We start from the raw sequence: 121,106 nt of genomic DNA, 5'->3' as shown, positions 1-121,106 counted from the left end.
AAAACGTGGTTTACTCTTGGATCTTACCCGGTTTTACAATTTTGTACAAATTTTAGACAATCTATTTGCTTTGACCTTTTGCCTCACTGTCGGGTTTTAAGAATTTGTGTAAAGACTTTCGTTGATATTCTTGAGGATGGAACTATAATTTGAAAATGATTTAGGTCTCGTGAATATCTTCTTTCCATTTTATTGTTTAGTTTTTGGCTTAAATATTTTATTAAAAATATGTTTGAAGTTTAATAAATGACTAAACCATTTCCAAGTGTCTTATATAAAGTTTTCTTTAATGCTTGGGGAAAATATTTCATGAAATTAAAAATTTAGATTTTTCTCAACAAACGTGTGTTAACACTCACAATATGTAATCAGTTTTAAAATTTTGTACAAAATTCATTATAAAATTCATTTGTTTAACCCTTGCCTCACCGGGGGGCTTTGAGAGTTCATGTAAGACTTTTCGTTAATGTTCTTGAGTGTAAAATCCTATTTTGACAACGCTTATGGCCTCAATAATATTTATTCTATGCATTCTTTAGTTTCCGGCTTAAATATTCTATTAAAAATGCATATGGGACTCAGTAAATGACAAAACCAATTCCAAATGCCTTAATACTCGTGGAAATATTTCATGAAAATTAAAAATTTGAATTTTTCCCAAAAACAATATGTTAACTCATGAGTTTTAGTCGGTTCTACAATTATGTATAAATTCATTATAAAATATATTTACTTTGACATTTGTCTCACCATAAGGTTTTGAGAATTAATGTAAGACTTTTCATTTAATATTTTTAAGGGTGGAACCCTATTTTGGCAACGTTTTAGGTCTCACTGTATTTATTTCGCTTATTGTTTAGGTTTTGACTTAAATACTCTATTAAAAATAAATTTGCAGGTCAATAAAGGGTAAAACCAATTCCAAGTGCCTTACAAAGTTTTCTTTGATGCTCCAGGCAAATATTTCGTGAAAATAAAAATTTAGATTTTTCCTAGAAAAACACGTGTTTACTTACACTTACAGTTTTTAGTCGGCTTTACAATTTTGTACAAAATACAATATAACATGCATCTGCTTTCTCCTCCACCCCACCGTGAGGTTTTGACAATTCATGTAATACTATTCATTGATATTTTACTAAATATACATTTGTTGCTTAATAAATCGTAAAGTTGCTTCCAAATGCCTTATAAAGTTTTCCTTAATGCTCACAAAAAATATTTCAAGAAAAAAAAATATTTGCATTTTTCACAAAAAACGTTGGTTAACTATCATGATTTTCAATTTGTTTTGTAAACTAATGTACGACTTTCTGTCGGTATTCTTGAGCGTGGAACCCGTTTTTCACAATATTTTAGGCCCTGCTACTATATTTTTCACTTACTTTTTTAGCTTTCGGCTTAAATATTCTACTAAATATACATTTGTTGCTCAATAAATCATAAAACTGCTTCCAAATGCATTATATTGCTTTCCTCGATGCTCACAGAAAATATTTCACGAAAATAAAAAAATTTACATTTTTTCCATAAAAAAATGTGGGTTTACACTCATGGTTTTTCAGTCTGTTTTACAAATTCGTATATAAATCATCATTCAACTTATTTATTTTCACCTTCGCCTCACCGTGAAGTTATGAAAATTGATGTAAGACTTTTCGTTGGTATTCTTGAGGGTGGAACTTGTTTTTCACAATATTTTAGGACACATTATTATATTTTTCACTTACTTTTTAAGTTTTCGACTTAAATATTCTACTAAATACACATTCTATTGCTCAATAAATCGTAAAACCTCTTCCAAATGCCTTATAAAGTTTTCCTCAATGCTCGTAGAAAGTATTTCGCGAAAATAAAAAATTAGTTTTTTCCACAAAAACACGTGGGTTAACACTCACGGTTTTTAGTTGGCTTTAGAAAGTTCATAGTTAAATCATCGTTCAATCTATATTTTAAGCTTCGCCTCCTCATGAAGCTTTGAAAATTAATCTAAGACTTTACGTTGGTATTCTTGAGGGTGGAACCTGATTTGACGTTGCTTTGGGCCTCACTAACTACTATATTTTTCACTTATTTTTTTAGTTTTCGGCTAAATATTCTACTAAATATACATTTGTTGCTTAATAAATCGTAAAATCACTTCCAAATGCTTTATAAACTTTTCCTTAATGCTCACATAAAATATTTCAAGAAAATAAAAAATTTGCATTTTTCACAAAAACGTGGGTGACTCACGGTTTTCAGTTTCTTTTGCAAACTAATGTTAAGACTTTCTATTAGTATTCCTGAGGGTGGAACCCGTTTTTCACAATATTTTAGGCCCTGCTACTATATTTTTCACTTACCTTTTTAGCTTTCGGCTTAAATATTATATAAATATACATAAATCGTAAAACCGCTTCCAATTGCGTTATATTGTTTTCCTAGATGCTCACATAAAATATTTCACGAAAATAACAAAATTTACATTTTTTCACAAAAAGCATGGGTTTACACTCATGGTTTTTCAATCTGTTTTACAAATTCGTACAGAAATCACCGTTCAACTTATTTATGTTCACCTTTGCCTCACTGTAAAGTTTGGAAAATTGATGTAAGACTTTTCGTTGGTATTCTTGAGGGTCGAACTTGTTTTCACAATATTTTAGCCACATTATTATATTTTTCACTTACTTTTTAAGTTTTGGACTTAAATATTCTACTAAATACACATTCTATTGCTCAATAAATCGTAACACCGCTTCCAAATGCCTCATAAAGTTTTCCTTAATGCTCATAGAAAGTACTTTGAGAAAATAAAAAATTTGTTTTTTTCACAAAAAAAACGTGGGTTAACACTCACGATTTTTAGTTGGTTTTAAAAGTTCGTAGTTAAATCATCGTTCAATCTATTATTTTCAATGTCATCTCCTCGTGAAGCTTTGAAAATTAATCTAAGACTTTACATTGGTATTCTAGAGGGTGGAACCCGATTTGACATTGCCTTGGGCCTCACTATTATATTTTAAACTTATTTTTTTAGTTTTCGGCTAAATATTCTACTAAATATACATTTGTTGCTTAATAAATCGTAAAATCATTTCCAAATGCCTTATAAAGTTTTCCTTAATGTTCACATAAAATATTTCAAGAAAATAAAAACTTTGCATTTTTCACAAAAAACGTGGGTTAACACTCATTTTCAGTTTGTTTTGCAAACTAATGTAAGACTTTCCATTAGTATTCTTGAGGGTGGAACCCGTTTTTCACAATATTTTACGCCTTGCTACTATATTTTTCACTTACTTTTTTAGCTTTCGGCTTAAATATTCTACTAAATATACATTTGTTGCTCAATACATCGTGAAACCGTTTCCAAATGTGTTATATTGTTTTCCTTGATGCTCACAGAAAATATTTCATGAAAATAACAAAATTTACATTTTTTCACAAAAAACGTGGGTTTACACTTATGGTTTTCAGTCTGTTTTGCAAATTCGTACATAAGTTATCGTTCAACTTATTTATTTTCACCTTTGCCTCATTGTGAAGTTTTGAAAATTGATGTAAGACTTTTTGTTGGTATTCTTGAGGGTGAAACTTGTTTTTCACAATATTTTAGGCCACATTATTATATTTTTCACTTACTTTTTAAGTTTTGGACTTAAATATTTTACTAAATACACATTATATTGCTCAATAAATCGTAAAACCGCTTCCAAATGCCTTATAAAGTTTTCCTTAATGCTCGTAGAAAGTTTTTCGCGAAAATAAAAATTTTGTTTTTTCACAAAAAAACGTGGGTTAACACTCACGGTTTTTAGTTGTTTTTAAAAAGTTCGTGGTTAAATCATCGTTCAATCTATTATTTTCAACTTCACCTTTTCGTGATACTTTGAAAATTAATCTAAGGCTTTACGTTGGTATTCTTGAGGGTGGAACCTGATTTGACGTTGCTTTGGGCCTCACTACTATATTTTTCACTTTTTTTTTTAGTTTTCAGCTAAATATTCTACTAAATATACATTTGTTGCTTAATAAATTGTAAAATTGCTTCCAAATGCCTTATAAAATTTTCCTTAATGCTCACATAAAATATTTCAAGAAAATAAAACCTTTGCTTTTTTCACAAAAATCGTGGGTTAACACTCACGGTTTTCAGTTTGTTTTGCAAACTAATGTAAGACTTTCCGTTGGTATTCTTGAAGGTGGAACCTATTCCTCACAATATTTTAGGCCCCACTACTATATTTTTCACTTACTTTTTTAGCTTTCGGCTTAAATATTCTACTAAATATACATTGCTTAATAAATCGTAAAACCGCTTCCAAATGCGTTATATTGTTTTTCTCGATGCTCACAGAAAATATTTCACAAAAATAACAAAATATACATTTTTTCACAAAAAACGTGGGTTTACACTCATGGTTTTTCAGTTTGCAAATTCGTACATGAATTATCGTTCAACTTATTTATTTTCACCTTCGCCTCACCGTGAAGTTTTGAAAATTGATGTAAGACTTTTCGTTGGTATTCTTGAGGGTGGAAGTTGTTTTTCACAATATTTTAGGCCACATTATTATATATTTTGACTTACTTTTTAAGTTTTGGACTTAAATATTCTACTAAATACACATTCTATTGCTCAATAAATTGTAAAACCGCTTCCAAATGCCTTATAAAATTTTCCTTAATGCTCGTAAAAAGTATTTTGCGAAAATAAAAAATTTACTTTTTTCACAAAAAACGTGGGTTAACACTCACGGTTTTTAGTCGGTTTTAAAAAGATCGTAGTTGAATAATTGTTCAATCTATTATTTTTAGTTTCATGATCGCCTCCTCGTGAAGCTTTGAAAATTAGTCTAAGACTTTACGTTGGTATTCTTGAGGGTGGAACCCGATTTAACGTTGCTTTGGGCCTCACTACTATATTTTTCACTTATTTTTTTAGTTTTCGGCTAAATATTCTACTAAAGATACATTTGTTGCTTAATAAATCGTAAAATTGCTTCCAAATGCCTTATAAACTTTTCCTTAATGCTCACAGAAAATATTTCAAAAAAATAAAAAATTTGCATTTTTCACCAAAAACATGGGTGCACTCACAGTTTTTAGTTTGTTTTGGAAACTAATGTAAGACTTTCCGTTGGTATTTTTGAGGGTGGAACCCGTTTTTCACAATATTTTAGGCCCTGCTACTATATTTTTCACTTACTTTTTTAGCTTTCGGCTTAAATATTATATAAATATAGATTTGTTGCTCCATAAATCGTAAAACCGCTTCCAAATGTGTTATATTGTTTTCCTCGATGCTCACATAAAATATTTCATGAAAATAAAAAAAATTACATTTTTTCACAAAAAACGTGGGTTTACACTCATGGTTTTTTAGTCTATATTACAAATTCATACATAAATCATCGTTCAACTTATTTATTTTCACATTCGCCTCACCATGAAGTTTTGAAAATTGATGTAAGACTTTTCGTTGGTATTCTTGAGGGTGGAACTTTTTTTTCACAATATTTTAGGCCACATTATTATATTTTCACTTACTTTTTAAGTTTAGGACTTAAATATTCTACTAAATACACATTCTATTGCTCAATAAATCATAAAACCGCTTCTAAATGCCTTATAAAGTTTTCCTTAATGCTCGTAGAACGTATTTTGCGAAAATAAAAAATTTGCTTTTTTCACATAAAAACGTGGGTGTTAGTTAACTCATGATTTTTAGTTGGTTTTAAAAAGTTCGTAGTTAAATCATCGTTCAATCTATTATTTTCAGTGTCGTCTCCTTGTGAAGCTTTGAAAATTAATCTAGGACTTTACGTTGGTATTCTTAAGGGTGGAACCCGATTTGACATTGCTTTGGGCCTCACTACTATATTTTTCACTTATTTTTTTAGTTTTCGGCCAAATATTCTACTAAATATACATTTGTTGCTTAATAAATCATAAAACTGCTTCGAAATGCCTTATAAAGTTTTCTTTAATGCTCACAAAAAATGTTTCAAGAAAATAAAAAATTTGCATTTTTCACAAAAAACGTGGGTTAACACATTTACGGTTTTCAGTTTATTTTGCAAACTAATGTAAGACTTTCCGTTGGTATTTATGAGGGTGGAACCCATTTTCATAATATTTTATGCCTCACTACTATATTTTTCACATACTTTTTAAGTTTTTGGCTTAAATATTCTACTAATATATATTTGTTGCTCAATAAACCGTACAACCGCTTTCAAATGCCTTAAAATTTCCTTAATGATCGCAAAAAATATTACACGAAAATATTTTGTCTGTTTTAAAAATTCATACATAAATCATTGGGGGACTGGTCAGGGAGGCTCGATCACCTCGTCTGGTAGTCACAGCTCTTTTGCAAGGGTATCGCCACAAAGCTCCTAAAACCGACGAAGGGAGGTTAGCCAATATGCATCCATTGGTCGGTGACTTAAGTACTCCGACCGCGAAAAGGCAGACGGTTAGACCATCTTCTACCCTTCGATTGGAAGGGTCTAAGCTGACTATAGTAACGGTCGTGCAACCTAGTAGCGCATCTGCCATTTTCCTGTCTCTTTGCAAGAGTGTCCTTTAAGAGGACGACGTCGTTGGCTTCACCTTTGGCGAGGAAGGAAAGGTTAATGAGTAGGTAGCCTTCGTCTTCGACCTCAACACAGGGGTAAGTATTATTTCCTTAGTAAACTTTTGCCTTCTTGATTGAATCTTCTTTTTGCTAACATGCATGTTATCCTTTCATATTTTTCACATGCCTTGTTCGTGCACTACAGAGCGCTCATGTGGTTCTTTAAGGAGATAAAACAGAGCACCGGTCACGAGTAAGCCTTGGCGCAAATGAAGAAGGCCTTGAAGGCTAAGGAGCATGAGCTTGGGTTGTCAAGCCAAGCGGATGATGTAACATCCCACATCGTCCAGGGAAGTGGATCGGGTTATGTAGGAACTCCGAAGTTAAGCGAAAAGGGGGCTAGAGCATTCCCAGGATAGGTGACTCACTAGGAAGTTCTACTCGCATGAGTTCCCAAAAACAAAACCGTGAAGGCGTGGTCGGGGCCCAAAGCGGACAATATCGTGCTACGGCGGAGTCGAGCTCGGGATGTGGTGGAGCCCGGGTTAGGATGTAACAATTTGGTATCAGAGCCAATACCTAGTTAGAAGTGTGCCGACGAGGACGTCGGGCCCCTAAGGGTGCCGACGAGAAGGGGGCCAGAGCATTCCCAGGATGGGTGACCTCCTGGGAAGTTTTGCTCGTGTGAGTTCCTAGAAACAAAACCGTGAGGGCGTGGTTGGGGCCCAAAGCGAATAATATCGTGCTACGACGGAGTCAAGCCCGGAATGTGATAGAGCTTGGGTCGGGATGTGACAGATGAGGTTACCAATTAGGACAACGCTTAGCTAAAGCGAATTGAATGACTTAAGAAGAAGCTGAGTGAGGCCACTTCCAGCAAACGCCAAGCTATTTTTGAGTTAGGAGAGCCTAAAAATGCTGCTTAGGCTCTTCGCTGCCAGGGGGAAGGGGGCGACGAAAATGACACCATGTCCACCATCAATTTGGACATGGATGATTTTTTTGCACCCTTGAGGTCGTCCACTTCTCAACCTGCCTTCGTCTCCAACTACATGATGTTTTATAAGAAATTGAAGGTGGCTCACCCCGTCTATGATCTGGATATCAGGTGTGACGAAAAAGAGAATGATGGCTCTAAGCAGAATGGGCTGAATATGAGGTTTTTATGGTAAATGAGCCCGCCATCATAAACCTTACCGCTTTGCAACTCTTCGAGCTTACTGCTGAGCTTGGTCGTGAGCCCGCCAACACCCATCCAGCTGACCTTGAGGTCAACCCTTCCGTGCACGATGCCCTAGACGCCTATAACTTACCAAACTAGTCCCTCTTATTTAAGCCACCAGTGTTGTTTTCCTTATAATTTTTCTAGTTGCAGACCAATTTTTTCACTTGGGTTGTAATAATTTCTTATTTGGACAATGCCTTATGCGTCGTTATGTTTATCATATGAAGTATGTCTTTTATTTCTTAAAGTGGTGTGGTTGCTTAATGAAATATGGGTTAATTTTAACATGACACTGATAAGTAAGAAAACATGGGTTCTTTTATCAAGAAAAACTAGCTTGAGTTAAAAGAATAATGCTATTGATCCTAGAGCAATCTGCTTGAACTAGTCTTGCGTCGCTCCACTAAGGGTGGTCAGGAAAAGTTGAGAATTAGTGGCGTCGTTATTTTCCCGGCCTTCCACGACATAGATGAAGCAATTTAGGTGGTCATACGGGTCGGCAAGTCCTTCATAACTTTGTATCTTGAGAGCCTAGGTGTCACCGCTTATTGGTTCATCGAGTAAGGCTTTAGAGAACGGGAATGAAACTTCCCCTTCTAGGTAGTCTGGGTTCTTGGGTCTGTAGGCCTTTTCTATATCCCCTAACCAGTCCTAAACGCTCTTCATTTCCTTACTCATCACATCTCATAGTGTGATTTGTAAGTCGGGGCGGCTCTAGGGTTCTCGTTTGAGTTATGGATATCTGGCTCAGCAATTTGCGCCTCATTTTCCCAAGCGTCTTCCTTTGTTCAGACTCTTCCTTGGTTTATGACTTCGCGAGCATCCTCACTCCCACTTTCAACGTCTAAAGAGAGGTGACGACCCACATGAGTTGGGTCGCACAGGTGGTCCGTTGTCGAGAATTGCTTTCTATCATCTCATTTGTCTTGGTGATCTGCTCTAAGAGTTCGACATACTTCTCCTAGTAGACACTGTTCTGGGCATAGAGGAGGTTTCACCTCATTCATTTCCCCCATGCCAGCTAAGATGCTCTCCATCTTCTCCTACAAACTAGCTAGCATGGCCTTCTCGACTTTCCTCATTCGCTTACTAACCCCTTATAAGCCATTGGATGGGGCTTTTTCCTTCATCATTCTACTTGTCATGCTTTTCTACAAGTGTGTCTGATGGTTCGCCAATAGGCGTTCTTAGAACTGTTTGGTAAAAAACTCAACCAAATTACGTTGAAAGGACTGGAACTTCAAATATCAATCTTTTAACCTCTTAAAAAATTAAGTTGCCAGGATAAGAAATGCACCACCAAACAAATCAACAGACCAAAATTGGAATTGAAATTGGTTTCACAATGGAGCAAATAAAATTATGAAATGAAATTATACAACACAAATGCCACACCTAAATTGGTACAAGTTGATTTTTTCAAAGCTGCAAACCAGCGAATCAACAACGAAAGGCAGGTACGGAGTCTGACCCAAAATACAGCTAACCAATCCATAAACGAAGCAAAAAAAGGCTCACAAAAATACCATTATGCCCCCATACCATGAGCTTGTACCCTAACTCGAACTGAAAATCCTCTAGACGAGCAATGGCAACACCAACAACACATCGAGCGTCATTGCCTATATCGCATCGAACCACACATAATGGTTGAAGTTTGGGTTTTCAATGACGCCTAAGTAGAGGGCGAAGAAGGCCATGAAGTTTGTTGATGCACAAAATCAGTGAGGACTTTGGTACAACACAAAATGTTAAGTTTGTGACCTTCGCTAGATTGTTCCGGTCACTAGTGTGAATAAGTAAGTAAATAGATAGGGACAGGGAAGCAAACACAAGATGTACGTGGTTCACCCAGATTGGCTACATCTACGGAGTAAAAGAGTTCTCATTAATTGTGAATGGTTTACACAAGTACATATGTTTAAGCTCTCATTTTATGAGTACTAGTGAATGATTTAGTACAAATGACATTCGAAAATATTATGAGAGAATGATCTCTATTTATAGAAGAGAGTTTCTAGTTTCATTCTGACATTGATACGTGTCGTGTTGTGATTGGCTTTTGACGTTGACACGTGTCGCGCAATGATTAGCTTCTTATGTCGACACATGTCACGCTGTGATTGGTCTCCTGGTTGGAGGGAAACTCTTTTGGGTCCTTGACGGTATAACGTTGACCGGTACTCAGTAGTTTCGGGATTGGTCAAGTATGGTACAAACAGTGCTCCCCTAAGTTCCTGAGTGAGGGAAGTTACTCGGTTAGGGACTTGCAAGATCCAAGCCATTGAGTAATCACGAAACTTCTAAGTACCGAAGTGTGGTATCATTTTCACTTGCCTTATCTGTCTCATATGTAGATATGGCATCTTCTCTGGAAGTACTTTTCCTCCATCCAGGGGTGGTATCTTTAATCGATGAAGATGCACAAGGTAATGTATCAATTTCACTTTAAGCTTACTTGTAGTTTCGGGCTTGGTCAAGTGCGATACAAACCCTAAAGTAGGAGTCCCCCAAGTCGCCGAGCTAGGAGATTTGCCGAAGAATGTAACAGACAAGGTAAGCAATCAGACTTCCAAGCAAGCAACTTGGATTGGAGATTCGACTTCGGCTTCCGGTTGATTGTTCTCCTTCTCATTGTGTCGTAAACAGCAACAAGAATAAAGATAAGCAAATGGAGAAGAGATGATATGAGATACCTTTGCTTTTGAATAAGTAACTTTCCACAGGCTTATTCTTGAATTGGGCTTGAGGGTTTTCTGGTTTCCTCCAGAGTATAAGGCCGACTCAAGAATTTGAGGGTCAAAACAAGTCCATCAAATCTAGAGTACGTTCGACTCTGATGATATGGGATACTTTTGTTGTTGACAAAGTAGTGGATGTATCGGCATGTGTTCTGTTACGCTTATCTCCACATGCCTCCTTGTATCCTTCTCACTTGCCCTATCTGTTCCTCAGACAGATGTGATATCTTCTCTAGAAGCATAAGATGTTTAAGATGAGTACTCGAGAGCAATGCTAGGTAAGTAATCAGGCAAGGGGTTCCAAGCATTTAGTTCCTGACTGGAAGCTTGATTCCAAGTGTTGACTGATTGCTCTCTTTCTCATTGTCTTGCAGGTAAGAACAAGGTCAAAGGAAAAGACAGGGAAAAACATGATATGGGATACTCTTGCTTTTAACCCTGATGATATGAGATACTCTTGCTCTGGTGTGGCTTGTTTGCAGAGGTTTTATCTGGAGGAAAAGAAGCCGAGTATTTCGAGAGACTGTTGAGAGTACCTTCTCGAATGTGAAGAAAAGTTGAGCATTTTTTTATTTGCAGGTCTGCCTGGCTGTGAAGGATGAAGGTCGACATATATAAGAGTCTCCCTAACAATAAGTAGTAGTGCTATTCCTTTACCCTTCTTGGTCATAACAATGTAGTGGGAGCTGCAAGCTTCACGTGTTTTAACTTTGTCAGAGCACTTTGAAAATATGGTCTGTGGTATCTGGAAAGCTGATGTTGTGTGTGAAGATTAAAGACAAGCTTTATCCAAGGAAATCTGGCTTTCGAAGTTCGGAGAGCAGTGCCTTTTCGGTTTTCAAACAAGCAATCCTGTCGGGGATCTAGCTCTCGAGATTCAGAGAACGGTGCCTCTTCAATTTTTAAGAAAGCAATCCTGTTGGGAGTCTGACTCTTGAGATTCGGAGAGCAGCGTCTCTTCGATTTTTGAGAAAGTAATCCTGTTGGGAGTCTGGCTCTCAAGATTTGGAGGGCGATGCCTCTTCGATTTTTGAGCACGTAACCCTGTTAGGAGTCTAGCTCTCGAGATTCGGAGAGCGGTGCCTTTTCGATTTTTGAGAAAGCAATCCTGTTGGGAGTCTGACTCTTGAGATTCGGAGAGTAATGTCTCTTCGATTTTTGAGAAAGTAATCCTGTTGGGAGTCTGGCTCTCGAGATTCGGAGAACAGTGTCTCTTCGATTTTTTAGAAAGTAATCCTGTTGGGAGTTTGGCTCTCAAGATTCGGAGGGCGATGCCTCTTTGATTTTTGAGCACGTAATCCTGTTGGGAGTTTGGCTTTCGAGATTCGGAAAGTTGTGCCTCTTCAATTCTTGAGCAAGCAATCTTGTTGGGAGTGTTTTCTCGAATGTGAGTAAAGGTTGGGCATTTTTTCCAGTCTGCCTTGCCACGGAGCACGAAGGTTGACACACATTGGGACTTTCTAGTTATCAAGCAGTGGTGTTGTTCTTTTACCTTTGTGGGTAATAGTATGGTAGATGGACATTCAAAATTTATGTGTCTAAACTTTGTCAGAGATCTTTGACAAAGTTATCTGTGGTACCCGAGGAGCTGATGTTGTGTGTGGAGAGTGGTGTCTCTTCGAAATCTGAAAAGTGGTGCCTCTTCGATTTTTGAACCAACAGCCCTGTTACCCTTTCTTTTATAAGGGCACCAATTGTGTGCAAGAAGTACATTCAGAGAGTTATTGTTTGTAGGAATTTTCCCCTTATTTTTGTACTTAAGAGATTTATTGCACTTCATTTCTCCTTCATCATTTCTGAGAATGTCTGGCCCATCCGATCGTCGTTTTGATTTGAACTTTGGTAAATAGGCAGTCATGCTTTCTCAAGACAACATATGGCGCTCATCCTTCTTATCCCCTACTGGTCTTCTTACCGTTGGAGACTCTATGATGAATAATGATATAACCGCTGCGGTGGTGGCCAGGAACCTTCTCACTCCTAAACATAACAAACTACTTCCCACAGACGGCACCAAATGTTGATGCACAAAATCAGTGAGGACTTTGGTACAACAGAAAATGTTAAGTTTGTGACATTCGCTAGATTGCTCCGGTCACTAATGTGGATAAGTAAGTAAATGGATAGGGACATGGAAGCAAACACAAAATGTACGTGGTTCATCCATATTGGCTACGTCCACGGAGTAGAGGAGTTCTCATTAATTGTGAAGGGTTTACACAAGTACATAGGTTCAAGCTCTCATTTTGTGAGTACTAGTGAATGATTTAGTACAAATGACATTCGGAAATATTATGAGAGAATGATCTCTATTTATAGAAGAGAGTTTCTAGTTTCATTCTGACATTGACACGTGTCATGTTGTGATTGGATTTTGATGTTGACACGTGTCGCGTTATGATTGGCTTCTTATGTCGACACGTGTCGCGCTGTGATTGACCTCCTGGTTGGAGGAAAACTCTTCTGGGTCCTTGACGGTATAACGTTGACCGATGCTCAGTAGTTTCGGGATTGGTCAAGTATGGTACATACAAAGTTCGAGTAAGGGTCAGCAACATGATCAAGGGTTCAAAGAGGAGACCCAATTTGGGAAATTGCATAAACAGGTAGCGATCGTACTAGAGGGAGTTGAAGAAAGGAAAGGTGTAAGCGACGACAGAGATTAACCGATCTGTGGCGGGGGTTGGTGTGCTACAAGTAATGGTGAAGGATTTGGGGTTGGATTTTCAATTGACAAATTAAGGAAAGGAGAGTGACTAGACAAACAGGGTTGAGGGGAAGGCGCACAAGCAGAGAGAATGTAAGATTTTGGGATTAAGGTTTTAGGGGTGATGGAGAGGTGGATGAGATAGGCCATAACCACTAGCTGCAAGGTTTGAGTTGCGAGTTGCTTTGTGTTGTGTGTTAAAGAGTGAGAGAGTGAAAGAAAGATCAAGCAATGGGCTTGGATATTTTAGTACACTTTATTGGGCCAGTAATTAAGGCCCAAGTTGAGCCCAAGATTCACTAATACAACAAGTGCCAAATTAATTAAGGCCCAACTTATATAGAAGGAATTCACTGCCATCATGGAATCCCGGTCTAATCATATAAAAAAAAACTTACACATAGCAATATATTATTAGACCGAAAAGCCACATAGTGTTGACCCACTTTATGCAAGTCATTCTCTTCTAGTAGATATGAGCCCAACGAACACAAGGTGGTACAATAATGTTGACTCCTATAATACTAAATTTTAATGCCATAAACTGCTAAATGGGCAACCCCAAGCCAACAATGATCCCCGCTTTGCAATGTGGGTGGGGGGCGTCTACCGTAGCCAGCCTTACCCTTACTTTGCAAACACAAAATTCATGCCATAAACTGCTATGTTACAAAATTTTCGAACTTGAAACTACAAAATGTACTGACATAAAGAAATAATATGTCAAACAAAGGGAAAATGTAAACATATCATGCCTGCCGTAAAAACTAAAAGAACTAAAAACCTCAACATATATTATCACAAAAGAAACTCAATACACAACTCATGTCATTGTATCTATAATATGTAAACTTGAACTGATATAACAATTGACATAAGTTTCAAGAAAACTAGTCACCCAAAACCAACCAACCCGATCCCATCCCTCCCTGTCTCACCCTACTAAATTTATAGATCCTTTAATCTTCATTTTATCTTCCATACTCTCTCTCGCCTTTACCAAAATTGTTCTAATTTTCCCCACAAAGACACAAATTTCCTTGTTTCCAAAAAAAAAAAAAAAGACACAAATTTCAGTCCAACATGTACATATATACAGCATAGCAAACAACCAAGCACACATACTTAAACCTTAGGACCTGCCAAACTAGAACCTTTGACATCCACTTCAGAGAAAAGAAGACCCAACAAGAGCTTATAAAGTCCCCCAAGTTGATTAAGTTAACTTCAATCATATCTCTGCCTGCACAACCTATGAATCGGCCCTCAGCTCACTTTTCCGACCAACTCCATACCCAAGATTAAGTGATTCATTCTGCACAGTTTTTATTCAACAACTTTAGCACCAGCTCAATTAGACACAAAAAAATTTACTTGAAAGCAGTACTAAGAAAACATCGACTGACGTGATAATTGGTGACATTATACAACACAAATGCCATACCTAAATTGGTACAAGTTGATTTTTTCAAAGCTGCCGGCCAGCGGCATCAACAACGAAGGGCAGGTACGGAGTCTGACCCAAAATACAGCTAACCAAACCATAAACGAAGCAAAACAAGGCTCACGAAAACACCATTATGCCCCCCCATACCATGAGCTTGTACCATAACCCGAACTGAAAATCCTCTGGACGAGCAACAACACCAACAACACGTCGAGCGTCATTGCCTGTATTGCATTGAACCGCACATAATGGTTGAAGTTAAGGTGTTCAATGACGCCTAAGTAGAGGGCGAAGAAGGCCATGAAGTTCGAGTAAGGGTCAACAACAAGATCAAGGGTTCAAAGAGGAAACCCAATTTGGGAAATTGCATAAACAGGTAGCGATCATACTAGAGGGAGTTGAAGAAAGGAAAGGTGTAAGCGACGGCAGCGATCAACCGATCTGTGGCGGGGGTTGGTGTGCTGCAAGTAATGGTGGAGGATTTAGGTTTGGATTTTCGGTTGACAAATTGAGGAAAGGAGAGTGACCAGACAAACAGGGTTGAGGGGAAGGCGCGCAAGCAGAGGGAATGTAAGATTTTGGGATTAAGATTTTAGGGGTAATGAAGAGGTGAAGGAGATAGGCCATAACCACTAGCTGCGACGTTTGAGTTGCGAGTTGCTTTGTGTCGTGTGTTAAAGAGTAAGAGAGTGAAAGAAAGATTGAGCAATGGGCTTGGATATTTTAGTAGTCACTTTATTGGGCCAGTAATTGAGGCCCAAGTTGAGCCCAAGATTCACTAATACAACAAGTGCCAAATTAATTAAGGCCCAACTTATATAGAAGGAATTCACTGCTATCATGGAATCCCGTCTAATACAACAACAACAACAACAACAACAAAGCCTTTTCCCACTAAGTGGGGTCGGCTATATGAATCCTAGAACGCCATTGCGCTCGGTTTTGTGTCATGTCCTCCGTTAGATCCAAGTACTCTAAGTCTTTTCTTAGAGTCTCTTCCAAAGTTGTCCTAGGTCTTCCTCTACCCCTTCGGCCCTGAACCTCTGTCCCGTAGTCACATCTTCGAACCGGAGCGTCAGTCGGCCTTCTTTGCACATGTTCAAAATCACCGGAGCCGATTTTCTCTCATCTTTCCTACAATTTCGGCTACTCCTACTTTACCTCGGATATCCTCATTCCCAATCTTATCCTTTCTCGTGTGCCCACACATCCCACGAAGCATCCTCATCTCCGCTACACCCATTTTGTGTACGTGTTGATGCTTCACCACCCAACATTCTGTGCCATACAACATCGCTAGCCTTATTGCCGTCCTATAAAATTTTCCCTTGAGCTTCAGTGGCCTACGACGGTCACACAACACGCCGGATGCACTCTTTCCATCCAGCTCGTATTCTATGGTTGAGATCTCCATCTAATTCTCCGTTCTCTTGCAAGATAGATCCTAGGTAGCGAAAACGATCGCTTTTTGTGATCTTCGCTAGATTGCTCCGGTCATTAGTGTGGATAAGTATATAAATGGATAGAGATAGGAAAGCAAACACAAGATGTACGTGGTTCACCCAGATTGGCTACGTCCACGGAATAGAAGAGTTCTCATTAATTGTGAAGGGTTTACACAAGTACATAGGTTCAAGCTCTCATTTAGTGAGTACAAGTGAATGATTTAGTACAAATGACATTAGGAAATATTGTGGGAGAATGATCTCGTAATCACGAAACTTCTAAGTATCGGAGTGTGGTGTCGTCTTGACTTGCCTTATCTGTCTCATAGGTAGATGTGGCATCTTCTCTGGAAGTACTCTTCCTCCATCCAGGGGTGGTATCTTTAACTGGTGGAGATGCACAAGGTAATGTATCAATTTCACTTGAAGCTTACTTGTAGTTTCAGGCTTGGTCAAGCGCGATACAAACCATGTAGTAGGAGTCCCCCAAGTCGCCGAGCTAGGGGGTCTGCTGAAAGAGGTGACAGACAAGGTAAGCAATCAGAGCTCCGACTGATTGTTCACCTTCTCCCCATCTTGCAGCAGCATGAAGGATAAAGAGAAGAAAAATGAGAAGAGATGATATGAGATACTTTTGCTTTTGAAGAAGTAACTTTCCACAGGCTTATTCTTGAACTGAGCTGGAGGGTTTTCTGGTTTCCTCCAGAGTATAAGGCCGACTGAAGAATTTGAGGGTCAAAACAAGTCCATCAAATCTAGAGTACGTTCCACCCTGCTGATATGGGATACTTTTGCTTTTGACAGAGTAATGAATGTATCGGCACGTGTGCTGTTACGCTTGTCTCCACATGCTTCCTTGTATCCTTCGCACTTGCCCTATCTGTTCCTCAAGCAGATGCGGAATCTTCCCTGGAAACATAAGATGTTGAAGATGAGTACTCGAGAGCAATGCCAGGTAAGTAATCAGGTAAGGGGTTCCAGGCAGTCAGTTCCTGGCTGGAAGCTTGATTCCAAGTGCTGACTGATTGTTCTCTTTCTCCTTGTCTTGCAGGTAAAAACAAGGCCAAAAGAAAAGACAGGGAAAAAGCATGATATGGGATACTCTTGCTTTTAACCCTGATGATATGAGATATTCTTGCTCTAGTATAGCTTGTTTGCAGAGGTATTATCGGGGGGAAAGAAAGCTGAATATTTCGAAAGGCTTCGTTGGGAGTGCCCTCTCAGATATGATGAAGGGTTGAGCATTTTTGCAGGTCTGCCTGTCCGTTGGGGATGGAGGTCGACATATATAGGAGTCTCCCTAACAACAAGTAGTAATGCTATTCCTTTACCCTGCTTGGTCATAGCACGGTAGTGGGAGCTGCCAGTTTCACATGTTTTAACTCTGTCAGAGCACTTTGAAAAAGTGGTCTGTGGTATCTGGCTCTCGAGATTCGGAGAACGATGCCTCTTCGATTTTTGAGAAAGCAATCATGCTGGGGGTATGACTCTCGAGATTCGGAGGGTGGTGCCTCTTCGATTTTGGAGCAAGCAATCTTGTTGGGAGTGTTGTCTCGAATGTGAGTAAAGGTTGGGCATGTTTGCTAGTCTACCTTGCCACGAAGCACAAATGTTGACACACAGGGACTTTCCAATTATCCAGCAATGGTACTGTTCCTTTACCCTCTCTTCGATTTTGAGAAAGTAGTCATGTTGGGAGTCTGGCTCTCGAGATTCGGAGGACGGTGCCTCTTCGATTTTGGAGCAAGCAATCTTATTGGGAGTGTTTTCTCGAATGTGAGTAAAGGTTGGGCATGTTTGCTAGTCTACCTTGCCACGAAGCACAGAGGTTGACACACAGGGACTTTCCAATTATCCAGCAGTGGTACTGTTCCTTTACAGTTGTGGGTAATAATATGGTAGCTAGACCTTCAAAATTTATGTGTCTAAACTTTTGTTAGTGCTGTTTCTTTGCTATTCTTTTACCTTTCTTGGTCAGAGCGTTGTAGTGGGAGCTGCAAGCTTCACGTGCTCAACTTTGGCAGAGAACTTTGGCAAAGTTATTTGTGGTACCCATGAGCTATTGTTGCATGTGGGAAGTGGGTGATTGAACAGTAAGATTCATGTGCTTTCTACTTCACTAGAAGTCTTCGACAGAATGCCCATAATTTCTGCAAAGCTGAGTGTGCGTGTGACAGGTGTTGACAAGGCTAGAAAAGTAGGTGCCTCTTCGATTTCTGAGATCGGCCCTCGTGGTCTCTGAGCAGCCCAGCTTTTGAGAAAGCGAGCGCCTCTTCGATTGATTCGGAGAACGATGCCTCATCGATTTTTGAGAAAGCAATCATGCTGGGGGTCTGGCTCTCAAGATTCGGGGAGCAGTGTCTCTTCGATTTTTGAGAAAGTAATCATGTTGGGAGTCTGGCTCTCGAGATTCGGAGGGCGGTGCCTCTTCGATTTTGGAGCAAGCAATCTTGTTGGGAGTGTTTTCTCGAATGTGAGTAAAGGTTGGGCATGTTTGCTAGTCTACCTTGCCACGAAGCACAGAGGTTGACACACAGGGACTTTCCAATTATCCAGCAATGGTACTGTTCCTTTACCCTCTCTTCGATTTTTAAGAAAGTAGTCATGTTGGGAGTCTGGCTCTCGAGATTCGGAGGACGGTGCCTCTTCGATTTTGGAGCAAGCAATCTTATTGGGAGTGTTTTCTCGAATGTGAGTAAAGGTTGGGCATGTTTGCTAGTCTACCTTGCCACGAAGCACAGAGGTTGACACACAGGGACTTTCCAATTATCCAGCAGTGGTACTGTTCCTTTACCCTTGTGGGTAATAATATGGTAGCTAGACCTTCAAAATTTATGGGTCTAAACTTTGTTAGTGCTGTTTCTTTGCTATTCTTTTACCCTTCTTGGTCAGAGCGATGTAGTGGGAGCTGCAAGCTTCACGTGCTCAACTTTGGCAGAGAACTTTGGCAAAGTTATCTGTGGTACCCATGAGCTATTGTTGCGTGTGGGAAGTGGGTGATTGAACAGTAAGATTCATGTGTTTTCTACTTCCCCAGAAGTCTTTGACAGAATGCCCATAATTTCCGCAAAACTGAGTGTGCGTGTGACAGGTGCTGACAAGGCTGGAAAAGGCTGGAAAAGTAAGTGCCTCTTCGATTTCTGATATCGGCCCTCGTGGTCTCTGGGGAGCCCAGCTTTTGAGAAAGCGAGCGCCTCTTCGATTTTTGAGATCGGCCTTCGTGGTCTTTGAGCAGCCCAACTTTTGAGAAAGCAAACGCCTCTTCGATTTCTGAGATCAACCCTCGTGATCTCTAAGCAGCCCAGCTTTTGAGAAAGCAAACGCCTCTTCGATTTCTGAGCAGCCGCCTCTTCGATTTCTGAGCAGGCGCCTCTTCGATTTCTGAAGCTTCGTCGAGTGCAGATTTTTATAGGGGCTGGCATTAAGTTCCAAAGCACACTTGAATCTCCACCAGTAGAAGCTTCATTCTTGCACTTCTAAGATCTTGATTTGTCCGACCTCTTCTCTCTTCAACACCTTTGAAAATGTCTGGCCCCTCCGACCGTCGTTTTGACTTGAACCTTGTTGAAGAGGCAGCCCCGCCTTCTCCAGACAACATATGGCGCCCATCCTTCGTCTCCCCTACTGGTCCTCTTACCGTTGGGGATTCCGTGATGAAGAATGATATGACCGCTGCGGTGGTGGCCAGGAACCTTCTCACTCCCAAAGATAACAGACTACTTTCCAAACGGTCTGATGAGTTAGCTGTTAAGGATTCGCTGGCTCTCAGTGTTCAGTGTGCAGGTTCTGTGTCTAATATGGCCCAACGCCTATTTGCTCGAACCCGCCAAGTTGAATCATTGGCGGCTGAAGTGATGAGTCTCAAACAGGAGATTAGAGGGCTCAAGCATGAGAATAAACAGTTGCACCGGCTCGCACATGACTATGCTACAAACATGAAGAGGAAGCTTGACCAGATGAAGGAAACTGATGGTCAGGTTTTACTTGATCATCAGAGATTTGTGGGTTTGTTCCAAAGGCATTTATTGCCTTCGTCTTCTGGGGCTGTACCGCGTAATGAAGCTCCAAATGATCAACCTCTGATGCCTCCTCCTTCTAGGGTTCTGTCCAGTACTGAGGCTCCAAATGATCCCCCTCCGGTGCCTTCTCTTTCTGGGGCTCTACCGACTGCTGAGACTTCTCCTAAGCAACCTTTGTGAAGGCTCCCTCTTGTGTGCTTATTTTGACTCATGTATATTTACATATTTGTAGCTTATCGGGGATATCAATAAATAAGCTTTCCTTCATTTCAACGTATTGTGTTAAATACACCAAAGCCTTCTTCGCTAAGTTCTTTGAATTTTCTTTTGTTAAAGCTTGTATGTTGAAGCTTTCTGAGTGGAGCATGTAGGTTGGGGTAGTGTTCTCTTAATTTCCCGAATGAGGAAAACTTCTCGGTTGGAGACTTGGAAAATCCAAGTCACTGAGTGGGATCGGCTATATGAATCTTAGAACGCCATTGTGCTCGATCCTGTGTCATGTCCTTCGTTAGATCCAAGTACTCTAAGTCTTTTCTTAGAGTCTCTTCCAAAGTTTTCCTAGGTCTTCCTCTACCCCTTCGGCCCTGAACCTCTGTCCCATAGTCGCATCTTCTAATCGGAACGTCAGTAGGCCTTCTTTGCACATGTCCAAACCACCGTAACCGATTTTCTCTCATCTTTCCTTCAATTTCGGCTACTCCTACTTTACCCCGGATATCCTCATTCCTAATCTTATCCTTTCTCGTGTGCCCACACATCCAACGAAGCATCCTCATCTCCGCTACACCCATTTTGTGTACGTGTTGATGTTTCACCGCCCAACATTCTGTGCCATACAGCATCGCCGGCCTTATTGCCGTCCTATAAAATTTTCCCTTGAGCTTCAGTGGCATACGGCGGTCACACAACACGCCGGATGCACTCTTCCACTTCATCCATCCAGCTTGTATTCTATGGTTGAGATCTCCATCTAATTCTCCGTTCTTTTGCAAGATAGATCCTAGGTAACGAAAACGGTCGCTCTTTGGTATTTCTTGATCTCCGATCCTCACCCCTAACTCGTTTTGGCCTCCATTTGCACTGAACTTGCACTCCATATATTCTGTCTTTGATCGGCTTAGGCGAAGACCTTTAGATTCCAACACTTCTCTCCAAAGGTTAAGCTTTGCATTTACCCCTTCCTGAGTTTCATCTATCAACACTATATCGTCTGCGAAAAGCATACACCAAGGAATATCATCTTGAATATGTCGTGTTAACTCATCCATTACCAACGCAAAAAGGTAAGGACTTAAGGATGAGCCTTGATGTAATCCTACAGTTATGGGAAAGCTTTCGGTTTGTCCTTCATGAGTTCTTACGGCAGTCTTTGCTCCTTCATACATATCCTTTATAGCTTGGATATATGCTACTCGTACTCCTTTCTTCTCTAAAATCCTCCAAAGAATGTCTCTTGGGACCCTATCATACGCTTTTTCCAAATCTATAAAGACCATGTGTAAATTCTTTTTCCCATCTCTATATCTTTCCATCAATCTTCGTAAGAGATAGATTGCTTCCATGGTTGAGCGCCCTGGCATGAACCCGAATTGGTTGTCCGAAACCCGTGTCTCTTGCCTCAATCTATGCTCAATGACTCTCTCCCAGAGCTTCATTGTATGACTCATTAGCTTAATACCCCTATAGTTCATGCAATTTTGTACGTCGCCCTTATTCTTGTAGATAGGCACCAAAGTGCTCATTCGCCACTCATTTGGCATCTTCTTCGTTTTCAAAATCCTATTGAAAAGGTCAGTGAGCCATGTTATACCTGTCTCTCCCAAAAGTTTCCACACTTCGATTGGTATATCGTCTGGGCCTATTGCTTTTTTATGCTTCATCTTCTTCAAAGCTACAACCACTTCTTCCTTCCGGATTCGACGATAAAAAGAGTAGTTTCTACACTCTTCTGAGTTACTCAACTCCCCTAAAGAAGCACTCATTTCATGTCCTTCATTGAAAAGATTATGAAAATAACCTCTCCATCTGTCTTTAACCGCGTTCTCTGTAGCAAGAACCTTTCCATCCTCATCCTTGATGCACCTCACTTGGTTTAGGTCCCTTGTCTTCTTTTCCCTTGCTCTAGATAGTTTATAGATATCCAACTCTCCTTCTTTGGTATCTAGTCGTTTATACATATCGTCGTAAGCCGCTAACTTAGCTTCTCTGACAGCTTTCTTCGCCTCTTGCTTCGCTTTTCTATACCTTTCACCATTTTCATCAGTCCTCTCCTTGTATAAGGCTTTACAACATTCCTTCTTAGCCTTCACCTTTGTTTGTACCTCCTCATTCCACCACCAAGATTCCTTTTGGTGTGGGGCAAAGCCCTTGGACTCTCCTAATACCTCTTTTGCTACTTTTCGGATACAACTAGCCATGGAATCCCACATTTGGCTAGCTTCCCCCTCTCTATCCCACACACATTGGGTGATTACCTTCTCTTTGAAAATGGCTTGTTTTTCTTCTTTTAGATTCCACCATCTAGTCCTTGGGCACTTCCAAGTCTTGTTCTTTTGTCTTACTCTTTTGATATGTACATCCATCACCAACAAGCGATGTTGATTAGCCACGCTCTCTCCTGGTATAACTTTGCAATCCTTACAAGTTATACGATCCCCTTTCCTCATTAGAAGAAAATCTATTTGTGTTTTTGACGACCCACTCTTGTAGGTGATCACATGTTCTTCTCTCTTCTTAAAGAAGGTGTTGGCTAAGAAGAGATCATATGCCATTGCAAAATCCAAGATAGCTTCCCCATCCTCGTTTCTCTCCCCAAAACCATGGCCACCATGAAAACCTCCATAGTTGCCTGTCTCCCTGCCCACGTGTCCATTTAAATCTCCTCCTATAAATAACTTCTCCGTCTGAGCAATTCCTTGCACCAAGTCTCCAAGATCTTCCCAAAATTTCTCCTTCGAACTCGTATCCAACCCTACTTGAGGTGCGTACGCACTAATCACATTGATAAGTTCTTGTCCTATTACAATCTTGATTGCCATGATTCTATCTCCTACCCTCTTGACATCTACAACATCTTGTACCAAGGTCTTGTCCACGATGATGCCAACACCGTTTCTCGTTCTATTTGTGCCCGAATACCAAAGTTTAAACCCTGAGTTTTCTAGATCCTTTGCCTTACTACCAACCCACTTAGTTTCTTGTAGGCACATAATATTTATCCTTCTCCTCACCATAACTTCCACTACTTCCATAGATTTTCCCGTTAAGGTTCCTATATTCCACGTTCCTAAACGCATTTTGCTCTCTTGAACTCTACCCTTCTGTCCTAGCTTCTTCACCCTCCCCCGTCTAATAGGATCAAAGTACTTCTTTTGTGTGTCCCGGGTAAAGTTGATAGGAGCATATGCTCCCAAACAACTTTGAGTGGAGTCGTTCGAAAAGAAGTTTCTATGGCCCCCTTGCTCATTTAACACTGCATCCGGGTGCCGATGGAGATACAGCGACCCTTGCTCACTTATCACTGTGCTCAGGCCACACAGCGCGCCACTTACGGGTGACGCCCTAGCTTTAGCGCGATTTTGTTCTGGATTCATTTTCATAAGGATTCGACGTGATCATGGAGTGCCGGCTGTCGACTACCTGACGCCGTTTATGGCATTAAAATTTAGTATTATAGGAGTCAACATTATTGTACCACATTGTGTTCGCTGGGCTCATATCTACTAGAAGAGAATGACTTGCATAAAGCGGGTGACCACTATGTGGCGTTTCGGTCTAATAATATATTGCTGTGTAAGTTTTTTTTTTTTTTTTTTTTTTTTTTTTTTTATGATTAGAATCCCGTCTAATCATAAAAAAAAAACTTACACAGCAATATATTATTAGACCGAAACGCCACATAGTGGTCACCCGCTTTATGCAAGTCATTCTCTTCTAGTAGATATGAGCCCAGCGAACACAATGTGGTACAATAATGTTGACTCCTATAATACTAAATTTTAATGCCATAAACTGCTAAATGGGCGACCCCAAGCCAACAATGATCCCCGTTTTACAAGGTGGGTGGGGGGCGTCTACCGTAGCCAGCCTTACCCTTACTTTGCAAACACAAAACTCATGCCATAAACTGCTATGTTACAAAATTTTCAGACTTGAAGCTACAAAATGTACCGACATAAAGAAATAATATGTCAAACAAAGGAAGGGAAAATGCAAACACATATCATGCCTGCCGTAAAAACTAAAAGAACTAAAAACCTCAACATATATTATCACAAAAGAAACTCAATACACAACTCATGTCATTGTATCTATAATATGTAAACTTGAAATGATATAACAATTGACATAAATTTCAAGAAAACTAGTCACCCAAAACCAACCAACTCGATCCCATCCCTCCCTGTCTCACCCTACTAAATTTATAGATCCTTTAATCTTCATTTTCTCTTCCATACTCTCTCTCGTCTTTACCAAAATTGTTCTAATTTTCCGCACAAAGACACAAGTTTCAGGCCAACATGTACATACATACAGCATAGCAAGCAACCAAGCACACATACTTAAACCTTAGGACCTGCCAAACTAGAACCTTTGACATCCACTTCAGAGAAAAGAAGACCCAACAAGAGCTTATAAGGTCCCCCAAGTTGATTGAGTTAACTTCAATCATATCTCTGCCTGCACAACCTATGAATCGGCCCTCAGCTCACTTTTCCGACCAACTCCATACCCAAGATTCAGTGATTCATTCTGCACAATTTTTATTCAACAACTTTAGCACCAGCTCAATTAGACACAAAAAAATTTACTTGAAAGCAGTACTAAGAAAACATCAACCGGCATGATAATTAGTGACATTACATAATCCATAAAAGCAAGAATCACACCATAAATTTAGACGCATCCACTCAGAACTATCACATGCTCTATATGATAATCTCATCTACCAACAGTTGACACGGTAAGTGAAGAGTGGTATTTCTTAAACAACACAAAATATCAGCATAAAGAAGTTCAATTGAAGAATAAATAGAATAGTATGGGTAAGTACTAATCCGGACAAAGATCGAAGTGCCTCAACCAATTGATACTGCTTGGGTTCGCAATAATGAATCCTTGCAATTGAAGACTAGTTGAAAATCTTAAAAGGAAACCAAGATAACATCACAAGACAGAAAAGAAAAAAAAAAAAATATATATATATATATATATATATATATAGAAGAAAAAAAACACTTGAAATTTTAAAAGAAGAGTATATTCAAGTAACGTATCGGCTCCCAACAAATTTGTCTTGATGAAAATTCCTGTAATGTTAGTTTTCTGTCGCACAAAGATGAGTATACAATTGAAAATAATTTAAACCTCAAATATTGTCCTATACTCAATGAATATTGAATAATACATAGACCCTAGGCACAGACAGACAACAATCAGAGCAACAACAAAACTTTACAAACCGTTAGAAGCTACTGAGAATGTATCAAATGATTTCACAGGAATGAAATCTTCAGCATGGATTTAAAACACAATTGAAGCTACTGAGGATGTATTAACTCAACCGGACATAAAACACAGAGAAAGGAGGCAAAGCAAAACCCAAAAAATTAATAGGGAAGAATGTGCCGCATATTTAGCGCAGGAATCAAGCGTGTCCCAAAAGCTCCAGTTACTAAAAGAGTCAACAAAAATTTCATATGCCGTGCTACGCAGAGTTTGTGAGTTACGTGAAATTCTACAACCCACCATGTTCCACTAAATAGAATCCCTGTAGACTTGTGTACACTTTACCATTTGATGAGTCCACCACCACCACCGCTTATACTACTACCACCAACACCACAAACGATCACTCGCCACCATTTTGGATATTGGAAGTTTGAAACTAATAAAAACGCCCATAAATCAGATCACTAAGGCATCGTTTGGTAAACATGATTGGATTGGAATGGATAAGACACTACTTTTATAGGTATGCTGAAAAACGAAATGAAACAATTGTGAGCAATTTAGAGGTAGGAGAAGGATTACTCAAGAAGAAAAGTTTTCCATTCCAATCCTTCCCAAAATGGGAGGATTAGATGGGAAAAGTTTTCTTTATGTCTCCTCTTCTAATCCCCAGGCCTCACAATGAAAAATCATTCTCATCTACCTTCCATATGCCTTGAAATTAGAGGGTTATCCCTTTCAATCTAATCCTTTCTACCAAAATGAGCCCTAAAATGCTCATGAGAATCCATAGAAGTCTATTACAATCCACTACAATCTATGATAAAAAGTTTGTCACAATAAAATCCATATAGAATTCACTCAAAAGTCCATGTGGAGTCCATGAAAGCCAATTGAACTCCGTCAGAATCCTTTTAAAATCTCAACTGAATACACCTGATAAACCTAGGGGTTGGTTAGTGCCGAGTTGCCCACTCCTCACAAATTGTTTCAACCTATGAATTATGCGTGTTCTTTCTTAACTAATGAATTAGCTGAGAAAGCATAACATAGTTCCTAAGCAAAACATAATGAAACCATAGTAAATCCTAAAATTGGAAACCTTAATCAGATCAACAAAACCCCAGGACACAAAATGAAGCAGATTATAAGAAATTTACCTCGAACGACGACGAGCCGGATGGGGAAGGGGAATAGTGGTTGGTGTCCTGAGCGGCAGGATTGAAGTTGGGATCAGAAGGGTCAACGGCGGTGCAATCAGGCGGCGATTCGAAGAGGGAGAGAGAGAACTGCTTATCGACGACGCCGACATCAAAATAAATGAGGCCGGAGCTGGGCACATCGACTCTGATCCCCTTGACCGGAAACCAGAGGAAGAGCTCCTGAGCCGACACGCCCGATAAGTTGGCGATTCGGCCGAAAGACAGAAAGCCGGAAACGTTAAAATCGTAGAGCACCTGGTTCTCGAATTTGGCGTGACAGGGCTGCTCCAGCAACACTCGGAATTCTCCGGTGGTGGCGTTGAGAGAATAGTCGGTGATGCCCTTGGGGAGGAGGCCAATCGGCAGGCCCTGTTTCCGCAGGTGGTCGTAGATGCTCGACGACGGAGTTCCGCTGGCGGGGAGGGGGAGGAGGAACGCTACTACGACAAGGCAGAGGATCGAAACCCATATTTCAGAATTTAGGGATTTTGGAAAAGAACCCATCTTTCCTTCTTACCCTTTGTTCTGTGATTCCGGGTGAGATAGAGGAGAGAGAGAGAGAGCTTCTGTTTGTGTTTGTTGATTGGTTCTGATTTTTTATTTTTTTAATTTTTTTAATTTTTTTAATTTTTTTAATTTTTTTAATTTTTTTAATTTTTTTATATTTTTTTATTGGTGAGCGGGTTAAGTTAAAAGAATGCAGGCTGGAATGGATTGCTTATTTGGGTTTATCGGTTAAATGGACTTTCACCACCGCAATACAACAAGAAGCCAACCTCCTAATTAGTTTTTATCATTAACAAACAAAACAAAGAAAAATGATTTCACTAACAAATAACAAATTATTTTGGCGTGTGAATAATATTTGTCGTAAAAAATTGTAATTAACGTTAAAAATCTGCAATAAATGAAGGGAAAGAAAGTGATTTCCCATTTCCATGCTTTATTTCCAACATACCAAACACAAGCAGGTGTATCGGGAAGAAAAAGGCTGTGGAGATCTCTTGTGAAAACATATAAATAAGAAACTTTCAATTTGATTGTACTGAAAACTTCCAACAAACAGAACACATGAACAAGATGATCCATCAGAAGAAACCTTTGGCTGCCGCACATCGTCGACATTGATAAATAGCTGTATTCAACAACTGGAAAACAACAATGATGTAGTTTATTCAGATTTCTAAAGCCTAAGTTTACATAAAATGCAAAATCAAAAGGTGACTGTCTCAATCACCAAGTCTTCCCTTCAACTTGTTCTGAAGCGGTTAGCCTCTGCTATGCTATCGACTCAACAAAACCCTCGAGATACTTCATCTTCTCAAAATTCTAGTCCTCCACCTGTGGACATGAAAAACAAATGATCTAACGCGTTTGATTTCAACTGAAATCCAAAATGAATCCATAACATTGAAGGAAATCACACCCATGCAATGAAATATTTACCACCCACATAGATATATGAAAACAAAATAAAATACGGCTTTCTTTTGGCTTAAAATATCATGTGTATAAGACTAAGGCTAAGAATTCACCTAGCTAACAAACAGGAAGCCGTAGAAAATGATTAAAAGACCGGCATAGTTTCAATGAACATAACTTGGGCAAAGAAATATTATTTATTAGAAATGGATAGGCTTCTATACATAAGTTTATATATGTGTATGACTATGGTTCCCATCACTATACTCAATCATGGTGTTCTTCCAGTCTTGCTTTTCCTTTCCTCAAGCATAATAGTCTACGGTGTAACAGTGATCATATTCACCAGAGTTCAGAGTGCCACCGTCCAATGCCCTAACCCACTCAATGTTCCATACAATAGTACATGCCACCCAATGTATTATACTATCAGATTGTATATCAACAACCATTTTCCCCAAAAAAAGTCTGACTTTGACCTACAACGCGCAATTTTGCTACAACACTCCATGCACATAGTTATTGCTACTCTACGAGGCAATAACAATTTTTCCCAGTAACCACATCAGAGCTTTAAACCAATACAAAAACATACCATGCAAAAAAGGGAGAGGGCAAAGACAATATCAAACAACAAAGTAACAAACACTGTATGATATAAGCTTAAGGTTATGAGTTTGTGAAATAATCACCTGTCTAATGCTCCAATTTAACTAGTGGTTCAGATCAGTGCTTTCCTTTTTTCTTAGATTTTACAGGTACCACCCCATATGCCATGAGCCTAGAAGCTGGTAATTTTCTTGCAGCTTGGTGACGCCTTCTTCTAGCACTCCTCGATTCTGTTTTACCACCATTTGAGTCCCCTACTAGTTCTTTCCCATGTTCCCGGGCACTCATTGATGATTGCCCTGTGGCACCCTTTGATAAGCTCGAATCCTTAGCTGCATCACTTATTCTCAGCTTCTTGCGATTCTTTTTATTACCCACATTTCCTTGTCTGAAAATCTCTTTAGCTTTCTGCTTTATCTCCATTCTCTTGTTGTTGGGTACCTTCCACTCTTTCTCTGTGTAAGGAGCAAGCTTCTTTAAAGACACATATTGATTCAACTCCTTTTCATCCATCACTAATATCTCGGCAGTAGTCAAGCCATATCTATTAGGTTTTATTTTAGCATACTTGAATCTTGTCTTCAAGTCTCCAATTGTATCCTCATAATCCAACTTATAGTATTCATCCATCATCTCCTTCTTAGCTCTCTCCAATAAAGCTAATTTATGCTTTTTCTCTTGTTTATCTTCCTCACTCATTTCTTCTTCTTCTTCTTCTTCTTCCTCCTCTTCCTTTTCTTCTACTTCCTCCTCCTCTTCCTCTTCCTCTTCCTCTTCTTCATGGTCACAAACATTTTCCTTTTTCCGCTTCAAAACCTTCTCCCTGGCAGCTAAGAACCCATCACTAGACCCAACGGTTTCCCAACCTTTAGGAAGCCCAAGCAACTCATCCTCCTTATCAAAGTCCGGTTTCTCAATCTCATCATCCTCCTCCATATCACTATAACGCTCTAAGTCAGCATCCTCTGCCTGATAATACTCCTCACCGAAAGCCTTCTTCATCATCCTATCATATTCTTGGGGATCATATTCCTTCTCCAACTCCTTTGGATCAAATGTAGACTCCTCACCCTCCTTAAGCCCCGCAATCTCCATTATCTTCTTAACCTTCTCGTCGTTCTCCTTCTTCTTCAAATTCTTCAAATGCCTCAACTCCTCTTCCCTCTCCAACCTTGCAATCTCCATCCTCTCCTCCTTGCTCTTCCTCTGCTCCTTCCTCGCCTTGACCTTCTTCCTCACCGACCCCTCAACTTGCCTGGAATGCCCCATAATCCGATCACCTGCATTCTCCTGGAACCTGTACTCATACTCCTCCTGCCTTTCGATCTCCATCTCGTCCTCGGACACCATCTCCAAATCCTCATCCTTTAGCTCGGGATCCTTATCCTCCTTCCACAGCTGATCCTTAAAGAACTTCTTGAGAAACATAGCATTTTCATCCGATTCGGGGAAACACTCGTCCAATGCCTTCTCATACTGATCATTATCAACAGTATCATCATCATCATCATCATTCCCCGCAGCATTCTTATTCTTCTCTATCAAAAACTCACCATCATCATCATCCTCCTCGGCTGCAGCAGCCTGTAAGAATTCTCTCCTTATCCGCTCTTGCTCTTCGTTGTAAACCTTACTGTTTTTATCAATGTTCTTGTCATCCTCCTCCGCCAGTTCCGGGCCATCCTCCATCAAATGCTTAGCATTAACATCCTTCAAGTACATCTTCTTCTTATTCTTTGCCTTTCCCTCTCCTCCATTGTTTCCGATAATTTCAGTTCCATCAGAATTAAACAAAACAACATCTTTGTTTTTCAAGATAGGGTCTTGCTTTTTTACCTTGAGCAGACCATCCAAAAATTCCAATTCCCTCTTCTTGGAATTCGCCACATGGACGTAGTCGTCGTCCGATTCAAAATCCGGTTCAGAGTCTGAATCTTCGGAGGGGTCAGCCACGAGGCCTCGCTTCTTCAGTTCCTCGTAGCGTTGGAGCTCCTCCCGCTTCTTGTTGTGTTCGTACCTGCGAGCGAAATCTTCATTGATTTTGAGCTGCGGAACGTCGTCGTTTCCGTTTTCGTTCTCGGAGTCGCTTCCGCTGTCGAGTAGTTGAAGCCCGCCCATATTGTTTCCGCCGACTATCTGAGTTGCTGCTGCTTCTTCTTCCACAGTTAATTTCTATCTGAGTCGCTGCTGCTTCTTCTTCCTCAATTAATTTGGGGGCTGGGGCGGTGGCGGGGGTTTTTAGTATTTAGGGTTTCAGAGCATTCGACTCCACTAGCTTTGCTTCTGCTTGAAACTTGAAATGGACTCTCCTTTTATATATTTTTTTTATTTAGGACCGAAAATTATAAATTTCACTCGTTTCTTATTTTTGTTTTGGAATGTACTATCCACACATCCTCAAATTACTTCTCACACACTCCTTATTAATTTTTGTCCGTTGATCTTATTCAATTCATACGATCTGACGACCGAAAATTAAAAGGATATGAGAGAAGTAAAATGAGACGTGTGAATATCACACCCCTTTGTTTTAAACTTTTGTTGGAGGCAAAATGAAAATCACTTTTATTTCTTCTCAAGGCATCTTAAGTGGAAATTTTAGTGTACCGCTATTTATATTTAGTTGAAAATGAGAGATTTTAAGTCTGATTCTGCCAAAGAAGAATTTGACCCACATTATTGCTAGCCGATTGTAAGGCTCAATTTTCGCGTAAAGCTAAGTCCAACCTTCTCCTAGATAATATCGTTTTTTTTCTAACAAAATTGAAATTTTAAAATATTTTACTCGAAATCTCAAAAACGTATATAATCGTCCTTATGTTACCAGCTTTGGAAAAAATAATTCTAATCACTTATATTATGACAGTTGATGTACTGAATTATATTCCTGCAATTCAAAATAAACAGGATTGAGAAATCTGAAAAATAGGATGGAGAAATCTGATACATGTTAATAAAAGAAGGTAAACAAACTTGGTAGGAAGAGGGGAGGAGGGACACGGCGGTTAGTATTCTTCCGACTTCCTAGTACGAAAAGATTTACAAAGCCGAAGACGTACAACCTCAGCAGCATCACACATTACCAACAGCAAACATATTACAGCCTCAGCAAAATAATCTCTAAAAAATCAGGTGTTTTTAGCAGCATTACATTCCGCTAAGGTCCTAAAATCCTTCTTGGCATAATTTAGAAACGCACACAAGTATACTCAAGTATGTCCATCCATGAAACCTGGTTTACTGAGTAGTCACGCTCTTCGCAAGATTCCGAGGCTGATCCACGTTAAAACCTCTTAAAACGGTGAGATGGTATGCCAGCAGCTGCACCAGGGAAGGAAAACAAAGATATCAGATGTACGTGGGAGATCAGACAAGTTCAAAGGAACAACCATCTATCCATCCATCTGTTTATACATTGAGTCTTACTATATACTTAAAAAAGTACAAACGGCTAGCATTAAAGTCCGGCATAAGAAGAAAATGCAGGACCTCCAACCTAAATACTGATAATACATGCAAAATAAAGCCCAAAGAAAAATAGATAAATACCTGCAATGGAATAATATTAACCACGGGTTGAAGACAATCCTCAAGCTGAGGAACTTCAATCACTCGGCAAGACCCCCCGGGGCACACTGATGCAGCATCTCCTTTCGAACACATTACTATGAGTCGACCTTTACGGGCACGAAGCTGCTGAATAACTGATTGCTGCTTACTGTAAATCACTGAAGGTCGTTAATAAGAAAATCAGGTAGGTTTTCAAAAGCATGTAAGTGCTCCCAACTGTGAAAGGACAAACCTGAAGCAAGCATCACGGGTGGCAATCACAAATGTAGGGAGAGTTTCATCAACTAAAGCCAAAGGACCATGTTTCATTTCACCCGCTAGTATTCCTTCACTGTGCATAAGGGCCACTTCCTTTACCTTCAAAGCGCCCTCTAGAGATGTTGCGTAGTTGTATCCTCTCCCAAACACAAGAAGTGACTGATGAGCTATCAGTTCCTGTGCAAGATCCTTCATCATCTGGTCAAGCTTCAGGACCTCTCTGACTTTGTCTGCAAAGAACGTAATGGACAACCCCACAGAGACATTTTGTAATAATTTCTTACAGGTTACTTCTTGGAAAACAGACTAACAAAGAAATGCACTGCAGTTGACATGGTAAGAAGAGAAAAACTGGAACTTACTTGGCAACTCAAATAAACCGTCAATTATAGCCTCCCTTCGTGCTTGATTGGAAATTGTGTCACCTCCTATAGCTAGTGCTAGCATAGCCATCACCACTATTTGACTCGTGTATGCCTGTCATGATGATGATAAGACTGTCAATTTAAAACACAAAATCAAAAAAGCAAGAATAGAATAAAGTAACAAACTTACCTTGGTGCTTGCCACACCAATCTCAGCGCCAGCATTTATATGAACACCGCAGTGTGTATTCCTGGCTATAGCACTACCAACAGTATTTGTTATGCCAACGCATAATGCACCATTTTCTAACGCATATTCCAAAGCACTCAGAGTATCTGCTGTTTCACCAGATTGACTGACAAAGACAGCTGTATCTTCTCTATATATAGGTCCTTGCCGATCCAACAAATCACTAGCAATTTCCATTGTGACAGGAATACCTATAATGTTTATATGTGCAACAAACCGGAAAAGAATCAGAACTATTAAGTTAATTACAATCGGAAAAGGATTTCTGACAGACAAAAAACACTGACCAGAAAGTTCTTCCAAGATGGGTCTTGCAGCTAAAGCAGCATTGTAGCTTGTACCACAACCGATGAAAACAATTCTCCTGCTTCGCCTAATTGTTTTAAGGTGATCCTTCAGTCCACCAAGGAGAACAGTCTTGGCTTTGCAGGAACCTCCACGTAAAAGCCTCCCCCTCATTGTGGTAGTCAAAGATTCAGGCTGTTCATGAATTTCTTTCTGCATATAATGTTTGTAACTCCCTTTGTTTATTTGTTCAACCTCCATCTCAAGAATGGATAACGCTCGTTGTACTGATGCAACTCTTGAAAGTCCACCATGCTGTCCTTTATCAAACTTCAGGATAGAAACACCTCCATCCTGAAACAATCACCACAAAGAGGAAAAAACAAACAAAACTTATATGAATACAAAGCTCAAGTTTCCCCAAGCATCATGCCAATATGGAACTGCCCCCATTAAAACATAATAAAAGACAATACTCAAATAAGTACCTTCAGATGTACCACTTCACCATCCTCAATCACCAACACCTTTTTTGTGTGTTCAACTACAGCATTGGCATCACTGGACAAAAAGAGTTCTTTAGCATGTCCACTTTTTGAAAGGAAATTATCATCGTGAAATGCTGATCCACCGCTAGCATTTTCGTTAAATTCCTAACAGAGATACAATAGTGTCAATGTGAAACTATAGTGGGCACTTAAAAATTAAAATTAGCCAGAATTGTGAAACATTAATTCCAAATGAAGCATACTTTGACACCAAGGAGCAACGGACTGCCACGCTTGCAAGCAATCAACTCATTTGGATAATGCTGGCTTTTAAAAATCAGGGCATATGCACCTTCAAGATGCCTCATAACCTCAAGCACAACTTGACTAAATGTGATAGTCTGGTCACCTGAAAAATAAACATCACACTCTAACATCGCCCTAGATTGTGATTTAAGATTTATGTGAAACAGTAAAAGGTATTCAAACAATACAATCAAAGGAAAATGCAGTTTATCAGTACATGCATAACACAATGATTGGCTTTATACTGCCCCCAACAACAGTAAAATGAACTCATCCTGCAAAAAGGAGGAACTAAATAAATAATTGAGTTGATCTGTCCACTCCTATCCTACAAAAGCACTTTTCCCGCCTTGGCTACTATGTTTTTTGGGCAAATATGGTAGGAATATATGAGCTTCAGGGTAACAAAGAAGCTTCTTGCCTCTAAGAACAATTCAATAGACAAAATTTTTTAGTATTCCAGTAATAAGTTCTGTTCTAATTGACAAGCATAGAAGACAGTCAAAATATCAGTTCACGAATTCTGAAACGATAACTGAAAGTAACATAATTATATGTACTTTATAAATTGCAATTCTACATTTACAAATATAAAATTTGAACTCCAAATTGTAAATTATACTTATGACGCAAATGTTTAATTACTTCTAATCATATATAAAATTACCTTCTCCTTCTTTAGCTTTATCATAAACATATTTGGCAAGCTTTGGAATTACTTCTGTGTCTGTTTCAGATTCAAAGGTGAATCCGTGCCGAACTAGTGATTCCTTTAAGGCCTGAAAAAGTAAACAAGTAAATCAGCATAAGCCATTGATGATAAAGGGTGTTTAATCCAGAAGCCAAAACAACAATCAAGAGAAACATAACAAGTTTCACCACAGAAATCTTAAACAAACCTCATAATTAGTGATGACTCCATTGTGAACAACCAAAAATTCATTTCCAGAACCAGAGCTCTGTGGATGGCTGTTCCTTGGAGCTGGCTCTCCATGAGTGGCCCACCGGGTGTGCGCTATTCCAGCATGGTGAGAGAAAGATTCTTCCAAATTTAAATCTGTTTCAGCAACCTCTGGATTTACAAAAATCAAAGTTAATTCTAGGAAATCGGGTAAAAAAAGTGTGACATACACTACTATGAGCTTGAAGGGGGGCTCGAAAATTATTAAATGGATACATATTTGATATACAGTACACGTATGTAATCAGCGTTCCATAATCATTATATATACGAGCACACATCAAAATCCCAGAAACACAAGGTTCGGTTGGGTGAGCCAATTCAGAAAGCCCAAAGTTAATTGTTAACTTTTGATTAGTTTCTCTTAGTGGTGAAAACTCTGCAACACCCCCGAAACTTGAATTCAAACTCCTATTACCCATATTTATTTATGGTTTGAAGGGCAATATAATTCGTAGTCCCCATAAGGTTTGTCCGAGGACAAAGTGAGGTTGCATGATGTAATAAATGCATCAGAAGGGAAATACCAAAGAGACCGACTTTAAAGAAACTACTGCTAGATATAGAAACCTTTACGCAAAAAAAGAAAAATGTCCAAATTCTAAACTTTTGATGTGCTCTTTCTTTTTTGCATTCCAATTGTCATTCAGTAGGCAAGTTTAAGCTGGCAATGTCTGTGCTATAAACCCCACCCCACTAACAACCTAACCAATCATACTTCATCGAAAAGGAATGAAACAGAGCTATTCAAACTACGACCATTACTACAGGGTTAACCCGCCAAATTAACCGTGACCACTTTAACTGGGTCAAATTTCGTTCCAAAAAGAGTTTACCGTTAATTTTCTACACCATTTTCCCAGCAACCGAACACATGTACAAACAAATTATCCCGAATACCAAGTTAACCATGAAATTTCATTGAAGAAGAATGATACTTCATTGAAAAAGAATGATGCAGAGCAATCCGAACCACGATAATTCTTACTGGTTTAACCCGCCAAATTAACCCAGACCACTTTTTCTGGGTCAATTTTATTTCCGAACAGAATTTAAATGTTAATTTTCTAAACCATTTTCTCGGCAACCAAACAGAATGCAGAAACAAACAAATATGGACAAACAATAGAAAATTTGAGAATGAAGGGAGTTACCTTGGGATTACCAAAAAAGAAAGGAGTTACCTTGGGATTACCAAAAAATAAAGGAGTTACCTTGGTAGACGGATTTGACGAGGGTCTCGATATTTCCCTCCTGGCGGAAAACGAGGGGGGGAGGCGGGGAAGATTGGGGGGTGTTTGGATCGAAGGAATAAGAATGGTCGATTGAAATCCCGGCGGAATCGTAGCCCCGGTATTCCAGACGCCTCAGGCCATTGAATAGCACCTGCAGAATGTAACGCCTCTCTCTGTTGACGTTGTAATTCAGATACGCAAATATCCCACACATTTCTGATTTCTCTCTCTCTTCTCTTCTTCTTCTTCTTCTGCGACTTGTTCTGGGTTCTGGGGAGAGAAAGAGAAGACGAAGGAAAGATCAACTCGTAAATTTGACCTTTGACTTTCTCTTGGGATTTGAATTTTTAACTTTATCGTGTTCGTGGGATCTGTAAAATTGGACTGACAATCGTCTCTCTAGAAGATTGAGACACTGCAGAATGCAGATTGCAGCTTGGGTGGATGAATGTATGGTTGTTATATTAGAAACATTCCAAGGGTTGTATTGTCTTTTAGCTTTGCATCACTGTGTTACGGTGGCCTCATTTCATTGGCTTGCAACATACATGGGCCACCAAGCACTTAGGGGTAGGACTGTAATTTCAAAAACAACATAAGCTCTTTCTATGAAGGCATACGGACCTGCTTACATTTCTTCATTCAAATTTCAACTGCAATTGCAAAGAAAGCGTCCCATGGATACATACAAGTACAGTAATCAGCTCCGGCGGACGTTTTTCTTTACGTTATTAACATCTCACGGAGAAAATTTAAAGGGTTTAGCTCGATCTAACAGCGTCTATAGCAACAACTAAATCGTCGAATTTGGCACCCTTCACCTCTTTTACAACCTTGTTGTCCTTCAAAATCTTGAAAGTTGGCACCACCCTTATCCCAAGCTCCTTCGCCAATGGCTGCTAACAAGAAACAATCACCGTTTAACATAAGACAGAGCACAGCAACGCACTTGAGTAAAAAGTATTCAAGCATGACAGATGGAACCAACCAACCAACCTTATTTTCTTGGCTACAATCAAGCTTTAAAAATACGACATCAAGATACTTCTTGGACAATTCTTGAAATTTTGGAGCTATCACTTTGCAAGGTCCACACCTGCGCAGAACGATGGGGTAACTAATCTCAAGCTTTAAAAATGGCGAAGAAGCAAAAGCAGGATGAGAAAATAAAACAGAAGAGGTGTTCAATCTACTACAGGTTTACATATGCCTTGACCTTAATAACGATCGTTATAAGCAAATACAGTTATGCATATCAGGCATATATGCGAACGTTTCTTCTTTATTGTTTTTCACTTGTTACATATCCCCGCTCCTCTATGGAATACAGAACAAAGTTCATACAACTTACCAGACGTGCTAAACTCGCGTCATACGGAATGATCAACTATTCCATAGTCTACCATTTTAAATTCAGATCACGTCTCAATGGTTGAAACACAGTATATCACCATCTTCAACTTGACATAAGTAACACAGATAGAATGAGAATCATGATGATCTAAAATATAGTCCAAGATCGATCCGAAGGTTCTGAACTACCACTCAAAGACCAAAGCTTTTGTTACTCCCACCTTTCCATCTTCCATGTCTGTACTGTATTTGTAAATGACGATTTTGGATCCCGTAAATGTAGAATAACTGAGATCCATTCAAGCGTAGGTGCATGTATATGGAATCATAATAAGGAAAGGATCATGTTGGAGGTGTGAATTAACCACGACTCTCGACATGAATGCCGGTAAATGAGCAGAAAATCAACAAGGGGGTCACCCTAATCAACGAACAAGCTAGGTCAGACTCAGTGCAAGTATTGTCCCGGGTTACAGTAATTCAATTTCCAAAGGCTTACCTAATACTACAGCATGCAGAACCAATTCGAATCACCGGAATGGTTTGGGGAACTAGCATCTCAAAACTCAAAAAGTTTGTAACAACATATCTTATATAAGCAACTTAAGAGCTGAAATCAACATTCTGAAATTCCACTACAACAAAATCATAAACTTTCAAATTGCACTTCACTATTCGTTTAAAACTGATCAGTTCACCAATTTTTTTTCCCGAAATTAGCCGAAAACTTGCTTAAATTTTCTTGCTTTCTTAATTTCCGTTTCCTTTTCCTTCGAATTTATTCCTGGATTTTCTCGGGAACCAATCAGAAAGTGGAAGTATAAGCATAAAGAGACATACCATTGGGTATACATGTCGAGGACGACGGTCTTGTCGCCGGCGGCCTTGACTATGGGCCAGAAGGTGTCCTTGTCGACCTCCGTGACTTGGCCCACATTCACAGTGGGACCGACAGTGTCCAAGTTCGACCTTACCGTACACCCCCAGGAGCCCATCTTCCTCTTACTCAATCCAATTCCAACCGCAGCCGCATTCTTCCTCTGCGAAAGGAAGCAGCTCGAACTCGAAGCAGAGGAGGAGCAAATGATCGGGTACTTGGCGGCGCAGGGTAGCGATGTGGATGCGCCGACGGAGCGAGGAGAGAGTGCGGCTGACTGCAGAGCCATTTTCTGTGATAGAGAAGAGAGGAGAGCCCAGTGAATCAGTTGCAGCCAGAGATTAACAAACGACTATATTACAGAGGAGAGAGGTGATTTTGGAATGACTGATTTGTCCTCTGGTTCGTGGGATCTTATGACATATCCGCGTTCATTTTCGTCACTTCACCCAACGTGTTTTGTGGATGGAGGCCTGGGGATCGCGATAATGGAATGACAGCATTGCCCTCAGACGTTTAGGGCTGTTTGTGGGAGACTCGGGGACATTTTCGTCGCTTAGAATAGTTTATTCAAGCAAAATGACGGAATGCCACTTTTGGTTTTGGGTTTGATGTGGGAAATATCGGGGTATTTTAGTCAATATGAGAGTTCAAATTTTGTGGGTTGTTTAGCGGATTGTAGTGATACGAATGAGTGGTGGATAGGGAGGGAGAGCTTTTGGGAAGGTGAAAGTGATGGAGGAAATGGAAATGATGATGCCTTGTATGGTTTTAAGCATACAGATTTTGAGCAGACTAAAATAGTCATGGGATATTTATTTTGTAATGAAAAACCTAGTGGTGTATAAGTCATTTGGCCCATCATTTTTCAAGCAGTATATTTTGCCTCGTCGATATAAATGAGAAAGAAAAATAATTTACGCGCACCACTTATGTCTCTTGATTATTCTTTCATTTATTTAAGGAGTAATTAGGTTTTCATCCTTATTTTTACTACTCTATTGATTAAAACCTTATTACTTTTCAATTTTTGATCAAGGTCCTTTGTATTAATAATATCATTAATTATTTCAATAATAAAATATTTTTTATTTCTAAATATATTCATTTAATATTAAAAATATTACAATTAGTATATTTATATTTATGGCTAAATTTTTTATCATATATTTTTATTTTTAGTTTGTACCCATTTTTAATTTGCAACCCTTTTTTAATTTGTACCAATTTTCCTTTCAGTTTTAATTTGTACCCATATATTAATTTCTTTTTGTGCCCATATTTTTTAAAGTTTTATTTGTATTGTACCCATATTTTTTTATTTATTTGTACCCATTTTTATTTTTGCTAAATGTACCCATTTTGAAGAATGTATCCATGTTTTGATACAATAATTTTTTGGTTATTTTTTATGAATGTACCCATGTTTACACACACACACAATAGTATATTTATATTTTAATATTTTTAATCCCACAAATTATGGTTTTTTATTTAAAATCTCATTACTATAAACAACTATAAATTTTAATTTTTAATTTAAAAAATATAGTAACGTACATAGAAATAAATTATCAATTAATTTCAGGGACTTGGATCAAAAATTGAAAACCAACAAGGTTTCAGTCAAAGACTATTCATAACTAGGGACCGCATCCAAAGTCTCCCAATTTAATCTAAAAATCAGAAATAAATATACGCGCACCACTTATTTACTTATGTCTCTTGATACTTTTTATGAATAAAACTAGTTCTCAAAATTGAATCTCACGTTCCAAAACTTTAAACCCCATAAGGTTTGTACAAATGATATTTGTAACATCTCACATCGTCCAGGGGAGTGGATCTTGTAAGCTTTATATGTATATTTTCATCTCTACCTAACACGAGACTTTTTGGGAGCTTACTGGCTTTGGATTCCGTATGAACTCCGAAGTTAAACGAGTTTGCGCGAGAGCAATCCCATAATGGGTGACCCACTGGGAAGCCCACTGGAAAGTTCTCGTGTGAGTTCCCAGAAACAAAACCTTGAGAGTGTGGTCGGGATCCAAAACGGATAATATTATGCTACGGCAGAGTCGAGCCCGAAATGTGGTGAGGGCCGATGTGACAATATTAATAAGTTAGGATTTGATTGCTAACCTCGACTAAGTACAAACACCTTGTCATTTGGCTGTCAAATTTGATGAACATATATAGTTTAGTTTGTGATTCTAAGTACTAGTAAGAAATTATATACCCGGCATGTCCCGTGTGTGTGATCCAAGCATAGCAATTAGCATAAGCTGATAAGCAGACGATGTATGCCAAAGTCACTTCTTTTATATCTAATTCAGTTTGAATAATATATTTTGAGGTTACGCCTTGCTAAAAGTTCCATCATGTTTCGACATATGACATGTATAAAACAATAGAGAGAGAGAGAGAGAGGTGAAGGGCTTGAAGCAAAAGATTTCCCTCCAAATTCCAAAACCAAAACTGAAGGGCATCCATCATGTAGCGGCACCACTTTTCTCTCCTTGTGATAGACTTTCTCTCAGTTTCAGAGTTCTTCTCACTGTCTGTATGAGAGCTTCAAATTTGCATAGATCTGGTGGTGCCGACCTTAACTTCGGCTGGGGTTGGTTAGCCGTTCTGCCCTTCCTCTCATTGTCTCCTTTTCCTTTCTTCAACTGTGTTTTCCCCCTGCTCTCTATTTCGATTTGCCCTTTTCTTCTCATCCCACCTGCGTCCCTCTTCGTATTTCATCCTTACTCCTTACTCCTATAGGCATGTCCCGTGTGTGTTTTTTCGGCTTGTAAAGTGTGTGTTTTTTATTTGTAATAAATGTTGCTCTCTTAAGCTTTGATAAAAAACTGAAGAATATCCAGAATACATGGGAAACAGAAATCCCAGTAATTAAGGATAAACTAAAGAATTAAAAATAAATAAATAAATAAATAAAAAAGCAGATAAGAAACCAGAAAATCGACAACGAAACCAAAAGACCAAATGTGAAAATAAGTCAAAAAAAGTAAAACAATTACAAAGTTGACGAAATTTACTATTTTGGAAAGACGTGTCTTTCGCCATTGAAATCCCCCAACAATCTCGTTCCTCGTCTCTCTCTCTCGATTCTCCGTTTTTCTTTCTTGCATAAACTCCCTGTTTACACATCATATGCTTTCTCTCCCTCTCTCTCCCCACCGGGCCACCCACCTTGTTGCCTGCTCGTTTCTCCACCCAACTCGGCCATGATTTTCCCACAAAACCCACACTTCTAATCCAACTTATCACCAATTATTCCAAAATCCGGGTTTTGGCTGCAAAAAAAGGTGGCTGTTGTTTGTCGGGTCCAATCCAAACATTTTCTTTTATTCAATCTCGGTTTGGTTAAGTGACCTTAAAATTTTCGAAATGGCGGCAACAGCAAGGACAAGAGTAGCGCTGTTGGGTGGTTTTCTGGTTTTTTTCGCTTCGGCAGTAAATGTCTCGGGTAACATGGTGTTTCCGGTGAACCATAAGTTTAAGGGTCCTGGGAAGCAGGTGTCTTTGGGTGCATGGAAAGAACATGATGCTCGCCGTCACCGGAGGCTTCTCGCCGGCGCAGACTCCGCTATAGATTTGCAATTAGGTGGCAATGGCCATCCTTCTGAAGCCGGGTGCGTAATTGCTTTCCTTCATCCACAATTAATTGTCTCTTTTTCCAAATTTTTCCTTTGTTGTTTTAACATAAAATTTCGTTAGTAATGTTAAATTGCTAATGTTGGTAAATTAAGGCAATCTCTCTACTTCTGATATTATATAATCTACTTGCTTAACTTAATATGTATTTATATCCGCCGCTTGCACTACAGTTCGATACCTAATTATTATGGTTGCGACAGCCTAATCCCCCATTTATTAGTAAAATATCTCTGTATATTAAAAGCTTAATATTTATAAGCAACTGCGCCCCCTTCCATGTATTGGGAGCTTTCGTAAATTAATATCAATTGCATCATGTGTACTTATGTTGTCATAGTTTTCAGTTGGGTGCAAATTTAATTTTTATGATACTTATAGATTGCATTTGCCTGGCTGGATTTAGGCTCTACATCGCGAAAATCGGACTTGGCTCTCCTTCAAAAAACTTTCATGTGCAAGTTGATACAGGAAGTGACGTTTTATGGGTGAATTGTGCAGAGTGCAGCAACTGTCCTACTAAAAATAATCTTGGTGTACGTTTGCCTCCACCCTTGCCTTCTTTTTTCGCCCTACTTGATGATCTCCACAGCAGTTATCGTTATTGTTATTGTGATACAGTTTAAGCTCACAATGTATGATGCAAAGAGCTCTTCAACTTCAAGCAAGGTTACATGTGATCAAGAGTTCTGCACTTCCTCATTCAACGGTAAACTTCCTGATTGCAAGGCAGATATGCTTTGCAATTATAGTATCTCGTACGGAGATGGAAGCACAACTTCTGGTTACTATGTCAAGGACAATATCCAACTTGATAAAGTCAATGGAAATCATCAAACAACCTCAACATATGGAACCGTAGTATTCGGGTGAGTCTTGTGCCTTTGTCATACTAATACTAGCTCAATAAGAGATACATAACGAGATTACATTCAGCGTCTTTTTTGTTGCTTCCCGTTGTCTGTTTGAATTGGCTGACTTTGAATTTTCATAATTCATTGTTGCTATGCTCTTGCCGTGTGTATTAAGCTGTGTGTGTTGCGGAATAGGTGCGGAGCTAAACAATCTGGGAATCTTGGTAAATCTCCTGGAGCAGTTGATGGGATACTTGGTTTTGGACAGGCAAATGCATCCGTAATTTCGCAGCTGTCTTCATCTGGAAAGGTGAAAAAACAATTCGCACACTGCTTGGATAACGTGAAAGGTGGTGGAATTTGGGCCATTGGGGAAGTGGTGGAACCAAAAGTGAAAAACACAACTCCGCTGATACCAAATCTGTATGTCGCACAATCTCAGAATGCTTCGTAATACTTAACTTCAATAAAAAATATGCTGTAATTCGCATATGAAATTTGTGATAATTTTATTTTTATTGAAATGATCTCAGGCCACATTATACTGTTACGGTGAAGTCCGTTGAAGTGGGTGGCGATGTTGTAGATTTTCCCACAGATTTATTTGGCCTTTTCGAAGACCGGAACGGGGTAGTAATTGACAGTGGAACAACCTTGGCTTATCTTTCACCGGAGTTTTATGAACCTTTTATGAAAAAGGTGGTCACTGAAGATTTTTTCTCTCCATTTTGATTTTGTTGTCTAACCAATTACATTGCTTCCCTTTTTGGTTGTAAAACCTGACATTGTAATTTTTTGGTAAATTAGATATATGCTCGACAGTCTGGATTGAAAAAGCATACTGTTGACGAGCAGTTTACATGTTTTGAGTATTCCAGAAAGTAAGCATTGTCATCTTAGCTATAACATTTGCAGATTAACTTAAGCAAAGCATGTGAATATACGAAGAGCAGCGAGGCTTGCTGAAACCAACCTCACTTTTCCTTGCGTGTTTTTCTTGCAGTGTTGATGATGGATTTCCAGTTGTGAAGTTTAATTTCAAGAATTCTGCTGTGTTGACTGCATATCCTCATGATTATCTGTTCCAGTTAAAGGCAAGTGTTTTAGATTCTCGAACAAAATTAATTACCTTGACCTTGTTCCGTGAGTTCTTAACTAATTTACATTTGTCATGACATATACACAGGATGATGTCTGGTGTTCTGGTTGGCAAACCAACTCCATGAAATCTAAAGACGGAAAGTCCATGACTATTCTGGGAGGTAGAGCCTTGAATCACAAGTCAAAGACATATATTTATCAGTTGGTTTATTTTTCACATGAATTTGATCCTATTCATCGAATATTATCATTGTTCCAATTTGCAGATTTAGTACTTTCGAATAAGCTAGTCCTGTATGATATCGAAAACCAAGCTATTGGGTGGACTGACTACAACTGTGAGTAGCATCCCATTCATTGTTTGATTTGTTAGTGTTTAATCTTATGTTTCATTATCTTATGTCTTTTTCGGTTTGTTTTGATTTAGGCACTTCAAGCATCAAATTGAAAGATGAGAAGTCAGGGCAGGTGTACTCGGTCGGTGCCCACAATCTTTCTTCAGCTTCGGGTCCGATGATTGGAAGGTTATTGGCATTCTTCTTGTTAGTGATTTCCATGCTGCAAATATTGATTTAATTCAACCAGAAGTGTCACAGCAGCCCACTCATTCCTTGCCCTTGATCTGTCTTTCCAGGTGGTGATAATTTTTGTCCACCCTTTCTGGTTCGACCTCTTTATTTTTATCTATTTTTCTGGGATAAGCTTGTTTGCGATTTACATTTGAGCCTCATTGTCCTCGGAAATTCATTAACAACTCATAATGTTGGGTTGATATCTCTGAAGGATTCAGTGCATGCCTTTGATTAGAACATACGATTGGGATGAGCAGCAATTGGCATACTATCCGGGAATAGGATTCTATAGCATAAAGTGTTGATACTAACAGATCAGGAAGGGAAATGAAATCCGCACACCTTTTGCAGAATCGGAGAGTTAGATGATTGAGATGAGGTATAAAAATAAAAAATAAAAAAAAAGACTGGTATTGTTGTATGCTACAATGCTTCTCACTCTTGCTGCGGATTGTTGGTTGTAACGTTGTTGTATTAAAACTCATATTTTTATTATAGTTAACGAGTCTCAAATATTTCAAATGTATTGTATATATTCTGCCTGCATTGCAAGTGTAAAGAGGAAAGGGTATGGACAGTGACGCTACTGAGACTAAAACTTGATTGCATGAGAGAATCTCTCCTGAGGGAGGCTTTACTTTACAAGGTTGTCCTCAAAAGCTGTACAACAAAATAAACCAGTGCCAGAAACAGTCCAATTTGGTATACATCTCTTTGGAAACCGTCATCCCTTTGAAAGAACTGAATCAAATTAGCATGCAAACGATGCGTCAATCGATGGAAGATAGAAAAAAGGAAGGAATTTTAGCGTATGAACGAATAAAGTATTTGTGCTTCGTTTGTTTAATCACTGACCTTAGTTGGATCGCCTGAAGGGTCCGGATAAATTTCTGTGTTCTGTTTTTCTCTGGGGAACTTGCTGGAAATGGTTTTAGCAAGATCAGCCAAGTCCTTTCCACCCTCAATTGTTGCATAAAGACGGCGTGATGTCCAGAAATACGCTTTCGCAATGGCTGAGGAAGCTGATAAATCCCAAAACTCTTCATGTTCAATGACTTGTCCACTTATCTGGTTTAGAGTGAATTGGGAATTTATTCTTACGATCAAATCTCCTCCTATAATGTTCTTCGCCTTGCCTTTGATTGTCCACTTGATACTCAGGACACTCGTTGATAACATGCTCATTTCTTGAACACTCTGTTCGTATGTAACAATAACAACGAAAGAAGTTTTGATGTTGCATTTCTGTTGCTTGCTATACAAGGAATTACAAAAATAAATAAAAAGTAAAGATGAATTCAGAAGACTCACGACAGAGGGCTTTTCTAGTGCACTGGTTATCCATAGCGGTCTCTTGTACTTATCACGGCCGCTAAAACTTCTAACTGGATCCTGCAATAACATAATTAACCAATCTTAACTGGTCAGCTTGAGAGCATATAAAAGCATTAGATCTACTAACTGAGTATATATAAGCACATATACCACAACACATTACATGTTAAGTATTAGTTATATACCTTGTATTTAACAGAAACAGCAAAGGTTCCAAGGGCACGATTGCCTTCTCGTAGCTCAAGGATATCGCGTACAAGTTGTCGAGCTGTAGACTCCACCAAGGGGCTACTAATGCACTCAAACTCATTGCATAGCTCCCCAAAGTTCAATCCATCAACAATTCTATCAGCCACTGTTCTTTCATCCGTCGCCGACAATTCTGATTCAGTAGTACTACTGCTAGCCGGATCATTTGTTACTGCATGCACCCCGCCACATGATCAGTTACAAGCTAATTTACTCAAACTTTTATTACGCTAGTTAAACTATGTTTCACAGGATATGTTACTAAGGAAAAAGTACAATTTGTTGAATGAGTTGATGAATTCAATCAATTGAACTTTACAAGTGATGTGAACTATGACACTCTACCTCTACCTCTAATCAGAAATTTGGAGTAACAGAAAAGTTCCCATTCCTGCTGATTAATTAGACGTTCATCTTGTTTCTAGCTAGATGTTTGTTTCACTTTTATACGCAAACGGAAGCAAATTCCAACAAAGTACCAAATATCAACATCGTAGAAGAAAGCAAAGAAACAATCTTAAAAGAAAAGCACAAGAGATTAACGTGGTTCGACGTAAAGCCTAGGGTGTTTACCTCTCACTAAATAAACGGCGAGTGTTTAACTCTCACATCCCAAATCCTACAAATTTCAAACCCCAAAAACAAACGAGTAGAGAACCCAAACAAACGAACGAGATCATTCTCTCAAATTGTTCTCTGAACTCTAAAACTCACAAACTGACTCTTACAAATAAGCCTCACAAAGTAAACCGACTCTAAGGCCCTATATATAGAGTATAGCACCTATACAGTGAAAATACTAATAGGAAGTCAATCCAAGACTTAATAGTCAAGGAAATCAAATTCATATCTTAATCAAATAGGTAAATTATCAAAATAACACAAACACGAATAAGGAAATGCGTGAGGATTTCTCTGCCCTTCTCCGATTGATCGCCTGCCATCTCAGATCGACCGCCCTGAAGCCATGACTCTTCAAACGCTGCTTCTTCTTTGCTTCTGTCCGATAGATCCCTACTTCCAGATTTCTATTTCATCACTCTAATTTTGAGTCGTAAATCACAAGACTGTTTTTATTTATTATGTATATTTGAAACCAAATGTACTAAGTGGTGGCATATATTATATAGAAGAACATGAGATGTAATTAGAATAGAGAGGGAATTGCAAATGAAAGGGTAATTAAGTAGGTACCTCGCAGTATGAAAGGGTGGTGGTATTGGGAGGAGGAGGAAGAGGGGGCAGTAAAATTGGGCTTGGAATTGGCGGTGGAGGTGAAAATTATTGATTTAGCTGCATTAGTAGTGGTGGTAGTGGAGGAACTAGTAGTTTTGCGGTGGAGATTGATGTTGGTGGCGGCGGCAGCTGCGGAGTTAGAGGCAATGAGGGCAGTGATGGAAACGGAGGCACTCATCTCTGGGTTCTCTGCTCCCTGCCAGTACTAGTACTAGTCCTTCCCCCCATATCCATATTGGTTGCTCCTGCTAGAGAGGGAGAGAGAGTGTGTAAGCACATGCATGCATTGAGAGAGAGAGATGAGGATGGAATTAGAGCCTCTCTTTTTAATTATTTTGGATAGAATTTTTGGGTCTTCTTCTTTGTGTTTGGTTGAATAAGGATCCTCCCCCGATCCATTCATTGTGTTTGGTTGAATAAGGATCCTCCCCGATCCATTCATTGTGTGGTCAGAAATTATTTTAAATTTTTTATTTAAAATTGAACACAAATAGTACCTGACGAAAACTGATTACACGATTTACAATAAACGAATACAATTAAATCATCTTCTGGATCCTCCTAGAGATCCTCATTCTCGTGTTGGCTGTAGCACTGCATAGTCCCTCAGATCTTGCCATGTCAGCTAGCTTTGACTCTATTATTGACTTAATGGGCGCCAACTGCCACGGTGTAGTAGGGTAATATAATAATGGGAATTTTAACGGAAAGCACCCGGTACTGTTCACTTTAACGAAAAACCACATTTTTACACTAAAAAATCAATCCTGGTACTATTCACTTGACCCTTTATTTTGTCCTTATCATTAAAACTCAAAGTTTTCAAGCTCTTTTCATTAGTTTTCCTTATAATATATACACATACATACATACGTTTTGAAATTACAAAGATATGCATGTAGAAAGCCTCTAAGGGAAGGGTCCTCATTTTTCAAAAAAAAATAAAATGGGGGCACTCTCTTAACCGTTATATTTGGTTTTAATGAAATTTTATGATTGAGATTTTGTGGCCTGTGATTTAATCTCAATCACAAAATTTTATTAAAGTCAGATCTAATAGTCAAGAGGGTGTCCCCATATTTTTTGAAAAATGGAGATCCCTTTCCTTAAAGGGCCTGTATATATGTATACATATGTATATACTGTGCGTGGTAGCAAGAGTTCCTAAACTTTATCTCATGTTTAGCTTTTATACTTAAATTTTCATGTTAGTTTTTCTCGTTCTTCAACTTGTTGCCTTTGGTCTTCCTTTAGCCTCATATTTTGGTGATAAATGCCCTTAGTTTCATTGGCTTTATTTTTTCAGTTATGCTTACTGTACCATGTACAAAATTTCACTTTATTCCCACATTTTGATTTTTCTAAAATTTATTTCATGTAATGGCGATTCATGTTCCTTAGAAACGGACTTTGTCAACTAGGTTGAAAGGGGTATTAATTTTGCAAGCGTTTCAAAGGCTCTTTGGTCTTTTCATCCCAAACCCAGCCACAAACCCACCCAGCCGCGCGGGCTTCCGCACCGTGCGCCTCTGTTAGCACGTCTCAGACTCTGGAGCTGCTATCGTGCGCACATCGAATCTAAACACCCCCATCTCTGACTGTGAAACTGTAGGAAAATGTCCTTTTGCATTCCATTTTTTGTTTAATTTTTACACAATCTGGGATATTATCTCATTCTTTGATTTGGGATTTTGATGCAGGTTTGGATTGAATTAATCAGGTGCCTCCACTTACAACAAGGCAAATAGGAATTGAATTGAAATAATCAGGGGCCTCCGTTTGATGCAGGTTAGTTTTCTAATAAATTGAATTGTGTTGCTTTGGAATTGAATTTGGTGAATTTTGACTTGGATTGTGAATTGAATTGAATTTGGTGAATTTGGATAGTGAATTGAATTCGAATGTTGAATTGAGTTGGATTATTTGAATTGAATTGGAATTGGATATGTTGAATTGTGTTGTGATATATTATGGTGCACTGTTAGTACATACGGAGACGGACAAAATCTCCGACCACCTCTGCAACAAAGGGTATGCCAATCTTCACCTTCAAAATTCGAGCTTGTTTCCTGCTGAATGCTTGCCGATCTTGTTTATCAATCCATTTTTTAGCTTCGATGTGTTTGGGGACTTTGGGGTTCCGCGAATGATCTTTGAATCTTTTTTTCCTTTTTGTGGAATTGGGTTTGCTACTTTGGCTCATAAACTGATGTGGTTTAATTGCATATTTACGCCTTTTCGGTATGATGTGTTTACAAACAAATTTATATTTTAGATTTGATATTCTATCATAAAATAATAATTCAGGCAATGTATTGTGGATTTAATCTTTTAATTATGTATTTATGGTAATTATACCATGTTAAGAGTTAGTATAATCCAAGTATTTTCTCATATCTTGGCTTTTGTTTGTGTTGCAGTTAAGAATCTTGAGGTTTCTGGTGCAAGATGGTGAACGCTGTTAAAGGACTGTTCATCTCTTGGTAAGATACTTGTACCGATTTTGTATTGCGCTTTTATTAACTTTGCAGAATTTAGCGTGGTTAATAGGTTGTGGTTCCTCCTCTCCTTCATATATTTAGAAATCTACTTCAATGCATATAATGACAAGTTTAAAATCTTGCCTTGCTTAAAAATTATCTTGTCATTGGGTTGGCAGTTCTCTTTCTCTTTTGACTTGTTTTCTATTAAAAATAAATCTTGTCATTGACTTGTTTTCTATTGGTAGCTACAACGGAGTGTCCGGTCATCACTGAGTCACAATAGTGTTTTTGATTTGAAAGTGTGCACTTGGATTTAAAGCTCCTGACTTGTGTACATTCTATGATGATACAAAGCGCAATCCACAAGTAGATTTTGATTTATCCAGTGAAGTGATTTCTGGGGAGTTTGTATCGTTAGGCTTTTACTACCTGTTAATCCTGCTGTTTGGTTCATCCTAAAAGAATAGTTTTAGTTGCGTTTTTTACCATGTCGTGCTCTCTTCCCTGTTTCTGAAAGCATTTGTGCTTCTCCTGTGCAGTGACATACCTATGGCGCAATTCATCATCAATTACGACAATTCACTGCCAGCTTCACAGAGGTTCATAATACATGTCTTGGATAGCACTCACCTTTTTGTGCAGCCCCATGCTGCCGAGATGATAAGAAGCGCCATTGCAGAATTTAGAGACCAGAATTCATATGAGAAGCCTACTTGAATAATTTGGAGACCAAATGTTTGAATCATATCATGGCTTACAAGCTTTACTCCAGCACTTTGTCGACTGAAGCTCTTAGTTAATAGGAATCCCAGCTCCCTCTAAGAGAAATTATATTACCTTGTAGTCGGAAGACATGGAAGTTTGAATGATACCATGCTTTGTATTAAATGTAGTGAACCGTGTTTCGATTGCGATAATAAATTTTTGGTTGATCCTCTGTTTCATGATCTTTAGCAATTGCTAGCTGTTGCTCAGCCACATGTAGCATCTAAAATGGGCAGAAATTCTCTTCAACGCATTTTTTCTCATAAGTGAACGGTTGAGATTTGACTAAATGAGATTTAGTTAAATCTCAACCGCACCCTTTTGTCATTTCAGCTCCTACAACGGGTGGAAGTAAAGCACAATGTGGGTGCCTTTACTTAGCAATTGCTTGTTCTGGTTCAGCCATAGTGCATGGGCCATACAACATCTAAAATGGTTGGGGAACCTAAAGCTTGAAGCACCAAGGAACTATTACCTAGCTGTTCATTGTCGCAACTCGTTGCAATAAATGACTTTCCTAATTCTTGAATTGAAAAGTGGGCAAACGTTGAATTTAAACTTAAGGGAAGGAAAATAAAACTTGGGTGTTGTGGAACCATGATTTTTCAGAGTTAAGTAAGGCGGAACGGAATATGCATACCTCAAAAGTCTGACTATGTAGGTCTCTAATAACGCAATTAATTATTCGCATTTTTAAATGTGAAATGTAGTAATGTACCCATATTTAAATATTTAGAAAAAGAAGAAAATCTGATGAGATTTCCCACAATTGAAAATTAAAGTAAAAAAATTAAAAGTCCATATTTGGTATTAATAGTATTGCTCCCTTGTAGTCCGATAATCTGATGAGATTTTCTTTGATGAAAGATTGTTTTGGTTTATTTCCTAGTATTACTCCTTTATAATCTTATAAATATGTGAATTGAATGGATAAGAATAAATTAATTAAAGTTGGATTTAGAGAATCCTGAAATTTCCCCTTAACCTTTTGTTTTCAACTATAAGTTTATTGCTACGAAACTGCAGGTCCTTGTGAAACTCTTGATTAGTTACAAGGAGGCATTGCGGCCATGGCCAAATTCTCAGTACTCTCACTCTGCTGCATGCTTTTTGTGAGTTTGGTCGTGAACTTAATTGAGGCTGGCCCTCGAAGCTCTCTTGTCACTCATCTTCCTGGTTTTAATGCTACCTTTCCATCCAAGCACTACTCTGGGTAATTCAGTTATTTAATTCCACAAATATATATATATATATATATATATATATATATATATAATGCGTATATATCTGTATATGTTAGAAGGACTACTGCTTTTATAATTTGATGGGAATTTGTTGAATTAATTTGTAGATATATAACCACAGATGGAAAGAATCTTTTCTACTACTTCGTAGTTTCAGAAAGGAGCCCAGAAAGTGATCCCGTTGTTCTGTGGCTCAATGGTGGACCTGGCTGCTCTAGCTTCGACGGATTTGTCTATGAACATGGTAAAACTAATAACTACCCTACATGTTCAAGTTCTATCACCTGGAATCTGTAAAATATGACAAAATCTTATTATTTCCTGGCAAAAATTGATGTGACATCATTAACTTTGAATATAAGATCAGATTTTCAGGTTAATTTACTTAATTAATATTAAAATCTTAGAGTGAAACCTATATGAACTTGAATACTTTGATTGACAAACAAAATTATAAATTTTTGTATTAATGAAGAAATTTAATAATAAAAATTATTAAATCATTCTTAAATCATGCAGATACTAGGAATTTTTAACTTTTTTACTCAAATTTGAATATTTTGTGAAATCTGATCAGATTTTTTTCTTCTTCAAATTAAAATGATTTATTTTTATTTTAAATGTTGATTTTTTAAATAAAAAGGGGTACATTTTAATTTAAATTATGTGTACAATATGAATAAATAAAAGTGAATAACTTCCCAGTAGGTCATCCGTCATGGGATTGCTCTCGCGCGAACTCACTTAACTTCGGAGTTCCACTTCGGAGTTCCGATGGAACCCGAAGCCAGTGAGCTCTCAAAAGGCCTCGTGCTAGGTAGAGATGAGAATATACATATAAGGCTTAGAGGATCTACTCCCTGGGCGATGTGGGATGTTAGGTAGAGATGAGAATATACATATAAGGCTTAGATGATCCACTCCTTTGGACGATGTGAGATGTTACACACACACACACACACATATATATATATATATAGTGGTACATTTTTATGAAAAATGAGTACAATATAAACAAATCATGGGTACATTTTTTTTTTATTTAAATATGGGTACAAATGAAAGTTTAAAAATATGGGACCAAAAAAAATATATTTGGGTATAAACTAAAACTAAAAAGAAAATTGGTACGTATTAAAAAAAATGGTTGCAAATTAAATAATAGGTACATTAAAAAGAGGAATATATAATACAAACTTTAGTCATAAATATGAGATATCAAATGTAATTTCTATCACTAAATGGATCTATGTGGAAATAGTTAAATCATTTTAATTTAAAATTTATATATGCTTATATGTAAATATTTTTTTTGTTTTGTTTTGAACAAACAAACAATATTATTTACACTAAGGGAAGAGGGGTGGGATTAGCCTCACAATAAGTTAGCAATAGTGTGATTCAAATTCGCATTCAGGAAGAATCGAACCTAAGACCTCTTACTTATAAGTGAAGAAGAATACCACTAGACCGCAGTACTTATTATAAATATTTTTTATTATTGAAATAATGACCTCGATAAAAGTTAAAGAGCATTGATAAAAAAAAATGAGTAAGGTTTTAATCAATGAAATAAAAAAATGAGGAATGCAAACCTAATTTCTGCTTAATATTATATGTATATGTAGGACCATTTAATTTTGCAGAAGGAAAACCAAAAGGAGCATTGCCTGTTTTGCATCTTAATCCATATAGTTGGTCCAAGGCAAGTCAAATTAAACATTATTCATGTGGAAAGCTTACCATTTGTTTCCCCTTACTATTTTATCATCAATTTCTTTCTCTTGGCCATAAGTAACCAATTAATTGAATAATTATCAGGTTTCCAACATAATTTATTTGGATTCTCCTGCTGGTGTTGGGTTCTCTTACTCTCAAAACCAAACCAAATATATAACTGGGGACATCCAAACTGCTCATGATGCCCATGCCTTTCTCCTCAAGGTAACTAATTTATCTTCCTAATTAATTAATCTACTTCTAATGACTCTGATCATTTTACATATCATACGCTTATTGATTATAAAGGAGATGAATGTCTAAGTAACTGATTTATAAAAAAAAAATGTTGTGTATCTTTGCTGCTATATCTTTTCTTTTTCGCTTCGTTTTCTTCTTGTATTTTGTTGATAAGAAATCTGTGTTGTTTATGTAACCACAGTGGTTTCAGCAATTCCCAGAGTTTCAACCAAACCCGTTGTACATTTCGGGAGAGTCTTATGCTGGAGTGTATGTGCCAACTCTTGCTTCTCAAATTGCAAAAGGTATGTAATTAGTTAATTGTTGTTTACATAATTACAACATTACACTAATTGCATATGTAGATATGTATCTATTGGATTTAACTTCTGGTCTGTGCCAATGTGCTGCATTTTCTACATATATGTATAGGTATTAAAAATGGAACAAAACCAACTTTAAATCTGAAGGTGCGTATTCTATCAAGTCAAGTTATATAAACTGATTTGTTTCACCACGTTATTAATTGTAGTAAAACGTAAGTGTAATGTGTGTAATCAGGGTTACCTGGTGGGGAATGGAGTCGCAGACCGAAAATTTGATGCCAATGCTTTAGTCCCATTTGCTCATGGGATGGGTATCATTTCAGAACAAATCTTTCAGGTAGCTAGCTGGCTAGAGTACTGATCACGTAATTTACTCACACATTATGTTTCGTTTTCGGTTTTCCTTGCTGAATTTCCACTGCTAAAAGTATGTGTGAGGCAAATATCTGAGATGCCTGTATGTTGCAGGAAATTATAGCTACTTGTGGTACTGACCTCCTTAATATTCCTCCTTCCAATCGTAGTCTATGCAACGAAAAGTTTCAACCATTTAACAAGGTGCAATTTTTAGCTCTTTTATTCAGCTTAACTAGATTCAAACTTGTCACATTATTAATTATAATCTAAACACAACTATTTGATTAATTAGGCTCTTGACGGACTAAACATCTACGACACCCTTGAGCCTTGTTACCATGGCCCTGGAACAGATAATAGCAAGAATTCCAAAGGAAATAATACAAGCAGCTTACCGTTAAGCTTTCAACAGTTGGGGACGACGACAGAGAAGCCTCTGGGAGTGAGGAAAAGGATGTTTGGCCGAGCCTGGCCCTTTCTAGCAAACGTAGAAGACGGCATTGTCCCATCGTGGCCTCAGCTCGCAAAGACGCTGAATTCCCGAGTTCCTTGTGTTGTAAGTTACTGTTAATTTAATTAGTTTAGGTTAATCTTTTAATAATTAATTTGGATATTAATTAATAAATTTTTCTGCAGAATGATGAAGTCGCAACGCTATGGCTGAACACTCCAGAAGTTAGGGAAGCAATACATGCAAAACCAGTAAGCTTTGCTTGATATTTCTTTTTCTTTTTTTCTGCAGAAGTTAATGATCTAAGTAAAAGAAAAAAAGAATGAATGAATGAATGAAGTGTAGCAGGAAAGTGTGGATGGTCCATGGGAGTTATGCACAGATAGAATAACATATTCACGCGATGCTGGAAGTATGATCCCTTACCACCAAAACCTTACAACCCAAGGTTATAGAGCACTTATTTTCAGGTAATTAATATTTATTAATCAAATTCTAACTGTAAAGTGAAACTGAAAGATATGGATTAATCAAATCTGGCTAATTAATTAAAAAAACACAAATATGCAGTGGAGACCATGATATGTGTGTTCCGTACACTGGGAGCGAGGCATGGACTGCATCACTTGGATATAAGATTGTAGATGAATGGAGACCTTGGCTCTCCTCTGACGACCAAGTTGCTGGCTACTTACAAGGATATGCAAACGACCTCACCTTTCTCACCGTCAAGGTCTGCATGCACTCTCTCTACTATGCTATGAATTATTATTGCAGTATATAGATGTTTCTTTCCTCATAAATTAAAAGAAAAATCTATAAATATATGCAGGGAGCTGGACACACTGTCCCGGAATACAAGCCACGGGAGGCACTCGACTTCTTCCAACGCTTTTTGGACGAAAAACGCATTTGATTGACAATAATACGACGAAATTGACCAAGCTCAAGCGACTGCCATTCCCTTTTTATTTTCACTTTTCAACACATCTCCCCTTCATTTCTCTATGTATCCATTCATTGAAAGGCCAGTTCATTAGTCCATTGATTTTAACTTTAGTCTTACAATATCAAAGAAATTATTGAAGGGCGAGCCTTGGCGCAACGAAAAGAGCAACTTTTGAGTGGTGGAAACAACCTCTTAATTTGCAAAGAAAGAGTAAGGTTGCTTACAATAGACATTCCCCTCTTCGATTCTTGCAAAACGGGATGCCTTGTTGGCTTCGGATCGCCTTTTTTACAAAATAAGAAATCATTGATTATCAAGTGATTACCAAGAATTTCAATAATTTTCTCTTCTTTTTAAAAAATTATGGGTGACACAAACATAATTAAAACCATGACCACATCTAACCTTGTTATCAAATCAAATTAAGTTCCTTGGAGCATTAAACCAATGAAAACAACTCTACCTAACAATAATATCTGTACCGACGTCGTCATCGTTTCATAAACAAACTCAAATCAACCCTCACCTAATAAATAGAAATTTTCTGGAAATTTCAGAAGAGTTGCATTGAATTTCAGTGCTTATGGTCCTGATGAATGAATGATACTAGTCAGGTTCTGATTGGGACAAATTAAGACATGGTGGAAGGAAGCTTTGGTTCCTAAAGTCAAAAAGTAAAAGGAAGGAATGAATAACAGGGCAGGCCACCAAGTTTACTTTTGGGCAACTTGGCTTGGCTTGGATTGGATGATGCCAACTACCAAAAGGGAGTAGCTGAGATTTTCGGCCACCAGATGTTTGATCATCGAATCCTTGCCCAAGTACCTAACGGCTGACAACCCCACGGTATAAGATCTCTCCACCAATCAATTGCCAAATTAAATGCAAATTCAAAACTCAGCCAACTAACTAACTAACTAACTAACAACAACAACACACAACTCATAATTTGCAAAATTACAATTGGAGCAACATTACAATTGCAAGTGTGTACATCTGAACACGACAGGCACTGCTGAAAATAGAAACAAAAGACAATTCAAGCTGAAAACTAAGATGAGCCTTCATTCATTCATCATCACAAAACTATTATCCACACGTCGAAATACATGAATTTCTTGTACGCAGAAAAACAAAATCCAAAAAATAGTCGGAGAGTTGGATTTTTACAAAAAAATTCCAATTTTCCCAGACATTGCTAATATAGTCGGGAGCACCCCCACACGACCTCTCCGGTCAAAATTTTAACTTTCATTGACCCTATAGATCACTTATGTGTTGTAGAATAACATAGACAAGAAGGCAAAAGAAGATGAAGACGAGAAAATTTAATAAATAATACAAAACAAAATTATGATAGGATTCAGAGGCAAGCAGGGGAATTCAAACCTTCTTCCACACCTTCTTGTCTTCTTTTGTGGGTGTAAACCTAGGCAGATTCAATAATGTGTTCACTCGAGAAACTCCTTCCAGAGCTGACCACTCTACACCTGGTTCCGAATTCATATCATCTGCAGCATTCTCCTTGCTTCCTCCTTCTTCTTCGTCTTCTTCCTCGTCTGCAAGGATCTCTTCAGCAGTTCGGACAGTCCCCGAGTGGACCAAAGAAGCTGTCTCCGAGAGATCTTCTTCGGCATTTACCTCATTCACTGTAGTAGGCTGCTCCTTCTCCTTCGACCCGTTATTAGCAGCAGTTGATACTGCGTTTGAGTCTAAGTCAAGGAAGAGACAAACTACAGCACAGTCATCTACTTTGGAAGTTGGGTACTTCTGTCTCCACGCTCGAACTGCTGTCTCTACCAGTGCTCGAGCTGCAGAAGAACGTGCTGGGGCTGTTGCTACAATGTCTACCACTTCTTTGTTAGAGAGGACATCCCAAATCTGCCAAGAAAGTTTTAATCTTAGATTCCAAGAGCACGAGGAATACGAGGGGGAAAAGGAAAGGAAATGTTATATATATCTTTTGTAAATAGCTTAAATTAGCTGGCTACGTACCCCATCTGTAGCCAGGACTATAAATTCATCCCTCTCTGTGAGACGCCGATAGGATACATCTGGTACAGAGATCAGGCCGAAATCCTTGAGGCAGAAATCTCCAAAGGCGCGTGCCATGGCAAGTCCAGGAGAGTCAGTGTTTGGCAGCCAGACCCGAGCAACCTCAGGTTCATCCTGAAGGGCAAAAACACGCCCTCTACACTTACGAATTCTCTCCGCTTCCGCTGTTAGTGAGGAAGATTAGGGAAAAAGCAGGTAAGAAGAAACAACTTAATCACAAGAAGCTAGTAAGCAGATCACAGTTGACCATAGTATGCCTTCCCTGTATACTATTGCATGTAGATGATGAAAGCCATTATCCAATGTACCAGGAAAATTCACTCTCTATAGTTTATGAGAAGTTATTTCTATTATTTCTGGCCCCAAGTTTCACAATACAGATTCAGAAACTACTGAGGCATGACAAAAACAATGTGAATATAGTCATAATTCTAATATAAATCCTACGCCAAAATAAACAGGGTCAAGTCTATGAAAAATATATTTCATATCTGAACATCTTAACAACAGAACAAAGTGTTTTTGGAACTTCAAACAGACCCCCAACTGGAATTTTTTTCATGTATCGAGCATCATTGGAAATGTGACCAGATCAGGTCTTGCCAAAATCATAAACCAAATTTGAAAAACTAGTAAACTGAAAACTATTAAGAGAGAGGAGGAGCCAGGTGGAAGAAAGAGTGATACCTGGAAGATTTGGTTTGAGATCCACAGTCAACTGAATTGCACTTAGAGTGTCATCTATTCTTCTCGTGCATAGAACGGCTCGGGAGTCTCCAACATTTCCAATGATTAAATCCCGACCCTAAGAAACACACCAATACATGCATGATCAAGATGAACACATCACCAAAAAGAAAACAATAACTCAGAACAAGTTGGCAAAGGATATGAAAGCACCTGTTTAATCAAAGTTACTGCTGTTGTCCCACTACAAAAGCAATCAATACTTGGTGTTGTTCGCAGCTCCCTGTCCATAACTTTAAAAGCCTTCAGAAAGGACTCTCTCAGTGTCTGAAAGATCTCAGGGTTTTTTTCGGTTTCATCAACATCCACGGAGGGCCTGAAATCTTCATCAACAGATACAAAAGCAGTATCATCTGAATTCAAGCTTCCTGCAGCGTTGAGGCTAATCTCTTTGAGAACTTCATCATTGACTATGTTCACTTCCCAGTTTGCACTCAATTTCAGAGGAAGAGAGTCCCTCACTCTTTTAGCAACCATATGACCAAATGGACCGTGCCCATCGAAAACACCACAGAAAACTGTGTCTGTTCTCGAACCGAAATTCTGAAATCCATATTTAAAAAAATTTAGACAATAATAACATTGTTCACCGCTGGATATGTTTCCTCTTAAGATACATATATCACAGCAAAATCTCAAAACGTAACATTCAGAGAATGAATACAAAATATAATAGTTTTAAAACACGGATAAAAAAAAAAGATCAAACTATCTGAAGTGAAGGTTAATATATGCCAAATGAACACATTGACAATGATGGTGAGCCAATTGCTCTGCAAACAGGGACTTGCCATAGCTAAGGAAAACGATCAAACAAAGAATTCAACTGCCACCACAGAACTAAGGCTTGCTAGTTTGGATAATAATATCTTTCGGAAAAATAGGTTGGACAAACTGCAGCCAACTAATACAAACGGATAAAAGGAATGCATTTTTTCTTTAAGAACAATTACAGGAAACACAAAAGGCTGAAGATTGACATCAGAAATCAAATGTTGCACAGGTAAATTTAACATCCAGATACAAAATGATCAATCAATTAATATATTAATTAAGCTGCACAAAAATATATAGAAAATGAAAACAACCGAGTGAAGTAAAAGAGCTTACCTCCCACACAATCATGGCATCTTGATTGGTTCCTTTCTTGCCCTGCTGTGTAAACAAAGATGCAACTTCACTGGACCCATTGAAGAACATTCTCTCGGGAATCCTGTGCAGCCGTTCTTCCCGGCGGTAATCAAAGGAAGAATTTCTCGAGCCCATTCTCTTCTTCGAGCTCTTCCGCCGCCGGACTCCCCAGGAGGGAGACGACGGCGAATCGGGCAGAGGGCTCCTGCTTTCTGCAGACAAGCAGGAACCCATTCTCAGGGCCCTGATAATGCTTAGTAGGCACTCCAGAACAGCTGATGAGCAATACAATCCCCCACTCTTTTTTATTGACGGATCCGTCGTCGCAAACGCCCTTCAATTTCACGGCCTTTGATTAACCATCCAAATCAAATCACTAAATTCACTCACTTTTGATCAGATTAATCCACAATCTGCAATCAAATTGCCAAATTTCGCCAGCGATCACTTGAAACTTTTTTACTTTTTCAGGAAATGAAAACACTATTCTCTTTCAATAACCCCTCTCTCTCTCCCTTTCAGATCAGGAAAGCAGATCTACGTAAGAAGATGTATTTCCGACGAGAAAGCTCACCAATTGCACGACCCCAATGGGTTCCCCTTCCTTTCTCTGATCAAACTTGAATTGTACGAAACCAAAAGAAGAAAATGCCCAAAATTAGAGCAGAGCAACAGAGAGAGAAGGGCAGAGCAGGCAGCTCAGCTCATGGCTCTGCATAAAGCAAGCATCTTTGTGAATGTTATCAGAAGGGAGGAAATGGGTACAGAGCCAATTTTAGAGAGAGAAGGACATGAAGGAGAGAGAAGGAGAGGCTTTCAATGTGAGAAATAATCGCAACGACCAACAGCAACTGAAATATATAAGATTGCAAAAATACCCGCTCTTACAGTATGACCTGACTTTCTAGAGAGAGAAACCGAGGGAAGGAAAGACTCAGACCCACTAGAGAGAGAAACATCTAGTGTGAGAGTCGTTCGGGTCACATGATTGTCGGGGTTTATTGCATGTATCATACTTAGTTGCTTTGCTTCCCTTAAATAACATAATGCTCGTCTTACTCGTATACATTGAATCATTTATATTTATGATACCCATTTACTCAATATTATGTCTAAGATAAGAACGAAGATTAAGATAAGAAATGATAGTTTTGGTAAAATGAGAGAGTTTATTGTATAAATATAAAATAAACTTATGGACATTAGGGTCCCACCCATGCAGCTAATAAGGTGATTAATCAACTGAAATCAGACAGTTGAATGTTTGGAGATGTTTGTTTGGTAAAATTGTTATTTTTATAAAATGGATCAGATAATGTAGAAGGACTTAATTAACGAATTTATATGTGGCGTCTCTTATCTAATAATATATTGCTAAGTATAAGTTTTTTTTCTTCCACATAATTGTCTATTATTCAATAACATGTAAGTTGCTCTCCAAATATGGCCTAAGACAATTTATTTTCACGGACATTACATATATAACGTTGTAGGTTTTTAGATGTCTCATAAATAGGATATTCAGACAGACATACATTCAACATCAGGATTCAGACATCTTATTTATATAAGAAAAGCGGATTTGTGTAGTTGACTGATTCAACTCAACTCACTGGAAGGAATTTTCGGGCGTAATCCACGAGTTTTGGTTCAAAATCTCTCTTAATGTAATGTGGGTTATTACGTTTTACCTACAATCTTGAGGGCTTTGTGCGTACAGATCATAAATAAGGGTCAATTAAGAAACTCTGATCTGTAGGACAATAATATGGTTTGCCCTCCCATCTTACACACATACACACACACGCATGTATATTCATGGAAGATAAGTGATGTCCAAATCATGATATATACAAACAGTATTGATCCCAACTATATATACGTATACATACACACACACACACACATATATATATATATAACACAGTAGTATTAAGTAGATATATACAAAAGAATTTTGAGAGAGGATACAAAAATGGATTAGGTTTGAGAGTTTCACTGTGTGGAGGCATATATCAGATATATATAATAGAACACAGAAAACAGAAATATAAAAGAGCATGCACGTTCTGTATAAAACGAACAGCTGTGAAAGTTGAAAGTTGAAACACATTTTTTTGTCCCTATAAAAATGCGAGGATCCTCGTCATTTCTACGTGTGACTGTCACTTCTCAGCAATCAGCTAGCTAGCTGCGAATAATTCTATTTTTGTATCATGCATGCATGGCACAGTACCATGTGTCATTTTACTTATCAAATATATATGCATACAAACTTTTACAAGTGCCCGACCAAATTCGTAGATTCTGTCGATCGAGCGGTCTCTTTGTTTTCAAATTAAATTCCTAATCTCTTATTTCTTGACCTAACATATACATATACATATATACATATATATATATATAAGTATACAAGGACAGACTTACCTAAGGTCCAGAGGGGGCATCCGCCCCCACTCAGAATTTTGGGCAATGAAAAAAAGTGTCATGACAATTAAAACAACAATTAAATTTTTGATTTTGGTTCCGAATATTCCACGCTTTCTAACCTAAATCAAACTCAATTGAACTGGGGGTTTCATAAATAGATTGAATTCAACCGATGAAGTATCATAACTTAATATAAAAATTTTACTCTGCTAAGTATTTTATATGAATTTACTTCATCCATTCGTTTCTGGCATTACAATTTAAAATTTAACTTTTAAACTTAGAGATTTTTCATTGTATCTGACCCTCAACAACTTAACACCCATTATTTTACTTGGTTGTTTTAGAACGCCCCCAGTCAAAAACATTTATAGCTCCGTCCTTGTAAGTATAATGTATTCCTTCCAAGTTTCCAACATGAACATGGGTTCGATCATCTACGTATATATATGCTTTTAGATATCTCCCTCCCTCCCTCATAGAAAATCGAATATTTGTTATATTATATAAATATTAGATGCTAGGCTTGCTAGCTGCCACGTCCACAATTTGTAGCTAGCAAGATAAAACAATCAAGAGAAAACAACGGACTGCGTAGAGATGAATGCCAAATATGACGTGGGTTATCTCTAGTTCCTCTTTGTGGGGATTTTAAGAATCTTTATATCCTACCCGTTCATTGTATATTGTGCGATCAGTTCTCGTTAAGTATTATTTATGTTTAACTTTATATAAAAGATTTAAAATAATTTCTGGTTGTACAATGTATGATAAACAGTTAAGATGTGAGGATTTCTAAGATCTCACGATTTAGATCCGGATCCGAATCCGCTAATATGGAGTTGTTCAACCCAAATTAAAACAGGAGGACAGTGTAAAGCATAAGTGAGCTATTGCTGAGTTGGAGTTTTAATGGATTACAAGTTTATTAATTTAGAATCTTCTTATTCAAGCCTTCAAGGTGTGAATACAAAATATTATATTCCACGCAATATGTATGGACTCAAAGCAAATATTTCAACGAGACCTCTCCATACAAAACAAATATTTCAACGAAACCTTTTAGCATTATTTTTTGTTACGACATGTCCCAAATATTTTATGTGAAGTACCTTTGTGCTTTGTTTATGTAAAATGATCAAAATGTTCTTAGAAGAGGAAGTTATGTTGAATTTTCGGTAAAATTTAATAGTTGATAAGTTTAGTTATGACTTCATGTGAATCGTGGCTTCATCAACCATCCGGATGATGGCTAGCACACTTCGGCTTCTGTGTCATGGTGTCAGGGTGTGTCATTTGTAAAGGCTGCATTACCTAGTCAAGAGGCATAAAAAAACGTTACAAAAAATTCATATGATTAAATTAATAATCACTGTTTCCGTGCATCAATATAATAATTCTACAACATTCATCGGCTAACTACGTAAGTTGTTTATACCATATTTAGGGCCTCTGTATTTAGATCTCATACAAATACTCGGGGGACTTAAATGTAATTATGTAATAAAAGAATGGGCAAATATGTAATAAGTGAAGAGCCCTTATTCTATAAAAGGACTCCTCACCCTCACAATTAGGAAAGGCCAATTCCTAGGCCCTCTCACCCCCTCTCAAAGCTCTCACATTACAGAGCTCTCTCTCCCTCAGAAATACATAATCAGTGTGGACGTAACCCAAACCTTGGGGTGAACCACGATACATCTTGTGTTATTTACATTTCTTGCAGATTCATGGTCGGATTTACGTTGTTCCAAGACCTCCGATTTTGATTTATATGTTAATTTCGTTACAAAAGAGAAGCAATCATATATGATTAAGTAGTATAAACAGAAAATGTAGTTTAAAAAACTGGAGCAGACGAAGAATGTGCAACATTTGTTAATCTTGTATACGTAGATTATTATAACTGATATTGATCTACTAACCAGACAAATCATAGCTAATTTAATAGTAATCTAATCAATAAGGTTATATTATAATAATTTAATCTAACAAATTGTAGCTAATTTTAGGATTAACTATCTAAAACCCCACAACCTTTTAGTATCAATTCAAATTGTTCTCAACTTTCTTAAACATTCCAAACAAATACCCAACTTATTGAAAATAACACATCCATTAAGCCCCAATTAATTTTCCAAACATAGATCATATTCAAAACGTACCAAGTAGGTATATTATGGTCCACATTAATATTATTTGTCTCAAAATCTAAACTTTAGACATAGACTATAATATGGAGTCCAATGATCAAACGGGTACTAGATTGAATAAAAAATGGACCCAAATTGAAATTACATTAGGATAGCAATTTCCTTACAAAGAAGAGGGTTAAAAATTCAAATATGATTTCAAGAAGCTAGTTTCTGCTCATGTGATTTCCTCATTCCCTAATTCTCAGCTTGTAAAGCTTCCAATTATTCTTTGTGGGGTATGAAGGTGGGGGTGGAAAAGGAGCGGCCAAAATTGAAAGTATTACGTAGCAGAATATGGTGGCGTGAGAAAACTAGTTCTAACTCTTTTGGTGCAACCGAAAGTAGGTGAATATGGTCAGTCTAAAAAGAAGAAAAGGAAAATAAAAGAGGTGAATTATTTGTGTTTTTTTTTTCCTTTAATTGTTTTTAAACAAATAATTAGTTGTTAAATTGATCGGTTATCGCAATATGGGCATAACGGATAACGGATAACGGATGTGCTCATTCTTATGTAGTCAAGTTCGAATTTCCATTTTGTACAGTTTAGAATAGTTAGTTTAAATCAAAACACCCCCTCGTGCAAAAGAAAAGAAATTTTGAATAGTTATCTAAAATTTGTCGGTTACTAGGCCGCCAGGGGGTAGGCTGCTCAGCTGAGGAAGATATGGGCTGGGAATTGCTCGGCCTGACCTGTTTGCTGCTAGTAGCAGTGTCCTCCTCTCCTAGTTTATTCTCCCCTTCCTCCTACTGAGGGTAGCGGGAAGTATCTGATAAAGTTTAGTTTCTTGTACAATAAGTAACTGATATGCATATGTGAATATAAATGAAGAATATAATTTTTTACATTGTATCAGCCTAGGTCTAGGTCTCACCGGAATCGTAGCAATTTTCGATCCCTTCTCTCTTCCTCGCGGCCGCTCATGCTTCTACCATTGATGCACTGCAGCCACTCTCCCTAGCCTCAGTACAGCTCCCTTCATCACGCTTTCTGAATCAAACTATCTTCTGAAGGCTTCTTTAAACCAAGCTATTCCTCTAAGCACTGTTCTAAAAATCCCCGCCTAGGCGCTAGGCCCCAACCCACCGCCTAGACCACCTAGGCACCCCCCTAGCCCGCCTAGGCACCCGCCTAGACCCGCCTAGGTTGCAACTCACTTAGACAAAAAATACATAACTTTCATTTTGCATTTTGTTTTTTTCCAATAAATTGTAAGAGACTTGTTGCATACTTGAATGAACAAACATTATATCCTTATTTCACATGTTTTCATTATGTTCCAATACTTCATGATATATATGCATTCTATTTTGTAGTTTATGATGAAATTATATATATTTCAAGCAGAAGCAGACACTTATTTACATGAAATATGATAGATTTACTTAAATCCGCCTAGTCCGCCTAGGCGCCCGCCTAGGCCCCGCCTAGCCGCCTAGGCGCTAGGCCCCAGCCCGCCGCCTAGGCGCTAGGCCCCAGCCCGCCGCCCGACTAGCGCCTAGCGACTTTTAGAACCTTGCCTCTAAGGCCATGACCATGAATATCATTGAAGCCAATTTCATTAACTGTTCTTCTGGACAACACCATGCGACATGAAAACGCAAACACTTGTTAAGACTTAATTATGGTTTGTGTTTGCTAGCTATTTCCAACAACGCATGCATTTCAATTCATTTCTGAGGACGAAATGAATGGAATGGCGATAAGATACAAGTTATTCTTCTTCCTAACATTCAATCCCTTACATTCAGTCATATCAAGCTCTTCTAATAACCTTATCTCAGTGCTACTGCCATTTGCATTGGGGAGTTTCCAGTCAAAGTGGTAGAGCAGATGAGAAAGTGCAAGTTCAATACTTGCGGTTGCAAATGATATGCCTGGACACATTCTCCTGCCACCCCCAAATGGAACCAATTCAAAGTTGGTCCCTCGAAAATCAACAGAAGAGCCTTGGAATCTCTCCGGCAGAAAACAATCAGCATTCTCCCAATACTTGGGGTCTCTCCCAATTCCCCAAGCATTGATGAAGACTGTTGCTTCAGTTGGTATATCATACCCGCCAATAGTGCATTTTTCGCTTGCTTGTCTTGGGATGAAGGGAGGAGGGTGTAATCGTAGAGTTTCCCTTATGACCAAATTTAAGTAGTCGAGTTTCTTAATGTCTGACTCTTCAATCTTCCCCTTTCCTCCGATAAGTTGGCGTACCTCGGCCTGTGCTTTTTTCATTGCTCTTGGACTTCTCAGAAGTTCAGCCATTGCCCATTCTGTAGTAGTTGCTGAAGTCTCACTTCCAGCAGAAAACATGTCCTATATAAGAAAAGTACTTATTTGTTCACTTAATGCGCTTTTAAAATAACATAATCAATAGATCAATTTTAATCAAGAAAGAACGAAAGAAAACAAGTAATAAAAGTAAGAGATGTATATATGAAATGGCGCTCATTAATTACCAGGGTGACAGCTTTGATTTGGGTGGTTGTGAGATCAGATTGGAGCTCACCAGACTCCTGGAGCCGCAGTAGCACATCAACTATATCTTCCTGATGGTCGTCTCCGGCAGCTGATTCCTCATTTCTTTTCACTCTATGATCGCTGATAATTTCATCAAGGATCTTGTCCATTTTCTGGTGTACTTTCTCAACCGCAGGCTTCAAATTTATGACATAACGGAGGAATTTGAGTGAAGGGAACAAATCCGGCACATCAAATTCTGCTGCAAGCCTAACTGCATCCTGGAGCTGTGATAAAAACTCTTGTTGATACTTGCACTTCTTTCCAAAGGCCGCACGGGCAATAATGACGCTTTGCATGGAGAAGATCATTTCACTGAGATTGAACGGATGACCATCTGATAAGGAAATTGATTCAACAAGATTTGATGCCTCTTCTTGTCTTATTGATGCAAATGACTCCACGCGTTTTGCACTAAGGAGCTCCAGCATGCAAATCTTTCGCATTTGTCTCCAAAAATCGTTATAAGGAGAAAAGATGATCCCTGAATTATAGGACAAAATTTCAGCAGCAAGAAACGTTGGGCGTTGTGAGAAAGCAACATCATGCGTCTTCAGCATCTCTTGAACAAATTCCGGCGATGAAATGACTGCGGCTGAGAGTTGTCCCAGTTTGAGGTGCATGATAGGGCCATACTTGTTGGCCAAGTCTGTCATGCAGCGATGGGGTAAAGAGCTGGCGGCCATTTGATGCAAGTTTCCGATGAGAGGCAGCTTCCATGGCCCCGGGGGCAGCCTAACAGTTGTAGTACTAGTAGCATGCCTCTTCCAATATATAACAAGGGGGGTAACAAGGGCGACCAGACAAGTAAATATTACAGCGAGGAAAAAAATTTGGATGTCGAGCATTAGCGACATTAGAGAAGCTCTTACCTTTTTGATTGAGAAAAAGAGGTACAACGGCAGTGCCTAGCTTGATCGAGAAATTTTACTTTTAATACGAGTAATAGACAAAAAACAATTCATTTCACAGCAATAATGCATCAAGTTAGGTAGCATAGAGTCCAAAACATTGAGGACAATGCACTGATTTCTGCTATGGACCTAATTTCTGCTATGGACCTAATTAATATACGTGGAGGAACCACAACCACTACTGCTAGAGGGTGTTCTATTTGCAACTATTTAGCTGGTTATTGTTCTTGCTGCTTGTTATGTTGATCGTATATGCAGTTTCCCCTCCTTTTCTTGTACATGTAACTTTGTTTTCGTACAGTGTAATGATTTTCGCTCTCGTTTTTTCCTGATGCACTGCTCCCCATGTTTAAGTCCCTTGATCTTCTTTAATTCATCAAATCCAAGGGCAAGAAAAACCGAGAGGAGCCGCTAGGGGGGAAAACATTGACTACCTATGTTGAATCCTGCTGTGGCCTTCCAACATGTGTATTTGGTAGATTTTCTGTTTTTCACCGAGTAAATCGATTAATGTTGTGCTCATTTAACCAAATGTATCCTCTTTCATTATTTTTACCTTTCTGAAAAATGAAAGGAAGATCCAAATGGATTAGTAACACGTGCACACAATATCTGTGTCATATGTGAATTGTAATTTTATTGTAAAGGAACCGTAATGTTACAGGAGAGAATCAATCCAAACAAAATCATTGATTGGTATCACATTTGTTATAAATTATACACCTACTCACAAACTCTAACCGGACGTAGGAGACTCACCAAGAAACTCTGATCTCAACTGCATTAAAAGCCTGCCCAGATAATTTAGGCCTTCTCCATCCCGACCTCCTCCCCAGAAAAGATCATGTGGTGAAGCTTCAACAAGAACAGATCCAGCAGTTGAGAGCAACATAGCATTCAAATGTGGGTATATCGAGAACTTGCATTTCAGTGCTCTATACATCACTTCAATCTTGACACCTTCCCAGTCCAACCTTACCTGCATAGCACACAGGACAATTTTGAACCAACTTCAACATAAACCAAAAGTAATTGTGAACATGTCAGTAACGTTTAACAATCCTGGTTCCAAACAATTTCTATTTCCTTCTGCTAATTAGTCTTATTGATGCATTATACTAGGTGAGTCAAAAATACATGCGTTCACTCTCTTCAAGAAACCTTAGACTCTACAAAGGATCCTCCTGTTCTGGACATGGAAATTTTCTGTGTCATCTTCCAAAAGTGTTACTATGATATGATGTCACTTACTACCATTGGGACAAACTATCATTTCAACATCTTCCATAAAGGACCATAGCATGGCATATAATGACTACATCATGTGTCAACACAGTTGATCAACTGAAAATCCAATCAAATGACAAAGTACAATACCAAATCAGGGTGCTTCCTCTGCATTGACCTTCCTATCCGTGCTGCCTCTTCCGGACTTTTGGCAGACTTAATATTTTCAACACAATCTTGTGCCACAGGATCATCCACCCCAACAAACTTCTGAGCCTACATGCTAGCATTGTTCTGTAAGAATGACTACTTTTGTAAGATGGAAGCCAGATTCATACAGAAAAGGAAATACCTGATAGTAATGCTCGACACTCAACCAAGTTGCATAATCACCATTGTCATCAGGCATCTTAATTTGGTGAGGTGAAAAATTTGAGAAAGCGCCGTAAGGGTCCCATGTTTTATAGAAGGATATGATCCTTGATTCATAAGGAGTCACAGTTGGATCAATTTCAAATGTTTCATCAACTGATGGAATAACAGGGGTCACATCTGGTATGGGTTGAAGAAATCCACTAACAAGCATATCAGGTCCAACCTGTTGTTCAAGTTCAGAAGTACAAAATATCCAATCAAGAGGCAGAATATATATATAAGCACAAAAGAATACATTGTTAGCATACAAGATTAATTAGAAAGAATTTATCTCAAGAAGAAATACCCAAAATCCCCACCAACCTGCTCATAGCAGACATCAATTAGATCGAAGGCTTGTGTCATTTCAACCATCCCGAGTTCACCCACAGGGGATGGCGCATTCTTTCCACCAATAATTTTAGGAGCAACAAATGCGAACACCTGCAACACATTGAATGTGGCAGAAGCAAAATCCCTGTTAACAAATCCAGTTTCAACAAAAGAAAGATCCGGGATCTCCAAAAATAAACTGTGGATAAGCTTACGTGCCACTCCAGCCTAGAGGAAACAACAACTATGACAACATCTCTAAGTCATCAGTTTTAACCAGACAAAAGAAGAACATCAACAGTTCATAGAAAGAAATAGGAGCTGGAGAAACAAACCTTATGTATTACTCCAGATGAAATAGCTGCTGCAGCTAATGTCCCTCCACACTCCCACAAAAGTGAAAGATATCCACGATTATGGAAGTATTCCATTACTTCTCTGGGGTTTAAGATATCAAACTCCACCACTTCAATTCCTTTCGATGCAAGAACTTTCTGGAAATGCCTTCTTGCACCCCTTTGTGTTGCAACTATAGTAGATACATCAGAGGTATCCCAAAGGTGTGCTTCCTCAGGGAGATCAAGAGTCTGTGACATTACAATCCGCATAGGCATATGCCCACCACCATGTCTTGCAGTTAGTCTTGGATCTGGTTCAAAAGTCAAAAGATAGAACATAAGAAGTCAGAACTTCAGGATCTGCAACTAGTATTAACACGAACAATCAAAAAATTGAGAAAATGATAATACTTACTGTCCCTGCGCACTGTATTTCCTCCTACAATGACTGCATCACTTCTACCCCGCAGTTCAAAAACTCGATTTCTAGATGTTCTGCTGCTGATCCATGCTGCATGTCCACTGCTAGCAGCGATTTTTCCTGTCAGCACCCAACAAAGACTAATGACTAGTCTATCAGAAGACTTTATTTGTAAACTTTTTAGGCCTCTTTACAGAATTTCATATTGGAATAAGTTACACTATTCCTAAAAGAAAGCTTACCATCAAGAGTCATGGCATACTTGAGAACAGAGAAGGGGATTCGAGAAGCAGCTCTACAGATTAACGGAGCATTGACAAGCAGGCATGATTTACGCGCTTCCTGTTGGTGTTGGATCAATTATATGACAAGTTAAACTAAAATGCTACTCATTTCACAGAAAAGCCTTCGTCTTGTTTTGGTTAAACGATACTCATTTCGCAGAAAAGCTTTCGTCTTGTTTTGGTAAACCACACGTAGTTATTTCAACTGGGAGCACAAGATCCCTACCTAATGCCTATGTTACTCGCCAAGGAATTGAAAAGAAGCGTTTCGCTAAGGTATGAAATGAGCATATTGAATTGATCAAATACCTCAAAGAGTTTACTGTTGAGGTCCTCACCAAGAACATCAACTTGCAAGCCTTGACTTCTCAGAGCCCGAATGGCATTCCCTCTTAAATGCTGCAATGGATGCCTCAACCCAATCACCACCCTTTCAATCCCTGCCTAATCCAAACAAATCAAATATTCAATCATTGTTTCTCTTCCTAATCCAAACAAATCAAATATTCAATCATTGTTTCCCTTCCTTATACGACGGCTCGGAGTTGGGAATTGAAAAGGAAGAGAAAAAAAGGCAAAACCTGAACGAGAGCGGAGACGGCGGAGTGGTCACCGTGGCAATCACCGGGCTCCATATTGAGATAAGCGGTGGCGCGGCGTGAGAAGTCGCCAGCTGCATCGACGGCAAGGACCTCGGCGGGCTTGGTGCCCTGGGCGTAGAGGAAGCCCTCGCCGGCGACTTTTCCGGTTTTGGAGGCGATGACGCACCCGAAGTTTGGGTGGGGAGAGGTGAATCCGGCGGATCTGTCGGCCAGCTCCGCAGCGCGCCGGATGTGGGCGGCATCGAGCGCGTGGTTGCCGAGTAAATTGTTGTTGTTACTAGTGCTATTATGTGTGGCGGCGCCTCCGCCGCAGCAGACTCTCATTGGTGGGAAAGATAACGCCGCCATTGGATGCATAGATAGAGGATCATAGACGATACTCAACCGTTGAGTCTTCCTCCTCTCATACTCTGAAGCAGCAGTAACTAGTAACGAACGATATGAAGCTTAATTTTACCGCGATAAAAATAAACTAATTCAATTGGATAAGTCACGAGGCTACAGCCTTTACATTTTACATCACGTGTTTTTTTCAATCTGACCTCTCCACTAATATTATTGTTTAATTAGACGTTAAGTAATGAAGTTGCACATATTTTAAGTAAAAATTGACTCTCAATTTTATAGAAGAATCCAAAAAATCAAAGGAACTTTAACGAAAAGTATCCGGTATTGTTCACTTTAACGAAAAATCACATTTTTACACTAAAAAGTCAATCCTGATACTATTCACTTTACCCTTTATTTTGTCCTTGTCATTAAAACTCAAAATTTTCAAACCCTTTTCATTAGTTTTCCTAAAAATCAAACCACATTTAATTTTCAAAATGTGATGAACAGAGTCGAATCATATCCATTATAGCATCGTGCCAAAGAAATAAAAGAAAATGCATCAAATTATTTATAATGTAATATCCTCGTAACGACGTAGTAGTCATCGTCGTCATCATCATCATCACCATCATCAAACATTCAACAGGCACACCAAGCTTAAGTAGGTTTATAGATTATTTATGAGTTTGATTCTCTCCGAGTACACATAGATTTGAGTCATTGACAGTGGCAGTGGATGCTTGAGGCAGGGTACAGGTCCCTCGGTTGAACAGATGCAACAGCTTCATCTGCGTCTATTCCTCCTCTTCTGCCTCCTCCAGCCAGTTCACGAATGGCTCCAGGGCCTTCACAAAAGTTTGCCTGCAAACATTCATTTTCCGTAAACTTACAGTTACAAATGACACAATAAACCCATTGTAAACCACAAGCAAACGCATTAAATATCGTAATCCGATAGTTTAATGTTGAAACCAAAACACACCTGCCCTTGGGGTTTGTTCCTTTGCGGAACCAATGGAGAATGGTGTCTTCTGCAAGCACATCCTGTTCATAGAGGGATCTCACAATTTCAGGGAACAGCTTCATCAGCTTAGCATCCTCATAGCACTGCATCTGAACCTTGTATATCAGTTCCAGCTCAAGCTTCCCATTCGTGCAGAAGGTGTTCAACAGTTTCGCCCATGTTTTCACCTGCATATGTATTGGATATAAGTTAAACACAGCCATTTATTTGCTCGTCTGTATTCATATATGCACCAAGTACTACGGAGTTGGCAACTAATACAACCATTCTTTGCGTTTTTGAAGTTTACAGTGATCTAATATCTCAAAGTAATCAATCTTGATCATGGTGGGTAAAAAAAGCACAGCCTTGGATCTTAAATACACCAGATTGGAATGCTTATAAACATACTCCTCTAGGTAGAACAGTCATTCACTATCCTACATGAACAACAGATAGCTCTGTTTTTTTATTTCTTTTTAAAGTTTTACCAACTGATCTCATCTTGGTTAGCCCCTTAAACTCCTACCTTGCTCCTTTTATGAGTTCCAAACCTGAACTTGTACATACTATAGCACACAAATTATATAGGTATCATGGTGATTACAAGACTAATGTATACCTGGCGAAGAGCTGCATTGGCGTTCTGCTGCTGGTTCTTGCCGGACCACTGCACAGCATCCATAATAACATCCCACAAAATCCGCACAACTTCAACATCAGGCAATTTGGCGTCTTTAACACGCTGCTTCACAGTCTCAATGACTTCAGACATATCTGTTTCCTCTGTTATCTGGGTTGTTAAAGCAGATTTCATTTCCTTGAGCTTCACATCGAAAATTTTCTTCTCGTTGTATTCAACTAAGGCGACTAGCCCTTCCTTACTGAAAATTGATACAAATAAGCACCAAAGTGTGTCAATAAAACAACCTTTATTTTGGTACAAGGTGTGAATAAAACAAAATGAATGTTCAAGTTAACACATACTTCACATGAAAGCCATCAATGAGCAATTGACAATTAAAAATCACATTATCATTTACGGTACGATGTATTCTCATGGGGTGACAAACCAAAGGGACTACTAGGTAAAAATACTTCACAGCGTAATCAAAATTCATATTACAATTGACTGATGATAAAGACCACGAAAATCAACTAAATTTATATGATTCATAGCCTTTTACAAGAGAACCAAAAACTCTAAAATATTTTTCAGAGATCATACAGATTGATGAATCAACAATAAAACAAAATATGGCAACTAAAACATTGCAGTTGGCTGAACAAGTCAAGGATTGCAGCTACTTCAGAATCTCAATCATGCAAAGAGTACAAAGAAACTGCAGGACATCAAAAGCATTGGCATATCTTAAAAACCAAAGATAAGTCTTATCTCACAAGATAGTCCATAATAAAATTCAATAACAAATCAAACTTACGTGAAATGCTCAGAGAAACTCTCATCAGTTCTCTTTGTGGATGGGAAGAATTCCAAAAGATTGTCCTCCACTTTACCCCGCTTCAGAATGGAGATCAAATCATCAAGGCTATTATCAATCAAATACTCCTTGAAGAAGTCAGTAATGAATGATAGGACTAGCCCTTTGCCAACAAGATTATCCTTGAGCATTGGCTGGAACACCGTTTCCGGTGGAAGTCCTGACAGCTTCTGAGAGAATGCAAGTGCTGTGAAAATAGCCAGCTTCTTCCTTTCATTTTCCTCAAAAAGCTCCAATGACTGAAGGAATCGTCGCATAACATTTTCGAGATTCTTAATAAGAAATGGCCTCCGCCTCAAAATTTTTTGAATGTAGATAACCGATGGCAAGATGAGTTCGCGTGTAGGCTCAGACTCTAGTACAGAGTAAGGGTGGCGCTCACCCTCATCAGATTTTGTTGTTCCAGGTTGTGTACGGCCTCCAGTGAAAACAACCTATATTAAATCCTCCAGTCAATACCATACCACATTAACAAATAAACAATATCTAAGGTTGCATCCAAAGGAAAATATAAAGAGACCAAAAGTCTCTACATTATTACGAAGCTTGCCTCAAAAAAGGTGTCACCGTATCTTGAAAAGTTAAGGTCTGAAGATTCAATGCTCTTGGCAATAAGTTCCTGCACAAAGCAGATACTTGTTTAGTTTTAACAGATGATTAAGTGATAAGTAGACACATGCATACAGATACAAATTAGCCGATCATTTATGCATAGCTAAATATTACCAGATCACCAGCATTATCCAGATAAATCTGGACCACTGCATCCGCAAAAGCTGCAGGGTCCAGCGGCGCTGCAATATTCCGTTTGCGGGTCTTAATCCGCGTGCCACTGTACATAAAGGAGAGAAACAAAGGAAAACAAAATTCAGTATACGGGGCTAAACAATTCATACTAATGGGTGTGAAAAACTACAGCATGCAAAGATGAGCAGATAAACGTTTTCTATAAATCTTCCAAGTCCAAAACATACTTTCTTTGTTAGATTTCAAAAATTCATCATAACCTCAAATAATTAGAATGCCAGCATTATCAATTCCATTTAATTGAGTAGGGCCTGATGCAACAACTCATTTTACCGTCTTTACAAAAGGTCATAGGTTATAACTAATTAAAATTGATAAAAGTTCCTTCTTTAACATATCACATAGTTATCAGTTAGAGAAACCTTGACTCTGAAACGTAAGAAAAACATGAAAGCATAACCAAAAAACACAGAGGGTAAATCCAATGAGACAGAATATGACGAAGACTTACCCGAGAGTGGGTCTCTCCTTCGAGCTGCTGGTACAGAAAATCTCAATTAGTATACATCTAATGGTTATATTTAGCTATAACTTTTAACGTTCACAACACAAATAAGTTTATTAAGAAGACCAATGGTGAAGACCCTTCAAAAATTATAATTTACGTTCTGGATAAAGGCGAAAGTGCAAAACCCAACTCTAAAAGTTTCAGTTTTACCTGACCCCCACCCAAGAAAAGGAAAAGATTTACAATTGCACCACAATTAACATCCTAATTCAAATTCACACCACAAGAATCCGGATCGAAACGAAAAAGAATCAGAAAAACAGGAAATACCTTCACAAATATCCTGTATTTAGCTAGAATTAAATTTCAAAGAACTAAACGTCACTAACTTGGATTAATTCCAGAAAGGCCCAACTAATAATTAAGCAAATCTAACGAAATAAATGGAAAAAAGAGAGCAATAGAAAAGATTGCGCAAAACCCACCAAAAATTCCAACCTAGTAAAGAATCCAATCAAAGAAACAAAATTTCCATGAAAAAAAAAACACTTGAAAAAGCCCGATTTTTAGGTAAAGAACCAGATCTGTGACCCATAACATATAAACTTTTGCATAAGATTTTAACCTAAAACGCAGATATCACACAGTAGAAGTGGAACGGAAAGATCGATAGCGAGAGAGAGAGAGAGAGAGAGAGAGAGAGAGAGAGAGAGAAGGTACCTCATAAACCAAGACGAAAAGGGATCGGAGGCAGACTCTGAGCGTCGAGAGTGTTTTTTTCGAAGAGAGAGAGATTGGAGAGAGAAGGGGGAAAGATATGTGGGAAGAGGGGTGATGGGGGTGGGTTTGGACGCTGATATTTATTAGAGAGAGAGAGAGAGAGAGATGGGGAGGGAGGGAGGGAAGGATTGACTGCCCTCGTCTGTTTGTGTAGTCACAGTTAAATCATTTTAACATTTTATATTACTATTTATTTTTATCTTATTATTTTTATAAAAAAATAATATAAAATATTGACATGGCTTAACTGTGACCACACAAAACAAGAGGCATTAGAGGACACCGATAGTAGAAGGGCAAACAATTGAAGGGAGAGGACTCAAAACAGACACAAAAACAAAAGTAAATAAACTACAAAGACCGTCGCTTGAAGTTACATAGTTTTTTGAGAAACTAATAAAAATTGTTTGAAAATTTTAAATTTTAACGATAAGAACAAAATAAATGATAAAGTGAATAATACAATTATTAACTTTATAATGTATAAATATAGTTTTTCGTTAAAATAAATAGTACTGTGAGCTTTTTGTTAAAATTCCCTAGTTTTTTTTGAGCCAAGGTTACAACGCAGTTAAGTTACACTACAAAAACAAAAATGTGTAAAAATCATTTTTATGGCAAATTTGTTTTGTTTGGTTGTTTTTTCTTCGGCCCTATGCTATTGTTTACGTGGTGTAAGTTAACCCTCCCTACAAGGTAAAAGGACATCTTTTCGGTCAAACTACAGGTATATAAATAATGTAGTTCGTATTCGGGTATAGTGCTCTTGGTTTATCTCTATTTTCAATGAAAATTCTACCAACATAATTGCGTATCCAATGTACTCTTTTAATGAAAATCCTTCTTTTTACCTTTTCAACCTTGTCACAAATCCACATCATCAACCTTTAATTAGAAGGTTGGTAAAACCATCTGTACTCCGGAATATTTTATATTCCAAATTTTTAATCAGTAGATCTTTGATTATTGTAATGTTGATTAAGAATCCAATAGTTAAAAAATTCGTCATGTGAAACATGACATGGAAGAACGGGACGGCAAGGGGCAAAAACAAAGGCCCTTAATCCGGGGCGAGACGAATGGTAATGCGTTTCTAAAGGAATGAGGTTCCCGAGCTATGCGATCGGATCACCTATGCTATCAGGCCATTGCTTCCTCCTAAAATCACGACCAGGGTTAAGCTTAAACACCCACTTAATTAGTCATCAATCTATCCACCATCCTATTAGGGTTTGGCTAATCCCACCTTGTCCTCTGTTCTGGCCTAAGAAAGTGGTAGCAAAATGAACACACATAACCAAACCCATTTGAGTTTTTGACAAACCCCGACCGGGGAATGTCGAAGCATGCTGGCCATCACCGTGAGGTGACGTAACCATAAAGGTAAGTAATGTAAGAAGTGAATAAATTTCAAACTAACTAGAATTAATGTAATACTAAACAGTGAATGTCATGACAATAAATCCCAACCATATAGCAGAATTTATCACAATTAATATCACTATAACGATATTTGGCAAAATAAGCGTAAAAGTGAAGTAAATACGTATTTATGGAAACTATAAATATGTATAGGTATAAAAACAAACTGCCCACTCACAAATATGTCGCTGGGTCGTAGCCCCCTAGCCTAGCTTGGCCTCGAACGTCCTCGGGATACGTTTCCCCTATAAGTGAAATAACTAAAATAGAATTAATTAAAGCACATATACGGAAACCTAAATAAAACCTCCATAGTTTGCTCAAACATAGGGTTTAAATATATGAACGTGATCTACTTGACGCCATAGACCTACACATATTTTTAGAATCGATTTTGGTCCACCCACGCGCCACCATGCGCCGCCACAAGGTGGTTGCACTGGTAGTGATACGCGGCACGCGCCGCTCACGTGGCTCCCTCACCACGCCCACACGCCTTCTTTACAAAACCTGCGATTTTTGCAGGTTTTGGTCCAACTTTAAGAGCTTTAAACGAGCTCATTTCTCAACCAAAATCCATGATTCAAAAACCAAATTAAAACTAGGAATGTGATGAATCGATCCCTATTCACAAAAAGTTCGAATATGTTCCGCGTTGTTCAGGAATATGACCTAAAAGTGGTCAAATGACCACGGTTTCATATTTCCATAAAACTGAAAATTTCTTCCTAACTTCCAGAGTTGATTTCTAACTCGATTCTTAACCAAACTTGATGATTCAAAAGCTATTTTGAAGTTAGGACTATAAAGAACAAGTTTGTACCTATAAGGAGTTCAGTTGTGGTCGAGGTTGACAGGAAAAATTTGTTGAAAGTGACCAAATGGTCACAGTTCTTGGCTAGAAAACGAGCAGCCTCATTCTCTCGAGTTTTCTATGTTAAACCGTATGTTCAAAACATAAACAAGAGGTCAATATCAACCCATAGGAATGAAAATGAAGGTTATAAGGGTTTCTCGAGGCTTACCTAAGCCATGAATAGCCTAAAAATCGTTGAACCAAGACTCACCGAGTCAGACCTTCCAAGTGGGTGAGTCAAAACTCGTCTAAGCCAGGTTTCAAAGACATGGTTGTGATCGTGAGACTGAGATGCGCACAATGGTGCAGTTTGTGAGTTCGATCTATGAGCTTTGAAGCTCGTTCATGGCGTTGCAGAGAAGAGGGAGTATACGAGAGGGAGAGAGATAAGAGAGAGAGAGTTTCATTTCTTTTTTTTTTTTACGGGGCGAGAAAATAAATAGGAGGAAAATGAATACGTCAACGTCATTCGCCACTAAGGGCATAATCGTCAATACACATGCTCGGGGAGGAATTACATAGAAAAATTAGAGACGGATCGTCACAGTTTTACCTCGCAATCGTTCGTGGAAATTATGACCAGGCATCCAAGTGATAAATGAAGTATATAACTATTGCTATCATACTTTACCACTCTAAATTTGCCATGGCAGGAGAAGGGAAAGGAACAATTTGAGGTAATAAATCAAAACTAAAGAGTATATGAAACCATCCTGATGCTTGATGTTAATTACATCTCGAAGAATGTCTATGTCATGTGCATTCTTTCTAATTGACACGAAAAAGATAAAAAATTATGCCACAACTTACCAAACAGTTTGCATGAACAGATAAATTATCCTAATTGTACAATTAGATTTCAGAAAGTTAACAACCAATTTGATAAAAAAAATTGGTCGCCGGAAGAAGCCAGCCCTTTTCATCTACGTGATTTGTGGTACCATTGCTTTAGTTTAGAGCACAATGAAAGGAGAAATGAAGAACATACACAAGAATCCATATGTGAGCAGCATTTCAATTAAGAGCCACAATAAACAATGAGATCGTACCATAAAAATGGAAACTCCGCGCACCAAAGATTTGAGAGCCATAATCATTTGTAACAATACGAAATACTAGCAGTAATTTACTACTAGTGTACAATCTTCAAAAATTGGATCGAAAAGTTTCCAGTGAGGACATTCATCAAACACATTACATACCCATTTCTCCAAACTCAAAACATGAACGAACATCCAATCCAAGTTGAAGAAATTAACAAAAACACAAAATAAAAAACTGGGGTCTTGTATTGGTCTCGTACAAACCTACGGTTTATCTTCTCGAATCAGTTCATTGGACTGAGTCGAGGTGTCTGCCATGAGTGTCTCCGTGTCGGCAGCAGTGTCGTGTTGCTGCGGCTGCGGCTGCTGCTGCTGCTGCTGCTCGGTGTTGGTAAGATTCTCCATGTCTCTCATCCTCGTCCTCACCACACTGGTGACCAGTACTGCAACAACAACAACAACACACCCGATTATGTAAAAATGTGAAATTGTAGAGAGAGAGAGAGAAGTCAAGAGAGAGAGAGAGTACCGGCGGCGGTGCCAAGTGTCCAGACCCAGAGGATCTTCAAGCCCGGACTCAACTCTCTTGGCATTTTCTATTCTATTTCTGCTTTCTGCAGTTGGAGGCCGTGAGTTTCGTCTGCAGGGTCGGGTTTTGCTTTTGAGTCGGGTTTTTGTAGGAGCAAATCGTAAGCCCAATTATCGAGTTTGGGTTTAGGGAAGGCCTAAAGAGCGTTAAACTTAGCGCCAATAGGCCCTCTTCGCGTCCTTATGGATCTGTTACATATTTGACCCACAAATAACTATATCTGCAAGAGAATAAGAAAGGAGGATAGGCTATGAATCTCAAACTCCACGTTCATCTTGTTGCGCCAGTCTCTTAGGTACAGTTTGGTACGTGGACGGGACGGAATGGAGTCGGACGAAGCGTTTCGTCTCACGTTTGGTGCGCCTAAAACGGGTAGAATGCGTTGTTCCATGGAACGAGTTTTGGTGAATTTTCGTTCTACCTCGCTCCCTAGAACGACTCGTTCCACATCCGTGGAACATAAAATTATAACATCTTCGTCTCCTTCTTCTTCCTTCTTGTTTCCATCCGAGGGCATCTTTGCTCCCTCTCTGTTCCATCCCATCATGTCCCGTCTCATTCTGTTCTGTCCCGTCCCGTCTGCGTACCAAACGGTACCTTATCTCCATGTTGTTGAGTTTTTTTATTTTTTTTATTTTACCGTAAAGTTCATCTCACTCTAACATTGCTATCAAGAAAAGTGACTATGAGGGGAACATTTGTGCTAATAACGTGTTAAAATTAAAATAGATTAGAGAGAGATAAGAAATAGACAAGAGAGAAAGTGGGAGAAGAGATCAGAGTATTCGTGCCTATTTATAGGCTTGAGATTTATATAGAAGATGTTATATATGTAAACTAAAAAATGAATAATCACGTAATAAATATTATTTATAACATTTAGTTATTATTTAGTCGTTGCACCTAGTAACAGATACTACTAAACCCCACTTATATTTACGCTCATAAATATGATGGGACACCTATTAAAAAAGCTAGGTTTGGTATTTTGAAATTGGGAGATTTTTTTTTATTTCTTTGAAGAAAAACATCGAGATATTTTTGTTGTTGTATGTGTAAAATTAGAAATAAAAAGAAAAGTAGTTGAAGAAGCAAATCTATTTAACTAACTTGATATATTATTGATTAAAGTTGATTTTGTTGGCAATGTCGGAGCTAGAAAATTTTCATCGGGTGGGTTAGCTTAAAGATTTAAATCTTTATAAACAAATAAACTTGATACTATATTTTTTACAATATCAGCTAGCTCAAGCAAATTTCACAAGGTGAGCCAAAAACATTCATTATTTAAACAAATTCAAACTTGTACATGTATAAGAAACAATGAGAAAAAAAGATGTGAGAAAAAGAGATAGTTTGTTAATTGTATTATATAATTAAACCGAGATAATTCAAATCAGTTACTAATTATAAGGTGAACTACATTAAAAAATCAATAAAAATTACATGTAGAATTTTATTTTCTATCAAAAGCTACATAAGCTACAGCCCAGGATAGCCCTTAATGCCGCTCCGTATTTGTTGGTTCTCAACATTACCCCAAGAAAACGCATCGTAACGTCCAACTGAAAAATGCAAACAAATTTGGCTCATTTGACTTAAGCCGGGATGACAAAGTTGACCAAGACAAGCGAGGTTGGCGGTAGTATCCAATTGAATTAACTGAGCTGTTTTTTGGTGACTTGGCAAATTCTTGGGAGGTTATATTAAGAAATAAAATAAAAGATAAAACAATCAAATTACTCACATTACACTATACTTAAGGCCCTTCAACAAACTAAAATTGAACCCCTAATGTTTGTAAGTATATGTATTATTAATATTGATTTGATTAATTGGTATCGTAAACACGAATAAACGAGAGATTAATAAGAGATGATTGTTTGATCAGATAATGGAGAGATTTTTCAGTTTGACTGAAACACGGGATGGTACAACACGTGTCACTATACAAATGGTGGGATATGTGTGTTAAAAAGTTAATAATTTAAAAAAAAAAAATTCTCATCACTTATATAAAAACACGTAATGTACCACTCGTGTTCCGATCATAATAATTTTTTTTCCTAGACGATGAAGAAGGTACATCAGTCAAAGATACCCGGTTGGCTGCCTTGGTTGGTCAATCTTGGCCAACTCCATCACACTTTGCATAGCAATACCATAGTTTTGACTTTATTAATTTAGTGTATGCATATTTCGTTATATGCAACACTTCGTTGTTTAAATAAAAAAGAAAAAAGAAAGAAACTTACATGCAATTAGTATAATAAGTGGTGATATCTGAAACTTATCACACTTTGACGGTTTTTTACTATTTGAGATACAGGGTGTAATTGCAAATTCACAATTAGACAAAAAGTCAGTTTTCTATTGAGATTTACGACGGAGACTGACTTGTTGTTCTATATATTCGCTGTTCTGTTCCATTCCAATGAGTCTCACCACCACTCGCCTTCTCCACACACTCTCCTCCTTCTTCCCCAAATCTCCTCCTCCTCTTATCTTCTCATCCGCTGCGACTCGAATCTCTTCCTTCTCCAAGCCCTCTGCCTTCCCCTCCCTCTCCGCCAGGCTATCCCTCTCTCTTCACATCTCCACCATGGGCGACGCTCCCGACGCCGGCATGGACGCCGTCCAGCGCCGCCTCATGTTCGAAGACGAGTAAGTCCCTCCCTCCCCACTTTGCCCCTGCGTTTTCTTTTATTTTTGAGTGGTTAGGTTCATCTGTTTGTCATTTGCTCTTTTTATTTTTCTGCTCGGGAAACACCGGAACAGTAAATAAAATGAAATTCATAGGCTTTTTCATTTCTGTTTGGTAAATTCTAGCTCTTTATTTCAAATTTATTTACTGTTGTGGTCTGTTTGGTTGCTCAGAATTCGGAACAGATGAGTAAACGAATAATTTGTCAAAACAAACCTGTGATCGTGAGTTAATTTTCTTTGCGAATACTCCAGTTTCTAGTTGACCAAACAGAGCACAACATAGTGAAGAGGAAAATATAGTTTGAAAGACACAGATGTATGCACAGGCTGAGCTCTCATCTGAGCCATTGATACCTGAGTTCGAGTTTTTGTTCGATTTAAACGAGGCTACATCTGATCTGAAATCCCGAATTCGTTAGGAAATAACAACTGAAACAACCATTTATTGCTTTCCCCTTTAGTTTCTGCATCTTGCCGAAAACATTTATTCCTTTCATTTTTTGGAAATAACGTTTAGGGCGTAGTGTAATGTGCACAACCGGTCTCTAATTCTCACTAGAGAAAGAAGGGGCAACTCCCCCCCCTGAGCATCAGTTGTCTCTTCCATTCGTTCAATCGGTGCTGCCCCTTGTCCTTGTCCTTTACGATTTTAACCTTTGATATTCGGTCCAATGTATATTCAGGTGTTAGTCACTCCCTGGAGCTGACAATCTATTTTATTCAAATTTCTGCAGATGTATTCTGGTGGATGAGAATGATCGTGTTGTAGGTCACGACACCAAGTACAATTGTAAGTGACTTTGCTTGCATTAACCTTCTCATTGCGAGATTTCAGCGTGATAAATTTTTTATTTTTAGAAATTCATATTCTGTTTCGATAGTTTAGGACTTGAAGTTTTATGACTTCGTGCCGTGGCTTATGATGTAGTACTTGATAAACCGTTCTAGGACATCTAGTAATTTGATTTGAGTAAGATAGAAGTTCCGAGGGAAGAATTTTTGTCTCCTATTTTAATTTATTGCAAAGAAAACCCATATTAAAGGATCATCATATTTCCTTGGAGCTTGAATGTACTTGGTAATAATGCCTGATCTATGCATGTTGATACGACTCTTGTGTTCTTTCTTGTACATCTGTTGGTTTCTCAAGTTTTAATGTATTCTGTGAACTGCAGGTCACTTGATGGAAAAGATCGAATCTGAAAATTTGCTTCACAGAGCTTTCAGTGTCTTTTTGTTTAACTCAAAGCATGAGTTGCTTCTTCAGGTATTTTTCTTGGAACATGCTAATTGAAAGTTACAGTGGTGGCAGCGTTCAGTTGAGTGGTATTTCACAAGATGTTCAATGGTAGAAGGGTGCATCCCGAGGATATTGAGTAATGATAATAGAATATGAAGAGTGGATGACTGTTTTGCAATTGGTGGCATTGATTGTTCATTTGATATTTCTGGACAATTTCTTTATAACGATTGTTAAATATAGTGTTTGACATACTCATTGTGCATGTCTTTCTGTGTACAGCAACGTTCTGCAACCAAGGTAACATTTCCACTTGTGTGGACAAACACCTGTTGCAGCCATCCGCTGTACCGTGAATCCGAGCTTATTGATGAGAACTCTCTTGGTATATTTCTCTATTTATCTTACCTTTCAGAGTCAATTTTAATTGTCCTAATGTGACTTACTCCATCAGTTTTTTATCTCCATTTTGTTTCCAGGGGTAAGAAATGCTGCTCAAAGGAAGCTTTTGGATGAACTCGGTATTCCTGCTGAAGATGTGCCAGTTGATCAGTTTATCCCGTTGGGTCGCATGCTGTACAAGGCACCTTCTGATGGCAAGTGGGGAGAACATGAACGTAATATTCCAACTTGAGTTACTGTACATTGTTTACTATTACGCATTTGCGGTTGATTACCCTCTCTTCACTGTCCAAGATGCATTTGTTAGACTGGTTGTGATGATTGAACAAATTGTATTGTTTCAGCATTTTTATATTAACCCTCTGTGTTTGTATTATGTTTTGTTTGCAGTTGATTACCTTCTCTTCACTGTACGTGATGTTAATGTGCATCCGAACCCTGATGAGGTAGCTGATATCAAGTACGTAAACCAGGAGCAGCTGAAAGAGCTGTTGAGGAAGGCAGATGCCGGGGAGGAAGGTCTGAAGCTGTCGCCTTGGTTCAGGCTCGTGGTGGACAACTTCTTGTTCAAGTGGTGGGACCATGTTGAGAAAAACACCATCAAGGAAGCTGCTGACATGAAAACCATCCACAGGTTGACTTAAATCGAGTCTGCTGGGAAACTTTGATTGTGGTTTTATTATAGTTGGTGTTTTTTTCCTGTTCCAATAAGTTTGGACTCGTAAGGCGTTTTCAGTTTTTTCTTGACCGAAATTTAGAACTGATGAATCAATAAGAAACTTTTCGCCTCTTTCATCAGGAAACAGGTTCACAAATTTCTTTTCTGCATGTTTGTCTCAGCAGGGCAAGAACTGGATATTTAGTCCTGCTAAGAAACAAGTTTACTTGCTCTGCTGGGGGGAAACTTAATGACACCCGGAATGCCACAGTACCAGTATTCCATGCCGTCGTACGGCATTATGTATTTAAACTTTTACACGTGTTAGTGCACAATTGGTTTGGATACCACGGTTGTGGACTCCAATCACAAGTTGCCAGCATTGGAGCACTACCTAGTGTTAAAGGGACCTCACATCCCACATCGGCTGGAGCAACAAAGTTACCGCTCTTTATATTGACTGACGAGGGGCACAAACAGCACCTTGGGGTGCTGGGCTGGGATGTGCACGTGTACCTCAACCCTAAACCATCCCCCGATTATTCGGGTCAACTAGTGAGGGGTCTTTATCCGGTGTTTCCCCCGTGCGGTTTAAAAAAAAGAAACAACGACGCCTCGCGCTGTATATTCCCGCGTTGACCAAAAAGCCCTCGAGAGGTTCGAAGGTGGTACTGCCGACGCCTGTTGTTCGTCCTCTCTTGGCTTGCCCGGGCGTCTCGCGGTACTTGTTGTCCTCACCTTTCGTGGCACCCTGCCCTATTTTTATTCTCACACCTCATATATTTTTTTATAATATTTTATAATATTAATACATTTTTTGTATAATATTTTATAATATTAATACGAAAATTAACGTTAATGTCACATCCTAGCCCGAAACGGACTCATATATATTTTTATAATATTAATACGAAAATTAACATTAATGTCACATCCTAGCCCGAAACGGACCATTTTTCAGGCCCGCTCTACCATCGTAACACGATATTATTCATTTTGGGCCCCGACCACGCCCTCACGGTTTTGTTTCTGGGAACTCACGAGCAACTTCCTAGTGGGCCACCCATCATGGGAGTGCTCTGGCCACCTTCTTGCTTAACTTCGGAGTTGTGACGGAACCCGAAGTCAGTGAGCTCCCAAAAGGCCTCGTGCTAGGTAAGGATGAGAATATACATTAAAGGATCACTCCCCTGGGTGATGTGGGATGTTACAGTTAAATTATAAGATAGCAAAGATTATAAAGTGTCACTTTAACATAGTTCCCTTAGCATTTCTTTTTCTTTTCCTTGGCATTTTTTTCTTTTTTATACACACGTGTGTCTGAACGGCTAAATTTGTTGAAGGTTTATGCTGAAAGCCTTGTAAAGTTATATCTCAATAATTGTATGGATATCCTTTGTGTCAAACTTCACAGGTGTTGAGTTTCAATTGTCTTAGAAATTTTGGTGAAAGCTTTGTAAAGTTATATCTCAATAATTGTATGGATATCTCAATAATTGTATGGATGTCCTTTGTGTGAAACTTCACATGTATTGAGTTTCAACTTTCTTAGAAATTTTGGCGAAAGCCTTGTAAAATTATATCTCAATAATTGTATGGATATCCTTTGTGTCAAACTTCACAGGTGTTGAGTTTCGACTGTCTTAGAAATTTTGACGGAAGCTTTGTAAAGTTATATCTCAATAATTGTATGGATGTCCTTTGTGTGAAACTACATGTATTGAGTTTCAACTGTCTTAGAAGTTTTGACGGAAACCTTGTAAAGTTATATCTCAATAATTATATGGATGTCCTTTGTATTGAGTTTCAATTGTCTTAGAAATTTTGGCAAAAGCCTTGTAAAGTTATATCTTAATAATTATATGGATGTCTTTTGTGTGAAACTTCACATGTATTGAGTTTCAACCGTCTTAGAAATTTTGGCAAGGCTGAAAGTGTCTTCATCAACCAAGCAAATTTAGTTGTCCAATTATGTAATTTCAATCTTTCTATCTCATTCGTCATGTGATACATCATGTTAATATGTCAGCAGCACCATAATGGTGTATCTGGTATAATTAATTATTAATAATATGACTACGCAGGTGTGAACATAGATCAGTCTTATCACAACTAAAAGCCATCTATGATGTGCTCCACTTATTATATCAACTATAATTTATTTAAAATTTAATAATAACACAGATTCTTTACGTTGAATACTTCACCAAACTTTCTTTAACATTTTCCTTTTGTTTTTACCTTTTAGATTTATTTTGTAGATTCATCAAGTTTATTTCTTTCTTTCAAAGGATTCATCATCTCCCCAAAACTATAATCTATCTTTCCAAATAATCTCACTAAATAGGGAAAAAAAACTAATAAAAATAGTTCAAAAATTTTGAGTTTTAACGATAAGGATAAAATAAAAAGTAAAATGAATATTATCAGAATTAACTTTTTAATATAAAAATGTAATTTTTCATTAAAATAAACAGTACCAGAATTTTTTTGTTAAAGTTAAAAAAAATAAATAAATAATGTAAAAGGAGAGAAAAATCCTCTTCAAATAAATAATGAAGGAAAAAAAAAAACAACAGACGAAAAAGACCGTATCTTGTACGCGCATTACAGCCTAAAACAGATATCAGATTCTCTCTCACCCTCAAGGCTTCTTCCTTTTCCTTCCTCTTCCCATGTTTATAGTGAGAGAGACGCAGACACAGACACCCACAATCATAACTCACAAGTGAACTGCTCAGCTGTGTTTTGGTGTCCTGCTCAATCGTTCCAGGTATCAACTTTTCATATTAGCCGCCAGATTTCATCTCCTCTCTTCTCTTGATTCGTCTGATTTGATTATCCGATTGATCAAAATTGGTTTCAAATTCCAATTTCTTGTATTTCTCTGGCATACAGGCCGACCCGATATGAAAATTAATCAACTTTTTCTTTTTCTGTATTGATTTGGATCATCGGGTCGGGTGTCTTGCTTGGATTTGTATGAAAATTAGATTAAAACCAGCTTCTGTGATTAAGAATTTAATGAATGATTAATAGAGTTGAGCTTTCTGATTATCTTGTTAGTTCTGAATATGTATAATGATTCGAACAACATAAAGATCCAATCTTTGCGTGTGTTTGTGTGGATGAGGTTTGGTTTTTTTTCCGAGTTCAGAATGCATGTGTTATCTTATGAAAATTTGTATATGATTAATCGTATTTAGTTTTAACTTTTATTAGGAGGTTGAGATTTGTAATATACTGTGCAGTTTTCTGTAATTTGATTGAATCCAAACATGTAAGATTTACAAATCTTATCTGCCTTCTGTATTCTTGAAAATGGCGACTTAATACAAAATGCTGCTGGTTTCAATTTGTTTCCGGACTTCGAAAACCATGTCTGAGCTGGGGGAAAACGATGTCAGCGTAATTTATTCAAAGAGTACTATGCATCCTGTATTTGAATTCTTGAAAATGTTGATACTTTATTAGGTAATCATCTCGGGGGTCCTATTTAACCGATTCGGTCTTCTTCCACAGCAATCTTCGTGTTCCCCTGTATTTGTTGCGTATATTTTCCCTTTTTTGCTGTGACTGGCCATTGTTGTTTGTTGCAAATGAAATGAGTAAACCATTTTGAGCTTTTGAATTTTCTCATGTTGAAGGGAATTCTGCAGTGCTCCTCAGCTCTACGATAATTGGATTATGGGAGCGTGTGACTTGAACTATTAATGGGGTTTTAAACTATCCGTATCATGATTTTAATTTGCACAACTCCATTTCAAGCGCGGATTCTCCTACTGATGCTTTTGTTGATCTTAGTGTGTGCAAGACTAGCATTGCAATCTCTGCATTGTAACTGCTTTGTGTCTCATATAAAGCATACTTCTGTAACATTTAGTGTTTGGCCTTCTTATATTTTCATTTCTTCCATCAAATCTCTCATGGCATCCTCTATGTGCTTTGCTATAACGTTTCCCGTGAAACCTTCTATCAGTCTAACACATCGACCCTTGTCTTGTCCTGAAGGTGCTGGGAACAAATGGCCTTGGTTACAACTGCTGAAGTTTGTGACGCTCACTCGCAGTTGATTGGAAGTGGTGATCTTCGGGTGCTTGAGCCAGCATTCCAGATATATGGCCGGCGACAGGTGTTCTCTGGACAAATAGTTACCTTAAAGGTATTTGAAGACAATGTCCTTGTTCGTGGGTTTCTCGAGGAGAAGGGAAACGGCAGAGTCCTTGTTGTGGATGGGGGTGGAAGCAAGCGGTGCGCAATATTGGGAGGCAACCCCGTAGTCCAAGCTCAGAACAACGGATGGGCAGGGATAGTGGTCAATGGCTGTATAAGAGATGTCGACGAGATTAATGGCTGTGACATCGGCGTGAGAGCTCTTGCATCCCATCCCATGAAAGCCAACAAGAAAGGGATTGGAGAGAAACAGGTACCGATAACCATTGCCGGGACAAGAATCTGTGACGGGGAATGGCTTTATGCAGACACCGATGGAATTCTGATCTCTCGTACCGAATTATCTGTCTAAACCTTAAACAAAGACCCTTCGGAAGGAAAATTTGTTTCCTGCAAACTGTTGTCCTGCAACGGTTGCAGAAACATTTTCTCCTTCCGAAGACGCAGCACGAAATGTATGTCTTTCTTTCTTTCAGTTGCTAAGCTGTTGTACCTTTGCCTCATTTTCCACACTTTCCAACTGTTTACTGTATTAAGCAACATTACGCGATATCGAACTCTTAATTATGTTTTAGTTGGTTTATCAATAATGATAATCATTTGATCAGTAACTTAGTCATGCGCATTAACACAAGGCAACAAGTTCATAATTTTTTACACGGTTTACATCGCCTTATAAACAGACCGATTCCGAGTCCCCGACTTCTTCGGGAGCAGCAACGCTTGCATCGTCTCTTGTAATGCTGATCGTTGAGGGTCCAGATGAGCCAACAGTTTCTGGCAAATTCAAATCCCCAGGTTGCAAGTAGATTGCCTTTCTTTTGCTTCTGCTTCGTTTCCATTTTCTTAGCAGCTCTTGAACATCCTCGCTCTCGTCATCTCTAGATATGGCTCGTGATCCCCTAGCACGTCGCCTCCGCTCTGCAGAGGATGATTCTCTGTTACTGCTATAACTCGGGACCTCAGCGACGTCCCTTGCTGCTGGGGTTGCGGCAGTACCGGCACTGATCATCGTCATGGGAAAGAAGAGTGGCCTGCAACAAATCATGAGAAGTACGAGGAACATAACATAAATGTATAGAGAGGTCCAGACGTAGAATGTCCACTTCCAGCTGCGCACCAATTGTTTAGTCCAAGGAAGCTGGGAGTTCATCACAATTTCAGCTTCGTACAACTGTGGAATGTACGACGTTCCGGCCCTTGGAATTAAAGTTACTCTTATAGCTTGAGTTCTTGGATAATGCCCTTCCTTGTTCTTGATTATTTGGACCGTTAGCTTCTGGGTTTCACCAGAGATTCCTAGCAGCAGAGGAACTCCCATCAGAAATGTTCGTGTGAGTCGAACCGGGAGGCTTCTAAATCGCAGCATGCAGGGCTGGCTTGATCTTGTAATTACATCACCGTTCACTGACAATTGTTCTGCACTCAACTGATGGCCATATCACCAATTAGTAATTAGTTAGTAACAAGCAATAATTTTAGTCAAATTATGATCAATTTCAGGTAATGTAACACTAGTCGGGCTTTCCCTCCCCTCCCCCCAAACTTTCAAATGTCGATTTCCCCACTAGAATTTTATTTCGACCAATTTTCCCCTAAACTATTATAATCGACCAATTTCTTGTACTGTCATGTTATTACTTGTGGTAGCGAGATACAAATTCAAGGAGAAATCGATGAAAAACACAATAGCCTTGACGAACATATGCGCGAACGAACGTCTTGCACAGAGAACTTTTGATGTAACACATCTAATACGTTAATAACTGAGAGATGGATAAATAGATACCTGAAAGACACCAATGTCCCTATTGAAATCAGATTCAGGCATCAAAAGCACCAAAGAGACATCAAAAGTGTGTCCAACAGGAATTCCCCTCACATACTTCCTAGAATATGAACTCTTATGTCGGTAAATATTATCAGCAGAACCAAAAGCAAAGACAGCCGTCGGATGAGGCTCCGTGTAATCGAAGTGCAGCCCTTCCCTGACGAACACCGGTTCCTCCACCCAAAGATTCACCAACCCAATTCCGAAAAGAGTGGATAAAAGCAAAACCATGACCAAAACCATGAAGACATAAGCGGCCCCGAGAAGCCCGAATCCGATCTTCTTGAGGAGGAGGGCGCTGCCGTAGGTGATGGTGGAGGGGACCTGGTGGACGACAGTTTCGACGGTTTCTTTGGCCTTCTCGGCTTGGTGGTAGGACTCGGAAGCGGCGGACAGGAGGGAGAAAATGGGAGTGGAGAGAGTGGCAAAGCAGTTGTAAATCAAGTCGATTTGTAAAGACGCAAGCTTTGAGAACCAATCTGTTGGTTTTGTTAAGCCATATTCATCATCTTCATCAAATGTTGGTGTCTCTGGCGGCAGCCGCGGTGGGTCGGTGAATGTTGAGTTGGGGTAAGTAGCTTCCATGTCTTTGAGAGTCTCTGACTGAGAGAGAGAGAGAGAGAGAGAGAGAGAGAGAAAGAGTGAGGGTGCTGTTGTAGCTTAGCTAAGCCAAACATGGCAAGAGGCAGAGCTCCAGGTGTGTAATGTGCATGAAAGGAAAAGACGCGACGTGGAAGTGTGGCTGTTTGAGAAGTTGACATCTGTTCTGTTCTGTTGTAGCTTAGCTTTGTCATATATATATATTTCGGATTTTATGTGCAAAAAGATTTGGTAATCCATTTATAAATTTTTCTTTCTAAAATGATTGATTACTGTATTCTATGAGCATGACTTTAGACATGAACACATCTTTGTACCATCTAAAGTCGCTTAGAGTTGGACATCTCAGATGGCTGAGTTGATCATGGATCCTAGAGGTGACATTACTAGGTGTTCCTATGAAGTGTTCTATGATTGTGAAAAGGAGTGTGTTAATTGCGTCAGAGACGCCTTGTCCAATATGTTCATAAAAAATAAGTAATCCTTCTTCATCTTTTTTAACAGCATTTAGAATTTCATTTCTGGATTGTTCAGTGAGATGTTTCTCCCACCAGGAATGAAGCAACAACTTGGGTTAACTGAGATTATGATTTGTGATATAGCTATTAGCAACCATAGAGATATGTTGAAGTTTATTAAGGAGTTCTTGTTCTGACAAACCATATATATTCCATTCATAAAGTTTATCAGAAGAGATTGAGAATTGATTTTGAATATTCCTTTCTTCAAATTGAATATTAGGAGGAGTAGGTCTGCGATACCAATTTTTGGTAAGAGATGTTGGATTAACTCGTCTATTGTTAATTCTTTTAAGTTCAAGATTTTGAAAAGCTTGTTCAACTTTTCGAAGAGAATTTGAACCAGCTTCTGATCCAGAAGATGTAAGGGATGTTTCTGATTAAGATTCATCAGGATGGTTTATGGTTTGGACTGTTTTTTCTTTCTTTAATTTAAGTAATAACTAGTTAATTTTTTGACTTGTGGAAATTGAAGATGATTTCAAGGCTACGGCCTTTGAAGAGGATTCTGGGAAATTAACCAGACGTTTTTCCTTGATTGTGGAGTTTGTTCGAGAAAGTTTATCAATTTTTATTTCAATGTTATCTAATTGTTAACCAATTGTATGGAGGCTTTGATTAGTAAAATTGTTTTGTTCGATGATGGGTTTAGTTCCTACATCTTCTTTTGGGATTTTAAAAAGAGTTGCCGGAATTTGCTTATTAGCAGTTGTGATGAGAATGGTTTCTTGTGATGGATGGCTTGAGGTAATAACCAAAGAAAATTACCAGAGTGCACTGGTGAGCGGGAATGAACCCACTTCACACGTGACGTTAGAGCATAAGCAAGTACATAATAGTGAATTAAGAATTGTACCCTTGAAATAATCTCCAATACTAAGAATTGCCACGAGTCTTCGATAATAAGGAAGCTCAACTAATAAAACATGGAGGGTGAAGACAAGACAAATGTGAGTGACCCTGTAAATAAAAATTTAATAGAAACTATATAAAACATTATAACCCCTTGCTACAACAGCTGTATAATTTCCAGAAAATATCATAAATATACCACAAGACAACATCTCGTCAGCAATATCAAATAATCATGTGATTAATAACTCATACTAGTACACAAATCGAAGTCACCTATGGTGACCTGTATGACTTACCCATATCTCATCACATATTTCATCGCGTATGCTAGCTTATCGCATATTCATCACATATGATAGTTTATCACGTATTCATCACATATGCTAGCTCATTACATATTCATCACATATGCTAGCTCATCGCATATGTGATAGCTCGTCGCATATTCATCACATATGTTAGCTCATCGCATATTCATCACATATTCATCACATATGTTAACTCACCGCATATTCATCACATATGTTAGTTTATCACATATTGATCACATATGCTAGCTCATAAGTCGGAGTCACCTCTAGTGACCTGTACGACTTATCCGTATCTCCTCATATATCTCATTAATCATTGCTAGCATATAAGTCGGAGTCACTTATAGTGACATGTACGACTTTATTTATATCTCCCTATTTATCTCATCAATATACTAGCCGAAGTCACCTCACGTGACCTGTACGGCTAAATCAATATCTCATCAACATGCTATCCAATTAATATTTCATCATCCATATCTCATCACATATCTCATCAATATATTAGCCGGAGTCACCTCATGTGACTTGTACGGCTGAATCAATATCTCATCAACATGTTAGCCAATCAATATCTCATCACATATCTCACTACCATCACTATCATCAACATGTACTCACCTAAAGCTTACATGGGCGTCCGCAACATCATTTGGCACTTCGAAGAATTCACAATAATTAGGTTCAGGTAATACACATATAAATATGTCATGATGCAATCTATAACTCAACTATAACATAGTATTTTCAAGTATATATATATAACATGGCGTGAAATGCATAATCCGTAACGCCCTACTCCCGAACTACTTATTTTCGAAGATAATTATCAATGATAAGCCCAACTAGATACTAGTTTAATTAACTATCATTACTTACATTTCCTTACTTCAAATTCCTGATTGTTCATACATTGATTTATGACCAATATTTAACCACCAAATCATAAGGTTAAATCTTATATTTTCCACCAATGTCCCTCACATTACTCAATTCCCTAAACAAGGCTATTGTCTCTGTTATTTAGTCTCATTTATTATATGGCTGCATTTAACGTCTCGTTAGATTGCCTATGTACCCTAAATAGGGATCAAGCCATTCGTAGTTCACAATAATTAATTGTAGGTAACATGCATAATTCACTTTAGAAGCATTTGAGAAACTATCAATTATATACCTATGATAAAAAGGAAAAGACCTACTCACCTGGAGTCCACGCTATGATTCTCTAGCACGCGCATCGAGGTGTCTCGAATGATTGGCGCCTGGAACAATTATAGAATCACATCTCAGAACTTTTATCAATAGAATACATAATTCACATAAAACACATCCTCAAGGACATTCTAAAATAGTTTAAGACCCATCGACCATAAGTCAATTGTCAATCAAATCGATGGTTGGGTCTACAACCTTGTAAACTCTCTCTGGAAGATCCACATATCAGATTTCCAATCCGAAACTTCCAAATATCCACATTATGCTTCTAGAATAACATACTAAAATTTCATTACGATCCAACGATCGGATTTTCGTCAATTGCCCAAAACTAAGTGACGGTTAACAGTTATTTTATAAACTTACAAATCCAATTCGGGAAGATTATCGGATTCTCAATCCATAAGTTTCTATGGTTCTCAAATATTACGTACTATAATGTATTGAAGTTTGGTAACGATCCAACGGTCGGATCATCGATTCATATCTTGACCTATTCACGTGTCGAAATGAAATTAAGCCCAAATAATGAAATTACGTCATACAGATATCAATTATGAACCCAGGGCATCTAATAGTACTTAAACAAAAACATCATTGTCCCACAGGCCACGTGGCACCGCACGCGCCGTCGCGGGTGGCGGTTAACCGCCGCCCCTACTCGCCAAAAAATTCAACTATTTTTAAAAATTCTCAAAAATTACAAAATTGAAGATCTCAAAGAGTAGAGTAAACTTTATACCTGTGGACAAGTCCAATTTGGCCTAGAAAGGCTCCAATTTTGCTAAAACCATACGAAACCCTATAATTGGGTGTGATTCGATTCGACCTCCAAACTTGCTTCGAAGCCTCCACCACTGCTTGGGCTTTGTTTCTGGGTTCTAGGGGAGTGTTTTGGTAGTGGTAATTAAAGGAAAACGTTTCACAAATGGGTGGATTTCAAGTAAGCTTCCCGCGACACCCATCACCATTTTTGTACTAAAATACTATCAATTTCCTTCTAATTTTTTGGTGGAAGAAGAAGAGAAATGGCCAAGGTGATGATTATAAGCAGTTCATAGGTCCAATTCGTCGGAAAATTGGACGAGAAACGACAAGAAGCCGCCGGTTTGAAGACATGGGTTGCACGGGTCAAGGAAGACCAGTTTGGGTCCCCTCATTTTCTTCCTCTCACCTTTCCTCCTGCTCTCCTTCCTATTGGTCAGTCTTCTCTCCTCCTCTTTTCTGATTGGGCAGCAGCCCTTCTCCTCTGCTCTTTCTCCCGTCCCCCCTTCTTCTTCCTCATCTTCTTCAACTATTTTTAAAATCACTAAATGATAAACAAAATATATCATTATAAAAATGTATAAAATATATAAGTAGCGACTAAACAAAAGTACTTCTCAGTTTTATAATTCCGTAACGTCGAGTACTTCAAGAAAAAGCTAAGTATTAATTCATACACCTCGCTATACATTGGTCAACGGGTGTCAAGACCCTCGCCTCTAAAGGCATTTTCGTACAATCACACTTTCAAAATTTATAAAAATGTAAAATTTGGGACGGATTGTCACATTTTATATTTGATTCCCACTAATTTCACTCTGTCTAACAACTAACCATCTAATTCATTAACTCTTTCTACTAGAGATCAAATCTTCTACATTCATTTTGAGTGTGGTCTCTCTATAACCTTGACCATTAACTGACACAAATTAAGTTTCTGAAAACAAAATAAAAAAAGTTTAAATTTATAAACACATGTTAATTAATTACGGGGCCACAAAAAATCACCCTCATCCTGTCAGTTGAATAAAAAAAGGGTAATTTTATTTAAACCCATCTAACCTATTTCTACACCCAATTTACTCTTTTCACCCATTTGATTTTTAACTAAACTATTATTATCTCTTTAAACCCAAATTTAATACCTAATATACCCTTATAAACCTAATTTAGTATGTAGATTTATTTTTACACCCATTCAATTTTTTAGTCAGATGTAAGATTGAAATCGAAGAAGAAGACTAAGAAGGAGAAGGAGCTGCTGGTCCATTTGTTAGCCATCACTCCATTCTCCCCCTGCTAATTCTTCCCGCCACCGTGAATCTACCGCTTGGCAGCCTCTAGATCGTCAGACCCGCGGGGAGTCGAATCGGCGGGCACTCCGTCGTCGTCGCGCGGGGATTTGGTTTCTTTGGACTCCTCGATGGGTCCCATACACTTTGCGCGACCCTTTTATACAGACCTCATTTGTGAGCTTCTATGCTGAGCTTGGTAAGTTGTGCGATGCGCATAAGGTGTTTGAGGAAATGTCTGAACCATGTGTGGTTGCGTGGAATGCGGTGATTGATGGGTTTGGGAAGAATAGGGAAATGGGTTATGTTATTTTGTTATTTGAAAGCATGCCAGAAAGGGACGTGGTTTCATGGACAAGCGTTATAAGCGGGTTTAGGAGAAATGGGTGTGGTTGTGCTGTTTTGAGTCTCTTTGCTTCCGTAAATTATGTCTCTGGTTTCGGTCGGAATGGGTGCTCTGAGAACGTCATTTCTTGCATTGGATGCATGGTGTGGTTACTCTGCAATCAAGAGGTAGGATTTGTTAAATAAACTCTCTTTATCTTTCTGCAGTTACTGATGAATAATTTGTGAATGTAATATCATTCACCCGTATCTTCATCCTTAATTTGTTAATGGTATTAACCTTTTTGCAGATTTGCATTTAAATGTCATAGAAAATCAGAGGCTGGAAGGGACATTGTGTATCCAGTAAATGCAATTGCATTCCACCCCGTGTAAGTTACTTTTTCTATTAAAGTATTGCGTACTAAACTTGTGAACTTGTGTGCGTTGATTTATTGAAGTCATGAAAACGATAGGCCATATCTGGTTTCTTGTTGAAGGCATCTTGTGACTACAATAATAACATATGGGAATTTCATAGTAGTAACTTAGTTCATGGTTTATTCTTTGGTTGAATGGTTCAAAAAATAAGGATTAGAATTGTTCCTTGTTTTTGCGATAGATTATGGCTTGGATTATACTTGATCCGTTAGTTGGGAATGTTTAAAACCTAAATTAAGCTCGAGGGGAGCTTAATAATTTCAGATATACGTAGCTCATGCTTTAATAAAGTTTATCAAGAGAGTTTGAGAATGAGATTCTTGTACATTATTGACTATCATGTTTTCAAGCTATTTTGCCCTCTCGGGACAAATTGACAAGAGCTATACATACTTTCGCTTGATGAGAGTTGTGATCATACTGCTTATTGTATGAGAGTAGTGATGCTAGCAGTTTCTTTTTAGTCCACGTGCATTTCTTTTATTAGTTCTTTTCTGAAATTCAATTGCAGCTATGGTACTTTGGTTGTTTCTCAACAGCAGCCATGTTGGCAAGGCGCCGGGAATACCTTTACCTGGGGGGTTTGCTTTCTTCTGGCCTTTCTATGCTAATTTGGTTACATTTTGCTTCTTCTGTCTTTGGGGGTTCTGCAGTTCTTTTCAAGTTTGAGGTAAAGAATTATCAATTAGTCATGTGAATGATGGGCAATGCTACATTTTGTGTATAAAAGCTAAAACAGGGTGATATATGCAATTATCTAATCGTTCTCTGAAATTGTGTTGCAGCTGTATTTCAGTCTTGTTGCTGTGTTTGTCCATATACTGGTTATCATGGTAAGTTCTCGTTAATGCTTTAAGAGCAAAATCCTCATCTCGGTCTTGTTTTCTATCATATTTATGACTGTTGGTGCTTAGACCATCTCCTATTTTATTTTATATTGTGAGATGCTATATCTGTTAGGCTAAGTAGACTTGTTAACTAAAACGGCTATCGTTTCTTTACCACAGTTGAAGAACTCGGCTGAGAAGAATGAGAATAATAAGAAAAGAAAGGATTGATGCTCCTCCTGTAACCCTGGTGATGCAAAGCAATGCAAAATGAGATCATCACTTGTCTATATAGAGTTTTCCATGTGACCTCAAAAACAAAATGTGTAGTTGATATATTCCCTACTCTTTGGTGGGTGGTAGATTGATAGTGATTGTCTAGTGTTGCTGCCGTTAAACTTCTACTTATTGTTTTGAATGACATCGTTTTAATTCGTGACGAAGTTTATTGTTGTGTTAATAAACTGGCTAGCTCCTCCATCTGCACTACTTGTATGTTGGTATAGCAGGTTTCCAAATAGCGATTTTGATACTTCCGAGTCCTTATGGAACAATTTTCGCCACGTCCAATGATTGAGCGTGTGCGTAGTGAAAATCCAGATTTCGCAAATGAAATAATTAAAATTAAAATCACATTTGATGACGATCAGAGCTTTCTTGCAAAGAACGCTGATACTCCTCTTCTGTTTCCGAACTCACAAGGCAATTCTAATCTCTATTAAATTTATTCCACTGCTTGTTTGACTCAAACATTTTCCTGCACTTTGACAACACATTTTTGTTAATATGTCATCTACACAATAAATGTTGCGCACTAGAAAATACAGACTTGATAGAATTCAGGAGTGCTAAATCTCGATCGGTGGCAATAACCCCAGGAAGACAATAGCCATGAAGCAATATCTTTAATCTAGTCAAGGCCCAAGTGTAATTGTCTTCTTTCTCAGCCTCTATATACACAAAAGCAACTGAGAATGTCATATTAGTGGATGTCACACCCACAATTTGTAAGAGTGGAAAACGATACCTGTTAGTCTTATATGTGCAATCCATGATAAGTACATGTGGGAATGCTCGTAATATCTCAATACTAATAGGGTGAGCCCAGAAAATGTCAGTCACAGTATCACCACAACTTCTCGAAAGTGTTAGTCGAGGGCGACTCACCGTCTTACCTTCACCTTCTAAATCAGACCTTTTAATAATAATTACCATATTATTCAGCTTTCCCTGTTCACAAACCCATGTAATCAATGCATCTTTTCCTTTGAATATCTGCACGTAACACATATTTTATTTCGAAGTAAAATTCTAAAATTAACTAACATGTCAACGACACTATAAATATATAATTACCTCATAAGTTGTAAATTGATCAGTATAATCCACCACACATTCTTGTCCAACCTCGTTGCCTCGATCAGAGGCATCATTGAATTCTTGTTGCTAAATAATAAATGACAAAATTATGATTACAATAAAAAATCTTCAAGTTATGATTAAAACAAATGGACAAATATAGCTAATTGCAGCAATGTTTTCATATTACTGACTAAAAACACATCAAGCCCAATTTTATAGTAAACAACAGACAACTTAAACTACCTTTCGGTTTCCTCTTACACAACAAATGGAGTTTGGAATATGTAGGACCAACAATAACTTTCATATTGGGAGGGAGAGGGAGACCCCCGAAAAATACAATCAGAGATTATCCTTGCTTTCTGACTTACAGTAATCAGGTTTATAGGGACAAGGCTCACCTAGATCCCGACATGTATCCCTCAAAGTTAGTGAAACTAAAGATGGCAATGGATATTTTGTAATCCAATAATTGCTTAGTGCAGAGATTTTCCAGTGCAGGAAACAATGTTGGAAACTTTGAGCCAATAAACCATTTGCTTCTAAAATGTTTTAGTCCTTGGGAAATCGAAAAATAAACCCCCAAAAGAATCAGCAAGACTGCAGAATCAAGGTTCAAGATTTTTCTTGAAAAAAATCCCTTCACATCAGTGGCAATTCAATGGGAAAGTCCAGACTTCCTCAACTTGAAAAATCTTCCATAAAGCAAAAAATTATAAGCTCATGAAGGACTCACCACCTAACCAAACATGACTGAAAGATATACACATGCGGAACCAGAAACCTTAAAGACATCGTTCAATTCGACAAGTTCTAAACTTTAAAAAATTGAAATCGAACAAACAAAAAATTCATAAATTGAGTCATACCTTGGTTGGAGGATTCAAAACTTCAAAATCACCATCCATCAATAGAAAAATTTATTTTTCTCTATGAGAGCTATTAGGATTTTAGCAGAATGAACGTATGATAAACAAAGAATGATCGTAGGGTTTAATTATAGTGTTTGGGTTTATTGATAAATTTGAGTTTTATTATTAATTTCATTTTGTACTTAATAGTAATTATGCAATAGGGTAAAATAGACAATTAACATTCAAAATTTTAAATTGGGTGTAAAAAGAGGTTGCATGGGTTTAAATAAAATTTCCCATAAAAAAAATAGAAAAAGAAAACCATGGTCAGCAACGGAACTCCATATGCGCACAGTTTCACTAAAGGAAGCGACAGTGTTGATCAAACGACAACGTTTCGGCTCTCCCTAGCATCATCTTCTTCGCCAGACGTCTCGCCGCCGACTCTGCTTCTGAAACATTTGAAATTACTAGACCCGCGTAATTAGCACATGATAATCTCCCTGATTAAGCAATGCAACACCCTTTCGTCCCTCAAAGCCGTACACGCCGCCGTCCTCAGAACCCACGACCTCCACCTCAACCTCTTCCTCTGCACCAACCTTATCGCCCACTACGCCTCTCTGGGCTCCCCCTCTCACGCTTACATCCTCTTCTCCGCCGTCTCCTCCGCCTCCGACGTCTTCCTCTGGAATGTCATGATCAGAGGCTTCGTCGACAATGGCCTGTATAACAAAGCCATTGCCCTGTACAGTAAAATGTGGGACGTGGGTGTTAGACCCGATCATTTTACTTTCCCTTTTGTGATTAAGGCTTGTGGGTTTGCTCGTAATTGGAGATTGGGTAAGAAGGTTCATGGAGATGTGATTGAATGTGGGTATGCATTAGATGTGTTTGTAGGTAATTCACTAATTGGGTTGTATGGGAAATTTGGGCAGGTTGAAACTGCAGGGAAGGTGTTTTATAAAATTCCCCAGAGAAATGTGGTTTCTTGGAGTTCGATGATTGGGGTGTACGCGCAAAATGGGTGCTTTGAGGATGGGTGGGAATTTTTTTTAATGATGTTGAATGAGAAAATTACACCCAACAGGGCTTCCGTTTTGAACGCGATGGCATGTGTTTTTCAAGAGAATGATGCTGGTGAGGTTTGTGGAGTTGTGACCGATAATGGACTTGATTTGGACCGTTCAGTTCAAAATGCTGCAATGCAAATGTATGCACGGTGCGGAAGAATGGATATTGCTCATGTGTTTTTTGATAGGATCAGTGATAAGGACTTGGTGTCTTGGTCATCCATGATCGAAGCATATGCGCAAGCTGATTTGCCTCTTGAAGCTGTTGAGCTATTTAAAGAGATGAGAGAGCAAGGGGTTCTCCCTGATTTAGTGGCACTTCTAAGTGTTGTTCGCGCTTGTTCAAGTTTAGCATCGTTTCAGCAAGCACGTTGGATTCATGGACTTGTTATTCGTAGCTTTTTCAGCAATTGCATTGCGCTTGAAACTTCTATAGTTGATCTATATGTTAAATGCGGAAGTTTGATGTATGCTAGAAGGGTTTTTGATGAGATGCAAGAAAGAAATATAATCTCGTGGAGCACCATGATTTCAGGATATGGGATGCACGGTCATGGAAGAGAAGCAGTTAACCTCTTTCATCAGATGAAGGCTCTTATAATACCAGACCACATTGCGTTTCTATCAGTGCTGTCAGCCTGTAGTCATGGCGGGTTGATTGCCGAGGGATGGGACTGCTTTAATTCCATGAGTAGGGATTTTCATGTCACACCAAGGCCCGAACATTATGCATGTATGGTTGATCTTTTGGGACGATCTGGTCGACTGGATGAAGCCTTTGAGTTCATTGAGAGAATGCCGGTAAGGCCAGATGCTGGTGTATGGGGATCACTTCTTGGAGCATGCAGAATTCATTCAAATACAGAACTGGCTAAAATTGCAGCCGGACATTTATTCGAATTGGATGCAGAAAACCCAGGGCGATATGTTCTAATGTCCAATATTTATGCATCTTCTGGGAAACAGAAAGATGCTGATGAGATTAGAGATTTGATGAAACAAAGAGGGGTGAGGAAAGTAGCTGGTCACACCAGTATAGAGATTAAGAACAAGGTCTACGCATTTGTGGCGGGAGATCATTCACATGCTCAATCGGATTTGATCTATATGGAGCTGGAGAAATTGATAAACAGGATTCGACAAGAAGGGTACAAGCCGGATTTGAACTTTGTGCTGCATGATGTGGAGGAAGAGATGAAGGAGAAAATGTTGTATGCGCATAGTGAGAAGCTTGCAATTGTTTTTGGACTGTTGAATTTAGGACCGGAAAGTGTGATCAGAATAAAGAAGAATCTGAGAGTTTGTGGGGATTGTCATACAGCTTCCAAGTTTATCTCCAAGGTTACAGGAAGGGAAATTGTAATGAGAGAAGCTCATAGATTCCATCATTTCAAGGATGGTGCATGTTCTTGTGGGGATTATTGGTGAACATAAACTCATTAGCTTAACAGGTTGTGTTCATGTCAACCCGTTAAGAAAGTAGTAGTTGTAGCTAGTAAATTTTTTGGTTTAGTTATATAAAAATACCATACTTGTTTAATGTTTACTTAGCGTTGGAAGGCAAACCTAAGCTTAGCGAGGTTGGCTAAAACATACGTTAATAGAGGAGGAATTATTACTCATTGTTTTGGACTATATAGAGAAAGCAAACCAGCTTCTCAAGATTTGTGGCTAGCCATGAGCATACCAAATCCCACGCTTAAGTCTCGAACTCCTAAAACATACCTATTACATTATTGAAAAAGAAATGCTAAAGTTCCCTATTTTATAATGTTAACACAAAAATTAACGTTAACCAATGAAAAGGTAAATAATTCATAGAAAGTCTCACTTTCGACATGGTCTCTTTAGCATTTCTCTTATCGAAATAAAACTACACTAATTACTGATCAATGAACTAATACAGAAAATGTGCCAAGTAAAATGGATTTACTGTATTTGGTACGAGAATTAAGTAAATAATACTTGGTAAGTATTGTTGCATCATGCCTAACTTAAAAGGAATACAAGCAATAAATTAGATAAGGTTAAAACTTGAATAGAGTTTGACGGAAATATTTTCTTAATCATGGATGGTGACAGAAAAACTCATAATCACTTATCCTTTGATTTGACACTAAAAACTAGATGTTCACTTTATCAAATCCAAATAGTATTTGACTATTTTTTGTTGATCATCCAGTGTCCAAAAGTATGAGACTCTATAGTCGATAAGCGATGAAATTAAAAGATAATAATGCAATAAAAATAGTAGAAACTTGAAGAGGAAAAGGGAAATATTAAGAAGGTTCTCTCATTTCACCGTGAGACATTTCATAAATTTTTCGTCATTTCGTATTTTTGACATAACTGTTTTGTAATATTGGTACGATAATTGTGTCAAAATATTGAGAAATTCTTCTCAATATTTCTCAAAGAAAAATTGTAATTGAAATTTAAAGGAAGAAACGAAACCAACTTTATCTAGTTTTACGTGAAAAACATTGTAAAGAAATAACACGTATTGGATTTTGGGGGGAGTTTGTTGAAGTTCATGGTTTCTGATAAGAAGAAGAGATGTGTCGTTCCCGAAAAAAGCTTTAATCAGCGTCGGACTATTAACCCACCTCTCTCTCTCTCTCTCTCTCTCTCTCTCTCTTTCTCTCTCTCCTTCTTCTTCTTCCTCTCTCTCTGTGATAAATCCATTTGTTGTTCTTCTTGGAAACACACATAAATTTTGTACCATAAATATAGACATAGAAACTTGATCAAAAAAGCCTTTTCGTTTCCTGAGTTTTGAATCAAACCAATTTTTTTTTTAAATTTAATTTTCATTTCGATACAATAACAAGGAAGAGGTTTCAGCTCCGCAACCACTCAGGGAGGAGGAGCTGAAACCAAAAACCAGAGTCAGGGTTTTTAGAAAAGTCTTACAGTTAGATGGCGAGGCAGAGTCACAGCCTTGTCACTCTAGCAGGAAAATCCGACCAGACAGACAAAAAAGTACAGTGTGTAAAAAAATAAGGGATTTTTTAGACTAATGGAGCAAGAAGACGACGCCGTCACGGAGAGCAAAGCAGACGGAGGAGGAGGCGGTGGTGGTAGTGGTGGAGCACGGAGCGGTATTAGCATTGCAGAGAGGAGGGCAGCCAAGTGTGGATTCAATGCGGAGAGGATCAACACGGTGCGTGTCAGCACAACCAACCCCTTGAATTCTCCGACGGCGAGGTCCCCGTGCCTTACTATTCCGTCTGGTATCAGCCCCACGGCTCTGCTCGACTCCCCTGTGATGGTCCCCAATTCTCAGGTTTTTTATTTTTTATTTTTTTTATTTTTATCTTTGTTAATTTTCATGGTTTTTTTTTTTTTTTTTTGTTGTGAAATTTTGGGTTTTTTCTTCTTTTGGGAGCTAAATGTATGTGACTGTATATTCTTCTGGGCTTTGTTTAGTCCAAAAAACCGCGGAGTAAAGAATACTACGGAGCACCATAGAACTTTTCGCAGTGTGATCAAGGAAACGTATAACTTTGAATGTTTTTGGTATTTTTGGGTTTCTGAACGCCGTAGTATATCTGCATCTGGTTGCAAGCAATTGGTAGTAGGGTGAAAGTAAATGTCAAACAGATTAACTGTTTTTACTTCTTTTAGTATTTGGGTGCTACTCATTAATCTTTATTAGCTTATCTAACTAGAAAACTTGTGTTAAAAGGAACTAATTAACTTACCTCGTTCATTTATAATTTGGTTTTTTTCAGATTGAGAAGTAAAACATCTGAATTTGTCATTCTGCACTTTTGTATAAAAGTCTCTGCTTTGACATTGTTTGGTTCAAAATACAATCACCAAAAGCTACAAGGCATATCAACACTGTAGATGTTGAGAGTTGCAAAGTCCAAAGCTTTTTCTTTCCTTGTTATGTTGTCTAGGACTTCCTGCTTGATATGTGATCCTCGATTCTTGTATTGTTCTAGGCGCTTCCATCTCCCACCACCGGAACTTTTCCATTGCGTCCTCCCAATGATAACAGCTTGCTGCTGAAATCAGGAACTCGTGAAGATGATGGTTACAGGCCGGCCTATTCTAGTTTTGAAAATCAGGTAAATGCCTCAACTTTAGATGCGTCCTCATATCTTCAAATCATGAATGTCCAACGGTACTTGTTTAAACCAAAATGTCCAAGGGGGGAGTGATTTTGATAAGTTTCCCATGCGTACATATTTCGTGTCTGAAAGTACCAATAAATTATGTTAAGAGTTTTCTGTGAGGTTGTGTTTGCATGAGTTTGGTATCTTCCCATTGCGTTGTTCCTCAGGGATCTACTGTTGACTACCAAGCTCTTGTTTTGGAGCAACAACCAATGGAGTTTTCCAAAGAAGCTAATGCAACGGACTATGCTGTGGATCCGTCCACTGATGTTAGAAACATAAACAGTGGTGTGATTATGAATGCCAACAGCGCAGACTTGCAAATGTCTCATTCCAGCGCAGCTAGTGATCAAAACTCTCTTCCCAAAGAAGCGGTTCATGGGGAGGACATGGGGACCCATCAGTTTTCAGAAGGAGAGCATAAAGGGTCATACTCATCTGCAGGAATGGTAAGGACCTCAGAACACGGATACAATTGGAGGAAGTATGGGCAGAAACAGGTAAAAGGTAGTGAATATCCAAGGAGTTATTACAAATGCACGCATCCAAATTGTCAGGTGAAGAAAAAGGTGGAACGATCCTATGATGGTCAAATAACAGAAATCATCTACAAGGGAGCTCCTCATAATCATGCAAAACCTCAGCCTAACCGTAGAGCTGGAGCATCGGTTGGACCATCATTTTCTTATGATGACATGTCAGAGATGGGTGAAGGTAGTAGGGCTGCTGTCAAAGTTGAAGGAGGGCCAGTTTGGACAGATATTCAGTCCTGTAAGGATAGGAAAGTTGGCTACGATGGGAGGCCTGACGGTCTGGAAAGGACATCCTCAGCATCTGTTGTTACCGAACTTTCTGATCCATTTTCAACTACCCAAGGAAAGTCCATGAATATCTTTGAATCAGCCGAAACTCCAGAGCTTTCATCCACACTTGCTAGTCATGATGATGATGATCGGGCCACCCAAGGAAGCATATCACTTGGAGATGATGCAGATGATGAAGAATCTGATTCGAAAAGAAGGCAAGTCAATTTCTGTTTATCTCAAAGGTATCTTTTTCCAGGAAGCCATGACTGAACAAGATTATAATCTTCTCCATTGGTTTTTGCTTCCAGAAAGAAGGAGAGCTGCATGATTGAAACAAATTTTGCATCCAGGGATGTCCGCAAACCAAGAGTAGTTGTCCAAATTGAGAGCGAAATTGACATACTTGATGATGGCTATCGCTGGCGGAAGTATGGGCAAAAAGTTGTCAAAGGAAATCCAAACCCCAGGTATGCTCTTCCTCTCTGTCACCCACTCATTTCATCAAACTTGTTAGTGTGGATCTCTACGGAGTTATGAACATAGAAGAGTTCATTAAAAAAATATAGAAGAAGGACAGAGGATGGCATTTTCATGGTGTAATTTATTTCTTCAATTAAGATATTAGCTCACAATCCGTATTTTCACAATTTCATTTGCATAAAGATTTCTATGTATCCGGTTAACTTTTTATCATTCTTCATCCTATAGGAGCTATTACAAGTGCACAAGTGCAGGGTGTTCAGTAAGGAAGCACGTGGAAAGGGCCTCCCACGATCTGAAATTCGTAATTACAGCGTATGAGGGAAAACACAACCACGAAGTGCCTGCAGCGAGAAACAGTAATCACATGAATTCAAGTAGCGGTAATGGACTCCCATCTACTGCCAATGCTCAGCCAGCTCTGGCATTACCTAGAAATACCAATATTCCAAAGCCTGAGACACAAGTACAAGATCTTGCACCTCATTTTGATAGAAAACCGGAATTCCATGACAAATACATGAGGACTAGTTTTCTCGGGAATTTCAGTAATGACATGAAATTTGGAGCTCCCTCCCTTTACCAAATGAAATATCCTCCTCCGCAGAATACCATGCTGTATGCCTCATTCGGAATGCATGCTAATCACAATGTGGCTCATCAGGCTGGTTCTGTTGTCCCAGACTTCCCAATTTCACTGCCTATGAGCCTTCCGCCATCCGGTAACCTCCCTCTCGCCAGTTATGGTTTCAACAACGGAAAATCAGTTTGTCCAGAACAGCCTTATTTTTCCAGACAGCAGCTGCAGGAGATCGATGTAAGATTCCTACAGCCTAAACAAGAGCACAAGGATGATAACCTTTATGATGCCTGCTTCCCAACAATGGATCGGTCAAGTGCAGCATTGTCGTCGTCATCGCTATTCTATCACAGGGTCATGGGAGGTTATCCGTCATAATTTTTTCTCTTCTTTTTCTTCTAAAGCACAGCCGAGGCAGATTTTGGTTTCCCGCTCGCCTCGTTCTGGTTAAGGGTTTTATTTTCTTGCAAAATTTAATTGCAGACAGTTTCTTCTTCTTGTTTTCCATAAAACATCTTATAAAAATTCCCATACAAAAAGGTTTACTGGTTTCGTGCTCAACTCGATCAATCTTATAACAGTCAACTTTTCAAGTTGAAGTCTTTGGAGCAACAATATATACCACTCAGATAACTGACATATAAAAACTCGACTTTCCAAATGCTCCAAACTGCATATTTCACAGATTCTATGCATCCCCAAATAGTAGGATTCTGATTTCCGCCACCGGAACCAAGGAGACTTCCGTTTTCCGGCGCCGGAAACAAAGACTGGAAAAGGGGTTTGTATTTGAAATTGTTGGAATCATTTAAACACAGCAACACAATAATCAGAGTCTTCAAACCACCATTGATATTTGATATGATATTCATTGATAACGATCAAAGATCAACAACATCAAGAAAGAAACTGATTTAAAAAGCACATGGAATCAATTCTCAAACATTGATTTGATCATCATCTTAGGCATAATAGAAAGCAAGACACATAAGCTATTATACATCCCATCATAAAATTCCAAATAAAGTACCCAAAATAACCTTAAACCCACTTCCCAACCATACCAAGCACCAATCCAGTCCGACCCCATTCTAGTAATTTTACCCCCCAAAGCACCGGTAAGGCCCTTCCTTTGGTTGATTTGAATCGATTTTGGACGGAAATTTTACTTCTTCAGGCTTCCACGGACGCCGGGGCGTGGCTTGTTAGCGTCCTTGACCGGCTCCGCCACTTGGGTGCTGGTGCTGGCGTGGCGGTTCACAATCTTCTCCTCCTCGAACGGGATCTTCGGATGCCGAGCTTCGTGGTGAATCTTGATCGACTTCACGTCCGGCGCCGTAATCTTACAGTGCGGGCACTCCATCTTCGCGTGTCCTCCCTTGTCTTGTCCGGTCCGGTCAGCTATCCCGGCCTTCCCGCCGCCGCGGTTGGTGGTCGCAGCATCGATCTTGGCGGCGATCTCCTTGGCCGTGTGCTTCTTGGGCTTCGCCTTGCCTGTCATCTTAGACGATCACTTTGATCGGACGGCGGAGATTAAAACCCTAACTCTAACAGTCGGACTCTCGGACGGAGAGGACCTTAGCCTTATGAGAAGATTGGGAGAATGTGTGTGGGTGCGCGGTTTTTATGGCTCAAAATATATATAGGGTTTATCTGTCTTTCACGATGACTTGGTGTACTCAGATGTACGTGAGCTCGGGTGACGTGCTCGGCTTTCATTGGTTCTTTTAGTATGGGACTTGGTTGGATCAGCAGAGTTCGGACATATTTTGTAATTGGCTATTGGCGAATAAGGTTGATGATTCTTTTGACTCAAAACAAACGATTATTATGTCTATGAATTATAAGTTTTGGTTCTAACCACTTTTTTATTCGTGTCGATACCTCTAACCGGTATGTTTTGACGATTGTAATGTCAAATTGGATGTTAATTTTTATGCATTACAAATCTCTGAGTTGTTGCAAACGTTTTATGTTTCAGTTTCTCTTAATTTTTATGACAACTCAATCATCATAGTGTAAAATGTATACTAATTTCCTTGTGAGTTTTGCATTTTGTTAACATATATGCGCACAATAGAATAAACAAAATACAATGACGAAATTGACATTCGATGGAATATTAGCACAAACTAAAAATTTAGAGAGCTCAAAACGAAATTAAAAGGTCGAAGGACAAAGTTTCTTGGAGCATTGATGTGGAGAGAATAAGTCCAAACCTTAAGGATGCCCTTGAAATTATAAAACCTGCAATAGTGCAGCTTATCCCTTCAAAAGAGAGAGAGAGAGAGAGAGAGAGAGAGAGAGAGAGAGAGAGAGAGATTGAGAGGGTTGGTAAATAACATTCACAAAGTAGAAAGGTCTTTATCAATAGAGAGAAATTCTAAAAGAATAAACAAATTAGTAGTAGGAATCCACATTGTCCCAAGAGATGCCAATGGAAGACTAAATCCAAAAGAAATAGTTCCGAATCGATCTTTTACCGGAAGAAGCTAACGAGGATGACACCATGTACTCATATTATACACCACAGTGACAAACCGATGTATGTCTAAGTGAGACTAGTAGCAAAGCAGAAGGAAAAGAAATAAGGGCCCTCCAACTCCAATTCCGTAAGCTGTGTGTCAAACTTTCATGGTTTGGGGCTTCTGTAAATTGTCTTCTTTGTATAACAACCTCCTCTTGTTCGACCCGTAACCTTGATACTGGTAGATTATGCTGTACAGGCACTGCCTCAGCAGCATTATGTCAAATCCTTCTATAAACCTCAAATCTGTTGGTCTAGACTTCACGCCGGCAAAACGCTGGTACTCCTCAAACACAGAAGACAAACACCAATTCTGAAATTTTCGTAGGCAACCAACAAGGCAACCTGTCCGATGCTGTAACAAAGCAAAATTGCAAACAAAAGGTGAGAAAGAACTGCCATAACCCAAAAATTGTTACATTCCTAAATGTTCCAGTCATTAACAAGAGAAGGTGCACATCGCTATATCAGTTTGAAATTCAAGGAGGCCCTAATGTGACACTAGTCCGGATATGTTATCTGTTGTTATACGAGGTTATACTATTATGGAGATTTAGAGAAGGTTAGTGTTTTCCGCCTGTTCAAAAATGATTCCTGGCTGAAACCTAGAAACACAGATAAACTATATGCCAGCAAAAGACATATTCTTTAAGGAAAGATCTCTCACTGATAACAAATACATCAGTAGTTAAAAGTACAGCATTCAGTTTCTGATGCTTTGCATGTTAAACAGTAAGAGCCTGAGCAAAGCCAGCCCGTTTTGGGAAATGACAGAGACTATTTTTCAAAAGCTGAATCCTATTTTCTTAGACATCTCGCCATAATATTAACAATGATCAACAACAAGAATGAAATGTTTACACTGTTTGAATAAAGAGAATCCCTATCGATCAAGAAAATAAAATCTCAAATCTAAATGAACGGTAATGCACTCTAAATTCTGTTCTTGAAAAACTAATTTTGATTTGTTGAACACTGAAATGAATGCTAAAATGACTTCTGAGGAAACAAGTAATGTAGCATAAGACACTGCATCAAAGTAAAACAAATTATGACAGGCTGATGATAGATAGAACTTATAAGACTTACCTTTCCACGCTTGCAGTGGATCAAAACTGGATGATTTCGCACATCTAGAAACACGAAAAGGTTACAGTTAGAAATTATGAAGTGTAATACTAAAAATTAAATACAAAGTTAAATATAAAAAAGAAAGGCAGAACTGCCATATTAGTCCGGTACCAATGAGGATTTTCAGAGCCTCCAGGATGGTATCCTTAAGAATAGATACAGAAGGCTCCTGCATATGGACATGGACATAAACCCATCAACACAACACATTATACAACATAGCCCATATCCCATCAAATGTCAGCCAAGCATGTCGTTCCCCATTCAATTAAAACGTAATAATTGTAATAATACATCTTAAATTTAAAGATGTGTGCGCTCGCGTAAGCATATATCAGGAGCAAACAAATATCATATATGAATCTCACAGAAAGATTTAAACTGATCAATTTGGACAAGCAATCACAGAAGGAGGGAGGGAGGGTATACCGTCTTCCCCTCAATTCCAAACTGCAGTAGCTGAATATTCTGAGACCGAAGAAACTCCAAATTCTCCTCTGGATACGGCTCGGGACACAAATATCTGCTCCAAAACCCAGAATTAATCACAATAAACGCTATATTCCCATTAAGGAAATTCATGACAATCCTTACAAAAACTTCAAAGTTTTTTGCTTTTTCTAATTCCTCTCTCCAGAAACAACTCAGACAACTCTCAATTAGTTTCTTGCTTTTCTTTCCCTCGATTTTCTTGGCAATCAAACGGTGTCCGAAAGTAAAAACAAATTCTTCAAACGAATTACAGACGTTAATCAGATTCTTCAATGCAGAAACAATTAATCTACGCTAAAAACTCAAAAACAAAGATTAAAAGATATTTATTTTCCAATATTTTCCGTTCTTTCTCACGTAATTCAATTTTCCGTCGGTTTTCTCAGCAACCAAACACCTCACAAATCGCAATGCGACCTTCAAACACACACACACACACACACACGGACCGATAGATGCATGCACACGAATAAAATGCTTATAGAAGATAAAGACTTTACATGATTGATCGGAGATTAAGCGATTTGAGGAAAGGAAAATTGGACGGCTGCGGGAAGCTGGATCTGAAAATGCCGTCCTCCACCATGGAGAAATTGATGGGTGGCTCCAAAACTTCGTCGTACTCGTCGTTCTTCATCTTCATCTGCTCTGTCATCCCTCTCCTGGTTCGTCTCGCTTCCCAAAATACGCGCAGAGAACAACACAGAATGCAGAGCGCAGGCGTTTGGTGTTACGAAATAGAAGAGGAGGAGGAGGAGGAGGAGGAGGTCATTGTTTTGGAAGGGGAAAAGAAGGAGGAAATGACGCCGCTGAGGGAGGGGGGTGGAGGTTTCATGTTTTCATGTGAAAGCGATTGGATTTTGATTTGGATTTGGATTCCAACTTTTCTTCCAACGTGTTCGAGGTTCATGTGGACTTGTCTTCTCATCTTCTGGCACCTCTTATAATCTTTTTTACCTCCATTTTTTATATTACAAAATAATAATTTGACTCGAAAATAATTTTTACATATTTTTTTTTAATTTTTAACGGTTGAATCAAATGAATTGAACAAAAATTAATAGATAAAAATTAACAAGTGCGTGTATGAGGGTAAAAATTGGTGTGTAAATATCACTTTCTTTTTGTATTTTTGCATAATTTTTAATTTTTATTGATTTATTTAATCTCGTAGTCAAAAATAGATAAAAGAAAGAAAAAAAAAGTGTGAAAATTAGTTTCGGTTTTGACCCTTGTTAAGCTTTTTTTCTTGCTATTATTTTTATTTTTATTTTTGTTTGTTGGTTTGTTTTTAGTAAAGCCATAATTTGGGAGGGTGTTAGGAAGTTTCCATTGGTGTAATTCAAAATCCACCATTCATTAAATTTGAGATGTCTCAGAATTTATAGAAAATTAGTTTTTTGGCTAAACAAATTAACCAGACCCACCATTCAGTAGATGTCAATTTTTTATTTGTTTGGTTTACAGGTTACTAGCAGAGAGCGCACACACTTTGTGTGTGAACAATTTCTCTTAATGATAATTATTGTTTTATCCTTCTTATGTAAATATTGCGTATCAAAAGTAAGGGTAAAATTGAAAAAATAAGTATATAATTGTCATTTTCTAAAAAAAAATAGGGTAAAATAGGAAAAATAGGGATATGATTGTCATTTTGTCAAAAAGTACAAAATTACTATTTTGCCTTCCTTTTGTCAATAATGTGTATCAAAAGTAAGAGCAAAATAGAAAAAAAAGTTGACAAGAAGGATTCTCTTAATAGTATTGATATAGATAACAGCCAAATAGCTATGCATATTTCAACATAATTGATTTTAAATATTATTTTTCGAAATTAAAATAATTTGAAATATCGTGTTATGGACCAAAAAAAAAGAGAACTTAGACAAATATAACATTGATGACGGCAGTAGAAAAAAATAAGGATTCCCAATGGGAAGTTGGGATAAGGTCGGACTGAGTTTAATATTTGATCGTTTCCAAAACTCCACATAGATATGAACAACATATGGTCTGCGCTTTCAAACATGTTAGTCAAAAGGATATTATTCTGTCGACAAAAGTCCATTGCATTAAGCCGGGAAAAATTGTCAACGAAAGTTAGTTGAGTTGGTAAGGATCGTTCTTTTTATAAGATAAACGTCTAAGTTTATCTTGTTGCTTGCACTCCTCTTGGTGAACGATCTGTAAAAATCAAATAAAGGCTAAGATCCGCTCTCTTAGTTCTTAAAAATACTTATGGTATGTCCAAAAAATAAAGAAAAGTTTCGTGTCATTTTCGTTGAGATTCAATGGATTTCTTCATCGCCACTCTTTTTTGATGGAAGCATCATTCATGTGAGCTTTCTGTGGCTGGTTTTTGAATTTGGACAATTTTAGTTAATAAAAATAAAAAAGTTGGTCCTTAAATAATTAAATTTATTTTTTTAGAAAAGAGTATTGTTTTTTGTCTGCCTTCCCCATCCCATAACCTTCATATCCCCTCCTATTTTTGTGATCACGGTTAAGCTACGTCAACATTTTATATTAATTTTTTTATAGAAATAATAAGACAAAAAGTAATGGGAGTATAAAATGTTAACGTGGTTTAATCGTGATCACAAAAATAAAAGGGATGTGAAAAGTATAAAATGAGGGAGGACAGACAATCCAACTCCTTTTTTTCAACACGATATAAAGTTGAAACCCTCCCTCGTGAATTGATTGATTTGATTAAAACCATCCAAATGTGACTTGTCAACACACATTCAACATTCAACTATTAAAGCATGCAGATTGCAACTTTTCCTCACTTTGCTTGCAAGTTGGTTAAGTGGTTCCTTTTCATTTTTCTATAGTTAGACGCTTTCTAGCAATTTTAATGAAAACTGTGGATCATCAACGGTCAAAATGGGTTGTATTGTGTGGGAACCTTCTCAAAACTCATTCATTGTAGCTCATTGTTGCGTTTGGTTTGACGAATCACCTGACATTATTATTCATGTCGTTCTTGTACTATTAGTATATTCAGCTATTTGATCTTGATGTGTCGGTGGAGAGGGGGAGGGGACGGTTTCTACTTGGAATTTGAATAGAGCGCACATTCAGCTGTTAAATGTTTAAAATCTTTGTATCATGGATGACCAGATGTCGAATAAGACGTGTTGTGGGTCCAACCCAACTTCCTATCACTAGAAGCCCATGCAATCAAAACGTCTAACCAGGACAGTCCAGCCCAAATCTAAACCAATACCAAAGCGAAGGTAAAGTCCTAGCCCAACTAATTTGGAACCCAAAGGAAACAAAAGGGGTAACGTTGGATAAGGGATAAGGTTTTGGCAACACCTCATCCAGTGGAATCAGAGGGGTCTCTGACCACCACAACATCTCACTACATTTGCAAAATATACTTACTTGCCCAATATCTGCTCTCTCTCACTCTCCCATTCTTTGGTTACAACTGTGTCTGTGTATCTTCTGCAGTTGGTGCAAAAGTGATGGCCTCAGCTTCTCCAATGGCCAGCCAGCTTAAATCCAACTTCACCTCTCCGATCACCACCAGACCTGCCTTGTTTTCTCCCAAAGGCCTCTCTGCCTCCCCACTCAGGCTCTTCCCTTCCAAGAGACTCTCTTCCTTCTCCATCAAGGCTGTCCAATCTAACAAGGTACTTTTACTTCTCCTCATCATGCATTTTCACTTCATGCGTGTCAGTATTACTATCCTCGACTATCGCTAACAAAACGTACTGACATGTTATTGATACCTTATTAATGACGCGTCAGTCATTTTAACCGGCGTTTTGTATAGAGAATATCGGATATGAATATACTTCTGACCTATTGTATGATTTAGCACAGTAGCACTAGCCACTAGCCACTAGGTTTAGTTGTCTTATATAAGTAGGAAGTTTTAAGTTCAACTTTCGTAAATAGTTAACAACTTAATTATGACCTACTGTATGATTTAGCGCAAATACTAATGTCAATAACAGCTCCCTGAGTTTAATGTATTTGTAATTTTATGGTATGATGATTGAATCAATGTTGCAGCAAAATTTCCAAGTGATTCAACCCATCAACGGTGATCCTTTCATTGGAAGCTTGGAGACTCCAGTGACATCAAGCCCTTTGATTGCCTGGTACTTGTCCAACCTCCCAGCCTACAGGACAGCAGTCAGCCCACTTCTCAGGGGTATTGAGGTGGGCCTGGCCCACGGTTTCCTTCTGGTAGGCCCGTTTGTCAAGACTGGCCCATTGAGGAACACCCCCTATGCTGGGGGAGCTGGCTCCTTGGCTGCTGCTGGTCTTGTGGTCATCCTAACCCTGTGCTTGACAATCTATGGAATTTCCTCCTTCAAGGAAGGAGAGCCGTCCTCCGCGCCCGCTTTGACATTGACTGGCAGGAAGAAGGAGCCCGACCAGCTTCAAACCGCGGAGGGATGGTCTAAATTCACCGGCGGCTTCTTCTTCGGAGGCATTTCGGGTGTCACTTGGGCCTACTTCCTCCTCTATGTTGTTAACCTTCCTTACTTCTTCAAGTAGACTTGCTTCTTTTTATCGAACTGTAATCACTCATGTCGTGTGTGCTACATTGTTTGTGAAATATATTTTATGTTTCATCACTTTGTCACAACTAACCTAATGCACTTCAAATTACCATAAATTCACAATTTTAAAAATGCCAAAAAAGTACGTGTGTATGTATATGTATAAGTATGCATATCAGATATCAGATGCCATATAATTAATTACAAACCCATAGATTCATCATTCATTACAGCATTCAAGCTTCAGAAAAACCATACTGGAAGATGTACGTAGCGGGGTAGACAGAGAATTCGATTTCAATTTTGATATCCTACGAACCAAACGAACCCTTGATCTTAAATATAATCACATCATCCCTCCACCACTCTTTTCAACAAATTTAGAAGAACCATGGACAAGAGGTGGTATTGCAGCTTCAGATTGTGAGGGCACAGAGAGCTCAAATTGCCTCCAAGAAACAGGGGAAACAGAGAGCAGATCAGGCGATACGAGATTATCCCAGCCCCCAAAGGGGTCAGTTGTTGCAGAGGCAGCGGAAGCTGAAGTGGAAGCGTCCCAACCTATGTGTGTCACATGTTTCACATCCGTTGGACACCCTATTTCCATATCCATTTCCAGCACTTCTTCCATATCATCCTTGTAAACTATCAAGGAAATGGCCACAAGAGTAAGTAAAGATAAACAAGATCTGTCGAGGGAGTAGTCACATTGGCTAGAGCGGATGTTCTCCCCAAAACAATGATAACCAAATCACGCATTCATTGAGGCTTACCAAATTGCTGAGAGAAGTTCTTGAAACCCTTGACGAGCCTATGAATACCGGTTGATATGTTTGGTTTCGGAAGAGCCAGGGATCTAAACGAGTTCTTCATGCTTTCGCCCGTTAAGCTATCTTCTTCATCTTCTTCCTCCTCAGCTTCTTTAGTTCCTTTTCAGAAATCATCAAAATAACATGAAAACATAAGCTAGCTAGCAAATTAGAGAGAGAAACACACTGCATGGAAGTACGTATATATATATGAGAGAGAGAGAGAGAGAGAGAGAGAGAGAGAGACTTATTGGAGACGGCTTTGTGTCCGGTTTTGATCTTCTGGGCGGCTGCTGCTTCACGCCGGCAACAGCAACGCTCGATTCAGAAACGCAACCAATTGCGTAAGGAAGAAGAATGAATCTTTCCATTCTTTCTCTCATTTTCCCATCAAACAACGCAAACAAAAAGAGAGATGGAAATGTGGAGAAATGGTGGTTGGGAAAATGCAAAATGGGGAGTGGAAAAATGGTTTGTTATAGCAGAAGGGTATGCGATGCACTGGCTTTGTTATCAAGTCACAATAATTTTACGTATGAAAAAGTCAATCTACATACGCAAGCATGTTTGGTAGCGATGGAGAAGATAAACACAAATTAACATTTGCAATACTCCAATTGATGGTTATGTTTGGACGTGATTTAAACATTAATTAAGTTGGGTTGAAAAGTTTAACCTAAATAATTTACATATAATTCAGATAAACTAATTAAATGTATACTTTTGTATACAATTACTCAAAAGTGGGTAGGGTTCTCCACTTCACTTACCTCTCTTATAGATTAAGCTACCAAATTCCACCTTTCTTTTTCTCTCTTCTCTCCTTTTCTTCCGTTTTCTTAATTTGGACTCTAGCCTCATGTAGTGCATACCAAGGGATCTTTCTTATGCATAAGCAGAGAAGGAGTTGCATAAAAAGGGAACGCCAAGGTGACAGTGTCTTAAATCATTCATAGGATGTCATGTAAGAAAATTAAAACACTTGACGACAAGTGATAGATTTGAGACACTGTCACCTTAGCGTCTCTGTTTTATGTAATTCTCTCTCAAACAATGTTGATGGCCAGGAATATCAACTTGGGTTATTAGTATTACTTACAAGTAGGGCATATAATATATGAATGATTGCAAGGATAGATAATACAGTCGTTGAGGGAAGAAAGTACGTTGTGTCACCACCAACCTTTATTTATTTATTTTTATTTTTTTGGTCAATTTGCTCATACCTTCTGTCCCTGCCTCTGGTTGCAAGACAAACAGCAATCAACAAACTCCGAGGCTGACTCGAGCATCGTTTGGCGTGGAACCAAAACAACAACATGAATCCTACAACGTCATTATCATCGACTTTGTACAAAGTCTTTCGTTAACTTTAAGTACTTCATCGTACACTAGGCCTTTGTCTTACCAGTATAATCTACACAGGAGCGGAGATCATGTTTAAAATGATGAAACGATAAACGAATCTCACAATTATTTCCCTATCTGAATGCTGATGAGAAGCGTATTTGATAAAGTTGCGACAATCAGTGCAAATTCCAGAAGCTGTACTGATGATGCCATAGGCGATTGCAAGCCCTTTGCGAAAAACGAAAATGAATTTCGAACAATATTTACGTAAAACGCAAACTTTTTATATTTTGCGAAATATTTTCAGCAAGTGTTAAGAATTTTTTTATAAGGCATTTAAAATTGAGTTTACCATTTATTAAGCCACAAATGCACTTTTGATAGAATATTTAATTCAAAACAAACAAAAATCATGAGTGTTAATTCACGTTTTTTGTTGCAAAATGTAAATTTTTTATTTCTTGATATATTTTTCGGAGCATTAAGGAAAACATTATAAGGCATTTAGAATCAATTTTACGGTTTATTGAGTAATAAATGTATATTAGTATAATATTTAAGTCGAAAACTTTAAAAAAAAGTGAATATAGTAGTGAAGCCCAAAACAATGTCAAAATGAGGTTCCACCCTCAAGAATATCATCGGAAAGTCTTATACATTAGTTTTCAAAACTTCACAATGAGGCGAATGTGAAAATAATATATTGAATGATGATTTAAGTATGAATTTTTAAAACCGACTAAAATCGTGACACCCACACTTTTTGTGAAAAATGAAACTTTTTTATTTTAGTGAAATATTTTATATGTGCATTAAGGAAAACTTTATAAGGCATTTGGAAATGGTTTTACTATTTATTGAGCAACAAATGTATATTTAATACAATATTTAAGCCGAAACTAAAAAAGTAAGTGAAAAATATAGTGGTGAGGCCTAAAACATTGTCAAAAACAGGTTCCACCCTCAAGAATACCAACGGAAAGTCTTACATTAATTTTCAAAACTTCACGGTGAGACGAAAGTAAAAATAAATAGATTGAACGATGATTTAAGTACGACTGAGTGAGGATCGGTTGCGTGGTACCGATCTTTCCCTATTCCAATTTATTTACTTTATTTGAGTAACCACTATTAAATTCAATTATCTTTCAATTTAGGTTTTAAATCGTTGATTATAAGTGCTTAAATATGAATTATAATAGATTTTGCACGAAAAATTATTTTTGAAGAATATGAAGATGATGGTTTGTTGTTGTGATAAGAGAAATAAAAGAAAAATTAACAAAAGTAAACAGAAAAAACTTTGAAAAGTGGGAATCGGTAGGATGCTAGCGACTCGTAAGAAATTTAGTCACTATATTAATAGTGACTTATCTTCTTAATAATCGCTATATTTCTAGCGACTATTCTTTAGAAATTGGTCACAAAGTACAGATTGTTTCATTTTCTATTAATTTCTTTTTCCCTTTTTCCATTTAATTTTTTTTCTTCGTATCTTACTTTATTTATAATTCAAATATTTTAAGATTTATATTTATATCCTTGTTTTCAATTGTTTTGACATGGATTATAAGAAAATCTTCACCGAAAATACATTTTGTAGAGCATGGAGATTATAATTTGGTGTTACAGTAAGGGAAAAAAGAAAATTTTAACAAAAAGATAAAATAGCAGCTTATAAATGTCCCACCCACAACAACAATGTTTCGTCCGGCCAACTATAGTTGACCCCCAAGATTAAAACTAGACTCTACCCCTATTGATGGCGGCTTATAAATGTCCACCCCGGCACCAATGCTTCATGCAAGCAACAATCGTCCATCCATGAGATTAAAACTAAACCCTACCTCCTATAAATGTCTTACCCTCGGTACCAATGGTTTGTACGAGTAACAATGATTGACTAGTGCGATTAACACTAAACCCTAGCCCATATTGATTGTGGAATAAATAGTAGTGAGGCCCAAAATGTTGTTACATAGGGTTTCACACTCAAGAATATCAATAAAAAGTCTTACACGAGTTTTCGAAACCGCATGGTGAGGTGGAGGTGAAAGTGAATGGATTCCATAATGAACTTTGTACAAAATTACAAAACCGACTAATAATTAGTGGAATAA

At 38.3% G+C, this 121,106-nt stretch overlaps 23 protein-coding genes, 2 long non-coding RNA genes and 2 pseudogenes across 39 annotated transcripts; 10 read left to right on the top strand and 17 right to left on the bottom strand.

Moving 5' to 3' along the window:
• Positions 1–7,294: 7,294 nt before the first annotated feature.
• On the bottom strand, positions 7,295–13,870 carry LOC126618384 (protein TIC 20-II, chloroplastic-like; annotated as a pseudogene).
• A 144-nt stretch (positions 13,871–14,014) lies between these two features.
• LOC126618379 (uncharacterized) lies at positions 14,015–27,392 on the bottom strand. Of its 2 annotated transcripts, XR_007621671.1 has the most exons (3): positions 26,764–27,392; positions 24,792–24,904; positions 14,015–14,443 (listed from the first exon to the last, which is right to left on the bottom strand). XR_007621671.1 is itself a non-coding variant. In XM_050286422.1 (2 exons), exons 1-2 carry the CDS (start codon positions 27,307–27,309, stop codon positions 24,842–24,844), a joined length of 609 nt encoding a protein of 202 aa, XP_050142379.1. In that variant the 5' UTR covers positions 27,310–27,391; the 3' UTR covers positions 24,399–24,841. The 2 variants fall into 2 exon arrangements, 1 of the variants encoding a protein (XP_050142379.1); XM_050286422.1 differs by lacking the exon at positions 14,015–14,443 and having other exon boundaries at positions 24,399–24,904; positions 26,764–27,391.
• Positions 14,686–17,719, bottom strand: LOC126618381 (protein TIC 20-II, chloroplastic-like; annotated as a pseudogene).
• A 417-nt stretch (positions 27,393–27,809) lies between the features above and the next one.
• LOC126618364 (uncharacterized) lies at positions 27,810–31,139 on the bottom strand. The gene is made up of 2 exons (XM_050286402.1): positions 28,920–31,139; positions 27,810–28,146 (listed from the first exon to the last, which is right to left on the bottom strand). Exon 1 carries the CDS (start codon positions 30,952–30,954, stop codon positions 28,954–28,956), a length of 2,001 nt encoding a protein of 666 aa, XP_050142359.1. The 5' UTR covers positions 30,955–31,139; the 3' UTR covers positions 27,810–28,146; positions 28,920–28,953.
• A 569-nt stretch (positions 31,140–31,708) lies between these two features.
• On the bottom strand, positions 31,709–37,017 carry LOC126618363 (glutamine--fructose-6-phosphate aminotransferase [isomerizing] 1-like). Its single transcript, XM_050286401.1, has 11 exons — positions 36,534–37,017; positions 35,258–35,430; positions 35,026–35,137; positions 34,316–34,461; positions 34,053–34,217; positions 33,567–33,918; positions 33,220–33,470; positions 33,027–33,141; positions 32,639–32,894; positions 32,386–32,554; positions 31,709–32,157 (listed from the first exon to the last, which is right to left on the bottom strand). Exons 1-11 carry the CDS (start codon positions 36,766–36,768, stop codon positions 32,074–32,076), a joined length of 2,058 nt encoding a protein of 685 aa, XP_050142358.1. The 5' UTR covers positions 36,769–37,017; the 3' UTR covers positions 31,709–32,073.
• A 140-nt stretch (positions 37,018–37,157) lies between these two features.
• LOC126618382 (thioredoxin F-type, chloroplastic-like) lies at positions 37,158–39,162 on the bottom strand. Of its 2 annotated transcripts, none has more exons than XM_050286423.1 (3): positions 38,748–39,162; positions 37,551–37,650; positions 37,158–37,453 (listed from the first exon to the last, which is right to left on the bottom strand). In XM_050286423.1, the coding sequence occupies exons 1-3, from the start codon at positions 39,071–39,073 to the stop codon at positions 37,316–37,318; spliced, it is 564 nt and encodes a 187-aa protein (XP_050142380.1). In that variant the 5' UTR covers positions 39,074–39,162; the 3' UTR covers positions 37,158–37,315. The 2 variants fall into 2 exon arrangements, with proteins under 2 accessions (XP_050142380.1, XP_050142381.1); XM_050286424.1 differs by having other exon boundaries at positions 37,158–37,450; positions 38,748–39,154.
• On the bottom strand, positions 37,736–38,741 carry LOC126618385 (uncharacterized). The gene is made up of 2 exons (XR_007621672.1): positions 38,407–38,741; positions 37,736–38,328 (listed from the first exon to the last, which is right to left on the bottom strand). It is a non-coding gene; the product is annotated as an uncharacterized LOC126618385 (long non-coding RNA).
• A 2,700-nt stretch (positions 39,163–41,862) lies between the features above and the next one.
• Positions 41,863–45,471, top strand: LOC126618367 (aspartic proteinase 36-like). Of its 6 annotated transcripts, XM_050286407.1 has the most exons (12): positions 41,863–42,425; positions 42,854–42,983; positions 43,069–43,316; positions 43,497–43,724; positions 43,835–44,000; positions 44,109–44,182; positions 44,305–44,395; positions 44,488–44,563; positions 44,669–44,740; positions 44,830–44,926; positions 45,037–45,065; positions 45,186–45,471. In XM_050286407.1, the coding sequence occupies exons 1-11, from the start codon at positions 42,181–42,183 to the stop codon at positions 45,041–45,043; spliced, it is 1,434 nt and encodes a 477-aa protein (XP_050142364.1). In that variant the 5' UTR covers positions 41,863–42,180; the 3' UTR covers positions 45,044–45,065; positions 45,186–45,471. The 6 variants fall into 6 exon arrangements, 3 of the variants coding, with proteins under 3 accessions (XP_050142364.1, XP_050142363.1, XP_050142362.1); XR_007621664.1 differs by lacking the exon at positions 45,037–45,065 and having other exon boundaries at positions 44,830–45,036; positions 45,193–45,471; XR_007621663.1 differs by lacking the exon at positions 45,037–45,065 and having other exon boundaries at positions 44,830–45,036.
• Positions 45,472–45,558: 87 nt separating this feature from the next.
• Positions 45,559–48,143, bottom strand: LOC126618375 (uncharacterized). Its single transcript, XM_050286414.1, has 5 exons — positions 47,753–48,143; positions 46,495–46,730; positions 46,286–46,366; positions 45,830–46,171; positions 45,559–45,715 (listed from the first exon to the last, which is right to left on the bottom strand). Exons 1-5 carry the CDS (start codon positions 47,970–47,972, stop codon positions 45,614–45,616), a joined length of 981 nt encoding a protein of 326 aa, XP_050142371.1. The 5' UTR covers positions 47,973–48,143; the 3' UTR covers positions 45,559–45,613.
• A 1,049-nt stretch (positions 48,144–49,192) lies between these two features.
• LOC126620178 (general transcription and DNA repair factor IIH subunit TFB5) lies at positions 49,193–51,214 on the top strand. Of its 2 annotated transcripts, XM_050288673.1 has the most exons (5): positions 49,193–49,402; positions 49,495–49,582; positions 49,780–49,825; positions 50,215–50,277; positions 50,817–51,214. In XM_050288673.1, the coding sequence occupies exons 4-5, from the start codon at positions 50,243–50,245 to the stop codon at positions 50,992–50,994; spliced, it is 213 nt and encodes a 70-aa protein (XP_050144630.1). In that variant the 5' UTR covers positions 49,193–49,402; positions 49,495–49,582; positions 49,780–49,825; positions 50,215–50,242; the 3' UTR covers positions 50,995–51,214. The 2 variants fall into 2 exon arrangements, with proteins under 2 accessions (XP_050144630.1, XP_050144629.1); XM_050288672.1 differs by lacking the exon at positions 49,780–49,825 and having other exon boundaries at positions 49,206–49,402.
• Positions 51,131–56,490, top strand: LOC126618332 (serine carboxypeptidase-like 20). The gene is made up of 14 exons (XM_050286362.1): positions 51,131–51,136; positions 52,092–52,255; positions 52,394–52,530; positions 53,915–53,991; positions 54,108–54,230; positions 54,448–54,550; positions 54,678–54,715; positions 54,807–54,908; positions 55,040–55,129; positions 55,221–55,484; positions 55,565–55,630; positions 55,728–55,849; positions 55,950–56,112; positions 56,212–56,490. Exons 1-14 carry the CDS (start codon positions 51,131–51,133, stop codon positions 56,293–56,295), a joined length of 1,539 nt encoding a protein of 512 aa, XP_050142319.1. The 3' UTR covers positions 56,296–56,490.
• An 883-nt stretch (positions 56,491–57,373) lies between these two features.
• On the bottom strand, positions 57,374–61,262 carry LOC126619388 (probable protein phosphatase 2C 33). The gene is made up of 5 exons (XM_050287741.1): positions 60,241–61,262; positions 59,284–59,673; positions 59,071–59,188; positions 58,324–58,547; positions 57,374–58,209 (listed from the first exon to the last, which is right to left on the bottom strand). The coding sequence occupies exons 1-5, from the start codon at positions 60,493–60,495 to the stop codon at positions 57,712–57,714; spliced, it is 1,485 nt and encodes a 494-aa protein (XP_050143698.1). The 5' UTR covers positions 60,496–61,262; the 3' UTR covers positions 57,374–57,711.
• A 5,165-nt stretch (positions 61,263–66,427) lies between these two features.
• LOC126618491 (desmethyl-deoxy-podophyllotoxin synthase-like) lies at positions 66,428–68,252 on the bottom strand. Its single transcript, XM_050286577.1, has 2 exons — positions 67,335–68,252; positions 66,428–67,191 (listed from the first exon to the last, which is right to left on the bottom strand). The coding sequence occupies exons 1-2, from the start codon at positions 68,250–68,252 to the stop codon at positions 66,550–66,552; spliced, it is 1,560 nt and encodes a 519-aa protein (XP_050142534.1). The 3' UTR covers positions 66,428–66,549.
• Positions 68,253–68,308: 56 nt separating this feature from the next.
• LOC126618490 (riboflavin biosynthesis protein PYRR, chloroplastic-like) lies at positions 68,309–72,563 on the bottom strand. Of its 4 annotated transcripts, none has more exons than XM_050286573.1 (10): positions 71,908–72,484; positions 71,636–71,770; positions 71,285–71,384; positions 71,037–71,162; positions 70,619–70,932; positions 70,275–70,394; positions 69,889–70,134; positions 69,687–69,812; positions 69,069–69,288; positions 68,309–68,793 (listed from the first exon to the last, which is right to left on the bottom strand). In XM_050286573.1, the coding sequence occupies exons 1-10, from the start codon at positions 72,283–72,285 to the stop codon at positions 68,744–68,746; spliced, it is 1,815 nt and encodes a 604-aa protein (XP_050142530.1). In that variant the 5' UTR covers positions 72,286–72,484; the 3' UTR covers positions 68,309–68,743. The 4 variants fall into 4 exon arrangements, with proteins under 4 accessions (XP_050142530.1, XP_050142533.1, XP_050142532.1 ...); XM_050286575.1 differs by lacking the exon at positions 68,309–68,793 and adding an exon at positions 68,847–68,869 and having other exon boundaries at positions 71,908–72,480; XM_050286576.1 differs by lacking the exon at positions 71,285–71,384 and having other exon boundaries at positions 71,665–71,770; positions 71,908–72,563.
• Positions 72,564–72,806: 243 nt separating this feature from the next.
• Positions 72,807–76,894, bottom strand: LOC126618492 (uncharacterized). Of its 2 annotated transcripts, none has more exons than XM_050286580.1 (8): positions 76,742–76,894; positions 76,025–76,048; positions 75,493–75,598; positions 75,317–75,385; positions 74,707–75,200; positions 73,887–74,148; positions 73,244–73,452; positions 72,807–73,122 (listed from the first exon to the last, which is right to left on the bottom strand). In XM_050286580.1, the coding sequence occupies exons 1-8, from the start codon at positions 76,744–76,746 to the stop codon at positions 73,056–73,058; spliced, it is 1,236 nt and encodes a 411-aa protein (XP_050142537.1). In that variant the 5' UTR covers positions 76,747–76,894; the 3' UTR covers positions 72,807–73,055. The 2 variants fall into 2 exon arrangements, with proteins under 2 accessions (XP_050142537.1, XP_050142536.1); XM_050286579.1 differs by having other exon boundaries at positions 76,025–76,051; positions 76,742–76,893.
• Positions 76,895–80,158: 3,264 nt separating this feature from the next.
• Positions 80,159–80,785, bottom strand: LOC126619559 (uncharacterized). Its single transcript, XM_050287967.1, has 2 exons — positions 80,652–80,785; positions 80,159–80,565 (listed from the first exon to the last, which is right to left on the bottom strand). Exons 1-2 carry the CDS (start codon positions 80,713–80,715, stop codon positions 80,387–80,389), a joined length of 243 nt encoding a protein of 80 aa, XP_050143924.1. The 5' UTR covers positions 80,716–80,785; the 3' UTR covers positions 80,159–80,386.
• Positions 80,786–83,095: 2,310 nt separating this feature from the next.
• Positions 83,096–85,862, top strand: LOC126619835 (isopentenyl-diphosphate Delta-isomerase I). The gene is made up of 6 exons (XM_050288248.1): positions 83,096–83,375; positions 84,152–84,207; positions 84,593–84,684; positions 84,940–85,042; positions 85,137–85,274; positions 85,450–85,862. Exons 1-6 carry the CDS (start codon positions 83,146–83,148, stop codon positions 85,701–85,703), a joined length of 873 nt encoding a protein of 290 aa, XP_050144205.1. The 5' UTR covers positions 83,096–83,145; the 3' UTR covers positions 85,704–85,862.
• A 2,447-nt stretch (positions 85,863–88,309) lies between these two features.
• Positions 88,310–90,501, top strand: LOC126619777 (putative 4-hydroxy-4-methyl-2-oxoglutarate aldolase 2). Its single transcript, XM_050288189.1, has 2 exons — positions 88,310–88,490; positions 89,729–90,501. Exon 2 carries the CDS (start codon positions 89,742–89,744, stop codon positions 90,240–90,242), a length of 501 nt encoding a protein of 166 aa, XP_050144146.1. The 5' UTR covers positions 88,310–88,490; positions 89,729–89,741; the 3' UTR covers positions 90,243–90,501.
• On the bottom strand, positions 90,441–92,003 carry LOC126619775 (seipin-1-like). The gene is made up of 2 exons (XM_050288188.1): positions 91,680–92,003; positions 90,441–91,319 (listed from the first exon to the last, which is right to left on the bottom strand). The coding sequence occupies exons 1-2, from the start codon at positions 91,962–91,964 to the stop codon at positions 90,564–90,566; spliced, it is 1,041 nt and encodes a 346-aa protein (XP_050144145.1). The 5' UTR covers positions 91,965–92,003; the 3' UTR covers positions 90,441–90,563.
• Positions 92,004–97,268: 5,265 nt separating this feature from the next.
• On the top strand, positions 97,269–98,692 carry LOC126619709 (uncharacterized). Of its 2 annotated transcripts, none has more exons than XM_050288129.1 (3): positions 97,269–97,793; positions 97,937–97,996; positions 98,557–98,692. In XM_050288129.1, exons 1-3 carry the CDS (start codon positions 97,708–97,710, stop codon positions 98,654–98,656), a joined length of 246 nt encoding a protein of 81 aa, XP_050144086.1. In that variant the 5' UTR covers positions 97,269–97,707; the 3' UTR covers positions 98,657–98,692. The 2 variants fall into 2 exon arrangements, with proteins under 2 accessions (XP_050144086.1, XP_050144085.1); XM_050288128.1 differs by having other exon boundaries at positions 97,916–97,996.
• A 149-nt stretch (positions 98,693–98,841) lies between these two features.
• On the top strand, positions 98,842–99,315 carry LOC126619708 (uncharacterized). The gene is made up of 3 exons (XR_007622130.1): positions 98,842–98,878; positions 99,053–99,201; positions 99,236–99,315. It is a non-coding gene; the product is annotated as an uncharacterized LOC126619708 (long non-coding RNA).
• Positions 99,316–101,409: 2,094 nt separating this feature from the next.
• Positions 101,410–103,701, top strand: LOC126617799 (putative pentatricopeptide repeat-containing protein At3g49142). The gene has a single exon (XM_050285857.1). The coding sequence runs from the start codon at positions 101,580–101,582 to the stop codon at positions 103,587–103,589; it is 2,010 nt and encodes a 669-aa protein (XP_050141814.1). The 5' UTR covers positions 101,410–101,579; the 3' UTR covers positions 103,590–103,701.
• Positions 103,702–104,724: 1,023 nt separating this feature from the next.
• On the top strand, positions 104,725–108,637 carry LOC126619115 (WRKY transcription factor SUSIBA2-like). 2 transcript variants are annotated; one of them, XM_050287393.1, is made up of 6 exons: positions 104,725–105,447; positions 106,112–106,237; positions 106,453–106,734; positions 106,843–107,306; positions 107,400–107,558; positions 107,800–108,637. In XM_050287393.1, the coding sequence occupies exons 1-6, from the start codon at positions 105,181–105,183 to the stop codon at positions 108,527–108,529; spliced, it is 2,028 nt and encodes a 675-aa protein (XP_050143350.1). In that variant the 5' UTR covers positions 104,725–105,180; the 3' UTR covers positions 108,530–108,637. The 2 variants fall into 2 exon arrangements, with proteins under 2 accessions (XP_050143350.1, XP_050143349.1); XM_050287392.1 differs by having other exon boundaries at positions 106,453–107,306.
• Positions 108,638–109,000: 363 nt separating this feature from the next.
• LOC126619118 (protein METHYLENE BLUE SENSITIVITY 1-like) lies at positions 109,001–109,780 on the bottom strand. Its single transcript, XM_050287395.1, has one exon. It carries the CDS (start codon positions 109,650–109,652, stop codon positions 109,317–109,319), a length of 336 nt encoding a protein of 111 aa, XP_050143352.1. The 5' UTR covers positions 109,653–109,780; the 3' UTR covers positions 109,001–109,316.
• Positions 109,781–110,473: 693 nt separating this feature from the next.
• LOC126619116 (tyrosine-protein phosphatase DSP3-like) lies at positions 110,474–113,223 on the bottom strand. The gene is made up of 5 exons (XM_050287394.1): positions 112,802–113,223; positions 112,239–112,332; positions 111,921–111,978; positions 111,768–111,811; positions 110,474–111,033 (listed from the first exon to the last, which is right to left on the bottom strand). The coding sequence occupies exons 1-5, from the start codon at positions 112,954–112,956 to the stop codon at positions 110,776–110,778; spliced, it is 609 nt and encodes a 202-aa protein (XP_050143351.1). The 5' UTR covers positions 112,957–113,223; the 3' UTR covers positions 110,474–110,775.
• A 2,421-nt stretch (positions 113,224–115,644) lies between these two features.
• On the top strand, positions 115,645–116,902 carry LOC126619832 (photosystem I reaction center subunit XI, chloroplastic-like). Its single transcript, XM_050288246.1, has 2 exons — positions 115,645–115,945; positions 116,331–116,902. The coding sequence occupies exons 1-2, from the start codon at positions 115,778–115,780 to the stop codon at positions 116,820–116,822; spliced, it is 660 nt and encodes a 219-aa protein (XP_050144203.1). The 5' UTR covers positions 115,645–115,777; the 3' UTR covers positions 116,823–116,902.
• Positions 116,903–117,024: 122 nt separating this feature from the next.
• Positions 117,025–118,101, bottom strand: LOC126619833 (CRIB domain-containing protein RIC4-like). The gene is made up of 3 exons (XM_050288247.1): positions 117,884–118,101; positions 117,601–117,756; positions 117,025–117,472 (listed from the first exon to the last, which is right to left on the bottom strand). The coding sequence occupies exons 1-3, from the start codon at positions 118,017–118,019 to the stop codon at positions 117,174–117,176; spliced, it is 591 nt and encodes a 196-aa protein (XP_050144204.1). The 5' UTR covers positions 118,020–118,101; the 3' UTR covers positions 117,025–117,173.
• Between the last annotated feature and the right edge of the window lie 3,005 nt (positions 118,102–121,106).

Source organism: Malus sylvestris, chromosome 4, assembly GCF_916048215.2.
Source record: "Malus sylvestris chromosome 4, drMalSylv7.2, whole genome shotgun sequence".
Taxonomy (NCBI): domain Eukaryota; kingdom Viridiplantae; phylum Streptophyta; class Magnoliopsida; order Rosales; family Rosaceae; genus Malus; species Malus sylvestris.
The sequence above is the reverse complement of the archived record's forward strand: the minus strand, read 5'-3'. Positions and strand labels throughout refer to the sequence as shown.

What these genes read in the sequence shown, in the direction of transcription:
- LOC126619775 (XM_050288188.1), bottom strand. Translation starts at nt 91,964, where the DNA reads ATGGTTTTGGTCATGGTTTTGCTTTTATCCACTCTTTTCGGAATTGGG. An exon ending in GGGACATTGGTGTCTTTCAG is followed by an intron (nt 91,320 to 91,679) that starts GTATCTATTTAT and finishes TATGGCCATCAG; the next exon opens with TTGAGTGCAGAACAATTGTC.
- LOC126619835 (XM_050288248.1), top strand. Translation starts at nt 83,146, where the DNA reads ATGAGTCTCACCACCACTCGCCTTCTCCACACACTCTCCTCCTTCTTC. An exon ending in AGCATGAGTTGCTTCTTCAG is followed by an intron (nt 84,685 to 84,939) that starts GTATTTTTCTTG and finishes TTCTGTGTACAG; the next exon opens with CAACGTTCTGCAACCAAGGT. An exon ending in TATTGATGAGAACTCTCTTG is followed by an intron (nt 85,043 to 85,136) that starts GTATATTTCTCT and finishes TTTTGTTTCCAG; the next exon opens with GGGTAAGAAATGCTGCTCAA.
- LOC126619116 (XM_050287394.1), bottom strand. Translation starts at nt 112,956, where the DNA reads ATGACAGAGCAGATGAAGATGAAGAACGACGAGTACGACGAAGTTTTG. An exon ending in CTTAATCTCCGATCAATCAT is followed by an intron (nt 112,333 to 112,801) that starts GTAAAGTCTTTA and finishes GTTTTGGAGCAG; the next exon opens with ATATTTGTGTCCCGAGCCGT. An exon ending in GGCTCTGAAAATCCTCATTG is followed by an intron (nt 111,812 to 111,920) that starts GTACCGGACTAA and finishes TCGTGTTTCTAG; the next exon opens with ATGTGCGAAATCATCCAGTT.
- LOC126619709 (XM_050288128.1), top strand. Translation starts at nt 97,708, where the DNA reads ATGTCTCTGGTTTCGGTCGGAATGGGTGCTCTGAGAACGTCATTTCTT. An exon ending in GGTTACTCTGCAATCAAGAG is followed by an intron (nt 97,794 to 97,915) that starts GTAGGATTTGTT and finishes ACCTTTTTGCAG; the next exon opens with ATTTGCATTTAAATGTCATA. An exon ending in GCAATTGCATTCCACCCCGT is followed by an intron (nt 97,997 to 98,556) that starts GTAAGTTACTTT and finishes ATTCAATTGCAG; the next exon opens with CTATGGTACTTTGGTTGTTT.
- LOC126619118 (XM_050287395.1), bottom strand. Translation starts at nt 109,652, where the DNA reads ATGACAGGCAAGGCGAAGCCCAAGAAGCACACGGCCAAGGAGATCGCC.
- LOC126617799 (XM_050285857.1), top strand. Translation starts at nt 101,580, where the DNA reads ATGATAATCTCCCTGATTAAGCAATGCAACACCCTTTCGTCCCTCAAA.
- LOC126620178 (XM_050288673.1), top strand. Translation starts at nt 50,243, where the DNA reads ATGGTGAACGCTGTTAAAGGACTGTTCATCTCTTG. An exon ending in AAAGGACTGTTCATCTCTTG is followed by an intron (nt 50,278 to 50,816) that starts GTAAGATACTTG and finishes TCTCCTGTGCAG; the next exon opens with TGACATACCTATGGCGCAAT.
- LOC126619832 (XM_050288246.1), top strand. Translation starts at nt 115,778, where the DNA reads ATGGCCTCAGCTTCTCCAATGGCCAGCCAGCTTAAATCCAACTTCACC. An exon ending in AGGCTGTCCAATCTAACAAG is followed by an intron (nt 115,946 to 116,330) that starts GTACTTTTACTT and finishes TCAATGTTGCAG; the next exon opens with CAAAATTTCCAAGTGATTCA.
- LOC126619833 (XM_050288247.1), bottom strand. Translation starts at nt 118,019, where the DNA reads ATGAGAGAAAGAATGGAAAGATTCATTCTTCTTCCTTACGCAATTGGT. An exon ending in CACAAAGCCGTCTCCAATAA is followed by an intron (nt 117,757 to 117,883) that starts GTCTCTCTCTCT and finishes ATTTCTGAAAAG; the next exon opens with GAACTAAAGAAGCTGAGGAG. An exon ending in GAACTTCTCTCAGCAATTTG is followed by an intron (nt 117,473 to 117,600) that starts GTAAGCCTCAAT and finishes TTTCCTTGATAG; the next exon opens with TTTACAAGGATGATATGGAA.
- LOC126619559 (XM_050287967.1), bottom strand. Translation starts at nt 80,715, where the DNA reads ATGCCAAGAGAGTTGAGTCCGGGCTTGAAGATCCTCTGGGTCTGGACA. An exon ending in GACACTTGGCACCGCCGCCG is followed by an intron (nt 80,566 to 80,651) that starts GTACTCTCTCTC and finishes TTGTTGTTGCAG; the next exon opens with TACTGGTCACCAGTGTGGTG.
- LOC126619777 (XM_050288189.1), top strand. Translation starts at nt 89,742, where the DNA reads ATGGCCTTGGTTACAACTGCTGAAGTTTGTGACGCTCACTCGCAGTTG.
- LOC126618375 (XM_050286414.1), bottom strand. Translation starts at nt 47,972, where the DNA reads ATGAGTGCCTCCGTTTCCATCACTGCCCTCATTGCCTCTAACTCCGCA. An exon ending in CTGTTTCTGTTAAATACAAG is followed by an intron (nt 46,367 to 46,494) that starts GTATATAACTAA and finishes ATGTTATTGCAG; the next exon opens with GATCCAGTTAGAAGTTTTAG. An exon ending in CTTCAGGCGATCCAACTAAG is followed by an intron (nt 45,716 to 45,829) that starts GTCAGTGATTAA and finishes AATTTGATTCAG; the next exon opens with TTCTTTCAAAGGGATGACGG.
- LOC126618491 (XM_050286577.1), bottom strand. Translation starts at nt 68,252, where the DNA reads ATGTCGCTAATGCTCGACATCCAAATTTTTTTCCTCGCTGTAATATTT. An exon ending in AAATCAAAGCTGTCACCCTG is followed by an intron (nt 67,192 to 67,334) that starts GTAATTAATGAG and finishes TTTCTTATATAG; the next exon opens with GACATGTTTTCTGCTGGAAG.
- LOC126619115 (XM_050287392.1), top strand. Translation starts at nt 105,181, where the DNA reads ATGGAGCAAGAAGACGACGCCGTCACGGAGAGCAAAGCAGACGGAGGA. An exon ending in ATTCTAGTTTTGAAAATCAG is followed by an intron (nt 106,238 to 106,452) that starts GTAAATGCCTCA and finishes GTTGTTCCTCAG; the next exon opens with GGATCTACTGTTGACTACCA. An exon ending in GAATCTGATTCGAAAAGAAG is followed by an intron (nt 107,307 to 107,399) that starts GCAAGTCAATTT and finishes TTTTGCTTCCAG; the next exon opens with AAAGAAGGAGAGCTGCATGA.
- LOC126618490 (XM_050286573.1), bottom strand. Translation starts at nt 72,285, where the DNA reads ATGCATCCAATGGCGGCGTTATCTTTCCCACCAATGAGAGTCTGCTGC. An exon ending in TCAACAGTAAACTCTTTGAG is followed by an intron (nt 71,385 to 71,635) that starts GTATTTGATCAA and finishes CAACACCAACAG; the next exon opens with GAAGCGCGTAAATCATGCCT. An exon ending in AGAGGAAGCACCCTGATTTG is followed by an intron (nt 69,289 to 69,686) that starts GTATTGTACTTT and finishes TGTGCTATGCAG; the next exon opens with GTAAGGTTGGACTGGGAAGG.
- LOC126618332 (XM_050286362.1), top strand. An exon ending in CCCATGCCTTTCTCCTCAAG is followed by an intron (nt 54,231 to 54,447) that starts GTAACTAATTTA and finishes ATGTAACCACAG; the next exon opens with TGGTTTCAGCAATTCCCAGA. An exon ending in TATAGAGCACTTATTTTCAG is followed by an intron (nt 55,850 to 55,949) that starts GTAATTAATATT and finishes ACAAATATGCAG; the next exon opens with TGGAGACCATGATATGTGTG.
- LOC126618363 (XM_050286401.1), bottom strand. Translation starts at nt 36,768, where the DNA reads ATGTGTGGGATATTTGCGTATCTGAATTACAACGTCAACAGAGAGAGG. An exon ending in GTGAAGTGGTACATCTGAAG is followed by an intron (nt 33,919 to 34,052) that starts GTACTTATTTGA and finishes TGATTGTTTCAG; the next exon opens with GATGGAGGTGTTTCTATCCT. An exon ending in ACCCGTGATGCTTGCTTCAG is followed by an intron (nt 32,555 to 32,638) that starts GTTTGTCCTTTC and finishes AGTGATTTACAG; the next exon opens with TAAGCAGCAATCAGTTATTC.
- LOC126618364 (XM_050286402.1), bottom strand. Translation starts at nt 30,954, where the DNA reads ATGGGCGGGCTTCAACTACTCGACAGCGGAAGCGACTCCGAGAACGAA.
- LOC126619388 (XM_050287741.1), bottom strand. Translation starts at nt 60,495, where the DNA reads ATGGGTTCCTGCTTGTCTGCAGAAAGCAGGAGCCCTCTGCCCGATTCG. An exon ending in TCTCAAACCAAATCTTCCAG is followed by an intron (nt 58,548 to 59,070) that starts GTATCACTCTTT and finishes CCTCACTAACAG; the next exon opens with CGGAAGCGGAGAGAATTCGT. An exon ending in TAGTCCTGGCTACAGATGGG is followed by an intron (nt 58,210 to 58,323) that starts GTACGTAGCCAG and finishes CTTTCTTGGCAG; the next exon opens with ATTTGGGATGTCCTCTCTAA.
- LOC126618367 (XM_050286405.1), top strand. Translation starts at nt 42,181, where the DNA reads ATGGCGGCAACAGCAAGGACAAGAGTAGCGCTGTTGGGTGGTTTTCTG. An exon ending in TATGGAACCGTAGTATTCGG is followed by an intron (nt 43,317 to 43,496) that starts GTGAGTCTTGTG and finishes GTTGCGGAATAG; the next exon opens with GTGCGGAGCTAAACAATCTG. An exon ending in GTCCATGACTATTCTGGGAG is followed by an intron (nt 44,564 to 44,668) that starts GTAGAGCCTTGA and finishes TCCAATTTGCAG; the next exon opens with ATTTAGTACTTTCGAATAAG.
- LOC126618492 (XM_050286579.1), bottom strand. An exon ending in ACGGTGACACCTTTTTTGAG is followed by an intron (nt 75,201 to 75,316) that starts GCAAGCTTCGTA and finishes GATTTAATATAG; the next exon opens with GTTGTTTTCACTGGAGGCCG. An exon ending in CCAATGCAGCTCTTCGCCAG is followed by an intron (nt 73,453 to 73,886) that starts GTATACATTAGT and finishes ATACATATGCAG; the next exon opens with GTGAAAACATGGGCGAAACT.
- LOC126618379 (XM_050286422.1), bottom strand. Translation starts at nt 27,309, where the DNA reads ATGGGTTCTTTTCCAAAATCCCTAAATTCTGAAATATGGGTTTCGATC. An exon ending in CCGGCTCGTCGTCGTTCGAG is followed by an intron (nt 24,905 to 26,763) that starts GTAAATTTCTTA and finishes AAAATTGTGCAG; the next exon opens with AATGAATCACTGAATCTTGG.
- LOC126618382 (XM_050286423.1), bottom strand. Translation starts at nt 39,073, where the DNA reads ATGGCTCTGCAGTCAGCCGCACTCTCTCCTCGCTCCGTCGGCGCATCC. An exon ending in CTCGACATGTATACCCAATG is followed by an intron (nt 37,651 to 38,747) that starts GTATGTCTCTTT and finishes CGTTCTGCGCAG; the next exon opens with GTGTGGACCTTGCAAAGTGA. An exon ending in ATTGTAGCCAAGAAAATAAG is followed by an intron (nt 37,454 to 37,550) that starts GTTGGTTGGTTG and finishes GTTTCTTGTTAG; the next exon opens with CAGCCATTGGCGAAGGAGCT.